At 33.8% G+C, this 114,508-nt stretch overlaps 16 protein-coding genes across 38 annotated transcripts; 6 read left to right on the plus strand and 10 right to left on the minus strand.

Annotated features, from left to right (window-relative positions):
• Nucleotides 1–625: 625 nt before the first annotated feature.
• On the minus strand, nt 626–11,894 carry LOC6640658 (23 kDa integral membrane protein). Its single transcript, XM_002063122.4, has 5 exons — nt 11,801–11,894; nt 9,705–9,778; nt 1,662–2,024; nt 1,405–1,596; nt 626–1,339 (listed from the first exon to the last, which is right to left on the minus strand). The coding sequence occupies exons 2-5, from the start codon at nt 9,762–9,764 to the stop codon at nt 1,268–1,270; spliced, it is 687 nt and encodes a 228-aa protein (XP_002063158.1). The 5' UTR covers nt 9,765–9,778; nt 11,801–11,894; the 3' UTR covers nt 626–1,267.
• Nucleotides 11,895–12,644: 750 nt separating this feature from the next.
• Nucleotides 12,645–14,299, minus strand: LOC6640657 (23 kDa integral membrane protein). The gene is made up of 5 exons (XM_023182133.2): nt 14,161–14,299; nt 13,423–13,614; nt 13,199–13,363; nt 12,938–13,138; nt 12,645–12,871 (listed from the first exon to the last, which is right to left on the minus strand). Exons 1-5 carry the CDS (start codon nt 14,218–14,220, stop codon nt 12,800–12,802), a joined length of 690 nt encoding a protein of 229 aa, XP_023037901.1. The 5' UTR covers nt 14,221–14,299; the 3' UTR covers nt 12,645–12,799.
• A 198-nt stretch (nt 14,300–14,497) lies between these two features.
• LOC6640587 (23 kDa integral membrane protein) lies at nt 14,498–17,024 on the minus strand. Its single transcript, XM_002063120.4, has 3 exons — nt 16,858–17,024; nt 15,057–15,248; nt 14,498–14,987 (listed from the first exon to the last, which is right to left on the minus strand). The coding sequence occupies exons 1-3, from the start codon at nt 16,915–16,917 to the stop codon at nt 14,544–14,546; spliced, it is 696 nt and encodes a 231-aa protein (XP_002063156.2). The 5' UTR covers nt 16,918–17,024; the 3' UTR covers nt 14,498–14,543.
• Nucleotides 17,025–17,377: 353 nt separating this feature from the next.
• LOC6640586 (tetraspanin-1) lies at nt 17,378–18,355 on the minus strand. Its single transcript, XM_002063119.1, has 3 exons — nt 18,296–18,355; nt 17,891–18,082; nt 17,378–17,827 (listed from the first exon to the last, which is right to left on the minus strand). The coding sequence occupies exons 1-3, from the start codon at nt 18,353–18,355 to the stop codon at nt 17,378–17,380; spliced, it is 702 nt and encodes a 233-aa protein (XP_002063155.1).
• A 2,638-nt stretch (nt 18,356–20,993) lies between these two features.
• LOC6640585 (CD63 antigen) lies at nt 20,994–21,991 on the minus strand. Its single transcript, XM_002063118.4, has 3 exons — nt 21,650–21,991; nt 21,417–21,581; nt 20,994–21,344 (listed from the first exon to the last, which is right to left on the minus strand). Exons 1-3 carry the CDS (start codon nt 21,899–21,901, stop codon nt 21,093–21,095), a joined length of 669 nt encoding a protein of 222 aa, XP_002063154.1. The 5' UTR covers nt 21,902–21,991; the 3' UTR covers nt 20,994–21,092.
• A 1,741-nt stretch (nt 21,992–23,732) lies between these two features.
• LOC6640584 (23 kDa integral membrane protein) lies at nt 23,733–28,794 on the minus strand. The gene is made up of 6 exons (XM_002063117.4): nt 28,717–28,794; nt 27,108–27,218; nt 24,630–24,821; nt 24,403–24,564; nt 24,141–24,335; nt 23,733–24,071 (listed from the first exon to the last, which is right to left on the minus strand). Exons 2-6 carry the CDS (start codon nt 27,165–27,167, stop codon nt 24,000–24,002), a joined length of 681 nt encoding a protein of 226 aa, XP_002063153.1. The 5' UTR covers nt 27,168–27,218; nt 28,717–28,794; the 3' UTR covers nt 23,733–23,999.
• Nucleotides 27,295–28,690, minus strand: LOC6640583. The gene is made up of 2 exons (XM_002063116.4): nt 28,373–28,690; nt 27,295–28,310 (listed from the first exon to the last, which is right to left on the minus strand). Exon 2 carries the CDS (start codon nt 28,246–28,248, stop codon nt 27,520–27,522), a length of 729 nt encoding a protein of 242 aa, XP_002063152.1. The 5' UTR covers nt 28,249–28,310; nt 28,373–28,690; the 3' UTR covers nt 27,295–27,519.
• Nucleotides 28,795–33,346: 4,552 nt separating the features above from the next.
• Nucleotides 33,347–38,342, minus strand: LOC6640582 (ataxin-2 homolog). Of its 2 annotated transcripts, XM_002063115.4 has the most exons (5): nt 37,548–38,342; nt 37,379–37,478; nt 36,044–36,097; nt 35,397–35,884; nt 33,347–33,805 (listed from the first exon to the last, which is right to left on the minus strand). In XM_002063115.4, exons 1-5 carry the CDS (start codon nt 38,001–38,003, stop codon nt 33,608–33,610), a joined length of 1,296 nt encoding a protein of 431 aa, XP_002063151.1. In that variant the 5' UTR covers nt 38,004–38,342; the 3' UTR covers nt 33,347–33,607. The 2 variants fall into 2 exon arrangements, with proteins under 2 accessions (XP_002063151.1, XP_015034246.1); XM_015178760.3 differs by lacking the exon at nt 36,044–36,097.
• An 862-nt stretch (nt 38,343–39,204) lies between these two features.
• Nucleotides 39,205–52,757, plus strand: LOC6640364 (rap1 GTPase-GDP dissociation stimulator 1). The gene is made up of 4 exons (XM_002063113.4): nt 39,205–39,730; nt 49,409–50,317; nt 51,513–51,899; nt 51,961–52,757. Exons 1-4 carry the CDS (start codon nt 39,724–39,726, stop codon nt 52,563–52,565), a joined length of 1,908 nt encoding a protein of 635 aa, XP_002063149.2. The 5' UTR covers nt 39,205–39,723; the 3' UTR covers nt 52,566–52,757.
• LOC6640365 (dnaJ homolog subfamily B member 12) lies at nt 43,544–45,254 on the plus strand. Its single transcript, XM_002063114.3, has 3 exons — nt 43,544–44,714; nt 44,797–44,963; nt 45,040–45,254. Exons 1-3 carry the CDS (start codon nt 43,987–43,989, stop codon nt 45,183–45,185), a joined length of 1,041 nt encoding a protein of 346 aa, XP_002063150.1. The 5' UTR covers nt 43,544–43,986; the 3' UTR covers nt 45,186–45,254.
• A 904-nt stretch (nt 52,758–53,661) lies between the features above and the next one.
• On the plus strand, nt 53,662–57,324 carry LOC6640363 (probable cytochrome P450 6u1). Its single transcript, XM_002063112.3, has 3 exons — nt 53,662–53,760; nt 55,332–56,618; nt 56,680–57,324. Exons 2-3 carry the CDS (start codon nt 55,574–55,576, stop codon nt 57,099–57,101), a joined length of 1,467 nt encoding a protein of 488 aa, XP_002063148.1. The 5' UTR covers nt 53,662–53,760; nt 55,332–55,573; the 3' UTR covers nt 57,102–57,324.
• A 261-nt stretch (nt 57,325–57,585) lies between these two features.
• On the plus strand, nt 57,586–109,694 carry LOC6640620 (protein MTSS 2). Of its 22 annotated transcripts, none has more exons than XM_023174801.2 (19): nt 57,586–58,352; nt 72,828–73,088; nt 91,818–91,879; nt 93,057–93,130; nt 95,378–95,832; nt 95,894–96,151; nt 96,286–96,366; nt 96,524–96,847; nt 97,197–97,211; nt 97,407–97,518; nt 97,747–98,622; nt 100,186–101,724; nt 102,243–102,376; nt 102,545–102,865; nt 104,655–104,882; nt 105,255–105,630; nt 106,000–106,782; nt 107,416–107,570; nt 108,958–109,694. In XM_023174801.2, the coding sequence occupies exons 2-19, from the start codon at nt 73,017–73,019 to the stop codon at nt 109,063–109,065; spliced, it is 5,973 nt and encodes a 1,990-aa protein (XP_023030569.1). In that variant the 5' UTR covers nt 57,586–58,352; nt 72,828–73,016; the 3' UTR covers nt 109,066–109,694. The 22 variants fall into 22 exon arrangements, with proteins under 22 accessions (XP_023030569.1, XP_046866157.1, XP_046866151.1 ...); XM_047010201.1 differs by having other exon boundaries at nt 100,186–101,040; XM_047010195.1 differs by having other exon boundaries at nt 100,240–101,724.
• Nucleotides 77,885–79,806, minus strand: LOC6640362 (sodium channel protein Nach). Its single transcript, XM_002063111.2, has 6 exons — nt 79,481–79,806; nt 79,133–79,423; nt 78,750–78,849; nt 78,495–78,686; nt 78,208–78,432; nt 77,885–78,139 (listed from the first exon to the last, which is right to left on the minus strand). The coding sequence occupies exons 1-6, from the start codon at nt 79,804–79,806 to the stop codon at nt 77,885–77,887; spliced, it is 1,389 nt and encodes a 462-aa protein (XP_002063147.2).
• Nucleotides 79,940–81,090, minus strand: LOC6640361. The gene is made up of 3 exons (XM_002063110.4): nt 80,885–81,090; nt 80,287–80,469; nt 79,940–80,215 (listed from the first exon to the last, which is right to left on the minus strand). Exons 1-3 carry the CDS (start codon nt 80,987–80,989, stop codon nt 80,042–80,044), a joined length of 462 nt encoding a protein of 153 aa, XP_002063146.3. The 5' UTR covers nt 80,990–81,090; the 3' UTR covers nt 79,940–80,041.
• On the plus strand, nt 83,878–84,696 carry LOC6640621. The gene is made up of 3 exons (XM_002063109.3): nt 83,878–84,139; nt 84,216–84,392; nt 84,457–84,696. Exons 1-3 carry the CDS (start codon nt 83,894–83,896, stop codon nt 84,637–84,639), a joined length of 606 nt encoding a protein of 201 aa, XP_002063145.1. The 5' UTR covers nt 83,878–83,893; the 3' UTR covers nt 84,640–84,696.
• Nucleotides 88,262–88,998, plus strand: LOC111518360. Its single transcript, XM_023174832.2, has 3 exons — nt 88,262–88,499; nt 88,567–88,740; nt 88,797–88,998. Exons 1-3 carry the CDS (start codon nt 88,272–88,274, stop codon nt 88,965–88,967), a joined length of 573 nt encoding a protein of 190 aa, XP_023030600.2. The 5' UTR covers nt 88,262–88,271; the 3' UTR covers nt 88,968–88,998.
• Nucleotides 109,695–114,508: the final 4,814 nt, after the last annotated feature.

Consider the following 114,508-nt stretch of genomic DNA (forward strand, 5'->3'; position numbering starts at 1 on the left):
CTGACTACTGAAAATTTTACGGAAGTTTTTCTCCGACTTTCGATACAGTTAAATATCAGATTTTAGAATTTGGTTTTGAAAGCGAACTCCGAAAGCATTTTAAAGAAGTTACAACTTAATATTGATCTTAAACTCTGATTTTGTCGTCTGATATAGTTGTTCAATTAGCCATATACAGACTTGCAGAATGCGTTATAAAAATAGTGATTCTAATTATAAAAATTTATAAAAAATATAAATACTTTGAATTATGTTAAGCAGTCTGATAAATTTGAAAGAAACTCTCTAATGTATTGTGTTGGTCATGAACTTTGTCATATCAAAAATAAAATTTCTCTAACCTTAACCGAATAACAGTATCAAAACAGTATCTATAGTCAATATTGCTATACAAATTGTGCAATTAAACTAACATCAAGCTGTCAGCATGCAACGATTGCGAAATAATTATATATATGCATATGGGCCTACGTGCCGAGTAAATTCTCCTAGCAATACACAATTAAGTCACTAGGCCAAGCAAATTGAAGGTCAGGCGAGCAATTACCATGGCAACTTTACGGCTTTTCCCTTGGGCTGAGGGCCATAACAAAAATACACAAAACGGTAACTGGTCAAACTTGTCTTTTGGGTATACATAAATACGTATTAAATGCTTTATTCATAAATTTTTGAATGCAATTCGAGGGGTATTTCACAGAGTTTTTCGTTCTACTATACAAATATGAATAAAATGAACAGTGTATATATAATTTGGACACTTTTGTTAGATTTCAACATGACATAGTAATAATGAATGTAATTATTTGTTCAAACAAATGCTTGCAGGATATTTCAATTTGCAAATTTTCAACATATTTTTATTTTTGTGTTTTTTTTTTTTGTACAAAAGCATTGGATTTGACTTGAAATTTGAAACATATAATATATCGATGTATTTATAAATATATATTTATATAAAAAAAAAACTTGTAGGCGTTTTTTTTTTTTTTGTAATAGTCGTCTTAGAATAAGCATTTGTGCTTGTTTTTGTTGTGTGTTAAAGCAAAATTCAAATTAAACAAATAGAAAAATGGTTTTCCATTAAAACCAAAATAAAACATTTGGTTTCATTCAACAGATTTCATTCGAATACAATTATTTTTCGTTTCTTTTGTGTGTGCGTCCTAGGACAATATTTAGTTAAGTATTAATGAGAATGTTTGTGAGGGAAGGGGGGGAGAAAGGAGTGTGTATAGTGTGTCTGTTGGTGTTTTTGTTGTTGCTCCTAGTAGGCATTTCGACGCTTGTAATTGCGCACATTATTGGCCAGACAGCAAGCAAAGATGAAGCCAACCAACTGGAAGAGATTGAAAATGTATTAAAACTTTTGTTAACTGATGGAAAAAATTTCAGTTTACTTACCTCGACGGCAATCAAGCCGATTCCAAAGTATTTGGCCTTCTCAGTGCTACCCGACATGAATTGAACAAACTTTCCGCGGCATCCACCATAGATGTTCATAGGATTCAGGCAAGATCCTTCACAGCAAGAGGCCGGCAAAGTACTCAATGTGGACAGATAATCCTCAGGACCCGTGCGGCCACAGCAGTGCAGCTAAAGAAGATAACATAAATAATTACACACAATTCAATTACCAAGTGTTAGTTTAGTCAACTCACCGATTTCTGTATGGCATCAAAGACACCACCCTCACGACTCTCACGTGACTTCCAGGCTTGGTCAATTACCTCACCCATCGAGGCATCGAACTTGTCCCTGTTGGTGAACAATAGCACCACAATGGTCAATTGCAGAATCAATAGAATCAACAGGCAGACAGCATAGCTCATGGTCATGCATACGGATTCCCGTATGGCACCGCAACAGCCCAGGAACGAAATAAACACCACAATTGAGCCAATGGCGATCAATATAATCGGCATGGCTGCCTGTGGTGGGAAACCAACTTGTCCATTGACCTCAATGGTGCCAATGCTATTAAGGATAAGTACTCCATAGACAATGGCCAAGATGCCAAGAAGCTGTAAGAAAATATAAAAATATTAATAAGTGCAGGAAAAGATCTTAATAAATCAAATTGATATAAATAGATAAGTTATCTTGTGATTAAAAAGATTTTATTTTTATTCTTAAGATCTTTTCTACAATAAATCAGTACCCCGAGAATGCCTAATGGAGGTTGGTTTTAAGTCGAGTCAAACTATCCAAATTAGTAGACTATTTCGATTTCCCCCATATACACCTAAGTAAAGGACGTGTATAATACTAATATATTTTAGTGGCCGACACAATTTTTGGTGACTTAAGTATGAGAGGTGTCCATAACTCACTTGAACTCGTTTTTTGCCAATCACGTTTAAATTTTAATGATTTTAAGAAAGTTCACCCAAAAGTATGCTTTAGAGTGCCAAAGAATGTTTTTTATTTCCATTTTGACTAGTTTTTTAAGATTTATATTAAAATATAATTGTTATTATTGAAAAAACTGCCAATAAATAATTTACTAGACACAAGAAAGTTTAAAACTTCATTGAATTTGAGAAAAAAAATTCTTTTTGATTCCCTATAGCATACTTATGGGTGCAACTGTCACACAATTTACAACCTAAGACCTCCCAAGTGTAAGATGTTGTGTACTAGAGGAAAAATTTACCTCTTTGATATTTTGTAAATTGCTTTTAAATTATTACTTTAAGCTACCTAGTATGTCAACAGGTTGAACTAGTAAACCTACTTTAGAAAATTTTTGGACAATTTATTTCGAGAACCTAGTGTCTAACTTTGAATGAAATGTATTTCATTCATAGGAAAGTATTTAATTATTTTTAATCTAACTTCGGAATGCATTTCATTCATAGGAAAGTATTTAAATATGGAGAAAATATGTTCGCACAGCTGATATCTGGTAGTTGTTTCACTTTCAGTTGTGGTTTGAGGTTAAAAAACCTAAAGAGACTTTTATATAGTTCAAATTAATCAACTTGGTGATAATTTTCTTTAATTGAAAGTGCAGAAGAATGACTCTAGGGCAAACTGGGGGTAGGAGAGGGTGAAAAATAGCACAATTAGCATGTTAAAGATAAATTACAACAAGTTTTAATTAGTGCTTTGGATAAGGGAACTGACCTCAGGGATTATAATGATGATGGACTGGAATTTTTATGCACGCCATTGCCATAGACCGCAACAGTTGCCGCAAATAGCCAATGGACTTAATATTAATTAAAATTAGAAAGCTTACGTAAGTCAACACCATAAAACAAAAGCAACAACAACAATACCTGACTTTTGGACTTGACTCTAGTTAAAATTTGAATATTTGCTCAAATTTTAGTAACATACTAAGCACTAAGAGGGACAGACTGATTAGATAGGCAAACATTTTAAATTGTCTGACAAGTTGAAAAATCTCGAACCAAGGTCTTGTCTCCATCATCTGTTCATCTGCTGGTATATGTACATACATATATGTATATATAGTATATCACTCAGTGCAATGCAATTTTGGTTACCGCCTATCTGACAGCTTGCTGGCATCGCTTGACTTTCTCATAACAATTGGTTCCGTCAATTAAACGAATTTACTTGATTTCATTATGTAGACAGAGCAAATAATATCATATCAGCAAAAGAGACAGAGAGAAAGAGAGATGACTAAAGAGAGAAATTGGAAGCTGTAGGTACAGTTTTTTTCTTATTTTGTGGGCGTATGATTTTTATATCGAAAAAATAATAATAGACAGCTGCTAGAAGCACCCTGTCAAAATGTCTGCCAGAATTGACCTAAATCACAACAATAGTCATAAGAGCCGACAGCTCTCTAGGCCACTAAAACAATAGGGAGAAAAGGCAACCTACATCTACTTATATACATACGTATATTCTAGAAGCAGAAGAAGGAGGAAAAGTACAGAGTTGGGGGAAATCCCCCAGCACATTACAGATATTCTGTCAACAACAGCAGCAGCAGCATCAACATCAACTTTTGCCATGACGTCAGAAATGCAAATTGTTTAAGCAAATAGAATACTTTCCCAAAAGAAAATAACAGGCCAAAACGAACAAAGGGAGGCCACCCCGTTGTTATGGCTCGCTGGTCTATGGTCTCTGGTCTCCGGTCTGAGATCATTTGAAGCATTGCAAAGTATCCAAGAGAAACAACCCTCTAACATAGACACACACAGACACACAGCATATTTTGGCCATATTCATCTTCAAACCACACCCAAAAAATGTTTGGCAATCTGTATTGCGTCGCTCGTCTGCTTGGCGCCAAAAGAAAGATGTCACATTGTTTGGGTGTCTCCAATGTGTGTGTGTGTACTTTTATCTTGTACAACAAGTGAAACCGCTTCAATCATTTAACAACCATTGTGCAACAGGATTGACAGATAATAACTTTAATTTCATTTAAAAAAACGAAAAAAATAAACCTGACTTTTTATTATCACTTGTCAGGCAAACAACAACCCAACACAAAGAACATTTCCAGTTCAATTGAAATGAACAAACTCTCTCGCATTGACTTTAAAACGTCAACTGAGAAACAAGTTCAACAATCCTCAAATAAACCCAGATGGGAATTCCTCTTAATCTTAGTGTCATATTATCTTTGTAACTCATATTGATCCATTTAGATAAGATAACATAAATATATATTCTTAATGAATAATAACCTCTGTCAAAGAAAGCATAAATTTCCAACATCTTTGCTTTCCTTAAATGAAAAATGTCAATCTGGTTGATATTGAAATGTTATAGGAAGAGTCAAGAGGTTTCAATAGATAAACTTACAAACTTAAAGTTAGTAGAGGTTTAAATCATATACACGACACTTGGTAATAGATAGTAAATAGATTTAAGTTGCCTTTAGGTGCCTTACGAAACAAGAGCTTAACATTTGATCTTAATCATTTTCCAGTAATGATATACCGGTAAGTATTTTAATTTTAAAGTTTCTTGATATTCATAAAATTAAAGACTAAACAGAAATAAACTATAGTTTCTCTAGCTTTTTAAACTATAAATAAGTAATTTTTAACACAATTTTTAAATTATAGATCGTTGCTCTAAGTCATTTTTAAAACGCAAAGAACTTTTGTCCAGATTATTAAATCTTTTTCATTGTAGATTCAATAATCTGGACAAATAATAATCTAAGCAAAACACTGAAACGAGTCTTTTTGGTAAAAAATTGTTGAATTTGTTTTAAGATTTATTCAGAATTTTAGGATTTTTTTACGAGTTTCTTTTTAGACTAAACTACAAGAAAGACACTGAAAAAAACATTGAAAAAAGTCTTTTTGGTGAAGAAAAATAATTGAATTTTTTTTTTTTAGCTTTTTTTCAGAAGTTTAGGATTTAATTATTATTTTTTATTATTAGTGAAAACTAAACGAAAGAAGTCTTTTTGGTAAAGAACAACTGATGAATTTGTTTTAAGATTTATTCACAATTTTAGGATTCTTTTACTATTTTCTTTTTAGACTAAACTACCAAAAAATTATTTCATTTTTCAACAGCCGCGATTTTATCCAAAAAAAATCCTAAAATTTTGATTTTTGGTCAGGACCAGTATTACATTCATGCAAAATTCAACGTCGTGCTAAGCTTTAATTTCATCGTACATCGAGTTAACCTTGTCGACAGCAGGATGCGTTTTCTCGGTGTTACTTTCCTCATACCAAGCGAAAAACATTTTATTCTAAACAAATGATAATTTTTTTAAAAATGGTCAGCGAAACAGACCCCAAACAAACCAAGGGTATCCTCTCAAGTTGCATTAAACAACTTTTCCCATTGCGTAAGCGAAAAAAGTTGTGTATGTCAACAAAAAAATGAAGTTTTCAATTGAACCAACATGATTCATTGAAGTAACAAATGTATTTTACTAAATGTTTAACTTGTCATGATTCATATGAATTTACCAATTGATGAACAAAATTAATTATTGACTTCAAAGGTGAAAGTTGTTTGTCTGCAGTGGAAAAAAAATGCAATTACTTGATGATGGGACTTTTAATATCATTAAATATCTTTAAATTAAGAGCTAAATACATACATTACGACAAAAAAAAAAAAATATTGAAAAATTTTAAGTTTTAACTTCATTTTCGACCGCAATAGATATGGCTTAATTTTGTGTGTCAAAGATCAGAACAATTCCGTTTTTTTTTTCCAGTGTCTCAATTAAAGACAATTATATAGACAAATACTTTATAAACTTCATTTACAATACACAACTGTACACATGACTACTGTACGTTTATTTCACAAGCCGCAATTACAGAGAAATAACAACCAAACAAACAAAAAACCAAATAGAACTTCAGTTTTAGATTTTTATACCCAGCAGTAGCCGGATGAAAAGGCATATTAAGGTGGTCAAAATGTTTATAACAGGGAAGAGTGATAAAAATTTAATTTTGATCCACAATAACAGCAAAAAACAGTATATCGAACAAGAATTTCGTAAGCTATGCTTGTAAATTTTTGTCAATTTGACCAATTTTAGCCAACAGGTGCCCTAGAATGGTTATATGCTCCTAAGATAGAGACAGAAATGGATTGAATCTTATGATTTATGTAATTCTCGCTTCCATTTTATACAGGGTACAACTTAAGTTCTCACTTTAACTTGTTTGATTTTATTCTCTATACATATAATGATGGCGATTCAGGTTTGTCATTAGCCATACTTAGTGTGGCGGGTTTGGTGTTGCAATTGTTTGGGGAGGCCAAGGAATTGGAAAGGGCGTGTGGGTTGTGTGTGTGTGCGAGGTTCTAACTGGCACTCAATTCCATAGAGCCAGACGTGTGGAACAACAACAAAAAACCATATTGTGTGCATAGAGACAGATTACATACATATTGTACTACATACATATATCTCTATCTGAGCATGTCCCATAGCTATAGTTAATATATAGAAACCTATACATAGTCAGTTACTCTTGTTTTTCCCCCTTTTTTTCTGTTGTCGTATTGCAAAATGTTGTTTTTTTTCTGTATTTTATTGTTGTTTCCTCAAGCGTTGCTTTGGGTCACTGTGTGTGTGTGTGTGTGTTTGTGTGTGTGTGTTGGTGTTGCCAACTTTCAAAGGCGGCATGTTAATTTATTTTGTTGACTGTCAAGTGTCTTTATATATAACTACTACTCATCGGATATACCAGAAACACACACACGCAAATCCACGCTTAACTATAGTATATAGGCATAAAAAGAAGGTTAACTCAACTTATAAACGAAGTTCTTATACCTTAACTAATTGTATATATCTCAAAGATTTTCAAATTACTTCTTAAGTGCCTTAAGTTATCTATAAAAATCTATTTCATTTCTTTACCATATCTAATAAAAATAATTAACATTAAAATAAATAGCCAGAAATTGCTAATAAATCACTTTTTAATCTATTTTTCCTCCACTAAATGCAAGAAATTTCAGAAAATAAATATATAATGTAATAATTAGGATTAGTGTTATTAAATGATATTAAATAATAACACTAATCCTAATGCTATTAAATAATATTAAATAATAACACTAATCCAAATTATTGCATTATATTTTTATAGTTAACATTATTATTACTAGTTAATTAAAAAATACTTAAAGTGTCTGTTTATAGAACAAGCTTTCTATAAAAATTGCAAACTTAATTTTTATTCGATTATAAAAAATAAATTGTTAACTTTAAAAGTGACATCAGTTTTATGTGACTGCTTACCCTAAGGGATTATTAAAAATTATTCCACGTAAATGTTCATGGTTTAATGCCAGCAATAAAATAAGTTTCAGTATCGCAAAATGTAAGTTTTACATAAGAAATGGATATGCCTAATACGGCATTTCGGAATTTCAAAAACAAAAAAAAACCTGACAGCGCATAAAAAAATTATTTGCATATGTAGAGTGAGCTAATTAAACAGCTGTTTTCAAGTTTGAGGCCTGTGTTGGTCTTGTGATTACTCAAATTTTAGTAATCAAGAGAAATTGGGTAACATATAATGTATTTTAAGATAATATGATTATGCCATAGACCGATTTCTGATGCCAGTTTTACGAAAAATTTTAACCTTTAGTTATCACTTCATTACCACTACTATTAAGTCTTTGAAATGGATTAAGATTCCGAAAACTTCACATACTGAAATTAGTCAGCCGAAAATATTCTGTAGATCCGTTCATGGCTTGTTATAAAACCGATTGGGCTTCCATCTAAGCTTGTATGAAGACAAGCCTCCTTCGTTATAGGAAGATATATCTTTATAACCCACATCGTTATAATCTGAGTAGATCTTAACTATGCGTTTAAAAAGGTGTTCATGCTTACAATTGATTTGTAAATCACTTTGAAAAAAAGTAAATTCGTTCTAATTCGGCCTAAAACAAATGGAATTTTTTAAAGGGATTGTTTGAGGATTCTTAACTCTGTTGATAATGAAATTTGGCGATTCTCAAAACCATGCACAAGATACCATCTGCTGTCTTCACTTATTATGTTCGATAATACCGCCTAAACATTAAGCTTTTAAAACGATCAAAAATACCAGTCAAACAACTTGGAAATAAATGATTAGAATTAGAAATTAATAAGCTTTTGTTTAGAGCTTATGCTAAATATTAAGGATTTATGGACTTGATGGACCTTGAATTCTTATGTTGAATGGTATATACCCGTTTTAAAGAGTAGACCTATTCAACATTCGCCTCCACCAGTTGCTTGTGTTTCATTTATTTTGTGTTGTTTTTGTATTGTATGGTGGTGTTTTTTTTTTTTGCTCTCAGTTCAACAAGTTTTTTGTTTCACTCGTTATTGTATTTTGCTCTTTTCAGTCTCGTTTACCTACTTTTTATATATTCATGCCATGTGCAATATTTTAAATATATACAGGTACACACAGTATATTCATATCTGAGGTGTATGTGTATTTACTCAAAAAAAAAAAAGAAAATTTATTTAGTTTATGTATTTTGTGATTCACAAGGCGTTATGTGTCCGTGTCCGTCTCTCATGGCAAAACGTGTTAAGTATTTTCTCACATATTTACAATGTACATACTTGTACTCATATTCATTTGATTCAATTAATATTCAATTCAGTGTCCACTGTGCCGTGATTCACTTAGAGGTCTATATATCTGATTTAGAGTATCACATATTAATGACATCATCATATTTAAAAGATCTAATGTTTGTATGTCTGTGGAATGGGTTTTATCACATTGAGAATGAATATGGCAGAGATCTAATAAACAAAGCATTTGATTTGTTCTTCTCAGCGTCTGCTTCCCATCTTCATATTCTAACCAGATTCTCATATTTTGTTTATTTTTTTTTGCCTCTGGGCCCCCTTTTAGCTTCGATGGTGGTAGCTGAAGCTGAAGCCATAGAGATGGTTGGCCCAAACTTGATGATGTCATCATCTCTTGGCATCCAAACAAAACTTCAAGTTGAGTAAACAAGAGATTTTTTTTCTGTTGTTTTCCCTCGTTTATAAGAAAAGTTGGTAGAAAAGAAAACGATTTATATTCAATATATTGGTGGCAATAAAAAATGTTACAAAATTGATTTCATAATACGCATAGCTTGGCTTAACTTTCACATTGATTAACTAAAACGGCTTTATGGTTTTCATTTTCATTTTTGGTTTCGGTTTCGATTTGGTTTTAGTATTCGTGACTTGAGGTTTGACTTACCGATACTATAATATTGAATATGAAGAGTATATATTTGACCATAGAAGTTCCACAATCCATGTTTGAAGATGTTCCTATAAAGTAAATTAAATCAAATTATACATTAGTCATATGGCAGCTATATATAGAATTATGATCTGTGAGCGGAAATCAGTCACAATTTAGACTAAGGGTTTTTTTCTCGTTTGTGTGTGGGAATCCAATTGAAGTTCATTTTATTTAATTGCTAATTGTTTTTGTGCGAATTTATGATTGCAAGTTAACTTTTAAACTTTTATTTTTTTCCCCAAATTGTTTCGTAAGTTTAACGCACTTCCTTTTAAGCCAGTCAACAAATGCTTGAAACAAAAACCAGTTTTGTTTCTCTTTTTTTTTTTGTGGTTGTTGTTATACCCTCTGTGTTCGTTTTGTTGGAGAAAATAAAGTCTATTAGGGTCGGCAAAATGTATTTTTAAGCACATGGTATGTACACAAAGACACACACACACACAAACACGCACACATATACATATATTTAAATTTATTTTGGATCAACAAGAGTATCATCGGTACGTTCACCTAAAAAGAAGGCACTTCTTTGCCTACCCAAAGCCAACTTTATCTGCATGTTTTTTCTTCTACAATAAAACATCGTTATATGATTGTTAAACAAATAATAAGAGTTCTACTCTCGCTTTAATCTCATATAAATCTGGAGATTATATTATTTATCAATAAGACATTTACCCCACATAAATCCAGGAACCACTTTTTGCCATTTTATCCGTTTGCCCTCTCTTTCACACTCATTGTAGTTGATTTGGTAGTATCTAATTAGGCATGTGTGTGAAAGAGATGAAAAATAAGGAGATCTGTCTTCTAATAAGCAGAGCTGATGTTTCTGCATTAAGACATCTTATATTGAAATCTTTAAACCGTCTAATTCATAAGAAATTTAATCAATGTTCAACAAATTAAACAATTTGATTCATTGATGAATAAGTAAAGTTGTATTGGAGTCCCGTTTTCTTTCAAAACAAATATTATTTTAGGTTAATTTTGCAACCCTAATGGGATCTCTCGCTCGCACTCGTAACAATCAAAGTAACTGTGCAAGTTTGCTTGAGTGTAAAGAAAAAAAAGGGGCAAATATTAATTCCAATACTTCATTTCACATAATCTTTCTAACAAAATGTTTTTTCCATAAAAATAAATGAGTAATACATAAATCATGCTAAGTAAATTATTACAGATAACTCTAGAATGTGCATATTAGCATCTTGTCAAATGATTCACTTGTGAAGTGAACCATCCCCAGGGTATTAGATAAGTCGTTTTCAATGAATTTGATTTCGGATTTTTTTCCCCCTATTTTTAATGACAAGCTTTGAAAAATCGTGATCTCAGAGACAAGCTTGAATTGATATAGTGTACCAGTTAAGCACGCGGTTTGCCTTCAGAATGCTAACCCCGCCTCAATTTGTGTGTTTTTTCACTCTTTCGATTTTTTAATTGTAATTTCTGCTGCATGTCAAGAGTTTATCTCCATTGTTAGCATCATCTTAGTCATACATACATACATATGTACATATGTATGTGTATATGCATGTATTTCATGTCCTTATCACACACTTGTTTTTCTCATTTTGCTTTTGCTTTTCACTTCGCATTTTCTTTTTCATTGCCATCACTATGGTAACCACTACGAAAACAATAACAACAACAAAGACCAACAACCACTTTGAAGAAGAAAGGAAAAAGTTGCATTCTTAGTGGGAACACTTGAGACCGACGAATGCGGAAAAGTTCACTGCACTTTTCGTCTACTACGCATTGTTATTTTAATACAATTTTCCTCCACTTTTCACACTTAATCACAAACACACAGGGAAACAAAGTCAGTCACACACACACACACACACACATATGCACACATTGACAACAAAGTCTTTTGTGCTTTCCTTTTGTACACAGCATCGCATCAACCATTGTAAATGGCAGAAGGAAGGAAGAGAAACGTAAAAATTGAAAGAATACCATTCAATGTTCCACACTTCGTTTACATTGAACTTATATTTAAACATATTTACTTAAGACATTCCATTCACATTTTATACCTCTTTCCTTTCTTGTTTTTGAAATTTAAATTATTCTCGTTTTTTTTCCGTTACCCGCACGCTCAACCTTCTCTGCTCAAAATCAAAAACAACAATAACAAAAAAAAACGGTATAATTTGAACATTCATTTGGTCGAATTTGGTCGAAACCTATCGCCTTTCTCGCCGTAAATTCATGCCCTCTCGCCGTAAATTCTTGCCCTCTCGCCGTAATTTTTCGCCTTTCTCGCGAAGAACTACTGCAACTGGTTCGCACTAGAGATGGGAAACCCTCGATTGTATTTTTCTTATCGAGTTCGCGGTATTTTTGAAAATACATGTATTTTTATTTTTAAGTGCACCTTTGTGCAAACATAAACATTTATTAAAATCTTCATAAATAAAAACACATACATATTAAAGCCAATGATGGATGGGTGTATATTAATTGTAACCTTTAATTACTTTTTGCTTAAAACTTTTCATAATATTTAATTAAAATTATAAGTATGTATGTATATTCTTTCTTTTTTGAATCTTTTTCTAACTTATGCAATAATAAGAAAAAAAGAAACAAAAGTTTTTTTTCAGAATATTTCACTTTAAAAACAATGTTTATTAACTAGTTCTAGCTTTTTGGAATAACCCGCCCAGCGTCGATAATTGGCCAGGTCTCGAAACTTTTTTCCCAAAAATGTAACTTCTCTGTTGGAGTTTTTCAAATTAACACCATAAATATACAGTTCAATTTCACTTAAAAAGAAAAAAAACTAATAAATAAATGTAAATTTTCCACTGATCTAAAATAAAACATTTTTATTTAGCAGGTTTGCAATCAATAACAAAAAAATGTATAGCCAAGTTGTACATTAACCATTTAAGCACATATGTATTTGAGTTTAAACTGAGATTAATACAAATCAAACGTATGTATTTGTATCTCTTTTTTAATACATTTTTATTTTATTAGATTAACTTATGAAATATTTATAAAAGAGATACATTTGGAGAATTCAAAGTTTAGTAGTTCTGTCGTCTGGCATTATTGCGGGTCTGATTAGCCAGACAGCAAGCAAAGATAAAGGCCACCAACTGCGGAAGAAAAGCGAAATCTTAGTACAAATATGTCATGAAATGAAAATTCTATCACTAGCTAACCTCAATGGCAGTCACACCCAAGCCGGCATATTTGATAATATTGGCATTTGTATCCCAAACGTCATCAACGGCACTGAGGCAACCCGGACGGAATACGGCAGTAGCAGCACTGCAGCTGCCATTTGTCGGAGAATCACAGCACGAGGCCGGAACGGTTAGTGATAGATAATCGGCAGCATTATGAAGGCCACAGCACTTGAACTGAAATCAAAAAGAATGGAATTAAGAATCACTTCTTAAATAAATATGCCATCCACTTACAGTTCTTTGCATTGTATCGAGGAGAATGCCATCCGAACTCTTGCGTTGATCCCATATGGTTTCCACAATTTTCTCCAAACTCTGACCAATTTGTACATGCTCGACCCATACAAAGATAATTAAAATGAGCTGACTAATCAACAATACCAGCATAATCACAGAGTACTAAAAAAATTCATCTCATTATTGAATGCATTTCATCACAATAGAAAAAACTCATTTACCGTGGTCAAAAAACATGCATTTTCCCGTATGGCTCCACAGCAGCCCAAAAATGCAACCACAAAGATAAGGCAACCCAAGGTCAAGATAATAATAGCCACACTATTTGCCGTAAAAGTGGCATCCAAACTGGTAAAGTCCTTGATCGTTGAGACCATAATGGACCCAAATGTGATAAGTAAAATGCCGCATATCTGTAAGAAAAGTTATATGAATCAACAAATGTGTATGTGTGAATGAGTGTGAGTAAGTGTGAATTGTCAAGAATATTATCTTATTCACTTTGCTTCATTTAGTTAGTGATATCAGAGAAGGCTCTCTTAGTTATTCCACTAATCAGTTCCATGCAATTGACTTTAATTTGTCTCATGTGAAATCGGTTGTTTGTTACGGTTCTGTTGATTTTGATATATAGTATATATTCATTGCATTTCTGAGGTGTTTCTCAACCATTACTCATAGTTTTGTTATCAACGATTTATTGTTTTTCCCAACATCTGCCCATTAATTGTAATTACGTACAGGAATCACATTTTTTGTGCTATTGAAACATTTTTTATTCGTTTCTCTACATGAGAAAACGAAAAACACATTTTTTTTATCGAAAGATAAGATAATTTTTCTGAAATTGTCTTTTAAGTCCAACTGCAAAGTGTATCAGGTATTTTGATTACGTTTTTGCACTTTCTTTTGAGGTCTTTAGTAAATGTTGACAAAATGATAATCTTACGGGAGCTTACCACAAACAATATATTAAATATGAACAGAACATATTTAACAAATACCGCACCGCAATCCATTTTGGCAAAAGTTATTTATATATATATATATATATTTGTGAAATCGTAGCACGGTCTTGAAGGAACCTAACGGGTTCGTTAACGGTTATCAACTGAATTCGATGGCACAGAAAATTCATTATAAAGCTGACAAATAAAAGATAAGGTTAGCTTTTCTACATATATTAAAAGCTTTTGCCACAAAAAGCATTGCATACTTTTTAGCGCTCGGCATAATTTTATTTTACAATTTAACGCATCGTTGCCATCTTTAGATTTGAAAAAAGAAATGTAGTAATTTTAAATATATAAAAATAGATTTAACATTTATTTAATTGTTTAATTTATGAAACATTTCTGCCAGAATTTGATTGGCGCATACAATTTGTCAAAGCACCAGCCAACAAAAAGACAATCAACTCGAATATACATATACCCAAGCCCGACCACCGTATTATATTGGTATTATCTTCCCAAAATTCTGCCATTTTTTCACTACATCCTTGCTTGTATGCATAAACATCATACGAACAGGCGGCAGTACGATTGGTATTGCCACAACAAGTTCCGGGAATAGTTTGAGTTCCATAGTCATGATAGCTGTTATCACCGCAACAGTTGAAGGCCAATTCAAGTACACCCATGGGATAGTCATTCGCCGCTGTATTCTCATCCCAAACTGTATTGACCAGAGCAGTCATATCCTTAACAAAGGCCGAACGATTCACAAATACCCAACAGGTTAGCACCAATTCCAATATAAACAAAATGAAGATCATCGTGGCGTACTGCAAATCAATAAAAACTGGTTACAACTTTTCTTTTTCCAAAAACTAGTTAAAGTTATTTCTCCTTACCGTTCCTGTCATGCAGGTGCTTTGCTTGAAAATACCGCAGCAACCAAAGAAGGATATAATAAAGATCAGGACACCCAATACGGTAATGCATACTGGTATGGTATTTGTATCAACTAGGGAAGCTATTCCAGTAAACTGATTGATATGCGATAGCATTATCGATCCCAATACAATGAGTAAGATGCCAACCACCTGTAAAAATTCATAAAAATATTCATTCATATGAAATCATATTTCGTTCACAAAGAAACAAAAAATATACTAAATACTAAATAATCCATAATAGATAACAAAATTGACAAGTTAATGAGTTTTTAAGATACATATTCCAAACATATGTGTGGAATAGATATAAAGATTTATATAGTATATTGGAAAAAGTAACTAACAAATGTAATGCATACGAATTTGTCATGACTCAGTATCTAGATAATTATGTATACATATATAAATAAGTTACATTATTATGAAACTGTTGATAATAGAGCATTTTAGTATCTATTGGAATTACATTTGACTTAATATTTATAAATAGTTATTATGTAGTAGTGGAATTTTCCGAGAAATGAATTGCCTGATTTGTTCTCAATCTCAGTTCATGATAGGTGTAAATTCTTTTTACCTGATTACACCTCTCTTTTAATATTTATTTCGATTTTCTTATAAGCTTTATTTTCTATGAATTCCTATAAAAAAGTTATCAATGGTTTTAAACAAGTTTTTTATGAATTTATTGGTTAACAAAGAACTTCCTTTCGCAGTGGCGGACTTGTAGGAACTTTGCCCCCTAGAGTATACTAATACTATAACGAATTTGCTATTTCAAAACATATAAACAAAATTTGGAATATCGTGTGCATACAAATTGAATCATCGACTTAAACTTTTTCCCCATTTTTTCCGTGACAAGTCATGGGAAAAGTAAAAACTTTTTCCCCCCTTTTAAACTCTTAGATCTGCCTAAGTCCTATTCCAACTAATTTACGCGGAAAAAAGGAAAACCTTTTTTGTCTTATTATTTTGCGTTTTCAACTCAATAATACTAAACTAAAATATATTATTTGCCAAATTCGTTGAGATATTAGATGCCTATTAATTAGTTTTTGAAGGTCCTGCTTTTTAATTGATTCTTTAAAATCTAAACTCCTTTTTTTTGTGATTTTGCTACTTCATTCTGATTTAAATACATAATATTTGAAAACCCTTTGCTTAGATAAGAAGTTTTTCAATACTTTTTAAAATATTCAGTAGTTAACGAACTGCATAATTATTTTAGAATATTTTTAAATAGTCAGAAATTGAACTAAATTATTACAAATCATAATTTAATCAAATTACTAATTTTTTAAGTAAATTTGGGTTTCATTAAGAACCATATAACCTCATATATATTCTTTAATGAGGTATCCCTATCCCTATATATCCTATATCCGTTCTTAATAAAACCCTAAAAGGGAAGTAATTGGAAGGGGTCCCGACTTTGGGGGTCCAAAGTTTGAAACTTTAGGCTAGGTGCAGGAAACGGTCTTTTAAACTGAGTCCTATATCTAATAAAATCGTATAGCTTCTTATTTATCCATCTATCGATATTTTTCCATCCCTATATATGATCTATTTTGATTTAGTTTTAACACGAAATGTTTGATTGCTCTCCACCGAATTTTTTTATGATCCGTTTCTGGTATTTTATGTTATTTCTTTCCCATAAGGAATATCCTTATATATCGTATAATTTAAGGCGTAATTCAAACTAATTACACAACACATCCATTTGTTTTATTTTCTTGATCCTTTCACTCACCAAAAACACGACATTGACCACATAGAGAATAAAATTGACTATACCCGCTAGACAATTCATCTTTTTGCCGTTTTTTTTCGTCCTAAGTATTCCAATAAGAAGGATATATCCAATAATATGTTATCCAAAAAATATCAGAGTTGTTTTTGTTTTATCACGTTCACGCGTCGTTTACTGTCGATCGTTTGGAATGTCCTCAGGTTGGGGCTACTGTTTTTAAATGAACTGTTCGGGGCAAAAACTGCTATCGCATAGATACATGAAAATGTATCTAATCAGAAGTGTAGATAGATAATAGACGAGTCAAAAGTAAATAAACAAAATGAGGCCTTTTTTTTGGCATATCGTAATGATTCATTAATGAATCGCCGCCGCCGTTCTTATCGTTAAGTCTTTTGTACAAAAACCACTTGTAATTTCCCTTCAACAATTTATTTATTTGCAAATAGATAGATATACACAGTTTTATATATATTTTGTTTTAGTATGTACAAGATTTAAGAGAAATTGTCTACACTTCTTACTCTTCCTCCTCCTCGGCATTGGCCTTTCGTTGACGCCAAGCCAAGGCTCCAGCCAATATAATGACAATCAATTCATATATGCACAGACCGACACCAGCCCATCCAATTGTATTGGTATTATCCTTCCAGAAACTGGTGAATTTTGCATTGCAACCCGAACGCAATTGATAAATTGAGGCCGAGCAGGTAGAAGTGCGATCAGTATAGGCGCAGCAAGTGCCCGGGATATTCTCTCCAAGGGCATCGTAATCTGTCCATCCAGTATTGCCGCAGCATTCGAATGCCAGCTCTAAGGCACCCATGGGATAATTGTTTGCTTCATCATTATTCTTCCACACTTTGGTAACCAGTGCACTCATGTCCTGGGCAAAGGCTGTGCGATTCACAAACACCCAACAGGTCATCACCAATTGGAGTATAAACAACAGACAGACCAAGCTGGTGTACTGCAAATGTAAATACCCTAGATTAGGATCTGTTTAGAGATAAACAATTTGTAAAGTACTTACCGTTCCTGTTAGGGTAACACTTTGACGATATATGGCCCAGACACCAATAAAGGATACTATGAGTATAATGCCTCCCAAGACAAGTATACAAATGGGTATACCATTCGAGGAGATCAAAGAATCATAGTCGGGCAGGGCATTGATATATGAGAGCATAATCGATCCCAGTACAATTAGCAAAGTGCCAACGACCTGTGCGGCAAAAGAGAAAGTTATATCATATTATATTGGCCCAACTTTCATCACATTCTTCACTTTCACTTTCTTTTAAAAGTTCTTAGAAGTATATTATACTTTTTCATTTAGTCTTTCTCAAGAACTTTTCATAAATTTCTCCACTTTTTATGTTCTTTCGTCTTTGTGGTTTTCACACTTTTCACTTGCTTTTCCTTAAATTCAACTCACCAAGAACAGAATGTTAACCAAATAGGAGGTTATATTGATGATACCCGTTAAAATATTCATTTTTTTTATTGTCGTTTCTAGTTGAAGTTGATCAAGTTAACTCTTCGTTCACTATTCTCCGATTAGACAACTTTAGCAAGGAACCAACCGTTTTTAAATCATCTGCAAAAACCTAACCCATCAAATGGCAAATGTATCTTATCTATACAAAAGGGCGACTTAGGAAAAGTTTTACCAAAATGGCTAAGTAATAAAATTAAGGTTAGTTCTCAATCTACGTAATTACCCAAAGAAAGTGCAAAAGGGCACAGCAAATTTGGCTGGGCCTGGGAATGGAAATTTTTCAACAGATAAACATAGATACATATGTACCCAAGTGCTACCAATTGAAACTTTTGCAACAGACAACACTTTAACTTAATCTTTGGTAAGAAACAGTTGCAATCGACAAAAATGTAGTTAAATATAAAATTAAAGCAAGTTCTTTCTAAATCGTTAATATTATAGATAGACATGTGTACTTTTGAATAAAGTTGGAATTCTAGCAACTCTAGAAAGAACTGCATACCAAAAATTTAACATTGAATCCCAGCCAATCAAAATTTCGTGTTTTTTGTGTGCTATTCTTTAGGTGTTTTGACCTAAAGACGTTTTAATCTACAAGTTTATATTAAAATTCTTTTTTTCTTGAACTACAAATGAAAGTAAATTGAATTTCTCGTAGACCGAAGCGGGTTTTATAAAAATCCGATAAAAATTATATATTTTTGAACGCCTAATTTAATTAGAATTTAGGTAATATATCCACTTCAAATAGTAATCCACATTAGAATTTATCAAACTCTTAATGTCTTTGAAATTCGTGCTTTAAATGGAATAGAATAGGAAGATTACACTCTTCCTAATAAGAGTCAATTGGTGCTCTATTAAATAACAATGGAAGATGAGGCAAACATATCTTAAACTTTCCCTATTTCACCTTCGTAGATCATCCGATGGATTCGGCAAGGTTGGACTGTTCGTTCTATATCCTGTTCGGACAACTTCTTCTGAATATAAACTCAAATAAGGCAACCCAAAAATTAAATAAAAGTGCTAAGTTATGATAACAACAACTTAACAATTTAAGTTCAAACTATTTCTTTTTAAGAATATACTTACAGAACAGTTTATATTTTACAATTACAGAGATACTAATTTAGAAAGAGTTTACTTTTAATCATGATTAGTAACATGATTAAATGTCGTTGCCGATCCTACATAAGCATTTACACTGTATATTATAGATGATAGGGAAAACAAGCTGACTTAGATTAGTTAAAATCAAAAAATTTCATGGATTCCTTAAGAAAAAACAAAAAAATTTAAATTAATGTCTGTTGCGCAAAAATTTAGTTTCTTGCTGAAATGATTGCAAAAACTGTGAGACCAATCCATAGGTCTTGATATCACCACTCGATCCATTTCATATTGGATAGGTAATTAAAAATAAATTTTAAGCGACATTGTGATGAAGAATAGTTTAAGGGGGTCACTAATTTCTAATCGGAAATTAACTAATCAAGTTATTTATCGAACTTATCAAAGATTTTATCAGTCTTTGCCCCACATGGAGTTTATTTTTCGTAGTTGATTTCACAACAAGCTTATCATAAATCCTATTTTTTTCAAATTCTGATTAGTGCAAAATCACTGTAGATAAGTCAATCAGACTATAATCAATGATTTTCCACCTGAAAAACTCTTTGATTTTATCAAACACATTTATGTTTTACTTAAAAGATATTTATTTGTAAGAATTTGGCAAGAAATTTTTAAGCATAGGCTTAGTAGTGGTTGTAATTCTATTTTTTTTTAACTTTCTGTAAGACGTTTAAGAAAAATCATTAATAATTCCATACAACATCCAACCCTCTACGTATTCCTATTTTCTACGGACTATATAACGTCTGTTTTAGCTGCCAATTTGTTATCCGGCGAAACCGTATCCAAATATCAGATGATTCATTTTATTACGGTTTACTCACGACTTTCTTTCATTCATTTTTTGTATCGGATGCCTTATCCGAATGCCCTCAAATATGAACAATAGTTCATATTTAAAACAAATGAATTTGAATCATCGAAATTAATTAGCCAGCAACAATTATGAATTCAAAAAGAATCCTAACCGTAGGTTTCACCGGAAAAACCGCAGAATGAGTTTAAAACTAAATCGGAACCAATCAGGGGACAGTTTTTCATAAAGTCTTTAAGAACTTATGTACTGAATACTCGTAACATTGTTGCAAAAGGTTTTAAATTGTCGGTATAGAGAATATAATCGATCATGGACTATATAATCTAATACCTTGAAGAAACTAAGTTAATAGTTCTTAAGAATTGGGATTTTTTTTTTTTGTGCTATTAATCAATATTTTATCTTATCTGCACTTGAGTTAGTAGCTTTTCAAAAGTTAATCTTTATCCAACTGTATGGCTAATAATAATAATAATAAAAGAGAGAATGTGGAATGTTTTGAAACCAATCATAACCTTGCCCATTGACTAAGAATGATTCATCTACGATCGATACAGACTAAATATTTGTTGATTTGGCAAAACGTGGCCAACATACAGACGGCTTATCATATGGCCAAATAGATAAGATATACATATAATAGTTTGTGTGTTTGTATATTTATAGAATAGCAGTCTATTTTATTTTCCTTTTTTTCTCATTTTATTTATGACTTACAGATAACTACTAGAACTAGGAACTAATTGAAACTAAACTAAAATGGCGCACTAATTTTGCTTATTTCTTGGTCATGGCACTGGCCAAACAACAGGCCAATAGGAATATGCCCAATTCACAAAGGGCAATGATCAATGAACTCCAACGAATCAAATCGGTATTTGAAGCCCAGAAATCCACGAATTTCTCCCGGCAGCCTTCTCTTTCTGTGTAAATGGTAGACTCGCAGGTCCGAGAAGTATCCTTATAGCCACAGCAAGAGGCAGGAACAACAGTATAATCGGCATAACTAGAACGGCCACAGCATTTGAACTGTTGATGGAATCGAGAGAAATATTAACATTAGCTATATATACTTTATGCAAACTTTTTTAAAAAACTTACAGCCAATTGCAGAGCATCCATGGGGGCACCTTTAGCGGCATCATTTTCATTCCAAGCCGTATCCACAACTTCACCCATTTTGTTTAAGAATTTATCATTCTGCACAAATATCCAAATTGACAAGGTCAATTGCAGAGCAAACAATATAAACATGCAGATGGCATACTAAAGAGATAAAGGAAATGATAATTAGTATTTGGGTTTGTTAAGGTAAGTCATTCCCTTCAACTTACAATTCTCGTGCAACAGGCATTCTCGCGAATTGTGCCACAGCAGCCAAAGAAGGCAACAATGAATGTAACACAACCGATGACAATTATGGTAATTGGAATGGTTTGTGTATTGACAGCTCCTTCGAATGCTGTAAAATCTCCCATATTGGAGAGCATAATCGAACCCACAACAATGCACAAAATTCCTCCGGCCACAAAGACCAAATTTAAAATGTACAATAAGTACTTGAACATGGCGGATAGGCAATTCATATTGATTTCGGTTTTTTTTTTGGTTTTCGGTTAACAAGGATTCGTTGGATTCTGTTTCGCGTTATTAATCCGTTCGCGTTGATAGCTCTAGACAAACTAAACTGCTTTGGTTAGGTGGAGTAGGCTTTAAATGAACTAAAATTCAGTTATCTGTGGAACAAACATTATCTTGCCCAACAACCCAATTGGGCTTGGGGTTCTAATGGTTATCTGGTTAAAGTTGTTCAATGGACCTTATCGCTCTGCTACCCGGAGGCGAGGTGCAATGTACTTGGTTGATATGGTCATAAAAAATCGTAAAATGTACCCATGACTCACATGGTTATTGTAGGTAAGTGCAAAAGCATGTGAAATATCTCCTAGGAAGTCTCAATATATAATAAGAACTTATGATTCATTATGCGAGAATCATCTCAGACGACATTGATATAGATTACATCACAAGGTTGTAATGAACTTGATTCACAAAAACCTTCTATTTATCTGACAGCATCAAGTAATCAGATATAAATGATCTAACATTTTTGACACTTTTCGTTTTATTAAGTGACTGACTCATGCGAAATACTATCAAAAATCTGCAAAATAATATAAAACAAAAAATGGAAAAATTACCAATGCCCATCGTGAGTCCCCTTCATTATCTATAAATGATTTATTAGCAATCGTTTAATAAACAAAATGTTATACCAAACCGGGAAACACTTTAAAGTGAATACTTAATTGTTTAAGTGACTTTACAAAGAAACCCAAATAAACCCAATCTATTTTTTTTTTAATCTTCGTTTAATTTTATATTTATACCGTTTATATATTAAAATGGAAGAAGAGGATTAAGAGCTGAAACTAACAATTTTTTATAACAACATTTTGACATCGGAGGAAAATCAAGGTTTAGCCAAATGTACATATAGTTATTTATATAGTTGCCCGATTTCAATGAATCTTGATGAAATCACGATGTCAAATGTTATATTGCATTAATCCTTAAAATATCTTTGACATATCTAAGGATTATGTAGTTAATCATTAAGGAAACATTTAAGAATTATTAATGAATCATTACTGAATAATACAGAATATCCTTATTGAATCATTTCAAAATCATCAAGGAACGAATGATAAATTTTCAAACACTCATTTATGAATACCTTTGAGTCCCGATAATTCGAAATGACAAGGGAATCAGTCGTTTTTTTCGTTTTACACAGAATTTCAAGTTATTCCGATAGATTTTTTTTATTTATCCCGATGTTCGATTTAGCGGGTTAAAAATTATCGAGACTCGACTGTAATTAACAAACATTTAGGGAATCCATAAGCAATAATTAACGAATCATTACAGAATCATTAAAGAATCACGAAGAAGTTATTAACGAATAATTGAGGAATTATTAAAAAATCATTAAGAAATTCCTTAATAAATTATTTATAAATCATTGTAGACTGATTATTTAATCCTAAAGGAATCGTTAAGGATTCATTCAGGAATCATTAGTAAATCATAAGGAGTCTTAAAGAAGTCATTAATGAATCAGCATCTAATCAATAAATAATAAATAAAAGAATCATAATGGAATTGTTAGTTGATAATTATAATCACTAAAGAAACGTTCGTGAATTCTAAAACAATCGTTAATCATTTAAGAATCGTTGGAAATTAGTAAGGAGTCCTTAAGAAATCACTAATGAATTTTATCAATCATTGATGAATACTTTAAAAATTATAAGTAAGTATTAGGGACTCATTTTTGGAATCACCAAGAAGACACGCCTTATTAAATATTGATTTTTATTTGAATTTCTTTAAAAATAAAATCCATTATTCAAAAACTTTTGTAAAATATATGTATATATATTTGTATGTATTTCGAAAATTGCTCATGGTATGACAAAAACATAATTAACAAATCAAATTGTAAGTAATATATAGTATATAATATGTATACTCTGTGTATGAAATGGCCTTCTGAATTAAATAATATACAAATCTCTTTTCTATATATATAAATGTGTAAAAAAAAAGGTTGGGCAACATAATTCGTACTTTCAGTTTCAGTGTTTTTTTAAATTAATGAAGATTCATATGATACGTTCTTTAATAATCCGCACGTCGTCTATAGTTTCGAATGCTATTCGCCAGACAACAGGCAAATACAAAGCCGACAAACTGTAAAAATTATAAAAAGATAATGAGAATCATTTGATTGGAGTAAGTTAAATCGATTTTAAAACCCACCTCAATGGCTGCAACTACCAGACCGGACCACTTGAGAATATCACTGTTACGATCCCAGAAATCAACAAAGGCCGCCTTGCAGCCACGACGGTAGACGGTCTCTTGGCGACAATTGTTGGTATCCTTGCAACAGGATGGTGGGAAATAACCCTGGAAAGCATAATCAGAGAAATTGTTGCGTCCGCAGCACTCCATCTAAAAAAAACAAAACAACATTCAAATTAACTAAATTAAATCAACTGATAAGTCGAAATAAACTTACACTAATCTGAATGGCATCCATATAGTCGGCACGACGTGTACGACGATCCCAAGCCTTTTCGACCACATCACCCATGATCTGTAGATATCTATCCTTTTGTACCCAAATATAGACAACCAATACCAATTGTCCGACCATCAAAACGAATAGCAAAATGGAATACTGCAAAAATAATAAGGAAAAATTAAAAGGGACTTGCAATAATCTCAGGACAAAAGTCAACTTACCGTCATGGACATGCAGTAGGATTCCCGAATGGCTCCACAGCATCCAAACCAGGAGATCAGTAATATAACCGTGCCCAATACAATCATCGTAATGGGCACTTGCTGAGTGCGCACGGCCTCGGCAAAGTCATCTATATTATGGACATTGCTGAAGAGCAAGGCTCCAAAAACTATCAATAATATGCCGCATATCTGAAAATATTCAAATATAGAAGGAAACAAAATGTTTAGTGGGTTAATGCAAAAGCTTGATTAAAGCTCAATAAGTTTACACCTACACACAGACACCAAAAGGAGAGGGAAATACAAAATTGGAATGCTAAAAATAATTTACAGCAATTTGCTTTTCCATTCGAGTTGGACAGGACAGAACGGTTCTGATTTATCTCTTATCTTGGGCATGTAATTTGTTTTCATAATTTAGATTAAAGCCAAAACAAATTGGCAATAACTGATAAATATTTGAATTGCCATGATTTGATATGCTAAACACGTCAAACAGGTAAACAAGTGGAACTCACTGGAAGTTTAATAAACTTTAATCAAAATGGTTTTATTTCATAAAATGTCAAGGATTTTCTTTAAATTAAGTTTTTTTCAAAAAGAAAATGTATCTGTTTTTAACAAAAATGTGCATTGTAGATTTTCTTTTTCATAAGATTTCTTTTTAAACTAAATTTTTTGAATTTCTACTCCAATTTTACTGTGTATTTAGTATTTTAGTAGTGCATTTATATATATATTTGAAATTTTTGAAAAACATCCTAGACAACATTTTTAATTTAGTTTTGTAGGCTAATTTAAATATTTATTATATTATTATTTATTAATTTAATATTCTCAGCTTTAGTAAGCGTTAGTTGACGAACTAATTGGCGAGAACTAATTTGGCGAGAATTGAAAAAGTTTCCCATGAGAATTATTTTTGAATCATTTGATTTGAATGTTTGAATGGTTTATATCACCAGTAAGCAATTTGGATGTATCCCACATTATCCCAATCATTTTTGATAATTTTAATAAAAATAAATAAATTCTTTGTAAATTTAAATAGGATAAATAAAAGCAAAGAATCTTTACTAAAGTCTTCCAAAATTAGCATAGCTTTAAAAGAAAAGTCCTTACATTTTCCAAAATACAGCACAAATAAAGTTTATATATTCATTAAAAAAAATTCTGTTACAAAACTTTTTAAAACTTTCACATTAACTACATTTAATACCATAGCTTTTTAACTTTTGAATTTTTTAATTTTTCTAGAAATAAGGGCGTAAATAATTAATTAATTTTCAACTATTTTTATAAAGTTTGTTTTCTATAAAAGGGAGAAAAATTGACCCTGATAATAATTGAGATTCTTATTTTTAGAAAAATATCAATAATCCACCCCAAAGTTTGATCGTGTAAAGTCAATTTTTATTTAAGTAATGAATTAATCATGTAGTAATTGAATTACTTTGGAAACTGACCCACTGACCCAACGAATTAATGCAAAGAAGAGTCAAGAGTCTATAGAATTGAGAGCAGATCAAGCGGAATAAAGACACAGACAAGACCTACATACATACAGATATGTAGCCCACAAACACAAACACACTGTCATAATATTTCCCGCCCCCGAGCACATAAAATGAGTTCAAGTGTGTATTACCCCTTCTCCCTCTCTCCCTTTGTGAAGTGCGTGAGTAAATGCAATGGGGGCACCGTAAAAAATATTTTGACATACAATGGAAGAGAAAATTCACAAGTTCACATTTAATTAAGTCTGACAGTTTTTTCGTAATTTGGGCGTGGGGTTATATATTCATTGCCAACGTCTGTCAGTCTGTCTACTTTTCCTCCCTCTATAGAAAAAATTTAATTACATAAGTTTACATTCCACCATTTGTCATCAGGGAAAAACTATTCTACGTGACTGGCATACAACAAGAAAAAAAAATAATAACTTACACTTTATTATAAAAAACTGGTTTCATATTACAAAAGTACAGTTTCCCCCCAAAAGTGCAGTTTCTTCTTGAGAACTAAAGTTAGAAGTTTGCAGAAAACAAAAAAAAAAAGGAAAAAGACATTTGCTATCGGGGAAACCTGTTGCTGTTGGCCACTACCAAGTGGTTAGCCTCGAGGGAACACTATGTAACTAACTCTAAACTTGTTTTCGTTTGAAATTCTTTTCAAGATCCCAAGCAAACAACGTCATCTCTCTCCCCAAAATGTAATAACAAGTTTTGCATACTGAATGGGAATGGAATGGAATGGGGTGGATGATGATCTCAAAAAGTTTGTATCTGAATAAAATTTTTGGTTTTTGTAACCGGTTTTTAGGCCTACTACACACCAAGCACTTTTCCTTAAAGCGAAAACTTGTTTTTACCGTTTTTAGAGAGAGAGGTGGCTTAATATGATATCATAGCTGAAATTGAAATTGTTTACATATGCAAAGTTGTTGTTGTTGTTGTTGTTATTGGTTTTACTCACCGAACACAGCAAATTGAATATAAATAATATATATTTAACCATAGAGATTCCACAACTCATTTTGCTTTGAGATTCGTTGTTATTCGTGTTTTTATGTTAATAGAACTGCAACTGCCAAATAAGAATGATGAAACATACACATATAAATATCTCTATATATACATATATATAGTAAATACGGTATAAATACAAAAATTATATCATTTTTATTTATTCCACACATAATTAAAACACAAAGCAAATTGAAATGCGCCGCTGGCTCTTTTGCGTTTTGTTGGGTTTCAAATATAAGCACAAAGAAGAAGAAAAAGCTCACAAAACTCACGTACGCGCTGACCTGACCTCCGTTCAATATCGTTTCTTAGAACTAATTTAACAATTATTTGTTAATCCCCTCCTCCCTGCCGTTGTCTTAACGCACTAGTTCGGGCAATAACTTCTGTTTGGGCAGGATGGAGGCTTTCAGATCGTTAAAACGCTGCCAAATGTAAGGATAACGTGATGCCCAGGCCAGCCAGGCTTCTTTGGCGGTGGTTGTGGCCTCCACATTTTGCAAATGCTTATAGTATTTGCCATTACGTTTCACGCCCGCTGCCACATCTTTGGCGAATTTGGCAAATCTTAGCTTGAGCAGGGTCTCCGATACGTCTAGCAAACGATTACCTTTGGGCGGATGAACTAAACATAGCTGGCAGACGACAAAATCCTGATTGCTACTCTTATTGAGGGGTATAAAGGTCGCATCGCGTCCAACCAGACACTGCTGGAGCCAAGAATAGCCATTGGCATTGACTTTCACGCCGGGCAGCTTGACGGGCAAGAGTTTCTTGTTGCTGGTGAAGATGGGCAGCCATGGACGATGCTTGATCAGGAGCAGTGTATCCTGATCCCGCTGCTGGACGGCACTGATCTTGCCCGTGTGCATTACACGTTCGTTGATAATGCGTTCGGGTATGTGGGATGGTTGCTTGAATTGACGCACCAAATAGGCGGGTTTACGTTTGGCATAGGCCACCAGCAGCATTAGCGATGATGTTCCATAGATTAGCACCTCGCTGCCCAAGGTGTCTCGTTCCAGATAGTTACGCAAGCTGTGATATTTGTCCAATAAAAAGTTCTTGCTATTCGCCGGAGTTGTCATTGTGATGCTTATTGTTTTATTATTCTTGTATAATTAAGTAACTTTTTTTTGGGGTAGTGGGCCTGGAATTGTTTACGTTGAGAGTTAAGACTTTGTGTTTATGCAATTTATGACGTCATTTTACCAACTCGCTGGCGTCGTCGTTTCGTTCTTCGTCGTCGTCTTCTCTCCAATGGCTTTCGTTTATATATCTATAAATTCTATATGCAAAATCAGCTAATTTTGTCAGATCGAAATCGAAGAATTTTTTTCTTTTCCTTTTCGTTCTGTGTTGTTATTAACAAATACTTTGACAGTTCTTTGCCTACTAAGTAGTGCAAGCGAGATGACTATATAGTCTTTCGAAGTGCTCAATTTGAAACCCAAACGTTTTGCAACACTGGCCAACGATCAACAGCAATACGCCCACACATGCACACACACACAGTCACACACACACAATTATACTGTTTTCTTGTTTGAACTAACGTATTTTTGCCGTTTTTTTTTAATTTCCCGCGCACCGGTTTTTTATGAACCTTTGCCTTTGCGTTGTCGTTTCAGACTGAATCAAGAGATCGTTTTAACGTGAATGTACCAAAACCAAAACCAAAAAAAAAACCCAACAACCGCCTGTTGCTCTCCGTTCGCTGCTCCCCAATTGGCATTTAGTATTTGTTTTGGTTGTGGCGCTCACTCTGCGTCGTAATGTCGCCCCCCTCCGGGCCACTCCTAATAACGCGACCCCGACACACATTTCGACATAATGTGACGATGGCATTGCTTCTAAATGGCAGAGGGTGGGGTGTGTGGTACACCTTTTTTTAGTTACCTGTTGGGATTTAGTATAAATTGGGTATATATAGCCAAGTAATTTGCTCGTCCGATTCATATAAACACATCGTTGGGATCATTTGGAATCCAATTTTTATATAGTATAGAATTATTCACAACACGCGATTTTTATATGCATTTTTCAAAAATTGCAAAATTAAGTGAGAGAGAAATTACTTTAGAATTCCAAAATTGCCAGAGACACATATATATGTACATACATATATGTATGTAAATGTAAAAATATAAGTATTAAAATATAATATATACATACTTATTGACTTTATTACTGATTAAATTAATAATTACAATTAACAATTGATAAGCAACGATTTATATACAAATATTTTTTCAATTATCAGAATTGGCTATATAAATTTTAATTTTGATTGTAAAATTGTAAATATTAATATTCTTTTAATCCTATAAAAAAAATCGTTTATATCTATAGGCTAATAAAAATATCGTTTATATGGCAATTACCCCACAATTTTTTATGTATTTTAAAGTTCACATTTTTTTATTGCTTTTTTGATTATTAATTTAGACAATTATAAAATACAAAATTAAATTTAAATGGGCTTGTGTTTTTTAATGGAGTGTGTCAGAAAGTAATTTTGCTAATAAGTCTAAATTCAAATAAGAACAAGACATATCTATATGTCTATCAGATTATATTTATATATCAGATTAGTATATATTAATTAATTAATTAGGTACACAAGTAGTATGTACATACATATGTATTTTAAGGAGGTAAATAAGTAGTCATTTAAATGTGATATTACTTGATCGTTATAAATATTCTTGTTGATTCGCGTCTCAACTGATAAGAAATATATATTATATATAGCTAAATATATAGGTTTATATGTACAAATGTATAAATATATAATGACTTTGTAAATTTGGTTAACCAGAGTGATTTACTTCTATATAAATATCTTTTTTTCTTTTATATGACACCATTAGAATTATGATTGAACGTTAGTTTTTTTAAATTTGATGTATATATATATCCTTTTTTATATTTGGCTGATATTCAGTTGCTGTATAGCTTTTCAGCTATTCCTGAAAATTCGAAAATTAGCTACTCTTCTTTAAACAGACCTCTTGTTTTAGGTAGTTTTTCGAGGCAAAGACCATTCAAATAGGTCTATATGAATCAATCAATGTAAAGCCAAATTAACATTGATTAACATTTTGGGTATTCAATTCAAATTAGAAAATCACTTTTCATGTGTTAAAGTTAAGACATAAATGAAAATTAGCCGAAAACGATTCGGAAAGGTACATTTTTTTTTACATTTTTAAACTTTATTTTTTGGTTACCTGCGTTTTTTCAGAAATTATATTGAAAATTTCAAACATTTAATAAATGTATATATCAAGTAAATCGGAATTTATAATACATCTCAAAAATGCGTGGATATTTGAAAAAGTTTGAATTGCCCCGATTTGACAACTATTATGCTCAAAATAGAGACATGAACTTTTCAAATACTCTTAAAAATTACCAATTCATGAAATTCAAGTTTTTGTTTGAATATTTTGCTGTTTATTGGCAAATCGGTTAATATTTGGGAAAGTTATAGATTTACAAAGTTAAGAATTTTCAGGAATTTCACAGAATATTTCAATTGAATTTGGTTCAGACTGTATTTTGGTAAACAAATGAGGAATTTGTCCTAATCACAAATCAGTTAAACCAGTAGATACTCCTTAGATTGAATTTCTTAAAACTCATATTCAAACCCAATTTTAATGAGCATATTGAAGTCTATCACAAGACTATCTCAAATATCTCTCACAGTTCAATATGGTTTAATTGCTGTAACTTGTTATTCTGCTTGCTTTGCTGTTGTTGTTGGTAACACTGACTAAACCTTTTGTTATTAGTATAGCATTCTGATTGTTTACCTGCCTCGAACCGCAAATGTTGTACCACAACAACAATAACAACTACAACAACAACATGATTTGCATTTTGGCGGTTTTCGCAAGTTGCACCTGAGTGTAGGCGTTAAGTCAGTCAATCAGTGTCTGGCGTCACTAGGAAAAACTCGTTGGTGGCTCGTTTTCCAAATGAAACTGGTTTTTGTGTTGGCCGAGGAGGGAGGAGTGTGGGGGGTGGGTGTGAATTTTTCAACCTCAAACCACAGAAGGGCCTTTACTATGGTTTCGAGGCATGGCTTCCGCTTTTAATTACATCGATTCGAGTGTTTAACTTTTCCCTTGGCATCGAAAACAACAATAACAAAGCAAAAACTCGTTTTCAAACTTGTTGTAAACTTACGTAATCCAATTGTAGGGAAACCGAAAACGTGGCTTTAAACTATACATATATATCTACACATACTTACTTACTGTCTACAAGCATTGTTATTTAAAAATAAAAGAACTTCCACTTTTGTTGCTATTTTGTCGGAAGAATTCTGGGTGCCTTTCTTCTTCTCTTCTCCCTTCTTCGTCTTCCGTCTCTTTGGCAACTTCGTCAGCATGTCTAATTAACAAGTGTATGCTCTATACAATTAACCTCATGTCGTTCCGTATATGTAAATATGTTTCCAGACACAAACACACATACACACACATATGCACACTTTAAGAAAATGTGTAAAAACAAAAACTATTTTGAAAAACTAGGAATTTTTAGAATTTAATATATCAACAAATTTTAAACCCTTTAATTTTATAACGTACTTTGTTAAGTTTGAATTCTTGACATCTTTTAGTGTTTTCTACGGAAATACCCATGTAGAAATTCCTAAATTTATAAATCTTATCTTTTAAGTGATAAGTTTGTTGAAGTTTTTAAACAAGTTTTGAAAAGAACAAATAATCGCACAGCTTTAATATTTCGAATATAACATTATCCTTCTTAAAAACCTTTAATATACCTGCAAAAACTAACACATTTCTCTTAAAAAACTTTTTTTTTTTGTAATCAAGCCTGATTTTGTTTTTAAATCGTTTTCAAAAAGATATTTTCCAAAATTTTCGAAATTTAAAATTGAAATATTTTTGACTAATTAGCTAACAATTTGTTTTGGTGAGATTTTATTTGGAAATAAACACGAAAGTGACTATCAATTTTGATATTGAGAAATTTGCTTAGAATTAAAAACGGAAACTTGGAAAACTACTGAAAAAAATCTTTAAGTTAAATGCAAAAATTATCTCAATTTTCTTTAAAAATAACTTTTTTTTTTGTTAATAAAACCTGGTCTCATTTCCAAATCGTTTTTAAAACTGAAAGTGTTTGATTTCTACACCTTTTTGTAATTCAAAAATAACATGTAAATGTATTTGAATTGATACATTGACTAAATAGCTAACAGCGAACTTTGTGGAATTTGTTTTTGGAAATGAACACGAAAATGGATATCAATTTCAATTTGAGAAATTTTGCTCAAAGTCAAAAACGGAAACAGGTCTCAATATTTGTTTCTTATGTGAACTTTTCAATAAATTTGCTTAGTTTTATACAAACATTCAAGAGATCAGTTTCATTTAAATAATTAAGTACTGAAAATATATATAAAAATACTCAAAGCACTCAAATTGTGTGTTTAAAATTTAAATATGGGTCATTAAAATAAGTATTTTTTAAGAACAATTGTAGTCTCAAAGATTCTCACAGTTTATTTATATACACAACATTTTTGTGAATAAAATCAGTTCATATTTTGAATTCAACGAATGAAGATTGAGTTATTTTCCTTCTCCCTGGAATCCCTATTTATTGTACATACTTAAATGTTTATCCACATGAAATAGAAGTTTTTTATAATTTCGAAAAGGGAAACACATTGCCAAAAATCTTTAAAATAGGCCAAAAATTATTTGATATTGCAATTTAAAGAATTTCGTTTTCGTTCTTTTTAATTTTTTGTAGTGTAGACCCCCCAATGGAGGCAAATTATTGATCATCTGAATGTGTATTAAAAACATTTATGAATCATTTGTTTACTCTTCCGCTACATCTGTCTCTGTATCTCTAGCTCGATTGGCTCTTTTTCTTTATGGCAATTATAGAGAATTACCCTTTAAGTTAGTTAAATGAAAATGGCCCTCAAGTGAAATGCAATTATCCAGATATAACGAAATTATTGTCATTTGGACATGCCCATTTTCCCATGACAGTAGCAGCAGCACCTTTCCCTCCCCTGACGCCACCACCAAAGTCAACTCAAGTTTCTAGCTGACGTCACAGTTGAATAATTTCACAAATTAGCTAAGCACTTATCTCCAATGAGGAATCGCATGTGGGCACAAGGAGGAATTCATTCCACAGCTGAGCAAATAATAATTTATGTGATTCTTTCGATAGAATTTATACAATCAAAAAATAAATGTATATCAAAACATTCGTTTGTATTTTGGGTGTTTCTTTTTTCTTCTCTTTTTTTTTTGAAAATAGGGACGCCATAGTTATATGTGCTTTATATTGTTTGTGTTTTTGTTTTTACGCTGCAATTGAACAGCATAGTCAGAATCAATTTACGTTTCTCATTTTAAAACCGTTGAACTATGTGATTAGGAATTAATATAAGCGTCGCGTATAATGCATTGGCTGTCCAGGTGGCGGCTGATTCGAACCAGGAGGCGGCGGACCCGGTTGAGCTGTTAGCATTGTTAACTGTTGTCTGGCCATTTGTTGTTGTTGTTGTTGCTGTTCATGGGCAGATGTACCACGCCCTGGCGCATAACCTTGGGTAATACTGCCAGTTGACTTGGGATTCTGTAAAATAATTAAACAAAAGACAAATAGGGTTAGTATTTATTGAATATTAAAACTTTTTAATCGGCATATAGAGAAATAAATCCACTCAATCCCATTTTAAATTCAAACAGATTATGTCTTGGATTATATCTAAAGAGAAAATTGTGAAATCTACATACAAAAATTGGTATTAACTTTGAAATTATATTACTTTAAGCAGTAAAATCTTTAGTTATAGATCAGGGAAACAAATTAACTTTAATTAATGTCTCAAATACAAAAAAGTGCCCTAAAATTGTATGTCAACAACAAAAAGCGATAAACTTTCATATTTGATCTATCAATCATCTATCTATCAAATGGCTTATTCCGATTCATTTAACTTTGACTAAATCCATTGGAATAGACTTCTCATTATGAGTGGATTAATCCATTAAAACCTTTGAAAGCCTTAATAAACAATTGATTAAAATAAATTTTAATGTCCTGCAGACATTAAACGGACCTTATCTTATCGTATGTAGTTAAAATAGAACTAAATTATAATGCAAATTAGAAGATAAATTTCAAAACTAAAAGGTAGAACATGATGAAAATCAATCAAGAACGTGTCGTAGAGATAATTTTAAACCGATTTCAAAAAGTTATACACCAATTAAGTCGGAATTCAGTATATTTCAAAATGACATAAAATACTTTGGTATTTGGAAAAAAATATTTTCGACTCGATTTTTTTTAAACAAATCATAATTGTACATAATAATTTTTTACTAAAATTGGTAAAATAAAATAGATACATTTTTAATAAGAAAAATCGGTCGAAAATTTACAGATGATACTCAAAGTTAAAGAATATTTGAGATTCCATCTATTTCTGCTTCTCCAACGACTTTTTAGAGTTTTTAGACCATAGACTTGATCAACATTAATCGGTTGTTATTTTAAAAACAAAGCAAAAAGGGTCATATTTAAATTGAACATTTTTCCGATTAAAAAAAATCAAATTTCAAATTCTTCTTGATTCTTCAATTATAATGCTAATGAAATTGTATTTTTAATAACAAACGAAAAATATTCATTCCATTTTATTTTCAATGCTAATCATAACTGTTTTCATTGGAATTGAAAACAGATCAATATTTTTTTAATGCTAATGAAATGAGCAATGCATTACAAAAGTACTAAACATAATTTTCAATAAATATTCAAATTATCGCAAAAATCTCAAATTATCTACTTGTCTGATCCCCGATGTTGGAAATGAAATGATTTTCTTCACCTTAGACCGATATTTTACCTCTTGAACTACTAATTACACGTCTGTATATAGAAGTTAGTTTTGAATTTAAAAATTCTCAAATATAACAATTTAAAAGACGAAATGTAATAGTTTTTCCCAGTTAAAACTACTAACTAATTGAATATGAACAAAGATTGGAGTACTTTACTAAAAAGTTCCTTAACTTCATTTGGATATAAATATATGTATAAGTAATTGAGAGTAATTGAAAGATCTTGACATTCACTTAAGTGCTAATTTGCTATTGAAGGTCAAGGTCATTTAGCTCTCATAACTTTCTCTATAGCAACATTTGTTTGTTGTTCTCACCTGTCCGGCACTGCTGATCTGTAGAACATTCGAATGTAATTCAGATATCATCGGTTTATAGATAACACCCTCGGATAGTAAATGCGGCGGTGGTTGCGGCACATGACCTTGGGATGATGGTGCTCCATCATGTTTGACTTCGATGTGATAGCGATCGTGTACCTTTTCCATTGTCACTTGCGGCTTGGATGCTTGTACGGAGAGGCTGTTAACGGCTGTTGACCCCGCCTGGACTACAAGGTCTGCCTGGGAGGGCGGTTGATCCAGGTTAATGTGCAGCACCTGCATCGGCTGGGATTTCGGTGATTGGGCATCGGGAGCCTTGCCAACCGTGGCATTGGGCAGATCCACATGATAGGCTTGTCGCAGGGGCAAACTATAGTTATAGATTGACTGAAGGCGTGCATCGGCCTGATGCTGTGTGGTCGGCGGAGCGGCGGTGGTCTGATAGAACAATGTACCCGTACTTGGATATGAGGCATTCGGTTCTGTAAATGGACACGAGACAAGGAGCAGACAGAAATGAGAAGTTGCGACTTAATATTAATCCCATTTGAGTTAGCGTATGAAATTTATCTAATCTGTTATATATATTTCAAAATACATATATGTATATATATATTTTGTTGTGTTTTATGTTTTCTTACTGTTCCATGATAATCTAGCATAGTCCGCGGCACGACGGTAGTCATCGTGCGATTCTGCGAATCAATTGATAAAACAAATAACGAAATGATAATAAGTTGTGTGCCTGTGTTGGTTAGCAGCGGGGTTAAAGAATGAATTTCCTATTTGGCTTGGTGAACGAGGTGCATGTATGTATGTGTGTGTGTGTGTGTGGTGGGTGAGGGGCGGTGTGTGGGGTGTAGTGCGGTGTCGTGATGGTAATGTTGGTTAGCATATGTTAATCAAAAAATACAGTGAAAGCTCCCAACTGGTGAACTCAAATTTAAATGCAATTCTAAAAGCTGAAGGACTCGCTTTTCGTTCAACTTGCATATAAATTCCTTATTCTGCCTTACCCTCTTTATCTCTTGATGTTTATTTATTAGTTTTGATTTACAATGTCATCGAAATCGAATGTCCTGACAACTAACTGGGTCTATAATGGAGACTTAAAGGCAACTAGGGCCTAAAGGTTAATTTTGTGTTTCAAATTTAAGCACTTAAAAACCTTTTTAAAAACTAACTAACACTATTTAATATAAAGAATGGATATAACGTTCAATTCAGAGTAAGAACCAATTGTAAATCTAAATTTCTATCGTAGAACATCGAGAGTATATCCCACATTGACATCGAAATACGAAAGTTAACTACGTTTTAACCATACTATTGTCTAATATTAAATATTCATAGCGTTTCGCCTTTTTTCGAAGTCCTTTTGTATTGATGTGTCCCCAAGGGAACCTTCCTGTCAAAGTTTCCCTAAATTAGCTTTTGCGCTCTCCTAAAGAAAACAGGTTTGGCAGATCAATTTTAAATGAAGTTAGGCTAATATGTCTAAATAAGTGTGTAAAATTCACAAAAATATTTTCCTTTTTATATTATTTTAGCATTAATCGACGTTTTCTCTCTTTTTTTTGTCAAATAGTTTCTCAAAATTGCTAAGGTCTGAATATATAATATTATAGGAATTTGCTGGAATTATCATACAGTTTCCAAAGTTATATAAAGGTTTTTAAAGTTGTTTAGCTCTTGGAAGCCAGAGAACAATCTTTCTGCTTTAACTTGTTAAAAAAACTTATAAACACGCAAGAACCTTAGTAACTCCCAACTTGGGATTCTTTTCAACAATTTGTGGTACAAAACTGATCAAACTTCTTATAACTCATAAGCGTTTACAAAATATCCAATTTGTAGAATATTTTTTTTTTTGATTTAGAGCCCTTGAATTGCTATTGCGTTTAAATTTGTTGGGTAAACTGTCCACCTGAAGTTGCTTTCACTGTAGGGTCCTATGAACCCTGAAACTGGCTTACTCTGTTGGGCATAACTAGCGGCACTTTTGTAGTACGCCTGATGTTGACTGGGCGGTGAGGGGCTGCGACCACGTTTTGATGGCTGATTACCAGGCGGAGGCTGAAACACACAAAGAAGACAAAAATCAATTAAATGCTAAAGATTTTCAAATTCACAGGGCCGTGTTACCTTTTGTAGTATAGGAGGCATATGGTGCTGAAGTCGCAGGGGCGGCAAAAAGACGGAGGCGTTGGCTGCAGCTGCTGCAGCCGCATGCTGTTGGGCCTGCTGTAGGGCAAATAATTCAATCTCCTTGGCCTGTTTTTTACGGGACTCGTCGTCGTTGAGAACCTTTTTCAGTTGCACCACTAATTGATGTTTCTGATTATGCAGGTCGGTTAATTGTTCATCCAGTTTGGTGATCTGGCCACGTGTATCCTCCAGTGATTGGGTATTTTCGCGTTCACGTGCCTCACGTTCGCGTCGCAAACGCTGCTCCTCGCATTGCGCCTCGTACTCCTCCTGTCGACGTTGCCGATCCGCAACAATGAATCCTTTGAGCGCCCCTCGCAACTTTTCGGCTCGTTCGGCTTTCGCTGCCTGGGCTGCAGCATTATTATTATTTACCGCTGACGCTGGCGGCATTTTGGAGCTCTTAGTTATTTTGCCAATTTTATAAGCCAATTTAATGAAGCGCTTTAACGAAATGGTGGAAAAATTTCGCCGAAATGGCGTTGCTGATGGCGAGGGCGGGCGTCGAGGTAGTGGTTATTTCGTTTGAGTTGGTGTGAGTTTGGCTTGAGAGCTTATTGATGGGGTGCTGGGGAATGCTGGGAAAGGCTTAGTGCGTGTGCTTTGGAGTTGGTTTGTTCTTTTTTATTTTCTTGTAGTGAAATTGTATGGAAAATGCTTAAAATTTTAATCAAAACAGTTTCTGGTCTTTGCTTCAAAGTTGCCTTAGAGATGTGCAAATTCTTAATGATGGACAACAAATGCTCGTGAGAGTGCTGAGCTTGAATGAAATATTCGTGACTGGGAATTTCAAAAGCGTGCAGTTATCACCTGTCGTACATCTTATATAATTCTTTTTTATAATGCTTCCCAATTTACCAACTAATTTTTAAAGCAAAGAAATATTAAAATGAAGCATATTTTCAAGCAATAAGATGATAGTCACAGATTGTGACTCACAGTAATTTTGTTTATCGATTGTAAGTGATTTCGATAAACTGTAAACTTAACAGCGAATGATGCTGTTAAATTAACAGAGTAGTGAAAGCCTGCCGGCTTACTGATTTTTTGTTCAAAAACGATTTCAAACAATATTGGTTAGGAAAATTGATCGTTTGTCTCTATTTCTTATTTTGTGGATGCCCGGAATAGAAAAGAAAAGTAAAACACCAGAGGGAATTTGAATGTGAAAGTCAACCACGTTACCAACTTAAGGTCATCCATTTTCTTATAAAATCAAACGAGTAAATATGCTGAATAATCTACCGGAATGGGGAATCCCGGAATAATGGAGATCTTATCCGTTATCCAATAATAGGTTTGTGAATTATCCCAATATATGGTGAATGCAACTTAACGCCAGATAAATGTACATAAGTCTTTCAGGAAATAACCAACTAAGAATCAGAGTTCCATGTAAAGAATTTGTGGCCATAGATCGTGTGTAAAATGAAATATATTTGTAAATAATAACTAAAAGAGCTTGATTTCAGGAAAAAAAAATGTTTGTGGAAAACATTTTAAAAAGTTTGGTAAATATGAAATGTGTGCTGGGTGATTCGGTATTTTTAGGTAGCGCTCAAAATAATGCTTGCTGGTATACCTATTTTTTTTTTGCTTCATTGTTGTTTTTGCTGGCTAAAAGAAAAGTTGTTCGGTCGCGGAGAGTTTTCTTTCGACAAAAAACGGGGAATAGAGTTTTAAAAGCTTAAGAGGCCAAAAACAAAACAAAAAAGGTGAAATAATATTATTATTATTGTTCAATGCATTTTGCTGATTAAAGTGAGTGAGCAGTCGTGTTGAGCAAAACCGGCGCCGGTGGAAAATCTCTTGAAAATTTTCAAAACAATTTCAAGTTACAAAGACAAGTGCAAATGCTGTGAAATGTGTTCAGCTCTTTAAATTTGTTTAAACAATTTGCCTATTCAACTATTGTTTTAATACAACTAGTGATAAATTCGTGCCTAACCAAAATACGCGGTCTTGGCAAAAACAACAGAAAATTAATAAGCAATAGGAATATACATATATATATATATCAGTGACTGTGCGTGTGTGTGAAAGAGAAAGATAGACAGAGGCGAATCAGAAGAAGAAGCGGCAGAAACAAAATCAACAAAGCGGCAGCGGCAACATGGCGAGTAAGTAATAATAATAATAGTAATAACAGAAGAATTTTGTAAAATTTTTTCCAAAAAAAAATGAAAAGAAATGATGTATTTACACCCAAAAAGATGATGATGATGAGAATGAGGAAGCAGAAGATATTTGGGGGCGGGGGGTAAAGGCGGCCAAGCAGCAGATTCCATTCTTTATGTTTGTTTGTTACCCTCCTAATCTAAACAAATGCAACTCAGGCGTGTCATTGTCTATGTCTGCTGTGTATGTGTGTGTCGGTGTATGTGTGTGTGTGTGTGTGAGTGCAACATTTACGAGCTGCGAGTTGGATTCCAGACCAGGTGCTCGAGTGTTGCTACCTCCCATTAATGTTTGGATCAAGGGAGAGTGGGAGGTGGGGCTTTGCCTAGATGAGATGTAAATGTTGCATGTGTTTGCTATTACCGTTAACATCCCCCATCCCACCCATCTAAGGCACCCCCCACCGCACCGCACCCCTCGCTCACTCGTGTCGCAATCCTCACTGGGAGTCATGTGTGAAAAATCAATATTTACGCATTTTATTTCTTATTTTCCATAAGCACAGTGGGATGCAAACAGATTATGCTGATTGCCCCACAGTAAAGCTCACTTATCAGTGCACAAACACACACACACACACACGGTTAGACAGATGTGGTCATTTGTAGCCTTTATTGTAGTTATACATTAAAAATAAGTAAAAAAAAAAATTCTGGCGGGAATAAAGTGTTTGTTTGTGTGCCTATACATATATATATGTGTGTGTGTTTGTGTGCTTATGGCCACCACCTTTCAGCAGGAAAAACCATCCACCTATTTGCAACACCCACACCAAAGATGAAAGCACACACACACACACGAATGAGAGAGACTAGACCCATGGGGAAACATCAACAACAACAACAGCAGTGACGACGCATTAATAAATGAATATGCCTCCTCTGTGAGGTGCAAAAGGTTTACCGGCTTCTGTTCGCGCTTAACAATCGTTTGCCCCACACCTCAGCACCCCCGTTTCCCACCAACACACACTCACTCACACACACAGACCAACCGCCTCTTGGGTCTATTAAAAATTAAAACAAATGAAATACGTAACCAACAAATACCCTGTGAATTGCATTATTTGTATTTTTTCAGTTGAAAAGCTTCATTAATTCCAATTTAGGAAAAACCCTTTTTGACTTTTCAAGCAAATCTTCTTTTATAGTGATTGGGAATCCGATATAAAGAGGGGGGGGTCCTTAATCTTTTTGAATGTGTTTGGCTTTTTGACTTTTAGTTGATTGTTTGATAATAAATTATAACTAAAATAGATATGAATAGAATATGAATATTTCAGTACATATTTGTATAGAATTAAGTATTTTTAGGTAAAATTAGTTAGCATATTCTTAGGGATAAGTTTCTATTGCAATTTTTTTTATTCAAATATTGTTAAAATCTAGATTTTTGAATAAAAAATTATGCGGAACCTAAAAATTTTTTCGTTTTGCGATTTTAAATCTGTTTTAATGATAAAGTGGTTTCAATTTTTCACTATGTAATCACTTTGTAATTGGAAAAATAAATTTAAGCATTTTTCAGGTTGACTGAAATGCTACCGATTTGAAAACTTCAGAATATACTAACTCATGCTCGATTCAAGAGGACTTTACGTAGGGTATTTAAAGGATAGTACGTGAGCCGGCAAATGAATGAAGTAGAGAATAGAGGTAAAAAGCAGGAAAGAGAGAAAAAAAATCAGTCACCGTCATCAAGCAATCTGGAAACTCCATTTCTGCTCCTTCTCTATTCCTGTAGCCCACCAGCTGAGACCATTCTCTCCCCTCCCCTCTCCTCACCGTATTGGTGGGCACCCTCTGGCTGTCTCACTCTCAGTTTGGATTTTAATTGGTCCTTTGTGTCTGCATTTTGTCGACGCGTCTTCGACACTTTTGCTGTCTTTGCCCGAAGAGCTTGAAGTTTTTTCAACTTGACAAAACCACCCTGTCCCCCTTCTAGAAGGGGGAAATAAACAGGCACACCACATACACACACACACAACGATACTGATAAGGCATATCAGTTACAAAAACACCCAGCAACCCCCTGGTTTGGTTTTTTTTTGTGATATTCGGCCGCATTCCTGGTTTATTGTTATTATTATTATTTTGGGCTTTCTCATTCGTTTCACGCAGCTTACCCAGATTAGCCTAGACGGGCTTTTGTGCATAGTAGTTTAGGCGTGGGCGTTGGGAACGATGGGCGAACGGAAAGGGATGAGGTAATATTTATTGCCCCAGCTGCCTTTTTGCGTATTCTTGCCTCATCTGTTCCCAGTGACTTGTGATTTGCTTTCTTTTCTAGTATTTTCTTTCGTTTCTTTTTACTGCTAATAAGATTTTCGGGCGACGTCCCTTCTAATGGCCTTGAGAAAGATTGAATGAATGCTGTGAATGGTTTTTTGGGTTTTGGTGGGTGGGGTGTGCGAGGAGGAAGAGAAGAAGGTGGGGTTTTATTTTTAATTGAGTTCGTGCCCTATTCAAATTGGCATAGAAATTAATTTCAATTAACTTGAGAGACCTTGAAGTTCCTGTGAAGTTTCTCGAAGGACTGTCGTCAGTTTTTGAATAGAGAGAAACTTTTCTTCAAGGAGATTTCCAAGTTTTCATCAACTGCACAAATGAAGCATACTTATTGGGGCTCTTGGGATTGACGGGGATTAAACAAATATGCAAATGTAAAAGTTTTCCAAAAAGAAAATTTAGTTCTAGTGTAAAAATACAAAAGCTTTGGGAACAATTGAAGAAAAATAAAATGTAGAGAACTGGGGCAATGCTGAAAGATTAAAAAAAAAGAACAAAATTGCACAAAATATGAAAATTCCGAGAAAACAGTGGGTGAAAAAATAGAAATTAAGAGGCAAATATAAAGCAATTATAAATATATAGAAAGTTAGGGAATAGGATTTTTTCAAAGCAGGCAAATATTAATTGTTAAGGATTTTTCTTAACATTTTTTTAACATATAGCGAGCTAAGGAAAAAGGACTTTTTCAAAGCGGCCAAATATTAATTGTTAAAGATTTTTTTTAACATTTCTTATTGCTTTTATATTATATTAAAGCAAAGTTAATATCAGTTAATTTGAATTAATTTAGCTACGAATTAATTCTTGACTGAAATTCTAAAAGTTATCATATGTACTAATATAAATATCAGCTGAATTTATGGAAAAGGAAAATTAGGATGCATTTCAGATTTAATTTTCTATGAAAAAGACCAAAAAAACCTGATGAGGATATTTTTCAACTAAAAATTGAGCGTTATAATTAGTTAGACATATTTAACTAGTAATTTTACATGCCATTTACACTTCATTACATTTCTAATCGTAGATATTAGCAAAGTGTTTCGATTGCAAGAAATATTTAAACGATTGTGGGGTGATAATTAAATACTAGATGACGCATTCACGACGAACGGTAGGACAGCTGATTTTACAGCTGACACAGTCAGGCTTGTTGCATAGGGCAATCAAAAACACAAAATAGAACAATATTTTGTTGTTGTATATCGATGTCATAGAAATAATGACACATTTTTGGGTCAATTTGTATAATTGGTCGTTATTTTCCTGATTATGGTTTATCAATTGAATCCTCACAATGTATTTGGCTTTGCTTTGGGAATATCTTGTTCCTTATCCTTATTTCAGATAGTTGTTATTTGATTTTCCTGTTGATGTTGATCGATAGACAAAAACAATCGATAAATCGATAATCCACACCTGTGTCGAACATCAAAGACAACTATTTTTCACCACTAGGATGCAAAAACATTTAATTGCATTAAAATCTGTCTAAAATTATGTTTAGAACCAACGTGAGTGCAAATACCGTGTAAATTTTCGCCTAACGAAAACCTGTAATGGCCTGAAACGATCCTGCGCGATTAACCCAACATTCTGTGTTTTTTTGATAGATAAAATTCGACTTCTCAAAGTGGCAAACACACTTTGCTTTTTATTTCATATTGAAATTGAAAATCATAATAAATTTTTAACGTCAATGTTTGACGAGTTTACACAGATATTCATACACATTGTCTTAAACTATTACGCTTACGATTATTTAGCACTTGTTTTAAGTGCCGCTTGAATGTGCAAAATTATAAGTTTTAGTTGTATTCCAAAGTTTTTTTAAACAAATTAAACGAAAATTTTGTGTACGCACGCTGCTCCGACGACCATCTTTTAAAAAGGAAACTAAACACATTATGGAACAAGGAGACAAAGTACAAAGCGATGCTTCACCGCCGCCGCCATCGTGCAGTGATTTTGTGGTCACTGAATTGAGTTTGGGCAACTATGAAAAGGCCATGACTCTGATTAATAACAGAATCGCCGTGCTCAAAGATCAAGAGGAAATTCTAGAGCTATTGGAGCTGAAGAATATCATTATAAGATTACGTATTCGACGTAATGGAAAGGTGTTTCTGGGACCCACACACAAGTCGGATGCGCTGCCTTTTGCCTTCACCCTCGAGATGTTAGATGTGGTGCAGAAAGTGTTGCGTTGTCGCAATCATTACGAAGTGCTGCGAGTCTCGCATCATGCTACCTACTCGGAGGTAAAACGTGCCTACAAAAAATTAGCATTGCGTCTACATCCAGACAAGAATCGGGCACCCGGTGCAAGCCAAGCCTTTCGTCGGATTAGCGAGGCAGCTGATTGCCTTACAGATAGCCAAAAGCGAATTGAATACAATTTACTAATCGCTGTGGGTGACTACTATGGACAAACCCGTTGTGACATAAAGATTCCAACACCTCCATCCCGTACCCCACCACGTCGTCCCTATCAACCTGCTAATCAACGTACCCCTCAACGTCAGTGGAGTGATACTGAACAAATGGTCATAGGTGTAGCAGCTGCAGTGGTTTTCATTTTCATTACCATGCATTATATGTCTTCGTCCCCAAATTACAGTTTCACCGAATCCAGGTGAGTTCCCCTACTCAGAAATAGAGAGGGAGAGAGAAAAGATAGATGTGACCAAAATACCTTCATCTTTTCCTACATTTAGCTATTACAGTGTGCGGCGTTTGACTCGTCCTAGCCAGATAACTTACTATATTCCACCCGATATTGCCGCTAAACTAACACCAGACCAATTCCAAAAAATGGAAATCGAAGTCGAGCAAGTCTTTTTTACGGAATTGCGACAAAATTGCAAACAGGAACGCAAATTGCGTAAGTTTGTTTAACAACTTAATTCAAAGAAATCGAAAAGTAAACGATTCTTTCTTCTTCTTCGTTGATTTTGCAGGTGAAACCCTTATGCTACGTGCCAGACAGGGCGGAAATCGTAATCTTCACGATCATGCTAATAAAATGCCCACACCATCCTGTCAGGCTCTCGTTAAAATGGGCGTGACTAAGCATAAGCCAATGATGCTGGAAAAATCACGTTAAAAATTTTTAAAAAGTGTGCTTAATATAGAATTAAATTGTATGAAATAAAGACATTCAATTATTTCTTAATTATAGTTTTATTTAATGTGGTTTTTTCGATGCAGAGTAATCCATTTAGTGATAATTTTATTCTGGTATTTTTGTTAGTTACTTGCACTAAAAGATCAAAAAGAACCGTCCTAAAACCACTCAACACAAATTTTCGTGTAATTTAAATCCCCACTCCACCATTTTGTGTTAGTTTGTTTAAAGAATTATGAAATTTAACATAATTTTCATTATTACATACATAAATGATAAAACTTTTATTGCGAAAATACCAAGTGTCGTGTAACTCTTGGTTCAAGCCCCTTCCGGCACTTTGCCTTTCGTTTTGGCAGTTTCACAATCAACTTTATACTTTTAAATGAAAACTGATATGAAGTAAAATCGAGAAAATCGGGATAACGATGGAATATTGATAAGTTTGGGGAGAATCATTCTATCTTTGGAAAGCAGAGGTTGTGCGAGCTGCGCTAAGAGAGTGTGTTTATGTTCAAGGAATATCGATGTACATATTAATCAATGTCCTACTCATGTTCTTCAGTAAAATGATAACCAAGAAGAACAATTTGAGTGTTAACTGTGAGGTGGCAGAGCCGCTAGATCCAGAAAAGGACTTTGTTTTGGAACCGCTGTATGAATTTTCTGGTAAACAAACTTGGTATTTAGGCCAGAAACACCATAACTTTAGAGAATCTTCCGGGAGCATAGAAGGGCAAATAAACCACTCTCCCACTAAATATATAGATAGAACTTGTTTATAACACAACACGCTTGAGGTTTCAATGAGTATTTTCAAGTTGTATAACTGATCGAGCATGATAACTATTTTTGATTATACAAACCAATCAAGTTATTGCAAAGTTCGTATTTACATCTCTTAGTTTGTATTCTGAAGGATGCACAAGTAAGCCTAGAATAACAACAATATCCTTTGATATTTTTTGATGGAATCGAGACATTAGAGACAGTTTGAGATTGATTTTATGACTTTAAAGACATTGACAAAGTTAGTCTTCCTAACGTAATACTCTAGTTTATTTTTTTAGACGTTAAATTGTTTATTCAATCCTTTTTGTTAGCCTGCTCGAGGTGGATAAATAATAGCTCAAGGTTTTTTATATTCATTTTTGTATTTTCCCAATATATTTTGATCGCCAAAGGCTTCTGTGTTTTATTCATAAAGCCGGCTAACCAAAAAATTCATGCCTCTGTCCTTATTGTTGTTTAGATTGTATTGAGCTAACTAAACTCCGAAATATATTGTAATTTTCGGGAGGTATCGTTCTTCAAAATTGCCTCTATTACTTTGGTATTTGTCTTTAAAACTAGATCAGGCAAGATAAAGCAACAGACCTTCGAGGTCCAAAGATATAAATGTAAAAAAAGACTTCTCGGATAATAAGCTAAGGCTTATAACTTGAATGTTGACTCCCCATTGAATTTAATAAACCATCAAGATGCCAATAATGTTGTGTAATAGTTTTTTCTACCATTGCCATTCGACTAGTATTTATTTATATTAATTCAGACCATTGATAGTTATGACCTTTTACCTAGTTACACATGCAGGAGAATAGTTCAACTCGGTGTCAGTGGAGTTTCGTGCCACCACATCCTTTCTTATGGCCTCCACCCTAAAAGAAAAAATCGACTTTAACAACATGAAAATTTCCCAAAATTGCACAATGAATTAAACATGCAACATGAAAAATTCGACTATTTGCTTTTTGCTTATATTTTTTTGCACTACATTTGGCTAAATTTCTTCTTTTATGTCTTCGGTGTGTGCTATTTTTGTGTGTGCTTCGGGAGAAGTCATTCAGTCGAAATACCGAAACACGGCCGAAATAAAAACCCAAGCAATTGCCCCACAAATTCATGCGGAAAAAAAACCAGAAAAAAACGAAAAGCTAACGAACTTGCCTTCAATATGTATAGGGGCTAAAGGCTAGAGCGGGGGCATGTGGAAGTGGTAGGAAGGAAGTCATAGTCTGAATACCAACAAGTACCAGTTACCACCAAGAGGAGCACGCATAAAAGGAGTTTGCCTGACTCACTGACTGACTGACTGACTGACTGGTGGACTGTCAGGCGGAAGTGCCACATACACACACAATCCGTAACTCTCCGCCTGTCTGTCTCTCTGTCACTTCAATGCTCTGCCACCTGTCTGTCCAATTGCATTCAAAATACCAAATGGAGGATGAGTATTGAAACTTAGTAAATGCAACAATTTCCCTCTACTCTATGGCCATACATGCATCCAACATCCAACAGACCAACCAACCAACCAACCTCTAAGTGCAACTTGTCGTCTGAGAGTTTGCTGTTGTTTAGTTGTTTGTTGGTTCAACCACTTGAAGGGGGTCTTTTTTGTTGTATTCGCTTTTGTTTTGTTGTTTTTTCTCTGTTTTTTTGTTTTTGTTTTCTTACTTATTCATTATTTATGCTCCACAAAGTTTTTTGAATTGCAGTTGTCGGTAAAATGAGGAAAAATATTTGCCAGACTCCATCGTAACCAACTGTCGCCAGTTGCAAAAGTCCCGGCTTGGTCTGGCCCTTGCCCTTCGTCAAGTAGCCAGCCTGAGCATTAGAGGCTACATCAGCTTAGAGGTTAGCTTAGAAGTAGAAAATGGGAAAAGGATAAAACTTTAGTGATGATTAATTTGTTAAAAAACAAACTTCGCAAGGATTAATCTTAAAAATATGCAAAATCCCTTCTTCATCCCAGTAGAAACATGAGAACTTATTCATAGCTTTGGTCGTCTAATTTATTTGCATAATAATTAAGGTTGTCTTTTTGGTTTGTTTAATATTTAAAGGCTTTCTTCAGTTAAAAGTTATATCCTGGTTGTTGATTTTATTACATGAAATTTTTATTAGTTAAGCTGGTTTATCTATCCAACTAGTCAACAATATTGTTTTTTGTTGTTTTCATAATGTTTAATGATTTTGAAGATTAATTTCTGGCATATTTTTCAGTTAAAAAGGAATAGGAGATTTCAGTTATAACGATAAGAGTAACTACTTGCTTAGGAAAAGCAGTTTTCTTAATTTATTTCATTTTATTTATCCGGAAGGATCCATTGATCAACCCCCTAAATTCTAACAAACCTTCCTGAATGTACACTTATAACGGGCATTTATGTAAATAAATGTATGTACATTGGGTTTCATTTAAAAATTAGGAATTCAAGCTATGCTAATTCTCAAGAAATTTGCGAGAAATGTTCCTTTTACCCTACGGAATCCTCGGGGAGCATGTATGAAATCTTAAAAGTAATATTTTATATTGATGAGCTAAGAGGGAAAGATAAGACAAAAAATATAATATCGAAATTTAGAACAATTTACAAACTTAAAGATCAAGCTATTTTATATACAGTCAACACTCGATAATTCAAAATGGCAAGGTAACAGAAGTTTTTTACGAATTACAGAGGTTTTCGATTTACCGGGTTTTCCAAGGGACCAGCAGTTTCTTACAAAATATTGAGTTTTTCGATTTAGCGGGGTGCGAATTTTTAAGACTAGACTGTCTTAATAAATAAAGCATATCCTTTTGTCGATTCGATAATATTTCGAGAATCATCCATACTAATGCTATTTATGAAAGACTAAATTACAATAAAACGATTTCGAATTATTAAAAAATATCAAAAACATTTCAGTGTATAGCAAATACCCTAACAAAATTATCTAATAATATTTATATATAACCCGAAGAGTATTTCAAACTTCTTATAATTTTCTTTACAATTTCCTAATGATTTTTTCATTGTTTCTGCTTTTGAGTTGGCCAACTGTGAAAAGGATTTATGCAAATTGAGTTTCTAGAGTTGTGATTGTAGAGGAGAGGTGGGTGGAGGAGGGCATACGCAATTTATAGTAAAATGAGCATTTAAAGCATTTTCTATGCAAAAAAGGAAAATAAAATATCGAATGCTAAGCTTTAACTAATGGGATTAGATTTGCGGGCCAACCAGCCAGCCAAATAGGTAAAGGAAATGTGACCACAATTTGTCAATAAATGGAAATTGTCAAGCCATAAATTTGAGTCAAACAATGGGTGGAATAGAAGGGATATTGATTGCGTGATGAGATGCTAATGGAAAAACGAAAATAGACACACCCAAATTTAATGCCTTTACTTTCCCTTCACTTTCCTTCTTTTGCAGCTGAAATTGATGAGCTGATTGAACAGCTGAAGACAACGAGCGTCAGTCCGTCGGACAATACAACAACATTGCTCTGCGAAATATCCGCCACCAAGGATCCAAAATTATTCGACAAACACGAGTTGGCCGAATGTTTTCTCAGCCTAACCCAATGTGGGGACACAAATGTAAGGAAAGAGGCAGCCAAATGTATAGCCGAGATAACCAAATCGGAAGTTCAACGCAAAAAGTTCACCAAGCGTGCCATAATAGCTGCTTTTCTCGATTGCCTGCGTCAAGTGCCCACTCCAGATGGCAGCATGGAGTTGCCTATCCAGATATGCCGAGCTCTGGGTAATATTTGCTATCTGAACGACGAGGCCAGAGATCTCATATTGGAGCTCGAAGGCGATGCTGTACTCTTACAACTCTTGGATATATCTGATATTGAGGATGTGAGCAATGCGGCACAATTTATCAAAGTACGCGGTGGTTTGCTTTCCAATTATTTACTAGGCGGCGAAGGATTAGCCAAACGGGCTATGGAACTGGGCATTATGCAAAAATTGCAAAAGATAATCGATACTGGAGCCTCGAATGTGGAACAGCATGAGGATTTGCTACTAAACACTTTACCCTTGCTCAGCATACTCACTGAGAATGTGGCCGATTTGAATTTCGAATCGTCGCTGAATATACAATTATCCAGAATATTGGCTGCTTCCACGAATCCAGATTTGGCTGAAATGTGTCTCGAATTGTTGCACTATCAGGCCGAAAGTGATGAGGTTAAACTTTTATTGGCCAAAGATGGTCTATGTGAGACCATATACAATCTGCTGGAGAAGTACAAGACCCTGGCCAGTACCAGTGAGGCGAGAGCTCTAATGAAATTGGCCTGCGAACTTATTGTTTTAATACTAACGGGAGGTAAGTCAAAGAAACTTTATCCTAAGGTCATTATAAATTTGATAGTTTTTCATACTAAATGATTATCCCCTTTTTATATCCTTGTTGAGGGTGTATATTTTATCTTAGGCTGGTAACACAAAGAAGTTTCCTACCCCATAAAGTAGGTACATATTTATACAGTAGTGGCCATGAATTTAAGATATTTATATTTTCGGACTTCAGTTCTAATTTTCTTGGCTCCAAAGTAAATCAATAAAGAAATCGATCAAAACTTTCTAATTTTCATCCGATTTTAATCAAATTTGTGTCATTTGAAAGGAAATCTAATTCACTTTTTTAAGTAGTTCAAGGAAAAAGTACTTTAGTATAAATTAGGGTCGTAAATCTGCATTGGCCAAAATGCCCAAAAATTAATCAGAATTAATTTGGCCACAAATCGAATGTTAGGGCTAAATTAAAAAGTTTAGCTTAGTTTAGCTCGATTTACAACTTCTTCAAACATGTTTGGCCAGCTGAAAAGGTGGATTTTTTAGAAAAAAGAAGAATCTAGTCTGAATCTGAATACAATAACCCACATATTACTCGAAAAATTTGTTCATTCAGTCACTTGAAAGCCGAAAAAATTACAACTAATGTTCAAAAATATAAACGTCTTGAATTCGTGTATATGTATATTCTTAACGCCGAATCGATATCCTTTCCGTCTGTATGAATCTCTGTTAGGTTCTTAATTTAAGAGATACATAATATTAAAGTTTTTATTAGAGGTAACTCGAGTTTCATAGAACAAAATCGTCAAAAAGTTTGAGTATCGCTATTAAATGTTGTATCAAAACTGCTTTTAAAATAAAACATTACAATCCCAAATTTCAAACAAATAGGACAAACAGAACTCAAGCAATGGTCAATAAAAATCTGTAGTTATATCTCTTTTGACACACTGCCTCAGCGCTGATGGCTTACTTACTACATCAATGCATGTGTCAAAACGTCTCAAGGTTGAAGCTTTCTATAACTATAAGAAAATTTCGCAAAACTTGATCGAGTTTTTCACCAGCAAAATAGTTTCCCATAGACGGAAAGATATTTTCCCTATATACAATAAATGTCTTGAGATGAATAATTGAATAGGAATAACAAAATTTCTTTATTGTTTATGATATCAGATTGCCACAATTTCAAATTCTCATTCTATTTTGTCTGCATTTTTCAGATGAATCAATGCATTATTTGTATACGACATCATTGCTGCAAAATATGGTCGATTGGCTGGATTCGTCGGACATTGATCTGTTGACCACAGGTGTGTTGGCTTTGGGTAATTTTGCTCGCACCGACAGCCATTGCATTTACTTTGTGGAGCAAAAGACTATGAATAAACTGCTAGAGGTTTTGGCCAAAAATAATGGCGTAAAAGATGATGTACGCCTGCAGCATGCCTTGTTGAGTGCCCTGCGTAACTTGGTTATACCCAAGCCGAATAAGAATGCCGTGATTGAGGCGGGTCTGGTGGAAACTATATTGCCCATGCTGGAAATTCACCAGCCACCGGTGGTATTTAAACTGTTGGGCACCCTCAGAATGACTGTGGATGGTCAGGGTAAGTTGAAAAGGATTTAATTCTAACCCTTTTCCTTATTAATAATGATATTTTCTTGTAGAAAAACTCGCCTTGGAGCTGCTGAAGAATAAAACGCTTATCGAACAGCTTGTACATTGGAGCAAATCATCGGATTATGCTGGGGTCACGGGTGAATCACTTCGTCTGATGGCCTGGCTGGTCAAACATGCGTATCTCAGTAAAATTGCCTATGCCCTGCCCCGTAAAGGAGACGCCCCAGCCGAACAAATTGCCGACAAGATACCCCTCAGCCAGGACTATGATCGCTCTAGTCTTAGTGAATTCTTGTCCAATGGTGGCACAGTTGAGGCTATGGTTAGCATGCTGACAGCTCAACATTTGGTTATGCAAAATGAGGCCTTAATCGCATTATGCATCCTCGCTGTGGTCTATCTAACACGTGATCTCGAAACGGAACAGTCAAAGCTTTTGCAGGATGATCTAATCAAATGTGAAGTGGGTAAAAAATTGGCTGAACTTATAAGTAAATCATCGGATAGCATGACCAAGGAAATTGTAGAGAATCTGCAAAACTGTGTAAATCTTCTGAAGACCTCCGAGAAACTGGTGGCCCATCTGGAAGAGAATAATATTAATGAGCTATTGAAATCTATACCCATACTCACCGAATATTGCACATTGTAAGGAACCACAAGAAGCCTATAGTCCTCCAACTTAATATAGAGCAACGATTCAGATTTAGACTTTATTGTATGTAGTTTTAAAACACACACACCAACACACAGCGGAATGTATTTTTTTAGACGCAAGCGTATTTCGACTGCATTTACCAGAAAAACAAAAAACAAAACAATGAAAATAAAACATACGTATGAAATGTAAATGTATTCATATACACACATACAATTATATAGTATATATAGATATATAATATTAATCATAACTTTTTTAACATATGAGAAATCTTTTCTTCTGTTACATGATTTTTAAGAGCACAATAACAACAAATCGTGGTGATATATATAAAACAAATTGTATTTTATGTGTATTGTACTTATAATTTGCCGATTTTCCGATCTTACTCCAAACAAAAACAAAAAAAAAAAACAAAGAATAATGAAAAACATTTTATTAACGCACAATTTATAATGCATTATTTTTTTTAACATTACTCACCGATAACAATTTTTAACAAATCTGCAACTCTATAACAATCAATAAGAAAATTAACAAAATAGCTAAAGAATCCAAAATACAGTATATAAAGCAAATTTTACAATTGTAGTCCTTAGCATACATACAGATCTATATATATATAGTATATATACTTGAAATTTTAACAATTTACTATGTTCGATCACCAAAATAAATTACTTAAACTTAATATATAAGGCAACAATTAAAAGCACAAAAGAAATATTTATATATATACACATATATATATATAAAGCGTTGAAACACACACAAAAAGAAAAACGAAACGATAAACATTTATTTATAAACCATTTAAACACAATAATGTACATTTAATTCAAATAAAATTTGAAAATGCATCAGAAATAAGAAAAACATACGGAAAATTTTATTGAGGACAGTCTTATATTACCTTTACCTTGAGGCGGCTTTAAATTAGTAATAAAATCTATTTCGACAAATGGAAAATAAGTTTATAGTGACATTTTGAATTTCATTTTAAACTTTTGTCAGCGCTAGAGCTCAATTTGAGTTAACATTGGTGCTGACATGTAAGCATGAGTTAACAGCTCAATTTTAGTCATTGGTTTGTTTTCGTTTATTGTTGTTGCACAAACTCTAGACAAAATTTCACTTTTACCAAATTCAACGTTAACAATACATTATAAACAAAGTGTAAAAAAGTGTAAGTATAGGACAATTCTTAGTTACAAATGGGGACATAGCTTCAGCTAAATATAGAAAGATGCCCGAATGATTTACTAGTCATTTAATTGTAAACAACAACATTGCACATCAGTGCTGAGCTCAAAGGAAGCTAAATTGAAAAGAAATCTCTGGAAAATAATAAAGTTTTTAACATATTATGCAAAGTAAACGTTTTCCGTGAGTTTAAAACATTAAAAAGTGTTAAGTGTTGCAGATTAAATATGCTCAGTAGATAGTTTATAGAAGTGAAAACGAAAAAAGTTGTATGGTCACAAAAAAGGCTAAAAGGAAACAGCTAAACCTGACAGCACTGATAACAACCTGTGAATTGGCAATTTAGACTGTCAGAGTGCATAATTTACCGTAGCGTGCACCTGCCCAAAAGATTGCAATGGAGATTTTTTTGTGGGCCACATTTAAAGATAAGAAAGAGGAAGCAGAAATTGTTAATCATCATTGGTCAACATATTTCCCTCCACTTGGAGAGATGCTCAAATTTGAATCCAGATCGGTTGTTCACCTCAACAACAAGCCAATTTAAGATTATTACCTTTATAGACAGTCTAAGTAAATTGAACCCAAAGGTCATCACTACATAAATGACATTGCTTCTACCCTGAAAAGGAGGAATTCAACGTGTATTTGTGGTAAGTGACATCATATAAATTTTATGTTATATCATAAACCATTATATTTTGTAATAAAACTATATTTGGATGGATGGTTTTTGTCCCAATTAAGCTATCATTACTTTGCTTTAATAGTTTAATACTAAACATTTATCAAGTATTAAGTAACACACAGTTTTCTCTAGATAAAAATATAAAGTTGATTTAAATTTTAGTTTTATTGAGTAACACTAAGTTTTCTCTAGATAAAAATTTATGGTTGATTTAAATTTTAGTTATATTTTAGTGAATTAATTCATTTTAAATTCATTTAATTAATTTTAAAAATAGTAAAAATCTCCATTAAAAATTACAAGTATGTACTTAACAGAGTTTTGTTGTAATTAAAACAGAGAAAGTGAAAAGTCATTCATAATATTATTATTTTTATTAATATTACGTATATTAATTATTAATTAAATAATTTTATGTCTCTTAATACCCTTGTAGAGTGAGTTCATAAAAATGGTCTTTGTTTTTTAAATTTATATTTATTTTGGCTTAAATTATATTAACCAATTTCCAATTTGTTTATGCCTTTTGTTTCCTAAAATATATAAAAAGTAAATGAACTCTGATAGAATGATAATTATAAAGAACAGATCAAAAATAAACAAATTTCTGTTTTTAATTTCAATGCCATTCATTGTTAATTTTGTGTATATATATCCTATTTCTTTCAGATTTTGCATTAAGGACCTTTACCAAAGACAGAACTTCTGCAGGAATCAAACAAAAAGTTCTTGTCCATCATCTTTTTGTACTTCGAACTTGAATATTAAAGGCTCATGGCCTCTATAACTTTTACAACCCTTTGACTAAATAATTAAAGAAAAACTATAGATAATAAACTGATTACGTTTCTCTTTTTATATTTTAGATTCCATTTGCTCACTCTTTCGCTCTCTCTCTTGCTCTCTGTTGGCTGGTTTGGTCTTTGCTTGCTCAATGGAAATTATCGCTTGGCTGGCCAATTCGACGCTGATAACTGTTAGTAGTCCATGACGATGGCGTTGATAAGCCAGGCCAAATAGACAGCAAAGCCAAAATAATATCGATCACCAAAAAAAAGGCACAACTAAATTATATCCTAATCCAACAAAATATAGAAGCTAATTCAACATGTATATAATCCATCGTATTCTGCTCACTGGACTGAGTACCTGCCTGCTCTTGTATATAGCTATCAAATACACTTTGGGCTACTGGAAACGACGCGGACTTTTGCATGAGAAACCAAAATTCCTATGGGGTAATCTCAAGGGTGTTATACAAGGCAAAAGACATGTACAAGAGGCCCTTCTCGATGTATACAAGGCTTTCAAGGGTCGTGCCCCATTTATAGGCTTCTATGCCTGTTTGAAACCCTTCCTTTTGGTCACGGATTTGGATCTGGTGAGGAATATATTGATAACAAATTCGGGAAATTTCACTACACGCGGCATGTATAACAATTTGAAGGGTGAACCCTTGACGGGAAATCTCCTTCAGCTGGATGGACACAAATGGCGTGCCCTTCATGGTCAAACTGTTGAGGTGTTTACCTCAAGTAATCTTCAGAAGCTTCTAAGCAGATTGATTGCCATATCCCACAGAAGTCAACAGAAAATGGGCCAGTTTAAGCTGAAAAATGTGAATATAAGCCAATTAGTGGATAATTATAATATAGATGTTATAGCTTGTATGACTTTTGGCATGGATCTAGCGGCGGATAAAGAGGAATTCCGTCAAATGTCCCAAAGATTGTGGCACAATTTTAGTCTATGGCGTGCCTATTTGGCTCTGGAGTTTCCCTTTTTGGCCAGCATCTTTCAATATAAGAATTACGATGACAAGGCCGTGGCGTATTTTTATAATCTCACTCTGAGACAGCTGGAGGAACAGCGCAGACGAGATCGCCAGCCACTGCAGAGTTTTCTTCAGCTTTATTCACGCTCGGAGAGTCCACTAAGTGATAAGGAAATTGCTGCCCAAGCATTTGGTTTCATAGTGGCTGGATTGAATCCACTTAATGCCACACTAAGTTTTTGTCTCTACGAGTTGGCCCAACAAACCGAGTTGCAGGAGCGCACAAGAGCAGAGATTGCAGCGGTTCTGAAGCGGCACAATGGACAGCTGACGGCGGATGGACTCAAAGAGTTGCAATTTACCAAGCAGGTGGTGCAGGGTAAGCTTTATTTGGCTCCGGTTTATTTGTTTTTTAATATACTCTTCCCCTTTTTCAATAGAAACCCTACGTTTGCATTCGCCATATCCATTTGTCGTGCGTCGCTGCACCAAAGAGTTTGAGGTGGACAATTCGGTATTTGTCATAGCCAGGGGTAATAATATCATTATTCCCACTGTTGCCATTCATCGTGATCCATCGATTTATGAGGAACCTTTGCGTTTCGATCCCAGTCGCTTTGATGCAGCTGCTCTAAAATCACGTCCCGCCATGTCATTTCTGCCCTTTGGTGCTGGTCTCCGTGGCTGTTTGGCCTCCCAGCTAGCGGAACAGCAACTAATTGTGGGCCTGGTTGCTCTGCTGCAGCAACATCGTTATGCACCATGTGCGGATACGACAATTCCTTTAAAATATGACACTAAAAAGTTGCTATTAATGCCAAAAAGCGACATTTACCTGAGTGTAGAGCGAGAAGAGAGCTAAGTGATTGCTATCAAGTTTCTATTGTTTTCTTTATTGTACAAAAAGGTTTAAGTTGTTTTAGTTTTCCCTTCAAATACGTTAAACAAACATTTTTTTAATTTGCTGCAATAGCTTTGTATGTACATGTGATAAGACACTTAAATTTATATTATAATTTTGACTGCACCAAGAACAAATGAGATGAACAAATAAATTAATTGTTAAAATTATAAGTGGAAATATATTTAAGTGAGTTCATTTCTTATTTTAATGTTAATATTTCAAATGTTCAAATTGGCGCCACTTTTATTAGATTTATCAACACTGCCACCAGGGGTCTTAACTCAGGGCTGCAATGTTTGCTGCATAAATATTTGGCGGCAAAAAGGCTAAATTGCCAGCACTCTCTTATTTACGGCGAGAGGGCAAAAATTTACGACGAGAGGGCAAGAATTTACGGCGAGAAAGGCGAAAAGTTTCGACCAAAAATTATACCGTTTTTTTTTTGTTATTGTTGTTTTTGTTTTCGAGCAGTACAGACGTGTCGCGGAAATTCGTTTTTCCGGTCGAGAGAGAGAAAGAGAGGAAAAAAATTGCATTTTTCTTACCATCTTTTTTCGGTTGCAATTCTTCTGTGTTGTGTTCGTGTGTTGTATCAGTTTTTGTTCTTTTTTCGGCGAAAAATTAAAGAAATCGTCTAATTGCTGTGCTTATAAGTGAGAAAGAAAAAGAAAAAAACGAAGCAAATAACAGTAAATCCATTTCAAAATTTATAACTGTTGTTTGGTCGTTAGAAAGCAGCGCGAATAAAGGAAGAAAAATAAAATTCAGTGCAAAAGCAAAAAAAAAGTGTCAAAAAAAAAGCGTCTGTGTCTGCCAGGCAAATGCAAATGTATGTGTGAGTGTAGAACAACAACAACATCAAAACCAACAGGAACAACAGCAAAAGGAGGCAGGAGCCCAGAGACAGGATCAACATTTGCCGCCGTTCAGGGTTGATTGTTTGAACAAAGCCCAACAACTTCCACACACACACACACACAAACACACCGACATACACACACACATAGACGATAAGGAGTTGGGCAAAGGTAGAGTCATGCAGCAAGGGCAAAGGGGAGGAAATTGTGCTGCTGCTGCTGCTTCTGCTGCTTAATTGTTTGCAGTCACATCTCCCAACAGAAAAACAACAACAAACGATTGCATTTAAACATATTTTGCCTCAGCTTTTGCCGTCTCCATCGTCGCTGTTCGCTGCTTGAAAAGTGCATTGTAAGTATCCTTCAAGTGGGTAACATGGGCGTAGTTTAAGTTCATTCAGTTAAATGGGGACGGAGGTTTATCCATTTTTCACCTTAGCCTTGAAGTTTGTCATCCCCTTGCGACAGCCATGTCGATATTTGCTTTGCTCTCCCTCTGTCTCTCTCTCTCACTCTCTCTACCTTTGAAGCTACCGTTGTCTGTCTCTCTTTTAACCCCGTCCCTCCTGCCACTTTTCTTTTGTTTTTAGCAGATAAAAACCAACAACACTTGGCCTTATTTCAAGTGAGCTAATTATTACTTCTTTTTTACCCGTTTTGCCACCCGCAGTTTCTCATTTCTTCAGGAGTGTTTTTTTTTTGTTTCATGGCCAAACAACAACAAGAACAACAATTTAGTGCTCCCTTTTTTTGTGAAGTTTTTCCCTCTCTAATTGCGCAAGTGCAGGAACTTTACGTTTTTTGTTGAATCAAGAAGGAAAATATTATTTAATAAGTTCATTGACCAAAATCCATAAACTGGGTTTAAGTTGATTTGCCAGGGGGGATTGGGGGATGCGCTGGTGTTTATGACTTCTTTGTGTGTGTGTGTGCCAAATCATACTAAGTACCTAATAACTATAACTGTAATGTTTCGGATTTTCCCTTATCGCACGTAATGTGTTATACCTTTCCGCCTCACATACTCCTTCTCTGGCTACTCCACTTCGCCCCCCTCTGCCAACTCCTCCTCCAACCTATAGATTATGACGCCTTTTCTTGGCGGGCATCCCGCCTTACCTTTGAAACGACCTGATAACACACTGATAAGCAAAGGTTAGCGTTTGAAAGTATTTGAAAATGATTATCATTAGTCGCGCATAGTAGGAATAGTAATTGTTTCTGATAACGTGTGAAATAATAGCAAATAGTTTCGATTAGTTTAAAAACACAATTATCGATGCCATGAATTTTATATACCCTTTAAGTTTTAGTTTGAAATAGTCTATATTTAGTGCTAGGTGAAATATTAAAAGGTTTTAACTTATTGTTAAGTTTAATTACTAGTGCCAAAACTTAACTTATTGTTAAGTTTAATTACTAGTGCACAAAAATTTTCAAATAATAATTACTTTGTAGTTAGAAAATAGTTAACTTAAAAGTTCTATATATAAAAATTACAAGAATATTTACAAATTCACTTAAATTTAGATTATTATACCATACACCCATGGGGTGAAATGGTGTATTAAAGTCGCTAAAATGTATGTAACAGGCAGAAGGAAGCATCTCCGACCCCACAAAGTATATATATTCTTGATCAGGATCAAAAACCGAGTCGATCTAGCCATGTCCGTCTGTCCGTCCGTCCGTCCGTATGAACACCTAGATCTCGGAGACTATAAGAGCTAGAGCCACCAAATTTGGTATGCAGTCTCGTGTAGTATGTACGCTTATCGAGTTTGTTTCAAATTTTTGCCACGCCCCCTTCCGCCCCCAGAATTTACATAAAACTGTTTTTCTTAAAAAGTATAGCAGATAGAAACATCAAATTTGGTTTATATACTCGTTTAGTTAGCGCGCAGAAAATAATTGTTCCAACTTTTTGCCACGCCCCCTTCCGCCCCCGGAATTTACATAACTCTGATTTTCTTAAAAACTATGAAAGCTACCGACATTAAATTTGGTATGTAAGTTAGCTTAATAGACGCGCAGATATTGACTATTTAAAAATTTTGCCACGCCCATTTCCGCCCCCGAAAATTAAACAAAACTGATTTTCTCGAAAACTAACAAAGCTTAAGAAACCAAATTTAGTATGTATATTGGCTTAGTATGCGCACAGAATACATATATTTTAATATGTTGCCACGCCCACTTCCGCCTCCATAATTTAGAAAAAACCGATTAGCTCTTGCAATTTTTTGACCATCGCGATCAAATTTGGCAGACTAATAAATCTTATCTATTTCTATCAAACTACCAAATTTGATTGAAATCGGACTAGAAACATACAAAATATACGTATGAACGTATTTTGCTACGCGATCCATAAGGGCAGAATTGGCCGTTGGCTAGTGGCGGCGCTAGAGTGCTCGTGTGTTTGTAGAGTGAGCGAGATAGCAAATGGTATGAGGCATGTTAAAACAATTTAGTAGACATACATTTGGTTTTCGAAATTTTAAATATTTGTTTCACCTGGTGTATGGTATACCCAAGTCGGCGAGACGACTTACTTACTTCATTTTGGACTAGGATTAAATAATATTAGAATATCTTGCACTATTTGCAATAAATAACGCTCACTTTTAAATTAAAATGATCTTGATATTGTAAAATATTGTTAATTTAATATGTGGATTCAAATTATGATATTTTCAAAGCTCCACATAGACTCTAACAAAATTATAAAACCGGGAAAATAGTATTTTATTTTAACAGTCAACAAATCAAACTAACTAACTAACTAAGTAAGGCATAGTTATCATATGTTCTTCTATATACCGCATTGATTCAACAAATTTAAAAAAAATTGTTGCTATATTTATCATTGTTCAAGGGCAGTAATATCTATTTTTTCTTATTTATGTAAAAAAAAAGCTGATGTTTCAGCTTAGAACACGCTCAAAATACGAGAAGTAATTGGATACTCCCCTTAGAAAACGAGTCATTCATTAAAACATTTGTCCAAACAAATGTTTTGGGTACTTATAACTGATCTAACCCGGGCAACTCAACTCCTAGCAAGTTTCAGGTAACTTGTGATTCTTTTTTTTGGGATCAAATATGATCTAATTGGAATTTGAAAGCCAAGGCGCCAAAAAGAGAAGACTAAAGATGCAACCCGGTGATAATCATGTGGCCATCTGATTTGTTTCGTAGCTTTTTTGCTTCGATTGCTGTATACTGCTAGGTACTTGTAATCCAATCCATAACCTAAGCTACGCAACACCTGTGCAATTAAAAAAAAAAATACTTTGAACCTTAAGTGGAAGACTCGACTGACAGTTACCTTCTGTTACCACTCGGGTCCAAAACGAGTACAACAAAATTGAAAAAACTTATCTTTAGATTCGATACGAGTAATTATTGTTTAATATTTTAAGCGGAAAAGAAGATTTGAGAGCGATAATATGTCCAATTTTCTAACAAATCCTAGTCTATTGATAAGTGAAAAACTTGGTTAAAGTTAGATTTCAGTGTTGGCAAACGTCCAATTCTTGTAGTTGAATACGTCTGAGTTTATTAACCAAATCTAGCCTAACAAAATGCAATCTTCGGACACTTATCACTTTTCGGGTCGTACTGTTATATTTTAAAAAAAAACTAGATCGCGCCCCTATGCCCCCCTTTGAAGGGCTTCCCAACAATTGTTACTTACCTTTACTTTAGCTAAATAAACCCTTTATTTCTATACATAAAAAATTAAAGGGTATATCTTCATGAACAAACCTTCAACATCTGTGCACTGAAAATAAACTTGCTTTTGGTTAACTCTCACCCCCCTTGCCACCCTTACCTCTTACCTCTTGCCTTAGTTCATCGTGTCTCTCTCTTTCTCTCTCTGTATCAACAAACGAAGCCAACAACAACGTGCGTCTTAATAAAAAGCAAACAAAACTGCAATCCACAAAAAGAATACACAAGCATATGTAAATATACATATATTCCTCTATAGTATCTACATCATGTGTATAAATAATTTAATCTTTCTAGAGAAAGGCTACCGCGTACTTCTTCTTACCGCTCCCTTCGTTGCTTCGTTCTTGGCCTAAACAACAATTGCATTAATTGGAAAGGAAAGGAGGCAAAGTTTATGTAAACTTTTGCTCTTGTTTCTTTTTTCTCTATCTTTTTGTTGTTGTTGTTTGGTTTCGTTTCATTTCGTTTGGCTTTTGCTTTTGGTTTGAGCCATGTAAATTTTAATTATACTATGTGCAAATGGCATAAATACATATATCACTATAACGATTTTTCTAATACTTCAAAAGAAACACGTTACACTGACTAAGAAAAGTATTTCCCTAGAGCAAAATGAACTTATAAAAAAATTGAATCGTTTGAAATTCACAGAAATTTGTTCATCATTCAATGTTTATGTTAATTATTTACTAATATAGGGTACCTAAATCAACATAATCAATATAATTCCGAATTAGCCAACACTTTAAAGGACCCTCAAATCGAGTTAAACTGTCCTGTTATATTAACCCGATCTGGTCGTTGGCTCGATTTAAATAATTTAAAATGACATACTTTTGATTTCCTCATTTGTTCACGGACTTCTAAGACTTACTGTATCCGAAATGATGTAAAGCTATGGAGGAGTATATTTTCGCAGAGATTTTTTTGTTTAGTTGGACTTAAGTAACAACTGACTGTATCAATGAGATTGTTGTTGCTTTTTTGTTGGTGTAGCTGCTACTTTGTCGTTTGTCTGGTCGCCCACTCACCAAACTCATGAACATGCAACGCGGTAGATGGAAGACAACATCAACAACAACCACAAAAGCAACGATTTTCATTTTCATTCGATTGGCCTGAATATTACATGGGTGGATTTTTTGTTTTTGGATTTTGTTTTTGGTTTTTTCATTCATAAAAAGGCGTGATTCCATTTATACACACACACACACAGGGAGTTCATGCAAACTCCCCACCCCCCACCAACCGCCCACACATGGCACCTTTTCGGCTGTTTTCGTAAGAGCTTTAAATTGTTGTTGTTGTTGTCGCGGTTTCTTTTTCGTTTTGTGGTTTTTAATCAAAAACGTGTCGGCGTTTCGTTAAAGAACTCCACCATCCTCCTTGAGAAATCATTAAAAGTTTTTTTCTTTCACCGTTTATAACTTGCCCTGATGACATGTCAAGAGTTCACCTGAAGCTCTAATGGATTTTTTGTTTCGTTTTTTATTTGTTACTCCACTTAATGCACAGGCATTAATTATTGCCAGCAAATTAGCAAAAACAAACGAACAAAAATAAAAAAAAAAATACTTGAAAGCCTTTCTCTCACTTTCCCCCCATTCTCTGGTTACAAAAGAAAAATCTCAACTACTTAGAATACAGACTAAAAGCGAAACGACATGTGAGTTTAGACTCTTGGCAAGCTTCTGTGGATGCCATGTGAAGAAAAAGTATATGCATCGACTTGTTGATACCCTGCAATAAGTTCTCTAACAATTTGTCAGTTTTATTAAGTTTGAAATAAGTTATACATATATTTCATCTGTTTCCAGTGTATACTACAACATTGCATGAATTTATTCAAAAGCATAAACCAGTGATTCGGTTTTTGAAAGAAAAACTCGTTTAAAGAAAAAGTATTCGATATTGGAAAAACCAATGCGTCTTGAATTTGTGAGTCATCGCCTTCTCACAACGAATAAATTGAACTCTATTCTGTTTTCGTTTGAGTTAAAATATTACGAACATTGTTCATTATCAAATGAATACAACTTAAGGGTTCAAAGAGTTATTTGCGTTATATAAGTATTCATGCAATGCTCTAGTATATGGACATTAGAGTCTGAATACATTTGAAATGGTTATATTAAAATATATTCAGTTGCTTGATTCCCTTACTTATTCGATTAAATTCAAACTCGCTTTGATGTAATATTTAATTAAATTTGAATACATCCCAAATTTCGAATTTAAAAAGTATTTAAGTAAAAGAAATGTATTGCTGCAAAGTTAAAATATTCATTTGTCCTATTATATGGATTCATGCTGGGTACTAAAAAATAAGTAGACTACATTTAACGGTACTTTTGCTTTTCATTAATGAGCATAAGAGAAACAGACTAAGCATCATCATTCGCCTCCTCGGATGAAATGTGTAGAAGGCAAAGATTCAAAATCTTAACAGGTAGGATTATAATAAGAAAATGTCCCTCAACTGGGGCATATAGAATATTCATATAAAATATGAATATATCCCCCAGCAAATGTGCAAAAATTATTTCACTCACACTCAAGTACTTAAGTATTTATTGAATAATATTTAAGAATATTCAAGGAGTGCCTTGCGTTAGATACCAATCGTTTCAATATGGGTTAGGTTTAACCAAGGTTGTCTTAGTTCGCAATTTATATCCGCATTTAGATTAATTAATTTGCCAAACAATTAATCAATAGAATTTAAAGATATAAAAATATTGAAATTTGCTTTAAATTGGTTTTAATGAAATAACAACCAATTTAGAATAACAAAACTGCTGGACGATTATGAGTTATGACCACTGTGGTCATCTTTAAGCTTGTGTTTGGTTATTTATTTCTTAGAATTAATGTTAAGTATTTTATTAAATTAACACCCGAAAAGCGAATGCTTTTTCAATTTAAAGAACGAAAATAATGTTATTAAGCAAACTCCAATCGCTCCACCCATTTGGAGGCTACAGTGGGTTAGCAGGTTAAACAAAAACAACTTAAAGAAAGTCCAAAATTTTGTATTCCTCTTCGTCTGATGGTCCATATGTGAATACTTTCTATTTTGGGGCAATTTAAAATCTCTAATTGCACATCTGTGGATAATTTCATAATACAAATCTATTACAAATTGTACAAGTTGTCTATGGTGTTTATTTTCGCCGACTTTATTGTTGTTGTTGGTGTTGGTTTTGTGTGTATCTAAACATATAATTTTATGTATAAAATCGATTAAACTGCTTAATGCCGAAAGTTTATTTCTAGAGGTCCAACCAAAAAAGAAAAAAAAAAAACAAGAACAACAGCAGACAGCAGGCCAACATTTTAGTGTAATGTGGGTATAGGGTACAGGGCCGTCTCGAGGGTGAAGCGACCTGACATTTTAAATGCATTTTAATCATTTGAAAAAAATACTAATGTTCAATATGCCTTTAAATTATAATTTAAAGGTGTGTGGTCAAGTATATAAAACATCTGAATACTTTAAACCTTTAGAGTAAGTTTAAAATTCAAGATTGAATCCCATATATACATGGAGTGTATGGTATTTGAGTTAAACTAAAAGCTTTTATTTCATTCATGTCTAACTGTTTCCACGGACACTATGAATCCAGGGTTTCACAACTGCCTTTAGGACCCCGGTATAATCAGTAGAATTCACTTGAAGTCCTTGAGAGCACAAGGACGTAAAACCATGACAGTGGCTGGAAACTGAATGATTCCAGGTATCTCTGTGAGATTGGAACATAGACTTCTTCCATTTCTTGGTCGAAAATTTCGTCGAAAAATAACCATAACATCTCTTCAGGACTCTTCTAAACAAATAGCTCGCTGTTATCTGTCCTTTTCACATTATATAGGACTTTTACCGAAGATCTTTATGGACAATTCGACGGATAAGACCGTCAGAAACATTAAGAGAATTTGCCAGGGACCTTATTGACCATGAGAGGTCCTTGACAATAATCGATTCTGACGATCGAATAGTGTCAAACGTTCCTCGAATTCACCTGATACTTCCAATTCACGACTTAGCTTAACACGAAGTAATCGGTGCACAATTAAGACAATTAGATATGTCCAATCAGTGTGTTTGCACATAATTCAGCGATAACTTCGTATCTCTTGAAATAGTCCTCCATTTCCTTTCAAAAAAAAGAAAAAAAAACTAGATAAAGTGATTTCGGAAATATATTGCATGCTTAATCACCTTGCACACCCTGTAGCTATGGCGTTTCGAATTCGATTCGTATCGAAAAGAAAGAACAAAAGTGTTGAAAAATGTCTTACTAGTAATTTATTTACACTTTGGTGAACAAATTTGGTAAGGGCCCGAAAATACCGCGCAACGGCTCTGCCTACATACACATGTACATTAGTATGTATATATATAGACCTTTGGGGGGCCTACATTGGCTGTGGTGTTTACAAATGTATGTACATATTTATGTATATGTATATTTTGTGGGCGTTTGAAAATTGCGAAATATGTTCTATTTTTTTGGGGTCGCCGACGCCGCCGCCGTTTAGTCTCTGATAACTTTCGATCGATAATTGGATTGCCACATTTGCCGTCATTTTGTGTGTACTGATATCTTCAAATTGACTGAGGTGTTGATTAGATAACGAATCATTTACCAGTAGTTTTCACATATCAATCTGCAAATGTTTTGAGAAAGACAGACCAGACAATAACAATAACAATTTGTTGCCTAACACTTTTCAGTGATCATCAAAAGAGAGAAGTGAGAGAGAGAGAGAGAGGGATACACAGACAGAAATCAAATGTACTAACAATTGCTGGATTAAAGCTAAAAATTTGGGTTAATGATGTGTTAGAGCGAAAACAGATTGCCCAAAAAGAAAAAAAATGAAAAATCTAAAAAATTGAACCAATTCTCAAGTCGAAAATGCAACGCAAACTATTGCCACAGATGACGCGCTAAAGATAGAAGAAAAATAAAATTACAGATACATAAAACACAAAATCTTTCGGATTATCATCATCATCATCGACATCATCATGAGCATTGTTTTTTTTTTTATGTTTCTGTTGAGTTCTTTTCGCTTTTCAAAAATGCATTTTCTCGACAGAAAAGAAAACACACACACACACCATACACACACACATATGTAGAGATTGATGTCAGCGCTTTCCCAAAACGTTTGACAACTTCAACCTACGCCCCAGACCTCGAGACCCAGACCGGACCCAAGGGCTGACCACAGATGTTGACTATTGTGGTTGTTGTTTTTGTTGCTTTTGTTGCTGCTTCTATGTTTGGAGAGAAAGTGTAAAGTCATGGATGATGCTGCTGCCCCATGCCCCCAAACAGCGCCCTCCATGCTCCACAGCTGCTCAATTTGCCATGTTGCTTGAATCGTTTACCTTGTGGCATTAGATTTAAAATCTCCTCTCCACACACACAGACACACCACACACACACTCAAATACTTTTATATGTATGTGAATCGAAATCTCGTAAAGCTAAAAAGACATTGAAATTTGTGTTGTTTGTCTTAGAACTTATGTTGCATTGAGGTTGACACAAAGTCTACATCGCATTCAGTGGATAAGAAAGTATAATAGTAGATTAATATATTAAGTTATTGATTGTCTGGCAATAAAGTATCAATGGCTTTTCAGATAAACCAGATTTAGTTGAACACAAACCTAGAAAAAAGAGAAGCTAATACAATGATGATAATAAATGAAAATCGAACGATAGAGTTTATAAATTTCAAGCAGTCATAAATATTGACAAATGTGGAATCATTTTATAATGTCAACCATTTGAATTAGAACACTTTTGTGTTTACTTTATTTACGTGTATTCTTGTTAAACATGTGTTTTTTATAAACTTCTATAACTTCTGAATAGAACTTTTAACTATTATAGCGTCCATTTATGGATCACTTTTATTAGAAAAGAGGAATTATTAGCGCTTTGCCAGGTTTTATGGAAGTTGTTTTAGCTTTTTTCTTTCTTCAAAAGGATGGGAATATTCCTAAGATGATTGTGATAACGTCATAAGCAAATAATAATAATTTGGTTAAAATTTTACTTTGACTACTCGATCAAGGAAATTGCATAAACTTTATTTCGGAGAAATTTGTACCAAAAATCTATGAAACTTGTGCTATTAGTATTCCATTTTAAGTCCTTGAGTTTAAATCACATCTCTCAAATGGAAAGTTTGAAAACAATTTTAGCTGCAGAGAGCTGATTTCAAGGATATCTTTTTAGTGACTGCACTACTAAGTCTACCACATTTGAGAATTCTAATCCCATGCCAAAAGGGTATTAAATAGTTAGCATTTCGATTTATTTCTTTTCTTTTTTTTTTTTGGCTTGGAATCTAGAGCATAGGCCAAAACTCAGACTGAGAGTCTTAGGTCAGGCAAGGCAGGCAAATCGTGATGTGATCTAAAACCCAAAGCCAGCAAAAGGAGGACGAGCAAATTCTTTTAACCAGTAGCCACTAAACAGACCAAATTACCAAATCGTGCAGAAAAAAGAACTTCACAGCAACTGTTGTTGGGAAAAGAATAATTTTTGTCTCGATTGTGTTGGGAAAAGGTTGAAATTCTGGTTTCCTTGATTCCTTTTGATACCCGCATCATACACACTTGAAATGTCAAATTGGATGAGAAGATGAGGCGACGGCTGCTGCTCCGATGGATGCGTTTCAATGCGTTTCCAACTACGCACAAATTTTACGCCCTATTTACGCTCTACACTCTTTTTTTTTCGTCTTCTTACTCCTCTCATATCTCTGTTCGGCTTTTGCGGTTTTCTCTCTGATGATTGTGAGATTTGTAGACGGAAGCTGAAGCTGGAATGGAGAAGAAATGAACGGATTGGGCTGCATGTCTAGTTTCTATTACAGGAAGTGACTTGACAGACAATCAGCATACAGAAAACCCACCACTCCACTACACAAAACACTCACCCAGCAGGCAGATAGATACGCTTTTGTCAAGGGCGAGAGAGTTCTTTGGTCTGGTTAATTGCCATACACACACACTCACACATTAAATGTTGTGCACACACACGCATAGCAAATAGGATTTCAGTTTTTGAATGTAATTATGCGTAAATGCAGATGAGTTTATCATTCAACGTCGACGTGCCTGGGCAACATTAAATGCTTCTTAAAAGCAACAATAACAAAAACACGCCGGGTAAAGCCCCGAGCCAAGGATTATTCCTAAGTTCCTCCACTCCAAAAGACATTATGGCATCCATCGTCTCTATCTTTATAATTGCCTGGGAATTATTAGTAGTTAAATTACTCATTTCATTTATCAAAACAAAAGTTTTGCATATTTTTTAGTGATTTCTTTGTTTCCTTTTGTGGTTACAAATCAAAGAAATTATTTATCAAAAGAATTACAAGAAATTATTTATCATTAAAATATTTAAATACATAAAAGAAACTTATTGAATTTAGAAATGGACATTATTATAGTCAAATAATTAAAAAAAATGAACAGCTGTACTTGTTAAGTTTGTATAAAATTTCCTAAAATATAGTTTTTTTATTTAACTCCTATACTACTCTATGCCCGTTCTGAACGTGTATCCAAAGCCTAACGAATGAATCTTTGGAAGCGATAAAATGAATCATTCTAAAATGTAAAGTATTTTAAATACTAACAGCATTTGGTCAAACTTTGTTTTCAATTAAGCCACTTAACATGTTCTCATCGAATTGTTTTTTCTGTTCACTAACTAAAAGTTATAAATTATTAGAAATATAATTTAATATATGTATTTCAAAACAAAATTCAGAATGCCTATGCTTATCAACTGAACAAGTAAGCAATGTAGTGAGCAATCGAACAATTGAGCAAGTGAACAAAATGAGTGAGTTGACTCACTTCAAAAAGAAAGCCGAGTAAAGAAGTTGAGCTAAGGGAGCAATGTTTACCTAATACTAGAATGTTGAGAGTAAACGTTGAAGAAATATTAAAATAATAAGAAGAATATATCAAATGAATCTCTTTTCATTCGATTCGAAGATTGAACGGATGAATCAGTTTGACTACTAAACCTAAAAAGATTTTAAGTCCATCTACTTTACTCTATCCTAAAACCAGGGCATGTGAATATTTTAATATCTTCCTGTAAGAAATAAAGTTGGACATTTGAAAATTTAAAAAAGTAAAACAAAAATCATTAACTCTGACTTAAGCATCATGTTTAACCAGTTACAGGCTTTAAGATTTAACAAAAAAAAAACGAAACCAGTTTTCTGGGTCAATGTTTAAAGACTAAAAAACCCAACTACATATATGTGTACAATATATAAAACCAGATTATTGCAATTGCCAAAAACCAGAAGGGGGGAATGGAAAAAAAAATCCAACAACTTATTTCCGTACTGCTAAAGGAAATTGCAGCAAAAACTACAACAAGGCCTGTCATCTTGTTGCTTTTGTGGCAACAATTTTTTTTTTCTCTTCTCTTTTTTTTATCTTGAGAGGTCATTTACACTGCATATAGAAGCGCGAAAGATGTAAGTCTCTTTCTACTACTTGCCCCCCTCTTCTTCTTTTTTCTTTCTTTTTTTGTAGACATCTCTCTCGTTGCGCGTTTTTCTTCAACTTGTTCTTTGATGGGCTTTGAATGCTTTTCTTGTACGCTTTTCCGCACACACTCTCTCACACTCGAAGTGAGATATACGCGGGGAGTTGTCTAGGCTAGGCAATCTGCTTTTGTTGATGTTGTTGCTTTTGCTGGTGTTGTTCACGCTCGAGTATCTTTTGTGAACGCTTTCTGAATATATATATGTATGCGACTATATATATATATATATGTACTTGGGGCACATCTATCGAGAAAGAACCTCGTTGACAGCTAGCTGTCAATGTCATAATCAGCCAAAATATGCCTCAAGTACAATATAACTCAAGCGACGACCATTTCAAGTTGGGCTTTAACTCAAGGGACAATGTTTTTACAAATTATAATGGAAGCGAAGACAAAGGTTATGAGGCATGAGAGATGACAACGTGACTAGACATAAAATAAAGCATATAAGTACTTTTGTTGATATCTATCAACAACAAATGACCCTAAAACTTAATCAATTGAATAAAACTTGGCTCTCAGCTTTGAATATTGAATACAAGTGGCTTAAGAAGGGTTTCCAATTCAAATACAGTTAGAGTTTTAGAACCATCGTTTGAATGAGTATGGAAAACATGAAATAAGAACAAGCCCTGTATTGCGCTATTTCAAAAACTACCAAGTTCTCTCATCAGCAGACTTTGCTAAGCACTCTAGAATTGTAAGGCCATACCATTACTTCAACACTAAAACCAGTTGTGAATTATAACTGAATGAAGCGAAACAAGGCAAGCATAGCTTACAACTGCAAAGTTCGTTTTTTAATAACTTAACTATTAAGATTTTAAAAAACAAATGACTTCAATTCTCCAAAATATATTTAATGCTGTTAATTTAAGAAATAATTATTTGGACGTGACTATAAATACAATTTAATTTATATGCAATAAAATTATATATCAATAATAATTATTTTTCAATAATAGTTAAAAGTTGAAACATGGAATACATAAATCTTTTAAGTGTAATTTTTGCCATTATATGATTTTATAGAATTGGTACCAAATGATTGTTGTAATAAAGTGTAATATTTTGGATCATAGTGTTAATTAAATGTGGTAAAAAAAAGTTATTAGAAACTCCAAAGCAAAGTCTGCCTTATTTAGTTGGCCTTAAACGGAAAATAGTTAATTTTTATATATTGCCATTTGGATTTGATGTCAGTTATCTTTTATTTATATTTTCCTTTATGGTACCAATGGATATTATGGAAATGATTAGCCTAGAAAACTATGGCCAGGCCTCAGCGAATAAAATGACGAAATTTTGTTCATAAAAACTGAACATAACTTTACTTATTTAGCATTTAATATCTTTTGTTTTTCTACAAATACTTAAGATTTATGCTTTTTAGTTATAGATGAATTGGGGTTGTGGTTGGGGTTAGTGTTTGTTATACCATCAACAATGAGTTAATTGTTTATGCCAAGTCGTACAATGGCAATAAGCTCACATCTCTTGCTTTTTGTGTTTTATTCGATTTTAATAACTATTTGTTGTAAATTTGACGCCTCTACCAAGCACTAATTGCTTTCAAGGCTTGGCTTTCATCACTTGTCGTAAAACAAAAAAAGAAACGAACCCAAAAGATGTGGAAAACACTCTTATCTTTGGGGGGCAAAGAAAGAAAGAAAGAAAAATAGTGACGACTACATTAAAACTTGAGTAGGCTATAAGCAGAGAAGACTGGAGGTGCACTTTCGAAAGCCCAGAAACATTACATTAGAACATGGTCTTCTCTCTATATCAGAGTCACGTACCCACATAAAGTTTTTTTCTATGTTGTGTATGTGTAAAGAAGGAAGCCCTAAATGGAAATGGGTCAACTATTGCATTTTTCTTCCCCTAATGAAACTCGTTTGTATGCGACTGCGATTTGGTTTATGACTCTGCCATAGGATTATCAATCATAATGCCAAAATGAAATATGCAACTTCCTGTACAGAAAAAGAAAACATATCAATTAATAATTAACAATTGCATTAAAGCAATTAATAAATCACTTATGAAAACACACACACACTCACACACAAAATACTGATATCAAGCTTGTTCAATTTTATATTTGGGTCACTTTTCCGTTCAATGCTCTTTCTCACTCTATCTCTCTCTTTCTCTCACTCTGTCTGTGAATGAAAATGCTGAGTTATAAATATATATATATATATACCAAAAATCCATGTTGCGCCTACGCGTTTAAATTTTTTTATGCTTTGTTATGTGTGTTTTTGGAACCATAAAAAGTCCGAAAAAAAAAACATATTAATAAGCATAATTAAGCATAATTTTGTTGTTGTTTCAAAATATGCTTAGGGCAAACAAATTTCATACACAAAACAAAACGAGGAAAAGAAGAAATTGTTGTTGTTGGTAAATCGGAAATGCTGAAACTGAACTAAAATAAATCATTCTCTTTCTTTTTCTTTTTTTACTTACAGTTTCCCCTCCATGATGAAAACTAAGATGTCGATTAAACGCAAGAAATTTGAAAATCAAGTCTATTAATGAAAACATCAACAAAAAAAGAGATAGAGTCTATAACGAAAAAAAAGGAACGAGAAAATTTTTGTCTAGAACGAACGAATAAGAAATAATTGAAAACGGAATTTCATAGCAAACACACAAAAATGGATCTAAGTCTGGAACGAGATAGTTCTGCCTTGGGCAGTCTCTTTCAACAGATTATCAATGATATGAAGGTAAGTTGAGAAAGTTTTTCAAACCTAAAATTACATACTTTTGTGTGTGTGTGTGTGAGTGTGTGCGTGTGTGGGGGTTATATCTACCTACATTTACATATATTTTTTTTGGTGTGATATTGCAGCCACCTGCTGCTGCTTGTGTAAATGCCTCAAAATATTTCTAGACGACGCACACGACGACTCATTGTCTGGGTCTGAGTGTGTCAAGAACTTATGGTTTAAATTCTCTCTTTTTCTCTCATTTATAAATTAATGTAAACAGAAACCAAGACAACCGAACGACCGACGACCAAGAAACAATTAGAATTAAAAACCAAGGTCAGACTCATAAATAAATGCAAAGAAATGAGATTTTGTAGATCTCTCGTTGCTCTCTTCTTCTACCCTGTAAACAATCTAAAACAAAAGGTTTAATTTGGGTATCTATGTCAGAATCGGGCAAAAATCTATAAATAACAGCAGAGGGTAATGTTTACGATTCTGTAAGTGAATTTGCAATTTGATACAATAATTTTGGGCATTTTTAAATATTTTTGTAAATAAATTTTGAAAGTAAACTTTAAAAATAAACGAAATTAGAAATTTGTACTGAAACGCATTTGTTTGGGTATGAAACGATGCGAGAAGACTTGCATTTTTACAATTTATTTGACCAAGATAATATTTCTAATGCCATAATTTACTTTATGCAACATTTGTTAGTGTTATAAATCATGAAAAAATTTCTCTCGAATTTAGATAACTTACTGATTTCAAGGGAAAATTATTCTTATCATTTTTTATGAGACTGTATACTACACATTTAGTTATTGTACCTCGAAAAACATTCAAGTGACCAGAGATCGAGAAAAAATTAACGAAATTGCAATATTGGGGTGCACTTTTTTTTAAAGAGAATGAAAGTTTAAGTTTGTGTTCCAATATTTCAAGAAAAGCTAAGATAAAGAATCAGTAATTCAAATTTCACGATTCAATTCAATAATTCAATTACTTGTTGGAGTTTGAATTATAGTTTTTCCAACTAGTATGTCACCAACTTCATTCCACATCTTTAACTTTTGTTTCACTTATGAATTACTCGTAAAAAAGGCTTTATTTTAAAAAATAAAGTTGGCAACAAAAAAAATCTCTAAAGAATCACAGCAAGTTTCTTAAAACAAGTTTAAAATATCCTTTTTTTTCAAATTTATTTCAAGGGTACCTTTTAGTCGATGCTGTTATCCAGCTTAACTTTTAATTCATCTTTGATTCCTTTAAGCAAACAAATTGAGTATTGAGTTGTATTTCATTTGCTAAAAACCTAACTTTGTCTGTTGTGTTAATTGCTTTTTCAAGAACAACAACAACACAAAACATAAAAAGGAATTTTAAAAATTTTGCTATACGCGCAATTTTATCTAAAGCCTCTCTAAACAACATTTTCAATTCAATAAAAAGCTTTAGTTTTTTTTGTTTCGCTCTTCCACTTTTATCATTAATTGATTTTGTTTCGTATCAATAATTTATGGGGCATATGACGCCATACGGTATAAGTTTATGTATTATACATACAGCAGCAAAAACAAAAACCAAGAAAAAAGTAATAGCAGAAAAAATAGCAACTGAAATTACTGTATATTGAGAGTAAAATAAAGGCAATTTTAATTAACGCTCCTAAATAAGCAATTATTTAATGTTTATTGATGTTGTTGTTAGTCTTCGACTCAAACGAAAAGTTGTTTTTTCTTTCGTTTTTCCCTTGGGATGAATGGAAAGAGGATTGCTGCCGGGCTAATCCCGGGATGAGAATCTACTTAATATAGCTGCCAATGTGAATTAGTAGTTTGATTGCTATGAATTTATAGCAGGTAATAAATAACACATGAGTCCTCCCAATACCTATCCAAAGTCACTCATTCAATTCTATTTTCGTCACTAAAGCAAAACAGAGTCAGTGTCATTCATATGAAGGGAAAAAGGAGCACCTAAAAATAAATGAAAGTTGAGCTGAAAATGGAAATTAAAACATTTTAAAAATTCATCATATTTTACAAAAAGTTGAAGCTTTTTCAAGGTTTAAAGAAGAACAACAAAAAAGAAAACATTGAAGGTTCCACATGAAATTTATATACTACTCAATAGTAAATTACATTTTGAATATGTACTTTTCGATTTTAGTGAACACGACAAGGAATGAGAAATATATACAAGAGAATTCTAATTAACCAAATCGGATACGCTCCATAAAAAATTATATATTTTGAAAAATAAATCATAAATGAAGGTTTTAGTAGCAATTTTTCTTCTCTCCGTAGTAAATCAATTATAAGTAAGTTGTTTACTTTACTGGAACTAAATCTGGAAGACACAACCTTTACTTTTTCTTTAAATTGTCATACATAATTACTATATAAAGACAATATCAATTCTTTTTAAGAGGAATTTTTCGTCCTTTTTGAGTATAAATTTAAAATTAAAGAGTTATCCCAAATAGATTTTCAGATAAGTTAATGACATTTGAGTGCAAAGATGTAGAAAATGAAAGCACTCATTTTAAATGTCATATTTGGGCCCCCTTTTTTTTGTTGCTTCACTGCTTTTTGAAGGGCACATACAGCATCGCTGAAATTTTATATATTTAGGTATATATTTTTCCGGTGTTTTTACTTTTGCCCCAGCTTCATTTGCTATTCTAAGAGCAGTCAGACAGCGCACGAGTATTTGACGTTTTTTTTTAGAAATTAAATTTTCAGCACGTTGTAAGTACTCTGGCTCACTGTGATTTCCATACAGTTTGTCAGTTGTTGGTTTTTTGCTATATCTAATCTGCTTCCGAGTCGACTCGCCTCGACTCGGTCGACAGGTGTTGAATTTTTCCAAATAAACTAACAACTTTTTCGAGTGCGAGAAGACGCAGAGGGGAAGAAAAGATATTGTTGTTGTTGTTGTTGATGATGATGATGAAAAGTGCCGCCGCATGCTGCTTCTATGCCTTCTGCTGCCTGCTGTTGTTGCTATTTTTGGTAGGTAAAAAGGAGGAAAAAAAAAACAACAACAACAACCGTCTATCACTATGCACCTTGGCATCACATAGACAGCTGGCCCGAGCATACGCCAAGACTCTGTCAGTTGCGGGCGACTGACTGCATTTTGTATTTATGAAATTTGGAAATGTGTGTGTGCACGCAATTGTGTGTGCTTGAGAGTTAGTGTGGCCTGAGTGTGAATTAGAGCAGAAATCTCCAGGGGCTTAAGCCAAAGCAAGAGCATGTGCAACAGCATCGTCATTATCATCATTCTCTTCATCATCATCACTATCTATAGAAGTAACATTTGCGGTTAGCTCTGTTCTCATTCGAATGGCAAATTCATGAAATGTCACAAAGAAGAAAAAAAAAACTTTAAGTAAAGATTATAGAAAAACACATATTAGAATTTCCAATTGCCAAAATTTTAATTGCTTAAATTTGTCTGGGGTTTGTCTGTACTTTTCGTTCTTGGCACTAGACCAGAACAAATTTATGTATATGCTTGGTTTAAATTGAATTGAATAGAATAGCATTCTATATAGCATAAAGTTCCAGTCTCCATTGCTGTCTTCTAACTAACGGCAATTGCAATTAAATGCGGCTAATTTCAATTGGTTTTCAAGCAAGTCCAAAGTTTGCTTTGCAATTGCGAAAATAAAATGTTAGTATAAATTAAGCAAGTGGCAATCTTTACGAAAACAAAAAAAAAATACAAGAAAAAAAACATTAAAAAAAAGGTTGTTAACTTTTTCGTCTCGCTCCGTTGACCTGGCGCTTGTCTACCTTATGTGGCTGGCTGGGTGAAGGCAAAGTGTAAAAAAATACAATATATTGTTTAGTTAGATTGTTAACTTGATTATATTGCTCTACACCTACCCCTCTCCCGCTCTCTCTGTCACTCTCTTTCTCTATATGTAACACTAAACTTCAAGAGACAAGTGCGTAAATTTGAAAAAAATTGTCATTGCATTTATAATTTTCCGCAAAATTTAAAACAAAATAAAGAAGGAAAAAAGTGAAAATGCTTGAAAAACGCTTTCTATCTATCTTTTCCTCTGTCACTTTTCCGTCAACTGGAAAAAAGTCGGAGGAATGGTGGTTGAACGGCATCAGGGGGGCACTAAATACTTTGTGTGGCTTCCTCTTCATATTTTTTAGGTCTTTTACAACAATTGTTATGATTGTTGTGGTTTTATTTCCATTTATCGAGCTGTTCAACAACCTTTTTTTTACGATGGTTTTAAGCCAAACACACATCACATTTGTTAGTTTTCATAACTAAAAATATTATTTGTGCGCTCTGGTTTAGTAGATTTACAACATATTTAAGAGAGAAAGTCTAAGTTTATTTACGCAAATTCGAGTGGCAAGTACAAGCGTATGTGTGTAAAAGTGTTTCATAATGCCAAACAGGCCTTAAAAGCCATAAAATGTGTCACAATGCTCCCAAATGTACACTATAAAATTTAAGTTTCGTGTTTTTTGAATATTTTTCATATGCCTATATAAGCATTAATGTCAAAATAAATAAATTTAATCTATTATCGTTATAATATTGTCTTAAAGATTTAAAAAAATTAAAATAAAGCTAAAATTTTCCTAAAAGTATGCAATAAATAGCTAAAAATACTTAATTTTATGTGTTTGAAATCTTAGAATTATGCAAATAGTGAACCAAGAGGACGGCAACCTCAAAAAGCCGTTAGTATATACTTAATTATATAGTATATGCTGACATTAAGATCCGTGTTGTATATTTAAATATACCTTTTAGCTAAACACATTCTAAATTTGCTTTCGTTGATGCCTCTTAAATTTTTGCTTAGATTTGCATTTGACATAGATGAAATACAAAAATAAATAGATTAAACCATAGATGGTCATAAAACTGGCGCCTAAAAATAAACCGATTGCCCCACCAAATGACATGATCAATTGATCAGCACTAAACACCACACGACGTTTCATGCCCATTTTGGGTAACTCCAGCTTAAGTATGACAGTACGCTCAAATTGCTCACCCACATATTTCTGACCACCCTGAAAAAAGAAAGAAAACAAAGAATAATACATCTGAAGAGAGATAAAAAGTCTTTAGAGAATCTCACTCCGCTCTGTTCGAATTCCTCGACAATATTGTAAGTGGTCTGCCGGCATAATGGAAAACATTGGCAAGGTTTTTCCAGCCATTTCTTTTCATGCAAGCACAGCATGCCAGTGACATTGCAAACAGGTGCCTCCTGTGGTAGGGTATAGAAAAAGGGACGACAATGGCACAGTTTTAGGGCCCAATTTATACGGCACTCTAAACGACAGAGACTTGGATGATAGGGCTGCATCATAGAGGTTCCAAATTAAATTCAATTCTTTTAAAAGAAAAACTTTTTTAACTCACATTAAAATACTGAAGGTTATTTTCGTCGTGATAGCGACACTTGCGATAGGCTACCGGCAAGTTGCGTACTTCATTTTCAGCCGATATCGATGTGAGTAATAATTTCAATATATATGAACTAACATCGCCAGCATTAAAGGTCACCGTCTGACGATCATTGGGCAAGGCCACTTCATTTACATCGTGTATGTACTGCAGATCGAAAGAAAGTGTTTTAAAAGACATTATTTATATATATGTAACATAAATTCTTACCAGATATAATTCGGTTTGTATACTATTGAATGGTATATGCTTCAATTGACATTCATTAAAGAAGCCGCAATGACGCATGGGTGTTACATTCAAAGTTTGCCTTAGTGTGGGGAAATAATTCATTTAAAAATAAGTAGTCATATTTAATTTATTAAATTAATATTTGTTTTAAAGAATATTCAACTATTTTCGGACCAACAAATGAGTCTTCGGAATTCGATAAAATCTTCGTCAGACGACGGCAGCCTGGACTCAAAATGGATTACAAAACAAAAGAAAAGGTTTTATATTTTACAAAATGTTTAAGGTCATATCTTAAAGATTGTCTTTAACTTTGGTTTTCCGTCGTTGACCGCAAATTTTTATTAGGAGATACTACTTACACTTTGCCAAATGGATTGCTATAACGGTTCAATTGTCCTGTTGTTTGACATAGACCCATTTCGGTAATTATTGGCGCTGTAATTGTTGGTGCTATCTCGTTGAGTGGCAAAACATTATGCTGAAGTTTTAATAAGATATTCACATAGCTTAGATTGTTCAAGGATTCATCATTTTTATAGTCTTTCAAAGTCTCGAGATTTGTGTATCGCAAACGATTGAGAGTATAAAGAAATTGACGATAATAAGCCACCTTTAAAGACTCCGAATCGTTGACATCCAGTGACCAAGTGCTAAATAGAAAATATTAAATAAATTTAACACATTAAATTAAATTATATTGCACTTACTCTTTGATAACCTCACTGACTTGATCTTCACTTTCATAGTGTGTACAGAAAGTAACACCAATAAAGGTGAAGTTTTTCAGGGCATAGAGATATTCGTATTCATAGACAATTGGATTATCACGATAGCGTTCCCATTGCGAATAGCAGCTGCTAATGGCATAATAGGCAGCTGCTATAATCATGGCCAACCAGAAGATGCGTTCAATCCAATGGAAATCCTTGCGAGCCAAATACGGCATGCCATGTACGGCCGATTCCTTTGCAAATTCTGACCACCAATCGACCGTAGTGTTCTCCTCATTTGACTTTTTGCTCTGATGTTCCATGACGAACTGAATATAAATATTGCATGACCCAATCTAACAACTTCCGCCCGACCTTTAATGCCCTGATGCGCCATGTTTTTTAGGAAAAAAAAAACAACAATCTGCAGCCAACAAATAATTTAAACTTTTAATGGTTTTTTCTAGTTTTCTACCCAACACCAAAACATGCATATTTTTATTTTATTATCATGATTATGCATTACGACATACTTATAGATACTCGTGAATATACATTTTAGAGTTGACGAACTTCGCCAACAACTTGAGTGCAAAAGGAATATGGTCGTTTTTGCAGGTTTTTATCAAAGGCCTCAAATAGTATTATCACCTTTTTGGTACCCGTAAGATTGGGCACAAAGCCCAAATTTCCTTTCAAAAGTATTTCAAATGTTTCATATTGAATGAGAAGCTTGAGATAAATAGTTTAATGAAAAAATTAATCAATTTCATTGCAAACAAATTGAAGGTTTCGCAACTTACACCGTGAACGCTAATGCATTTGTCTTCAACTTCATCCTTATTTGTTATATGTTTAGTAAAATATTGATACCAATATTTGTTTTTACTGAATACCTCGGGGCATATGTTTTTGCTGTCAGCCTTAAATATAGAGGGCTTCCAAGATTGAGTGTATTCATCGAAATCCATCAATTGAAAGAGAAACTGAAATTAATTGGAATAGATTTTTATAAGGGAAATTAAAATAAAGGACAACTTTTCGTTAAAGATTATACAGATTTTAAAATAATGTTGATTTTGATAAATCAAAAGGTAATTTTGGATAGAAGGCAGAAACATCCAACTTATTAGCATCGCTCTGTTACAAGTTTTAGTTATTTAGTCTAGATTGAACAAAGTTTAAAATAGCAGGATTTCTAGCCCTAAGGATATATATAAAGAACTTTAGAAATTGCATAGAGCTAAAAAAAATAGTTTATAAACAGTTCTTAAAACAAAAACCACTTTGGAAGCTGCAGGACATTTCCAAAGTTCTTAACAGTTTGAATAAAGAATTCCTCTCGTCTATTATGCATATTTAAAGAGGCCTCGTCCTGTAACATAATATGTAGTCGATTACCGATATTGTATCACCGGGCTCAACACCTTTCCACTGCATCGTCATGTTGCCAGAGAAACGCACAGAATGATCATCTTCTAACGGTTGAACAGTCATTTGTGTCATATCGATAGCTTCCTCCAAGGCCAGGACATTCTCAGATACATTCTCACAGCGTTGCAATAATTTGGTAGGATCAGGATCGAATTCATAAGTGAATGCATTTGCCTTATAGATTAAAGTCAGCGAAAGCCAAAAAAATAACTTGAGTTTTAAACACATTTCTTCTTTTTTTAATTTACACTTTTACTACAACGAAGAGATGGTGAAAACTACACTGGGGCAAGCGAAATATTTATTTATATAAAGTAATTGATAACATCAAGATTGTTATCATCGAAACGGCAATTGAAAAATTTAAAGATACCATCGACATAGAAAGAAAAATCATAAAATTAAATCAATGTCATCTGTCGATGCGGCTGCTCTGATATTGCATTTAAATGCATTTCATTATTATTATAATTAGTTTAACACCGAATTTATTAAATTACAAACAAAAAACCAGTTAATAATTAGGCCATATATGGTAAAACACATGGGGACAAGGTTAACAAGCTGGAAAATTTGAACATTTAATAAAAGATTCACTGTCTCTTTTTCTGCGTGATTTATATTATTCCTTTAATTGCTGTCTCTAAAGTCATTTTGTTTTGTTTTTCTTTTTGGGCGGGTGGCTAAGACCAAATAGACACGAAACCTAATGAGTTTTTATTTATAGCTGACAGCAAAATGCTGACGTAATTAACTTTTTTTTTGCCATTTTTCTATGAGACAATATCTTGTTTTTTTTTCCCCTCTCGCATTGTTGAAAACAGAAATCGCAATTCAAGGTTATATGTTCATATCTTCTCTCAACTGGAAATGTAGTGACAGTTTGACCTAAGCATGCACTGATGTGCTTTATATAAATAGTAAAACAAAGTGCAGGATGTCAAACAGTCGATGAATCCTGTGCCTACAAAGTAGACCAAGGTCTCAATTGTTGCACAGCAAGAGAGCACACAGTTGGAAAAGGAAATTTGCATGACGTTCCGGAATTGGAATTGATGCCAAGAACATGTCATGAAATCGATATTATATACTCTTGTACGATATCATTGCGACATGACAAGGAATTAAGCATTAACTAGGCATAGAAAAGTCAATGAAAATTGCAATACACAGAGAGATTTTTAATTAAATTTTAGACCAGTATGAGGAAATATCAAACATTTTTGTTAATAAGTATGTAGTCTCTGTTTTTGTTTGCTTTTTTTATGATTTAATAATAACAAATTATATATAAATCTTATTCCTATACACAGAGAGATTTTTAATTAAATTTTAGACCAGTATGAGGAAATATCAAACATTTTTGTTAATAAGTATGTAGTCTCTGTTTTTGTTTGCTTTTTTTATGATTTAATAATAACAAATTATATATAAATCTTATTCCTGATCAAAAGTCTTAGAGCTCTGAGTTTGTAGTTCTTTTATTGTAAAATTTGAACACTAATAGATGTTGAGGTAGATACAAAATTTAATAGTACCTATTTATTGCTTATTTTGGTCTACTATAGTCAACTTCACTTGTGAATTGACAAGTTTTATAGTTATAAACTGCACAAAAACACAAGCAAAAGTAAAGAAGAACGAAAAACAATGTATAGGTATATCATTAATCCCCAATATTTATACTCAGATATTTCGACTTTCAGAAATGAAAGAACAGCTGGACTTGGTTTAAAATAAACGAACTTCTACGACATATAGTATATTTAGGTTTTGCCGTTACAGTTGAGCAGTTCAGCCAAAAAAATCTTATAATATATAATTAAGATATGCATCTGTTTTTAAAACTTGAAAACTTTTTAGTAATTACATATAACGGAAAACAGTTTTCTGTTAATATATATATACTTTGATTGAAGCCTCTTTAAGCCATTTCCAGTGGATATTCAAAAGTTATTGTGCAAACAAAAGGTTAAGCGAGGTATAGTAAAGAATTTTTATATAGTGCTTTTTTCCCCTTATATTTTCTAAAAATACGTGAACCCATTTCTTGACATTATACCCCCCTGAAGAGAGATATCTTTTGTTAATTTCAACACCTTTTGAATAATAACAAAAACGTCTAGGAATTTTTCACCTTTTTTGTTTTTTAGATCAAAAGGCAAACAAACAAAACTCCCATTTTCCGCACCTCCCACATACTGACTGACAGACAGATAGACAGATAGGTGAACTGTGAAATTTGAGGCATGCGAAATGGCATTTTCCTTTTGTGGCGGCGCCACAAAACAATGCCAAACCAACAAGTTGTTGTAGGAGGAGATTTTTGTCGTCGTCGTTGTCGTCGTCGCTTCATATTAATTACTTTGCATTATTGTTTAAACAATACTGCGACATGGTGAATAGATAAAATGCGACTACTTGTCGTTTAACTTGGAGCCCTTTTCAATTTGGACATGGGATGAAAATTATATCAAGTTCTGTCTGGCTACTCCATCATTAGCATCATCATCATCGTCGTCATCATCATCGACATGGCAATTAAAGTGTAATTAATTTTAATTAATATGTATAACAGTACATGTCAAAACAAATGCTGAGATACACAAGTCCAGATAATAAACAAATGAGAGTACTTTCTTACAAATGTAAAAAAGGGAGTGCCGTCCTCCCATCTCCCATCTCAGACCCATTATGCAAAATGAGTAGAAAAGATGGGCAAGATTTCAGCTGCATTGCTAATTGAATTGAATCCAATGTCAGATGAAAGTTACAAGTCGAAAAAAAGGGGACAAAGTTGCAGTTTGCATGTTGTTGGCTAATGGAATGGAATGTCATGATGATATCATTTCTGTTGGATTATGTTAATCCCATCAATTAGCTAGAATTTAATTACTCTACACGATTCTGTGACTCGTATATATATGGGTCGACATTAATCTGAAAATCTCAACAGAAAGAAAAATTTCAGTGAAAATGTTAAAAATATTGTGGTTTACTTTGCTTTCCTATCAATTAACAATTGTCCTGGCTACGGACTATGAACTTTTATTGGAGGATCCGGATATATTTTCACCCTGCACAGAAGGTGTTCCCGGTTCTGTTGGCATAGGTGAAATATTTGATTTATCTCAAATCGAATACAATCAAGATTCGGATGTAATACACGTTTCGGGCAATGCCACAACAACTTGGGACATTCAACCCACCGATCGCATTGCGGTATATAAGACTTAACTCTTGGATTAACTCTTAAAAAAAATATTGACTTGGCATCTTTTTTTTTCGATCATGTTAGGGAAGCTTTGCCATATTCCACAATGAGAGAGGAAATTGGGAGCCGACAGTTTTCAGCATGTCCACACAGGATTTCTGTAGTTCTATGTATAATGCCGATTCCTATTGGTATAAGAGTTGGACAAAGCACATTCTAAATAAAAATGATGTTCAATCAAAGTGCCTGAATACACCAGGTGTAAGTTAATAATTTGGATTCATCCATATTTTATGATATATTGCTCTTGTTGATTGTTTTGTAGACCTTACTGGTTCATGAGCCTTTTGATGTCCAACTAATTATATATAATGTACGTGGCTCTGCCCAAGGACGTTATAAGGTGGTTGTCACTTTGGAGGCGTTCGATGAGAAGAATATGCGACGTGAAACAAGCCTTTGCTTTGAAATTCGTGGTGAAGTGGAAAAGTTAAAAAAGAAAAAATGAATCGTATTAATCTTGATTGAAAATCCCTAAGGGCAAATATATATGTATATTTTTGTTTCGCATATTTTAATTTGAATATAAATTTTTTATCTAAATAAAGTATTTGCAAAATGAAATTCATGGTGATAAATATTTTGACATTTATGGAATAGATCTTTTTTCAGAGAGTACTATATAGATTCAAAGTGTTATTACTGAACAGCTATTGAAAAACATTCAAAGAGAGTTTTGTTTTGTGGGACATCGAAAGAGTCTTGACAAACTTAGCCTGATTTTCTAGTTTAGTTAGTAACTTCCATCACCTTTATTACCAAACAAAAGTAAATTCTCTGTTGCTTGTTTGTGCATTATTTGCATAGTCAATTTGTTTTTGTTTTGTGGTTTTCCGGACACGCGCTAACTTTCTGCATACAACATTTTGTGGTTCTGCTAGAGTGTGTGTGTGTTGTGTTGTGTTGTTTTATTTGGTCTGCTGCATGTTGCAAGCAAATTTCTTCTTATGTTACCAACAATGGGTGCATATACAAGTAATAATACCTGGACAAACTTTAAACCAGAAGAGCTTCACTTTGCTTGCTACTCGTGTTCGGTGAATAGACCCAATTGGAAATGCGGTCAGACAATTCTCTTGTAAATAATTTTTACAATGTCTACAAGTTATTAAATTACTTTCAATGGTTGTTGTTGTTCGTTCGTTCGATCGTTGTTGCTCAATTTAGTTGTGGATATACAATATATATATATTATTTTTCGCCAACTCATTGTCTTTTCTGTTTAAACTTTCATTTATGGCTCATCTCATCATTTTGTCTGAGGGATCAAAACACTTTCAATTCAAAAACAAAACAAAAAAATATTCCTGTGATTGGATAATTGTGCAAAAATGGGGGGAAAAAAGGTTGAAAAACAAAAAAAAAAAAAAACTTTCTAAACCACAATGAAATAAAACGTAAAAGGTGCAAATTAGCTGCGCACGATTTGGCAAATAAAAATTATAGCCGCAGGCTATCTAGAGAGTTACTTGTAGTATAAAGAAAATCAATCAGTCAAAACTCCTTTATGCCCGTTAGTCATACGTTTTGAAGTTGCTCTTGCTGCTGCTGCTGCTGCTGCCTGTTTTGCATAAACTTTGTAACCCAAAAAGTGCAATGTAGGACGTGATGTTGTTGCTGCTGCTGCTGCTGCGAACCCGTTTGGCCAGCCATCCACCTAGCCTTAGCTGGCTCCCAACTCCGCCCCTTTCTAGCTGAGATGCACAAACGAAAAAACGATGAAAAAAAATTATCAAACAGCAACAACATTGTGTGGCATGAATGGCTGTGAACCAGCTGTGAGCTTTGTGCGACGACTACGACGACGACGACGTTGAACGTTTTAAACTCGTGTAGGATGTTTGTAGGCTATTGGAAAGATCAAGAGTTTATAATGCCAGACCGTTGTCTATCTCCCTCTACCTCATCTCTCCTCTATGTCTCAAGTGTGTGTATGTGTGTGTGTGAACTTTTCCAGTTTTATTTTTTTTTTTGGTTTTCACAGTCGTGTTGTTGTGATGGCATAAATTGTGGGTTTTTAGGTGTCTCGCTGCTGTGTGTGTTGGCAGATAAATGCATAGATATATATATAAACATACTTCTACTTCTACTGTACATTGCACTCTCTTGAAAACTGGAAAGTGTTTAAAAAATTTCACACACTGAGCAAAATACATACATAACTATTCCCTTTTGCTCTCTGCTGACTATGTCGCGTATGTGACATTGTCATTATTCTTATCTTTCCAAATATGTGCTATTCATTTTTATGACAGTTTTCTAACCGAATTATATACATTTATTTAATATAGGTTGGTTAGGTAGATAGGTCTGCGGTCATACGCTGCTGGTAATTAAGTTTATCATGAAATCGAATGACAGAATTTGTCAGCCAGTTATATAATATAGTTATATAACTTCACGGCATGTGTTTTTTTTTTTTTGTTTTAACCAAAAAAAGCATTTGAATGTATTCTTATTTTAAAATGTGGCTTGTATTTATTTTTTAAAAGCAATTATCGATAGTTTTGCGTCTTTATCAAGTAAAATTAAACAAAACTTGGGTTTAGTCTGCTTGAAAATCGATCAAATGAAATCGATCTAATAAATACATAAGAGTTTAAATCATAGGCAGCATGTTGCAAGTTCAAGAAGCATTAAGCTCTACGATCAGCACACTTTGGTAAAAAATCCAGAGTTATAATGGTCACACCATATCTTCAACGCAAAAACTAGTTGTGAATTTTAACTTTTCTGCAACAGAAAAGGTTGAAATTCAAAAAGTTCAAGTTCGAGACAAAAGCTTTTTCCTGATAGTTCAATTTGTTTAATTATAACGAATTAAATTTTGGTTTACTTTAAAAAGTGTTATAGCTCTACATACTTCGATACTTTACGAATCATATTTTTTGTCAGCCTTCAGATTGTATATCGAGATCCTCACAGGCTGCATTTTAAAGATTTTAAATAGAATACATAGTTTTTATGGCTTAAATGAGACGTAAAACAAAGCAATTTATATAATTTCTGCAATCGGTTGAACTTTTAAATGTTTTTGGTGTTTTTTTCAAACCAACATACAAAATGTACTTAAAAATGATTATGATATATTTTCTTTAAAATCTACTTTTATGAAATTATTCATTTTGTTGTTACATGTTGGCCATTTACTATTACAATGTTGCTGAAATTGGCCTAATTTTTAGATTTTTTGTTACACATATCATTAGCTAAAGAAAACTGAAAATGTTTATAGTCCATGTATTAATTTTTAATGATTTTTTTTACATTTGATTTTGATAATGATTAAACTAATGTTTAGTTGGAAATTACGTATACGTCGAGACTTATAACGGTTAAATTATATAACAAAGTCTGTCTTTTCTGAAAAAGATCGAATGAAAGTTCAAAGACATTATACCAAGATCATTAATTAGTTGCCTGAAGAAGTAGTCTCCTCAAATATTTGAGTTTATTTTTGCCGTATTTCGTTTTGGTTATCCAACGCCAACGCTGTTTATCTGGTCAATAGTAATGACAGCTTTGCGTGTGTGCGGCAATTGACCGACACGAGGCAAGTTTCATTCATAAAAACCAAACTAAAAAGAAGGAAAAAAAACTGCTACCAAGTCCAACTCAAGTCAAATCGATTCCGAGTCACGTCAGAGCTGCGAGATATATAAGTAAAGCGTTTTTTAGTCACAGGCCCCCACGCGAGAGAGCAAAAGACGCTTATCAAGTTGTCTTTGCAAAAATTGCCAAACATGTGGGTAGCGATTTGAGACATAAATACATATATAAAATATATATATTCCTATAAATGTATGCAGTTAGAGAATCGGCTTAAGTTATTTTATATTTTGGAATATTGTGTTTAAACTCCCACGCCAATTGGCGCAAATGGTATTTTTTAAATGTGTAGATATTTTGATTTGGAATCTACAAATTAAAGGTTTAACATCCGCTTCCTCTTCTAATTAGCTGCAACACCATAATTGATTAATGCCACACTTAGGGCACATTTATCTGATTAGAACTTTTCAATATATAGTAAAACAAATGGAGGAAAATTTTCAAAACGAAAAAAAAGGTGTTAAAACAATGAATTATTTGTTAATAGCCAGTTTAGTTTCTATGGTCTTTGTTTGTCAAGGCACCGACTATGAGTTTCTGTTAGATAAGGATATTTTTTACGAGTGTCCTGATAATAATTTGGGAGTCCTCGATATAGCCGATATGACCAATATGACTATGTCTGCAAATGGAGCAAAATTGCATGTGGAAGGCTCAATGACACTTAATTGGGACTCTAAGGCCACACGCTATGAGGTATTTCCTGTTGTCTATATTAACATAAACTCAAATCATAATCCTCAAACGTTTTTTTTTTTACAAGTTGACTGCTACTTTGCATCGCTTTAGTAATGGAGTCTGGGAATCACCTGTGATAACCGTCAAAGAGCAAGACTTTTGCCCTGTTATGTATACAAAGGGAAAGTATTGGTATACATATTTTCTATCCTATGTTTTAGATGAAGAAAAGGCAAAAGAACAATGCCTAAATTACGGTGTAAGTTTATAGTTATTTGTATTAAGATCTTCACTTATTAGTATATGTTTTTCCAGACGGTTTTAGCTTTCAAGCCACATGATCAAGATTGTGTATTCCCAAATGTATATGGCATGAATTTGTCGGGTCGTTATAAAATTAAAATAGTTATCGTACCCTATGAGGGTAAAAATATATTACAAGAACTATGTATGGAAATACGAGGTGAATTTGTGAAACGTAAATGAGGCAAATATGGATATTATTATTATATATAAAAATATTATATTATACATAAATATTGGTGGTGGAAATTTATGAAAAATATAAACATATTTTTTAATCAATGTAATCAATCACTGAACTTTTAATTACGTTTTGAAAATTTCACTTTCTTTCAATCATTGTCATTGTTCTTACAAAATGATTCCTAAAGAAAGTGAACAGACGGATATATTGATTGATTGTTCTTATTATAAAAGGTATTCGTAAAGGGTTAATTGTATTTATATTCTACAAGTTTATTGGCTTCTGAAAACCAAGAAAACTTTGACAGGCTTAAGTTGAGTGCAATTGACATTTTGCAAAAATAAACACAACAAAAAAAAAAACGAAAAATCGATTTCCTTTCCTTTTTTGTTTGGTTTTTTGTTTTTGCGTGTTTTATTTTTCTTTTTTTTGTATTCAGCTCAATGCACTCTGGTTGGCCCAAGCCCCAGACCTGAGTCGATTTGGCAATTGGCCTTTTGCTTACGAAATGTAAATTGCATTTTCGTCTCTATTCATTTTTATTTTATTTATTTGCAAAATGGGCATTTGCATTTTTAGCAAAGGTTTAAAATGCTGATAAGACCATGGCTATATACACATACATACATACTTATATGTATATACATATCAGATTAGCTATAAATGAACTTTTTCATTGAAGTAGCCAAGACTTGTGTTCAGCTTTTGCTATAGTTTTCTTTAATTTGGATTATCTATTTGAAATTCTTAGTTAAAAAAGGCGTTTTATCATTAGAATTTTCGCTACTTCGTTTTGCCAATCCTCTACTTCAACTTATAATTATATGATATGCATGGAATAGTGCTGTATTATCTACTACATATATTATTATAGTCTATTAAAGCAAATAGATGGGACTGAAAATAGGGTATACCATTTTCGTATAGCCTGACCCTTGTCTCTATTACAGTTCATTGCACATCAGTTTAGTATGTGTTTAACCCCTTCTACAATCAATTTCATTTCGATTCCCATTTACCCTCCTCCTCTTGCCCGGCTCAAAAATCAACCATTCTCTGCTAAAGAGTTGTTTTGGTTTCAATGTCATTTGTTGTGTAACTGAGAAGCATTTCAAAATGGTCAAAACAACTCGACACACAACTCGACGGCAGTTAAAAGCCCAAAACTCGTTTTCACTTTTATTGACCATTTGCGCTTCTCTACTTGCCATAATTATTTGTTGTGTGGAGAAGAGAAATAAAAAGCAAGTAAGTTTTGTGTATAAATCTTTTGCTACTTTTGTTTTTTTTTATAGTTTTGGTCTTTATGGCTTGACACTGAAACCTGAACAGAAGCCGCCGCAACTGGCAGCAATTGACATTGCCTCTGGGTTGCTCATCACTTTCAATCAACAATTTCTGCTCTCAGCGGGCGTTAATTTTTTTTTTCTTTCTTGTTGTTGCTAAATGGTTTTTAAATTAAATTCTAGCCCAGCATGTGGTTTGTAGTGTTTTGTGCCATCGAGGTGAATTCCATTCCAAATCAATAGAACATTTCTCACTTTTTTCTTTCGTTTTTATCATACTGAAAATTTTATTAATCATAAAATGCAGTCACAATCAACCACCACCAACTGACAGCCACGATTCAGCAATTGTGACTTATATTATGTATATTCATTGAATTTAATGAAATGAACAGACAACAAAAAGTCAAACTCAATTAGATTAAATCTTCACTCAGAGAGTTTGCATGAGTTTTGCCAATATAATAAATAACACAGCCCACATAACGAACTCATGTTTTTTGGGTGGCTGCATACACGTTTTAAATAAACAATATTTTGATTTGAAAATCTTGTTAAATTACACATTAAAATGATATACACAAAAGCAAGCAATGAACTTTGAACTCTCAAACAGTTGAAAGAGAGAAGATTCCAAGAGAGTTTAAAATTTTGTTGAAAACTTTCTTAAATCTTTTGGTGGTTGATCTTATGAGTGCTTTAACTATTTTGGCAACTTCAAATATGTTATGTACCTCATATTTTTTATTGGAATGTGTATAATAAGTCTGTATAACAGTCTAAACAACTTAAACACAAATAATTGTCTATTTTTGGAGGCAGCCTGTTAAATTGCTTTAAAAGTTATATGGCTCAAATCAAGAAATGTTTGTGTGTACATTGGGAATGTAATATGGAGAGCTTTTATTACAAATTCTATAACAAATTAAACTTTCAATTGTATATTTTTGGGGACACATTGTTATGTTTATTTAGTCTAAATGAAAATCGTTTTAAAAGTATAAAAGAAGTGCCACTAGCATTATAACTAGGACATAATTAAAAGTCTCTTATATATTTAACAATTCGTCAAGATTATTCCGAGCTTTGATTTTTGATGTTGCTTGATAAAAAATGAAATATTTACTTATACAATACAAAAAGTCCAAAGACATTTTTCACTTGAAATGAAATTCTTTTGTTTCGTTTGTTTTTTTTTTGTTTAGTGTATCCTTGGACAAATGTTTCTTTAAGTTTATTTGGGTATTAGGTCGGGACCTTTTTTGTTTATTTTTTATTGTGGGTTTCGTTAGACTTTAAGCCACACACGTACAACAACAACTACATACATATGTATGTAAGTGTGTGTGTATGTAATATGTAATTTGCGTCTTTTGATCGTCTTTTTATTTCATTCCCCCTATTGATTTCTGTTGCTGGAATGGAATAGGCAACATGAACAATTGATTGGCCCTACCCTTTTGTCTGTAGCCAGGATACAAATACATATGTTATTCAGCAAACCAATTTGTGACATTTTATTTCATTTCGATTTCCTTTCATTTCTTTTTCGGTTTCTTACAGAATACTTCACCACTTTGGGAGGATTTTGTGGCAAAGGCCAGCAAGTTGCACACATGTTTACGGTAAGTTGTGAAATTTTTCCTATACGAAAACAAAGATTGCGAAAACATTAGAACCAGGAGAAAACGAGCAATAAACAAACAAACCAAAGAATAACAACTACAAGAAGAAAGAACAACAGCAATAGAAGAAAACAAAAAGGAAAACATAATTTGTGCCTTTCATTTCCTACTCACCATGTCTATGATTATGTTTTTTTTTTATACCCTGTAATGGTTAGTCAAAGCGGGTATAAGAACTATTGTGAGAATTATCTACCAAAAGGAAAAGAAAGAAAAAAAGAAAGTCGATCTAAATTTATAGATCCATCTTTTATGTTCCCTTTTTGCCTTCTTTTTGAAACATATATGCACAAATTTTTAAATATAATGTGAAATATTGCAAATTTTGAAGCAAATGTTTTAGAAAAACAGAAGAAATAATTTAATTTCTTCGCTAGGTGCCGCTAATGTGGCATAGTGATACTAGACAAGTTTCTATCTGTCGGATATCTATTAGATTTTTTTAACTAAGCCATTTTTTAATATCAACAGCTTATGCTTAAATCAGAGTGAGAAGTGAATTCTGTTTCATTCGTTTACACTTTGAATTCCCATTCATGGAAATCTCTTTTCACAGGGTATTTCCAAATCGGCATTAACAAACTTTAAACTATTAAATTTTGTATTTCTCTGTTTTTGTCTTTATGGCCTCGGGACCTAACCTAACCACCGGGACCACCGACAACTCCCTCTAAATACATTTTGCATTCGTTTTGTTTATTTTTATTTCTTCGTTTCGTTTTATGCTCAAAGACTTTGGCCCACATATTGGCTGGCTGTGTGTGAGGCGGCAAATGTCTGACTATATAGCATACAGATTGCATTAATCATGGCAAAAACAAAATTAAAAAGAAAAAAACTGAGAAAAAACCTAAAAAAAAAACTTTAAAAAAAAATCATTAAGTGTTTGCTCAATGCGCTTGACACAGATGAAACCCAACCACTAACCCGCCACTTGAGAGAATCAGGGAAAGATACACAGAGACAGAGACAGAGACAGTGAGAGAGAGCGATGAGTCCATCCTCATTTAGAGACAGTTGGGTGCAGTCGTTTCGCCCACGGCTAATAAATAACTATATAATTTTTGTTTTGATCTTTTCTCTTTCTTTCTATATTTATATATATATACATTCATAGAGCTGCCATTCAGGCAATTGCCGCCTATTTGGATGCCTTCCAAAAGATTGCCGATGCGGCCACCAATTCAAGAGGTAAGTTCAAATTTTTATCATTGTTGTTGTTTCTGATTCACTATAGTTATGTACAGTGAAAATTCTTTTAAACGAACAGCAGTATGTGATCGATCAAATGGTATTTTTACTGTATTGTATACATATTTATCTGTCTGGGTTGGTTGCCCTGGGTAATTGTGTATATGTGTGTGTATTTTTGCTATAACTACATTCTCCTACATACCTCTAGACCCCCAGCCCACTCCCAAAGCTCCCTCTTCCTCTATTTCTTCCGGTCATCGATCTGATTTTCACACATTTCACGCTGTGCTCTCTCTTTCTATCTCTCTCTCTCTCTGCTCACGCACTATTTTTCTTTTTTGTTTTTGCTATTTTTACTATTTATTTATTGAGTGTCGACCACGCCGCCAACTGATTATGCAATGACCAATGCTCTCCACATGATAAGTAGATCTCCTGTGGGCGGAGGGGCAGAACATAGTCTTGGAAAAGAGAGAGAAAACACGTGAAAGAGAGAGCACAACTATAGACAGAGAGAGAAAGAATGAAGAGGCGATATATTTTGCACATTTTGCACGGTCAATGCTTTAGTTACAGTTACTTGTTAAATATGTAGATTCTAGGTTAGATTGCAAAACTCTGTGTATGTGTGTACAATGTACATGGAAACCTTTGACAGACAGAGAAATGTAATTAGAACCTTTTGCCCAAAAGGTCTCTTTTCGCATTGTCTTACTTTTGTGAGAGTGAGAAAGTAGAACCCCTATTTGTAAAAAGTTCAATTTAAATGTAAGAATTTGAAATTCAAATATGAAAAATATAAGAAAAATTATAAAAATCTACTTTTTGTGGCCCAAAAACTTTGCCGCCACTGTATATGTATACTGTGACAAATTAAATAGCAATAAAAGTCATAATGATAACAGTCTATTATAAAAAATCCAAATTTATCGCCAATATTTTCTCCTCAAACTTGTCAAAAAGAAAACATAAATAAACGCTGCACCTTTAAAGTTAAATTTCTTAGCCAGAAACCCTTCCAAACCTTAAACTTATGTTTAAGACTCTAAATTGTTCAAATTGTTAGGTGATTTCTCACTCTACTTAAGACCTTAGCTAAGTTCAGAGTTCATTGCGCTTAAAAATTGCTCATCTTAAAGTTTCTTTTATATAAAAATCATAGCCTCAAACTACAATTAACAAGTACAAATTTGCAAATCATTCATTTAAAGTTAAATAAATTTACTATTTTGCGATTTTCACCCACCATTTCAATCATTCATATCAAATTGTATTCTTTACTTGGCGTTTAGAATCAATTTTGTGCTTCTATTATAATGAACCATGACATTAGCATTTATTGATCCGACCAGTTTTATGGAAATCCAGTTCTATTCCTAACTGCATTAAGTGCATAACCACGTAATTCTAGCCACCCTTTAGCAGCAGTTGTTGGGTGTGTGTTTCAATGTGTACTTTGGCACTTACTAAATGGTTTCATTAGTTTTAGTGGTTACTTGGCACACGGCTCCTGTGCCAAACTAGAGTCACCCCTCACTTGAGACTCGAGCTGCTCGGTCAAGCAGCAGCACAAGTGTCAATTGTCCTTTTTGGATTTTCTTTTTCTCTCTATCTTACCTCTGTCCTTTATTTTTTTGAATGGGGGTGAAACCTAATAATTTGCACATGCTTTACTTTCCATGTGAAGTTTCTTAAAGGGGGTTGACAATAATAGTCCTAGTACATTTTCATTCAATTAACTGGGATTTTCTCAGATAGGCATCAGTTTTATATATATAGTAAGTATAATTTTCAGATAATTACATTTTGACTTTGAGGTAAATGATGGGGAGCAGCAGTCAGTCAGTCAGTCAGAGATAATCGTGCATGTTTGTGTGAATGTTTGTGTGTGTGTGTGTGCAAGAGATGATATGTAGAAACAGTTTGCCCAGTTTTCCTGGCATAATGGGCACACATAGACAAGAGACCGACTAAGACTAAGTGAAGACGATACGACAGATGACAGATGGGAAGACGGGAAGACCGGGTTACCAGGTTTGGCAGTGTCAAATCCGTAACCAAATCGTGCGACATGCAATCTTGTGCCTCCAAATTGAACATATCGTGCCATGGCCTAAACATTTCCGCCCATCAGTTAGTCAGAGTCAGTCAGTCGGTTCCCATTTCTGTTTTTTCATTCCCATTCCCAAACTAAGTAATTCAATTTGTCGTGTCTTGGTGTTTTTTTTTTGTTCCTCTTTGCAGGTGCATCAAAGGAAATTGGCACAGCCCTGACGCGCGTCTGTCTGCGTCACAAGGCGGTCGAGACACGTTTAAAGACCTTCACTAGCGCCATTATGGACTGTTTGGTACAACCGTTGCAGGATAAAATTGAAGATTGGAAACGTACAGTGGCCACCATCGATAAGGATCATGCCAAAGAGTATAAACGTTGCCGCAGTGAGCTCAAAAAACGTTCCAGCGATACATTGCGTCTGCAAAAGAAGGCTCGCAAGGGTCAAACCGATGGCCTACAATCTCTGATGGACTCTCACATGCAAGATGTGACATTGCGGCGAGCCGAACTCGAGGAGGTTGAAAAGAAGTCACTTCGTTCGGCCATGGTGGAGGAGCGTTTACGTTATTGCAGTTTTGTGCATATGTTGCAGCCGGTGGTCCACGAAGAATGTGAAGTTATGTCCGAATTGGGTCATCTACAGGTGAGAGAGAGAGCTACTAAAATCTAACAATTACTTAAACATTATTTCTATTGTTTTACAGGAAGCCATGCAATCTATTGCATTGGTAACCAAGGAGCCGAATGTTCTGCCGCAGGCCTCCGAGGAGCTTATACATGATGCCAAGGCCAGCATTAATCTATATCCAGAATCACCAGGCGGTGGTTCGGGTTCCCAGGGTGGCGGTTGCTCCAATTCCTTGGGTTCACGTAAAAGTTCCGTTTGCTCCATTAGCAGTATGAATAGCAGCGGTTCAAGCAATTCACCTGGTCATCATCACTATCAACGCTCTCTGTCGCAGGTGCGAAATCTCAACTACATATCACAGCGATTTAAATTGTTGTCCATTTTTTTTTTTTTTGTTACTTATACATATTGGTTTTCTCATATCGATGTTTATGAATATATATATTTTGTGTATTTTTATGTTTTTAGTTTGTAACGCCCGCAATTCGCTTGAAACCTGGTGAATCCAGTGATAGTGGCTTTTGCTCATCGCCAGCTCTAACAACACAGGTTTTCATTTGTTTTCCGTTTACTTTTTCTTTCTTACTTTTCTTTAATTGTCATATATTCTTTTTGTCCTTGTGTCCTTTAATCATACATAAGCAATATTTAAGATAATTCTGTAAAACGTTTACTTATAGAAGATTTTGAATTATATTTTCCTTAGGCCTCGACTTCAACTAATCAGACACATGCCGTTTCCACTTGGCCACCACATTCCCAGGACGTTGTGGACACTCTACCACCCACAGCAGATCGTCCACATACCATTTCCACGGCCTATGAGAAGGGACATCAACGTCCGCCATTGACTGTCTATACATTTCAAAATCCAGAGACCATACATGAATCGAGCGGTAGTGGTAATATGGTGGCTACCAATGGTGGTAGTAATGGTAATAATGGAAATGGTGGCAATGGATCTGGTCAAAATACACCAGCAACTCAGAAGTCTCCAGCTGCAACTCTAAGTCGGCCTCCTTTGCCTGTTGTAAGTATTAAATGGATTAAAGTTTAAACTGAACAAAAATTAAGTCAATGGGTAATATCTGATATAAATAGAAGTGAACATAACTGAAAATTTGAAATCTATACGCCCTAAAGTATGCTATAGTTTTTGGAAATCACTTCTATTCATAACAGACCAAATAAATTTAAGCAATGGGTTATATCTGATATAAATAGAAGTGAAAAAAGCTGAAGATTCGAAATTTATGCCCTCTAAAGTATGCTATAGTCGTTGGAAATCACTTCTATTGCATAACAGATATAGAAAATAGCTATTAACTTGTTATTAAGCTGCTGTTTTTTGTCATTTGAATGAAAATCAAACATTCTAGAAGCCCGCCCATGTGGTAAGTAAGCAAATGTGACCCAAATGTGTCCTTAAAAGTCAATACAACTACGCGCTCATTTGCATGCGCTCAATCCTAGTCTCCTAGCCTGCTAGTTAATGATTTTTCATCACCTTCATCTTGCATCAGAGGAAATTCAATGCTTTCTAAATGATTGATTCAATGTTTTCTAATTAATCTTAATCTCTGTTGCAGCGCTGCTCCTCATTGGAACGTCCTCTGTCTGCGCAGAGTAATCATCGACAGGGTAGTGGCAACTTGTTGCAACGTCAGTGCCCCTCGCCCATACCAGCTCATATCACTAAAGGTAAGTCCATCCAATATCCAAATCCCACATCCCTTACCTATGCCATCCCATTCACAATGTCTTTGTCTTTGTGTTTTATGTGCACGCTTGGCTAATTCTGGACTCTTACTAATAAACATGTTGTGACACTCTTTCCTCCTCATACTCGTCTGCCAACCATTATACCTTTCATCAATGCTTTACATCAACGCATGCTTTGCTCCACAATGCTAAATTCAATCAACACAGAGCTGTCCGCAGCCCATCATGCACAGCAGCAGCAGCAGCAACAATCACAACAGCAGCAGCAGCAATCACAACAACAGCAGCAGCAGACGGTACCGCCCACTTATGTTAACATGTCCGAGTTGGCCAACATGGCAGCTTTAAAACTAACGAACCAACAACAACAACAGCAACAGCAGCAGCAGCAACAACAACAACCAGCAGCAAAGCCATCGCCACCGCCTCTGCAGCAACAGAGTTCCATAGATTCTATAGGCTCGCAGCATTCCAATGATTCATCATCGGGCCAATTGCACCACCAACAGCAGCAGCACCACCACAATCACCAACACCACAACCAACACAATCCATCATTACAATTAGCCAGCACACGCTCCCATTCCATATCCTCGTCGGTGTCCTCGAATTCGCATCCTTCGATCGACTCTGCTGTGGCTGCTTCGCTTATGGGTCATCATAATGCCACCAATAGCAACACTACCACCACCACAACACCGTCCAGTGGCAGCTCAACGCCACAGAATCACTATTCCCCACTGTTAACTCAATCACCCACATCCACTGCTGCAGGTACACCCTCGGCTGCCAGTAGCACGGGCCTGGGTTTTGTCTATCAGGTGAATTCCCCGACACCGCCCACCAGTGAGATTCTAAAGATCACCGAGCAATCGGCTGGATCAGTCGACGGAGGGGAAACGGCAACCACAGAGACTGACGAAAGATCGCGTGCCTCCGTCTTGCAAAAGGCTTCAATGTTTGAAAAAGCAGCGGCAGCGGCAACATCGCCACCTCTGCCTGTTGGCCCTATTGCCGGTTCGGTGGCCCCCAATGGCGGTAGACGTTCCGAGGAGATGCGAGCAGCCGAACAACAGGAAATGGGTAAGTTTGAAAACTTTCATTATGTCGAAAATTCTAGAATTCTTGATATATGTGGAATATCTAAAAAAAATATTTATCTCAAATATATTTTAAATGATCTGCCACTTTTTTAAAAAAGAATAATATTTAATTGTTATGTTTATAAATATAAACTAAATACAGTTGTCGAAATAGAAGTAGTACTATGATTTGAAAGGTCTTTCCTTGGCTCATAAATCGGGTGCAAGTGAAAAGTATCACTTTTAAGGCAGTGTGCCAATTTTCAAACTGTGAAATAGACTAAGGCACACTTAGATTCTGATAATCTAAAATCGATTACTATCTAAGTAATCTACTAGTATCTACTAGTTAGAATGATATCGTTATTGTTCGCTTTCATATTGAAATGAAACAGTTAGAAAGCTGTTTTCAATTGGCTATTTGCCCTTGATTCTAAAACTTTTCCACTATAAAAGAATCTCTGTACGTTAATCTTGTTAAACCGAGGCATGTTTCCACTCTTGCCGACCTAAAATTTTAGATATTTTTGTATTGAAAAGTTTGTGAATAAATTATTAACAAAAAACTTGTTAAAAGCCAAGCCAAAAAGAGTTAATAGCACATGCCGACATCATTTTTGGTGACTTTAATTGGAGAAGTGGCCTTACCTATTTCGGCCACGCTGATTCCGAATACGAACTCGGTTTTTGCCCATCATATGAACCTAAAAGTATACTATAAAAAGTTACGGAATTGTTTTTCTTTTTATAGGATTGAAGAAATCAGACGTCAAATAGGTTATAGTCACCAAAGGAGGCATTTACTTTGTAAGAAGAAAATTATCTTATATCTCTCTTCGCATAACCACGACGGGGCTACTAAATAAAGAAATATTTAGCAAGGATCACCCATAGAAATTTTGTAGCCGGTGATGAAGTAGTAGAAAGGCGAAATATTTTAATTATGACGCAATCTTTAAAGTGTACAAAAATATACTTCCCATTCTTAAAGCAGATTTTAATTCAAAAATATATAGATTACAATTCAATTTCTATATAGTACATAATTCAATTAATAACCGTTATCTTTTTACGGTTGCATATTCCACATATATCGAATAAGTAATTCTAGAAACATTTAATTCCCACCTAAGCACCAACAGAGCACAAAAAAACATACTATATTCCATATGTATCATATATATGTATACATACAAATATTGAGATCCAATTTCCAGCTAAAACAATTTGTTGAATATAATTTTCGAATTGAATCCCCAAAACCCGAAATCAAACCATTTGCCCCGATTTATGTGTTCCCTAATTTTATTTCGTGAATACTTTTAACCCATTTATTTTCTTTGTTTTACTTTTTTTTTATATATTCCCCCTCGATTTCAACGAAACAAAACTACACACACACACACACAAAACCAATTATTTGATTTCATTTTCACAATTTCTAATTTTGTATAAAAACCAAAAAAAAAAAATCCAAATCTATATCATCTGTAAACTATATCCACACACACTGCACAACAACAACAACAACTACAAAATGAACACCAAATAATAATTTTAATAGACAAATCTTTCGAAGATTCAATACAAGCACTAAATAATTTAATTGGCGAATTAGACTCGTTTCAACGTGAGATCGATGAGGGCAAGGGCAAGCACAACAACAGCGCCAGCAGCAACAGTAACAACAACAACAATAGTAACAACAATGGCAGTCTGAGCAGCAGTGATAACAACAACATATTGGCCACCAGCAACATTGATCTCTGCGCCATTAGCAATCAAACAAATTCCAGCGGCTGTGGCACCGATATATCCGATACCAATTCCGATGAACATCTCCAGCAACATCATGATCATCGTGAGCAACACGATGCCAGCGATTCGGAGCTGAGTCGTTGCTATGTGAGCGAGACGAGTTCGCTGACCGCTGGCTATGAGAATCCCACATTTGCCCATTTATCCCGCGAAGATCATCCATATAACAATGGCAGCGTCGGAACGGGCTATGCGGGAGCCTCGGATACCATATCGTTGTGTGCCTCATCGGATAGCGTGTGTCTGGGTCAGCCGCGACATGCCTATGTGGATACTTGCAGTGATAGCGGTAGCGCTGTGGTTGTGATCTATGATCATCAAATCCCTAACACACCGGATGTGGAATTTGTTAAACAGAATTCCGAAATAGTTGTCTTACGCACAAAAGATCCACAATCGCAATTGCAAATGCACGAGATGCGTGAATTGCAGCAATTGCCAACGAATCTAGCCGGTTCACCAGAATCATCGCCAGATTCAACAAAACCATCCATGCAGCCGCCGACAGCAACTGTGGCGCCCGCTAAGCAGCGACTCTCCTCGTTTCGTGCATCCAGTGAGCAGCAGTTGCAGTTACTTGGACGCAGTAGTCCGCAAAGAGGTAAAGATAAGGTTAAAGATCAACAGCCAGGGACAATAGACGAACCAACGGTGAAACGTACCACATTGCCACCAAAACCAACCAGCCTTAGCATTTTCAATGGTCCTACTCCTCCTCCAACAAGTGATAAACCTTTAATACCAAGAAAATCGGATTTTAAAGCCGATTTAGATGCAAAAATACGCCGGCAAAAGCTAAAAGTTCAACAGCAATTGCAACAGAAGCAGCAGCAACAGCAGCAAGAACAACTACCACAGCAACTATTACAACAACATCAGCAACAAGCAACAACACACTCACCACAGTCGCCCCCAACAGCAAGAAACTGTAATGTCACTAATCAAGCAGCCGTTGTTATAACATCCTCATCATCCATACCATCAACCACAACATTATTGAACTCAAATCCAAATCATAGAATGCCAAACATAACAGCAACATTTAACCATAAGACGCCCACAACAACATCTGAACCACCACCACCATCATCATCATCATCATCTTCTACATCAATATCATCATCATCAATATCTCCATCAGTCAATGCTCTTGCCCCCGCTGTGCCCGCCAGACCACCTCAGCCACAACCTCAAACTCAGCCACTTTCAACTCCACCAATACCAATACCATCCCAAGCCAAGCCGTGTATTACGCCCAGGCCGGCCTCGTTGTCGTCTTCGTTGGGTTCGTTTCGATATATATTTTTCTTTTGTTCTGTTTCGTTATATTCTGTTTTATTCACATTAGTTAATTTTCCAAAAAAAAAACAAAAAATAATAAATAAAAATTTAACTTGGCTTTGGTTTCTAATATCTTCATTGAATCACAAATTTCATTCACCAACAACACTAGCAACAACAAAAACAACTGCACGTGTCTGCAACTAACTGCAATTGCTTAGCTAAAACCAATCAAAAAAAAACAATCACTATGCTGAAATTTCATAAAATATAAAATGCTTCAAATAAATGCTTTTTGGGTTCGGGCATCAAATTCTCAAATCTCATATGATCTCTCGTATCTCTTTCTCTCTCTCTGTTTCTTCGACTAACTGGTATTTAAATGGTGTCCTGTGTTTTGTGTGCCACCTATACATATGTATAATATATTCTTGTACATTACTGTGATTAATAACTCTGAATAATTAATTTTTGTAATTTATTTAGTTCCTGGCATTAATAATTTCTTATTATTATCCACAGGAGGAGGAGGCGGAGGAGCAATGGGCGGTGGTTCAACGCGCATAGCACGACGATCATCCATCAATCAGGCAAAACCACCGCCACCAGTTAGACGCAGTTCATCAGTCACACCCAGTCCCAATGCCACCATGGGGGTAAGTAAAATGCCACTTAACCAAAAAAAACTCACTTCAAATTAAGTCAAACTAATTTAGTTTTAACATAAGCTTAGTTCTTAAGATGGCTTTGTGTTTTTTTATGATTTCATTTTATTTTTATTTGCACCTAAAAACAACACAAAAAACAAAAACTCAAACTTTTAGCCACCACCAACAAATCTTCACTATCAGCAACAAGCACAGCTAAGCAGCTCCAGTGAGCATCTGCCGCCACCACCAGCATTTATGTTGGATGCTCATCATAATATAACACCGCCAATGCCAATGATGCCACCGTTAGCTTTGCCTTCGCCACCAACAAGTATGCCCAGTTCAGCATTGAAAGTATCGGAAACTGTAAGAGCATTGGCGGCCATGAGGCATCAGCCAGCTTCGCCAGTGGCTTTGAGGCGCATGCAACAACAACAACAACAGCAGCAACATCATCCGCAGCAGCCGCAACAACCTCAACAGCCTTTCATTCAGGTGTGTGCCTTAGTCTCTGGACTTGGGCATTTAATTTATAGGCTTGTGCTTGCATTTGATTTGAAAGTTTAGTGCCACGAAATTTGCTTCATTTAATAGAAAAAATTCGGCCATGCCGAAGTTTATATACCCTTGCAACGATGAAAATCATCACCCTTTATATCATATATATGAATTTCTACTTTTTTATAGTCATAGAATGGTTTTTAGAAATTGATCAAAAGTATCTCACTCTATATTTTGCACATCTATTGCACCTTATAAACATTTTAGTCAGTTTTGGCAATTTAGATTTAGCATAGAATCAATAAATTATAGCGATTGCTCACCTTATACAAAAAATGCCTGCTATAATGATGCCATTTACAAGGATATTCCATCTATTAGATTGTCTTCATACAAAATTATGTGGAAGCACAATCAGTTATAACGAATATCGGGTTTAACGAAACAATATTGCCGGTCCCTTCAGTATCCTTTTAACCGGCATCTACTATACCTTTATCTAGGCGTGTGCCTTTCAAATGTTTCTGGTGTTTCAAAAGAAATATTCTTTTGATGTAGGCTGAAATTTTTGAGGTGATGAAAGTGTTTTAATTACAATAGATGTTTTATATTAATTAGAGGTGCTGATGTCGCACCTGTACTTACTATCTGTCCATCATGTCAAGTTTTAAAAAAAAAAAGTCCTTAAATTTATTAAAGTAACTGCACTTACCTAATATTAAAACATCATTATTTTAACCTATTAATAAATTAGGTATAATTTAAAAGCAATTAAGAAAAAATCAAAGAGATACTTCTACTTTGCTATGGACATAAAATTTCATCTTTGGGTAGGGTGAAGTGTTTGAAATTTGCACCCATAAGTATGCTATACCGAGTCGAAGAATTTTTTTAAATTATATCTTTTTAAAAATTGTTTATCAGTCATGTTTTCAAGAGGACATTTAGAAATCTGTTTAAAATGTAATAGATTTTATGACTCCCTTTGTAATGTTTTGAGGGTACATATTTTATAATCCTAGATTTCCTAGAGGGAAGCATCCACTTTATCGAAATTGGAACGCAAAAAGAATCCACAAATGGTCGACGATTATATCCTTAACGATCACTCTATTTTTTTGATGACAGCTCTTTTGAGATTGGGAAGATCGATGAACACTAACTAAGAATTCTGTAAATAGATTTGCTCTCCTTGCTCCGATGATGACAAAGCGGCAAAGCGTCGCCATTGCCTTCCACTGCTTTTCTTACAGCTAATACTCCAAAGTCGCCTAAGATACCTCCAATTTTATTAAGTTTATTAAGTTGATTATTATTATTAGTAAATCTTGAATAGAAAAGCGCGAACAAAGTAAAAAATTAAGTTATTTAGTCCTTCATTTTATGGAAACCTGGTAATATTAATAGTTGTCCGATCTACTTGGCTCAATATTTTAACTACATTAAAGCTAAAATAAATACAGAGCTTCATCCAAATAGTTAAACTAAAACTAGTACCAAAAAGCAGGTATTCAATTTCATTAAAACCTTTGTAAGGGTATACAATTTTGAAAAGAAATTAAATGAAGCAATTTTCTTGGATAAACTTTTAACCTTTTTGTAAGCAATATAGCTTTATCTATGATTTTTGTTTTTATTCCTTTTCTTTTATCTTTGTAACTTATTATTTTCTTTTCATTTCACTTTTTGCATTTTGCTTTGCTTTATCCAACACCAATACACTCGTGCACACACTTGTTCAATCTATTGACACACCCACACACAAACACATACACACCCATAGTCCCTGCACAACTTTTCCCCGTCAAACGATGAAACCACCGACTATGAAGCTTACTATAATTCCTATATGGAGCTGCATGCCTATGCAGAGGCTGTGAATCAAGGTCAAAAGCCATACAACGGACAACAGCAGCAAACGCAATTGCATCCGCCTCCGCATCATAATCATCAGCAACCTTTGTCGCCTACACCGCCGCCCTATCATGCCCCACCACAGGCAGATGCACCTGTAAGTGACCAGCAGACAGTAAATCATCTATGTGGTTTGCGCTTTACTACTACTACTACTACTAACTAACCAACCAAGACTAGTCCAAACCAAACTTCAAAGGACCAATCATATGCATATAACTTATTTAACATGTCTAGATAATGAAAAAAAAAGAATTTAGCTTAAGTCCACCCCATTATCCATATACAGGACTAGTTTGTAATGTCATTTAGCTTAGTTTAGTGCATTAACATTTAGCTTTTGTCCATGGTAAAAACCAAAACATTGGAAACTAAAACCAAATTTGTTTAATTTATGCTTTATACTTTGTTTTTTTTTCCATCTCTCTCTCTCCATTTCTCATGCTGCACACATTTGCACTCGACACAGTCGTTCCGCACATCATCACCCGCCTCGGGAGGCAACAATGGCGGCGGCATTTATGCTCAACCCAAACTGGTCAATAGCATGTCCAGTTTTCGCACTAGCAGTCCAAGTCCAAATGGACATGCGGCAGCAGCAGCGGCTCACCCACTGCCACCGACACAGCCCAAGGCAAATCCGAATCTAATTGCACAGCTCAATGCACGACTCAACAGTAATAAGCAACATACTACTGATGGTGGAGGAGGAATCTATGGTAACCACCAGCAGCAGCAACAACAACACCAACAGCAGCAGCAGCAATCTGGAGGAGTTGTGGGCGATTCAATTTATATGCGCAGTGGCGGAATGTCGCATTTGCCACAGCAGCAACACTTTGACGGTAAATCTGAACAACAATCTCATAGAATTTACGCTAGTTTTGGCACCACATCATCGTCATCAATAACAGCAACACATCAGCAACAACAACAACAACAACAACAACAAGCAGCAGCAACATCATCATCATTATCATCAACATCTATTCTAACTCCAACTACTTCATTCAATGCTTTGCCACACTTTCCACTCTCATCATCCACATCATCGTTGCTCTCTAAAGTCACTTCATTCTCAAACAATTCAAACTCAAATTCATCGACAACAGCAGCCACGGCAGCAGCCAATTCGCATTATCAGCCACCACAAGCTCCACAATCTGCAATCAAAGATTTTGGCAATTATTCAAGTACATTTAATAAAAATTCAGCAGCTGCCCAAGTCTCAAGCCTGCGACAGGCCCCACAGCAACATCCCCATCAACAACAACAACAACAGCAGCAGCAGCAACAACAACATTATACTTGCCCACCACCTCTAGAAGATCCACCACCACCGCCCATTTATTCGGCTGGCTCTTCGGCCACTATGCCCAAGAAAATGCCACGTGCTGCCCATGCTGGACAGAATGCTTCACATATGATGAGCGCCTATGCTGCCTCTGGGTCTGGATCGACAGCAACATTGCCAAAGAATATCATACAACAGCAACGATTACAACAACAGCAGCAACAGCAGCAGCAGCAGCAATATCAACAGCCACAAGGTATAGGCAATGGCAATGGACATCCTAATCAGCGTCCACAATTGCCATTACCGCAACAGCAACAGAAACTGCGAGCTGCACAACAGCAGCAACATTTGATGGACCAACAACGGCAACCGCCCATACCCTCACGTCATTCCAGTGTGCAGCAAAAGATATTCGTCTCAACGAATCCATTTATACAGACAACAGCCGTCAAGTTTCATTCGCCTTCGGCCTCGCCCACTTGTGGCTCACCGGTAACTGGATCCTCTTTGGCTAGCATTTATGCCACAACCGCGCGTGGTAGCCATCATCATCAACAGCAGCAACAACAGCAACTACAACAACAACTTCAACAACAACAACAACAGCATTATTATCGCGATGTTGCTGGGGGCAATAGCAATGGCTACAACAATCACAATGTCCATGCCCACACCCACAATGTCCATGCCCATCATCCAAGTGAGCGCCCTGTTTGATTTCCATTCGATTGCAAAATGAGCTGAGCTGTGCCTGCCCTGTGTTTTGATTTTCAATACTTATATCATTTTGTTTTCTTTTTTTTTCTTAATGTTTTTCTTGCTGATTGTGTGAAGAGCAAAGCCCAAGAAAATCAAAGAATTGATTACCATTTTTTTCAGTTTTCTTTTAGTTTAACTTAGTTAGCGCATGTTGCTACTTATTGTTGTTTCTTTCTTTCAATTGGTCTTGTGTTGTTGCCGTTTTATTTATTTTAACTTTGGTTTAACCTTTGCTTTTAAGATGGGCGAAAATCTGGTGGGCCAAACTCATTGTCCCATATCAACTTTTCCAATCATCACAAAACCATTTAGCACTTATAGAAAAAAAGAAAATTATAAAAAACCAAAAAATATTGTACATAATAAGCTTACATATTTATATATTTTGAATTTTCTTTAATCTTTTTCTTTTGCATTTCTTTTAATTGCATTTTGATTTGCTTTTTAAACAAATGAAAACAAAAAATTCCTACAAAATCGAATCAAACTTATGATTTTTGCTTTATTTATTTGTTCTTTTATGCACCACGTCTGCCTATCTGCCTATATGCTGCTGCTGCCTTACGAATCATAGACTATGCCACAAATAGCACAAATATTGAAAAGACTGGCAGTATAAGGGCCAAAACAAAGGCTGAATTCCTTGAGAATCTCAATGCTAAATTGGCCAAGCAAGGCATGTCTGGACGTGCATTTGCCGTACGTAATCTCATCAATAGTAAGGCCTTGGTAAGTAAATAAACAAAAAGGATATACATACATATCTCTCTCATTCTCTCTATAAATTGTATGTATTATACAATATATATTATACTATGTGTGTTAGATTTATCAAAATCCACAAAAACTATCGCGTCCCAGTGCACAATATCGTAGACCACCCACCTATCCCACAAACACCTCTACACCACCAACCACCAACACCATCAGCACTTGTGATGAACAGTGTTAAGGTATTTTTTTGCTTTAGAATGTTTATTTGTTCGTTTTTGTTTTACTTTGGTTCTGATCGTTTCTTCGATCTCCGTTTCTAATTGCTTTTCTGTAAAAAACCGCAAAAAATACTAGGCCAAGCTGGCATTTAATATCCTCTTTTTTACTTCTAACTGCTGATGGAATGCTCAAACTAATCTAAACTAAATTTAACTTTTTGCACTGAGGAATCTAAAACGACATTTAGAGGATATCTTGATAATTAAAATAGGAACAGTTACTACATAATCAAAGCTTGGGATACGATTTATATTTTTTTTCGGGTTCAACATTAATCTCTTGAAGTAACTAAGTGCTATAAATATACAAATATGGTAAACTCACTTGAGATTCAGATCTCTCTTTAGCTCTTTTCGTTGAACTGTTTGAATATGAACCAACATAAATTGATTTGATTTTTAGTTAACTAAATGAGAAAAAACGAAGTACACTTTTTTGTTCTACGGATCCCTAACTACCTGAATCGACAAAATATTTTAAAACCATGAAAAGTGGTTAGGAACATTAGCTTTTATATAATTTTTTTAAACTCAAAAAATCCAGCTTTAAATTTCCAACGCAGCTTTAAAGTGGTCTTCTTTGTTGGAAGCCTATTTGGACCCTCTTTAAATAATTATATTAACATGATTATATTATCCAATTGATAATGGAATTATTAGAATTGTGGTTTGAATTGAATTAAGAACCAATTAAAGATTGAAGAAATTTTTTCTTGGCACGAAAGCTGTTTTTAAAGTTCTCCACCCAAAAGTAAGAAAAGTTTTTTATTTATTATTATTGTTAGTTTCACTTTACCAAATTATTGTCCTATAGCCTTAGGAGACGATCTATTTTTTTTTTTTAACGAAATCTGATATATTTTTGTTCAAAGTAAAGCATACTTTGAGTTCATTGTACATTTCTAGTGGTAAACTTTAAAGAGTAAAAAAGTGTTTATAAAATATATTAACATAAATTGGTGATAATTCAGTTTCTTGGACAGGTTAAATCATCTTAATCCCAAGCTAAGAAGAATAATATTATACCAGACGCTTTACTTACAAAAAATAATCCTCTTCCTATAAATAGGTATAAAATTAAAAGGAATATATTATAATTAATGTTTTTCTTTTACATTTTTTAGCCGGATCCTCGTATTTGTCATGAGTCGCTGATGGATCAAATAAAACGCGGAGCCCCCTTGAAACGTAATCAGAAGATTAATGATCGCAGTGCTCCAAAAATACATTAAATTGATGGTCCCACTCTAATCCCCCAATCTACCTTATACTAAATTGAATAAGCTTAAACATTTATTTATTAATATTAACCAAATAAAAATAATAATCGAATGAGGCGTAAAGAGCCAATAACAGCTGCTCGATTGCAGTTGTCGGAAGGCAAAGATTTATAAAGAGTTTTGGTTTGAAACTGAAAACTTGTCGAAGAAGAAAGAGAAACTAACTATACATATGATAAATCTATAATATCTATATATATACAATACAATAGAATATATGTATATCTATATATAATATTGAACTAATCGACAGCCGTAATGAAATGGCATTTCTACACCGCAAAAATGAAAGTGAAGATCGTTAGACACAGTTTAATTTCGTTTGCAAAAATTATTATAAAACATTTAAAAATCTCGAATTTACTTTTAGTAACACACTAAACACCTATACACACATACATACACACATACTTATTATAAAAGATAGATATATCCTATTATCATATTTATAATTTTCCCATACTACTTGTTTATGTAAATATATATATCTATTATGGTTTAAATGAACAATACGAAACTAATCTGACGCCTAAATAAAAATGGAATACAATTTGAAATATTATCATTTTCTTATACATAAATCATTTGGTTTTCTTCTTATTTCATAAACAATTTATACAAACAATATATCCAATGGCAATTGCAAGTCAATTTGGGCAAAAAGTTTATACAATATACAATTCCTATATACTCGTAGATATTCTAAGTACATGCAACATATATTTAAAATGGAAAACCCCAACTGTAACTATATATATATGTATTATGGTTCTTCTGCTTTTCAAATTGAACCGACTTTACTGCCAACCAGCAAGCAAAAACCAAAAAAATCTTACTGAACTCTTGGAATTCGGAATTGTTGATATTTCGATTTTTAAAATGCAAAACTTTTACTAACCCATAATCGATTTTAAACATCTATTGATAATGATCGGCAATTCTAACCAATTAAAAACCGTATTCATTTTTATATACTAATATATATAAAGATCTATATATATAGAGATTTTTTCATATCAAAAAGCTATATATTAGTAGAAACATTTCCATTGGACTGAATCGTTTTTTAAATTCTACTATAATTATCAAAGATTCTAACTTTGGCTGTGCCGATGTTTCTATACCCTTGCAGTCTTTATCCTTAATATTTTCACATGTTTCACTCGTTTTATCTCTAACTCAATTTATCAATGCACAGACAAAACCGCGATTGGCACGCATACGCATACAGAGCCGATTTGTGTTGACTGTAACTTGTGTTATATATATATCTGAAGTTTTTCAAATTTTAGTAATTTATGTTTTATAACAAAAACTATAATTTCAGTTAATTTCATAGGGACACTCCAACTCCTTCATGTATTTTTCGTATATCATTAAATTATATAGTTGTCCGATCTGGATGATTTTTGCTCAAATACCAAGTTTCCTTCCAACAGCATTCCAAATGGAGACGAGAAGTTGATTTCCATAGATGGACGTACAGACGGACACGGCTATATCGACTCAGTTTCTAATGCTGATCAAGAATATATATACCTAATAAGATCTCTTTCTCTGCGCTAAAAACATTTGACGAATTTTATAATATCCTCTGCAAGGGTGTAAAAAGAATAAATAAATTGTCATTTTAAATGCAACAACAGCACAAAAACCACAAAACTGACTAGTCTAGAGAGCAGAAATATGAAAATTCCCACTATATAATCCAAACCCCAAATATCATTTGATTTCATATCAGTTTTAAAACTAAAACCCATAAAGAACGGGGAGAGTCTCCACCCTAAAATAAATATACTTTGCATTTTAATTATTTAAAATCTTAAAGTTTTTTGATAAGTATATAATGAAATATACATATACATATATAACCTATAATTCATCTATATGCTATATAAACTATATAGTTAACAACCTTTTTAAATATTTACAAAATATTTTGTATATATATAAGAAATGTGCTTTTTTTAAGGCTTTCACCAAAATTTAAAAAAAGAAAAGAACTTGTAACCAAAAATAAAAACAAAAATGGCAATAACTAAACTATACTGAGAAAATCGAAGGAACTCCATTAGTCTAGAGACCATATATATACATATATATTATATATGATAAATTTGAGGCATAAAGTAATATATTTTTTTGGCCGATCAATTCTATAAGCCCAAACATCCACACACACACACACACACTTAAGACACCACGTAAACACATTTACACACAAACGTATTCTTATAATCGTAAAAGGAAAAAGTTAATTAACATAGAACCTATGCAAAACAAAACAAAAAAAAAACAATTATTTACAACAATTCTAAATGTTAATCTTAAATGTGTTTCTGTGTGTTAAAAAAAAAAAACAAAAAAAAAGAAGCAAAGTTGTATTGCGTATTTTTGAATTCATTTGCATTTAGACATGAGAAACAATAACAAATACAAATACAAAAAATAAATGTAAACGCATTAAATTTACTAAGTATTTGATTTAATCTTTTATGGGGAAAATTACTTCAATTTCATTAATAATTTTACTAAACTGACACGGTGAACTCAACTTATCTGCCAGAACTCACAGCGCCCATCGATCAGTAAATCACCTACCTATGTATTTCTCTTGTTTCTTGAGAGGGATATCCCGATAGTTAATAAACTTTTTGTGGGCAGTTGCTCTCTAATGGATTCATTGGTCCATTGACGAACTTCTACTTATATAATGAACATAAAGCAGCCGGAAAGTCTAAATAATACGCTAAAAATTTTTTCATGGACCTTAATTCATCATCGACTTTTCCAGTCATCGAAGGCCTTTTTATTTGGCTTTTTCGATTCGGACTTGTGTTTCAGTCGTGGGTTTAGATTTAGCATCATTCAGCATGCTCAAAGATAGTTTTTTGGTACAAATCGAAGATATTTTGAAATATCACATTTTAACTTAAAAGACAAGCGAAATTGTTAAAAAAGATTCTAAGAGATTTTGTCACGATTTTGTAGCTTGCTTGAAGTTTAGATCCATATCCAGAACCAGACTTATCTGTTGCAGTTATAAATTTACCTACATATGTCTCAATTTTCTTATACTTAGGTATGCACTTTAGTGAAAAACTCTTATATTTCCGCCCAAAAGTATGAAACAACTTTGAAAATAACAGAAAAAGCTTCTACTGAAAGCTTAGCAATTCAAAAGCTTTTATGCCATGGGCGTGTTCTGATACTTTACGAGGGGGACAAAAAAAGAAATGAAATTAAAATGTCTTATTTGTTGTTTGAAATAAGTGGTAAATGCAATTTGAAAAGAGGAAGGAAAAACTACAAAGCAAGATTAACCAAATTAACTAGATGGATATGTATGTATATTCCACACGACTAGTACAATAGGAAATATAAATAAAGGATTTTCAGTTGAATTGGGGATATACAAGCTTTAGCATGATTTTGCTTGCAAAGTTCATCTTTAAATTCTTATTATCGATTTTCAATTTGCATAACTTTAGCCTCTTCTAACATTCCCCTTCTACTTTCTTACTTTCTTTTACAGCTAAGTTTTCTAATTTACGTTAAAAATTTTCTAAAGTTTCTTTTAAATGTTATGTTACTCCTGACAAATACTCATATTGCCATTATTAGCTACATATGTCAATTTGCTGATGTACAAGTGTCTTTTGTAAAACTACTTTAGTTGGTTGGTCTTCATTATTCGAATGATTGTAATGTTCGTATTTTGTCATTTATCTCAATTATAAATGGGCACTCAAAAAAAAAAAACCAAATGCCAAAACACACCTTGAGAAAGATTGAATCTTATTGCTCTTAATTGATGCTAAGGATGTTCTTAGGCAAGTGGTTGTTTTGAAGGTTGTTATAAAAATCTTCGGATTTTAGCGAAACAATAAATTATTGCAAATAATTTTAAAATATTATGCATATATTAATAATGAATTTAATTTGATTCAAGAATATTAAACATTTTAATTTTTTAATTTAGTTTTAAAAGTCTTTGAACGAAACAGTTTAATTCCTACATTGTTTTACCATTTTATTTTATTATTTTTAATTTGTAAGTAATTGTACATAAATAAGATGATTTCAAATGATTTTCAACATACTCAATTCCGAGGAATATTTATATAGTCATTTCAGAAGCCGAAAACTTATACACATAAACCTAATTTCCAATCGGATGGAAATTCATTTTTACTTTCTCCACTTTTATCTGATATTAAAGAAGTTGTTGAGATGAGTTGGCGGAATCCAAGAAAAAGGAAGAAACCACAAAGTGGAAGAATACTTTTATGATTCATTTTTGAAAATATTCAAAAATATATATCCCTTACATGCAGAAGCAAGTAATGTGAAAGAATATAATTATCAAAGATAGGTTTGAAAATGTATTTTATTCATGTTTGATAATCAGTTATAAATCTGCTTCATTTAATATAAAATATTCACAAGCAGATCTTCATAAATTGATTGAGGCGGAAAACCGACAACAGAGACGCCGCCATCAAACCATACCTATAGAACTGCTTCTAGTTAGCCACCTTACAAAAAGTATCTCAGAGCTAAAAATTAAAATGCTGGACTAACCATATTTGTGCCGTCGTACAAAGACAAGACAAATTTCTAATATTTCTAAAATTCCACTCATTTTTATGTCTTCACTCATTTTTCACATGACTTTAGAATTTTATGTTGCTAAATTTTTGAGTTCTCAGATTGATTTGCTTATGCTGGCAATATTTCCATTGTTTAACACAAAGTGTCACACTAAATCCTACAAAAATCCCACTGACGCAATATTTCCTAATCTTTTCATACGTAGCTAAATGAACTTTGTATGCGGAAAACTTCTTGAAAATATTTTTTAGTTCAATATCAAAATATTTTGCCTCTTAGAACAATTGTTTTGCTATAAAAATTGAAACATTTTATTTTAAAACTTGAATTGAGGAATATTTAAAAAAATATTTACATCAAAAAGTTATATATGAAATAGATAGAAAGTAAGGTAAATGTTGCAAATACATTGCCTTGTTCTTGCAGGTTTTGTTGTTATAATCATTATCTAATGTAAAATTTATATAAAATATCTTTGAGACAAAGAAATGTATTCACCTTAGATTAAAGATTTGTTTCGACCAGTGATTGGTCATCACTTTACGTTTTGTTTCTCATAAAGAGATTTATGAGTTAAATGAATATCAATTGACTTCATTAAATTGTTAAATTCTATAATTTTAATGAGACGAACGAGAGCAGCAAATGCATGCACATCTAATACTATATGAAGGAGCCGGACTTAAACTTAGGCAACTTGTCCGAAATGCAAACCAACTAACGAGGATTATAAGGCGATGTCTAGCCAATTGCAATGGCTTTTTGCTTTGATGTAAAGTGC

Source organism: Drosophila willistoni (assembly GCF_018902025.1).
Source record: "Drosophila willistoni isolate 14030-0811.24 chromosome 2L unlocalized genomic scaffold, UCI_dwil_1.1 Seg196, whole genome shotgun sequence".
In the NCBI taxonomy this organism is placed as follows: Eukaryota; Metazoa; Arthropoda; class Insecta; order Diptera; family Drosophilidae; genus Drosophila; species Drosophila willistoni.

What these genes read in the sequence shown, in the direction of transcription:
- LOC6640658 (XM_002063122.4), bottom strand. Translation starts at nt 9,764, where the DNA reads ATGGATTGTGGAACTTCTATGGTCAAATATATACTCTTCATATTCAAT. An exon ending in TATTCAATATTATAGTATCG is followed by an intron (nt 2,025 to 9,704) that starts GTAAGTCAAACC and finishes ATTTTCTTACAG; the next exon opens with CTTCTTGGCATCTTGGCCAT. An exon ending in TTGATGCCATACAGAAATCG is followed by an intron (nt 1,597 to 1,661) that starts GTGAGTTGACTA and finishes TATCTTCTTTAG; the next exon opens with CTGCACTGCTGTGGCCGCAC.
- LOC6640657 (XM_023182133.2), bottom strand. Translation starts at nt 14,220, where the DNA reads ATGGATTGCGGTGCGGTATTTGTTAAATATGTTCTGTTCATATTTAAT. An exon ending in TATTTAATATATTGTTTGTG is followed by an intron (nt 13,615 to 14,160) that starts GTAAGCTCCCGT and finishes CTTTTCTTACAG; the next exon opens with ATATGCGGCATTTTACTTAT. An exon ending in TGGGTGTGACTGCCATTGAG is followed by an intron (nt 12,872 to 12,937) that starts GTTAGCTAGTGA and finishes TTTCTTCCGCAG; the next exon opens with TTGGTGGCCTTTATCTTTGC.
- LOC6640586 (XM_002063119.1), bottom strand. Translation starts at nt 18,355, where the DNA reads ATGAATATTTTAACGGGTATCATCAATATAACCTCCTATTTGGTTAAC. An exon ending in TGGTTAACATTCTGTTCTTG is followed by an intron (nt 18,083 to 18,295) that starts GTGAGTTGAATT and finishes TTTGCCGCACAG; the next exon opens with GTCGTTGGCACTTTGCTAAT. An exon ending in GTGTTACCCTAACAGGAACG is followed by an intron (nt 17,828 to 17,890) that starts GTAAGTACTTTA and finishes TTACATTTGCAG; the next exon opens with TACACCAGCTTGGTCTGTCT.
- LOC6640361 (XM_002063110.4), bottom strand. Translation starts at nt 80,989, where the DNA reads ATGACACAAATGACTGTTCAACCGTTAGAAGATGATCATTCTGTGCGT. An exon ending in AGCCCGGTGATACAATATCG is followed by an intron (nt 80,470 to 80,884) that starts GTAATCGACTAC and finishes AATTAATTTCAG; the next exon opens with TTTCTCTTTCAATTGATGGA. An exon ending in AATGCATTAGCGTTCACGGT is followed by an intron (nt 80,216 to 80,286) that starts GTAAGTTGCGAA and finishes ATTTATCTCAAG; the next exon opens with CTTCTCATTCAATATGAAAC.
- LOC6640363 (XM_002063112.3), top strand. Translation starts at nt 55,574, where the DNA reads ATGTATATAATCCATCGTATTCTGCTCACTGGACTGAGTACCTGCCTG. An exon ending in TACCAAGCAGGTGGTGCAGG is followed by an intron (nt 56,619 to 56,679) that starts GTAAGCTTTATT and finishes CTTTTTCAATAG; the next exon opens with AAACCCTACGTTTGCATTCG.
- LOC6640585 (XM_002063118.4), bottom strand. Translation starts at nt 21,901, where the DNA reads ATGAATTGCCTATCCGCCATGTTCAAGTACTTATTGTACATTTTAAAT. An exon ending in ATGCCTGTTGCACGAGAATT is followed by an intron (nt 21,582 to 21,649) that starts GTAAGTTGAAGG and finishes TTATCTCTTTAG; the next exon opens with TATGCCATCTGCATGTTTAT. An exon ending in TGGATGCTCTGCAATTGGCT is followed by an intron (nt 21,345 to 21,416) that starts GTAAGTTTTTTA and finishes TTCCATCAACAG; the next exon opens with TTCAAATGCTGTGGCCGTTC.
- LOC6640587 (XM_002063120.4), bottom strand. Translation starts at nt 16,917, where the DNA reads ATGAATTGTCTAGCGGGTATAGTCAATTTTATTCTCTATGTGGTCAAT. An exon ending in TGGTCAATGTCGTGTTTTTG is followed by an intron (nt 15,249 to 16,857) that starts GTGAGTGAAAGG and finishes GAATTTTTACAG; the next exon opens with GTGGTTGGCATCTTACTCAT. An exon ending in GCACCTGCATGACAGGAACG is followed by an intron (nt 14,988 to 15,056) that starts GTAAGGAGAAAT and finishes ATTGATTTGCAG; the next exon opens with TACGCCACGATGATCTTCAT.
- LOC6640362 (XM_002063111.2), bottom strand. Translation starts at nt 79,806, where the DNA reads ATGGAACATCAGAGCAAAAAGTCAAATGAGGAGAACACTACGGTCGAT. An exon ending in ATAACCTTCAGTATTTTAAT is followed by an intron (nt 78,433 to 78,494) that starts GTGAGTTAAAAA and finishes TCTATGATGCAG; the next exon opens with CCCTATCATCCAAGTCTCTG. An exon ending in AGGAATTCGAACAGAGCGGA is followed by an intron (nt 78,140 to 78,207) that starts GTGAGATTCTCT and finishes TTCTTTTTTCAG; the next exon opens with GGTGGTCAGAAATATGTGGG.
- LOC6640582 (XM_002063115.4), bottom strand. Translation starts at nt 38,003, where the DNA reads ATGCCGCCAGCGTCAGCGGTAAATAATAATAATGCTGCAGCCCAGGCA. An exon ending in CGCTAGTTATGCCCAACAGA is followed by an intron (nt 36,098 to 37,378) that starts GTAAGCCAGTTT and finishes ATTGATTCGCAG; the next exon opens with AATCGCACGATGACTACCGT. An exon ending in TGCTAGATTATCATGGAACA is followed by an intron (nt 35,885 to 36,043) that starts GTAAGAAAACAT and finishes GTCCATTTACAG; the next exon opens with AACCGAATGCCTCATATCCA.
- LOC6640620 (XM_023174801.2), top strand. Translation starts at nt 73,017, where the DNA reads ATGGATCTAAGTCTGGAACGAGATAGTTCTGCCTTGGGCAGTCTCTTT. An exon ending in CTCGTTGTCGTCTTCGTTGG is followed by an intron (nt 101,725 to 102,242) that starts GTTCGTTTCGAT and finishes TATTATCCACAG; the next exon opens with GAGGAGGAGGCGGAGGAGCA. An exon ending in GTCCCAATGCCACCATGGGG is followed by an intron (nt 102,377 to 102,544) that starts GTAAGTAAAATG and finishes TCAAACTTTTAG; the next exon opens with CCACCACCAACAAATCTTCA.
- LOC6640365 (XM_002063114.3), top strand. Translation starts at nt 43,987, where the DNA reads ATGGAACAAGGAGACAAAGTACAAAGCGATGCTTCACCGCCGCCGCCA. An exon ending in TACAGTTTCACCGAATCCAG is followed by an intron (nt 44,715 to 44,796) that starts GTGAGTTCCCCT and finishes TCCTACATTTAG; the next exon opens with CTATTACAGTGTGCGGCGTT. An exon ending in CAAACAGGAACGCAAATTGC is followed by an intron (nt 44,964 to 45,039) that starts GTAAGTTTGTTT and finishes TTGATTTTGCAG; the next exon opens with GTGAAACCCTTATGCTACGT.
- LOC6640621 (XM_002063109.3), top strand. Translation starts at nt 83,894, where the DNA reads ATGTTAAAAATATTGTGGTTTACTTTGCTTTCCTATCAATTAACAATT. An exon ending in AACCCACCGATCGCATTGCG is followed by an intron (nt 84,140 to 84,215) that starts GTATATAAGACT and finishes CGATCATGTTAG; the next exon opens with GGAAGCTTTGCCATATTCCA. An exon ending in AGTGCCTGAATACACCAGGT is followed by an intron (nt 84,393 to 84,456) that starts GTAAGTTAATAA and finishes ATTGTTTTGTAG; the next exon opens with ACCTTACTGGTTCATGAGCC.
- LOC6640364 (XM_002063113.4), top strand. An exon ending in TGTTTTAATACTAACGGGAG is followed by an intron (nt 50,318 to 51,512) that starts GTAAGTCAAAGA and finishes TGCATTTTTCAG; the next exon opens with ATGAATCAATGCATTATTTG. An exon ending in AATGACTGTGGATGGTCAGG is followed by an intron (nt 51,900 to 51,960) that starts GTAAGTTGAAAA and finishes ATTTTCTTGTAG; the next exon opens with AAAAACTCGCCTTGGAGCTG.
- LOC6640584 (XM_002063117.4), bottom strand. Translation starts at nt 27,167, where the DNA reads ATGAGTTGTGGAATCTCTATGGTTAAATATATATTATTTATATTCAAT. An exon ending in TATTCAATTTGCTGTGTTCG is followed by an intron (nt 24,822 to 27,107) that starts GTGAGTAAAACC and finishes GAATATTTTCAG; the next exon opens with ATATGCGGCATATTATTGAT. An exon ending in CCTACTGCATGTCCATGACG is followed by an intron (nt 24,565 to 24,629) that starts GTAAGTTGACTT and finishes TTATTTTTGCAG; the next exon opens with TATTCCATTTTGCTATTCGT.
- LOC6640583 (XM_002063116.4), bottom strand. Translation starts at nt 28,248, where the DNA reads ATGACAACTCCGGCGAATAGCAAGAACTTTTTATTGGACAAATATCAC.
- LOC111518360 (XM_023174832.2), top strand. Translation starts at nt 88,272, where the DNA reads ATGAATTATTTGTTAATAGCCAGTTTAGTTTCTATGGTCTTTGTTTGT. An exon ending in CTAAGGCCACACGCTATGAG is followed by an intron (nt 88,500 to 88,566) that starts GTATTTCCTGTT and finishes TTTTTTTACAAG; the next exon opens with TTGACTGCTACTTTGCATCG. An exon ending in AACAATGCCTAAATTACGGT is followed by an intron (nt 88,741 to 88,796) that starts GTAAGTTTATAG and finishes ATGTTTTTCCAG; the next exon opens with ACGGTTTTAGCTTTCAAGCC.